General features: G+C 44.6%; 4 protein-coding genes across 11 annotated transcripts; all 4 read right to left on the bottom strand.

Annotated features, from left to right (window-relative positions):
- Nucleotides 1-385: 385 nt before the first annotated feature.
- Nucleotides 386-46,602, bottom strand: LOC129819499 (histone-lysine N-methyltransferase ASH1L-like). Of its 5 annotated transcripts, none has more exons than XM_055875806.1 (27): nt 46,403-46,602; nt 45,317-45,411; nt 40,479-41,248; nt 35,035-39,463; nt 31,138-31,762; nt 30,801-30,971; nt 30,573-30,667; nt 30,411-30,484; nt 30,102-30,147; nt 29,761-29,869; nt 29,315-29,521; nt 20,793-20,939; nt 19,274-19,382; nt 18,344-18,499; nt 17,362-17,432; nt 17,092-17,255; nt 16,020-16,172; nt 11,163-11,217; nt 10,828-10,960; nt 9,856-10,140; nt 9,416-9,502; nt 5,136-5,226; nt 4,285-4,423; nt 4,002-4,174; nt 3,725-3,891; nt 2,955-3,399; nt 386-2,808 (listed from the first exon to the last, which is right to left on the bottom strand). In XM_055875806.1, the coding sequence occupies exons 3-27, from the start codon at nt 41,046-41,048 to the stop codon at nt 2,717-2,719; spliced, it is 8,793 nt and encodes a 2,930-aa protein (XP_055731781.1). In that variant the 5' UTR covers nt 41,049-41,248; nt 45,317-45,411; nt 46,403-46,602; the 3' UTR covers nt 386-2,716. The 5 variants fall into 5 exon arrangements, with proteins under 5 accessions (XP_055731781.1, XP_055731782.1, XP_055731785.1 ...); XM_055875807.1 differs by having other exon boundaries at nt 46,316-46,602; XM_055875810.1 differs by having other exon boundaries at nt 9,856-10,137; nt 18,350-18,499; nt 45,317-46,602.
- Nucleotides 46,603-47,444: 842 nt separating this feature from the next.
- LOC129819500 (E3 ubiquitin-protein ligase RNF115-like) lies at nt 47,445-57,370 on the bottom strand. The gene is made up of 9 exons (XM_055875811.1): nt 57,234-57,370; nt 55,913-55,971; nt 55,584-55,644; nt 55,248-55,483; nt 51,576-51,644; nt 51,386-51,458; nt 51,190-51,283; nt 50,778-50,893; nt 47,445-50,428 (listed from the first exon to the last, which is right to left on the bottom strand). Exons 1-9 carry the CDS (start codon nt 57,309-57,311, stop codon nt 50,303-50,305), a joined length of 912 nt encoding a protein of 303 aa, XP_055731786.1. The 5' UTR covers nt 57,312-57,370; the 3' UTR covers nt 47,445-50,302.
- Nucleotides 57,371-59,217: 1,847 nt separating this feature from the next.
- On the bottom strand, nt 59,218-65,053 carry LOC129819501 (secretory carrier-associated membrane protein 3-like). Of its 4 annotated transcripts, none has more exons than XM_055875814.1 (9): nt 64,414-65,052; nt 63,858-63,938; nt 63,417-63,542; nt 63,011-63,131; nt 62,647-62,775; nt 61,922-62,081; nt 61,699-61,800; nt 61,402-61,519; nt 59,218-60,201 (listed from the first exon to the last, which is right to left on the bottom strand). In XM_055875814.1, exons 1-9 carry the CDS (start codon nt 64,465-64,467, stop codon nt 60,049-60,051), a joined length of 1,044 nt encoding a protein of 347 aa, XP_055731789.1. In that variant the 5' UTR covers nt 64,468-65,052; the 3' UTR covers nt 59,218-60,048. The 4 variants fall into 4 exon arrangements, with proteins under 4 accessions (XP_055731789.1, XP_055731787.1, XP_055731790.1 ...); XM_055875812.1 differs by having other exon boundaries at nt 63,011-63,134; XM_055875815.1 differs by having other exon boundaries at nt 63,011-63,134; nt 63,858-63,964.
- Nucleotides 65,054-113,607: 48,554 nt separating this feature from the next.
- On the bottom strand, nt 113,608-118,415 carry LOC129819502 (cellular retinoic acid-binding protein 2-like). The gene is made up of 4 exons (XM_055875817.1): nt 117,995-118,415; nt 114,647-114,825; nt 114,152-114,268; nt 113,608-114,029 (listed from the first exon to the last, which is right to left on the bottom strand). Exons 1-4 carry the CDS (start codon nt 118,110-118,112, stop codon nt 113,979-113,981), a joined length of 465 nt encoding a protein of 154 aa, XP_055731792.1. The 5' UTR covers nt 118,113-118,415; the 3' UTR covers nt 113,608-113,978.
- Nucleotides 118,416-127,372: the final 8,957 nt, after the last annotated feature.

The raw sequence follows: 127,372 nt of genomic DNA on the forward strand, positions 1-127,372 counted from the left end.
TAATTCTCTCTACTATTATTCTGACATTTCACATTCTTTAAATAAAGTGGTGATCCTAACTGACCTAAGACAGGGCATTTTTACTAGGATTAAATGTCAGGAATTGTGAAAAACTGAGTTTAAATGTACTTGGCTAAGGTGTATGTAAACTTCAGACTTCAACTGTATGTTATGCACCGGCGGCCACCTATCATCTAAACCTGGGAACAGACCCTCATACTGCTTTTCTACACCCCTGCTTATAAATTCACCTGATTCCAATTTGTAAGTCGCTCTGGATAAGAGCGTCTGCTAAATGACTTAAATGTAAATGTAATTATATTAAGGAAATCCAGAACACAATTAAACGTTTAAACATGATCAAAAAGTCAAGGCAAAATAAACATTCACAATAATGTAGTGCTTTTTATTTAAAAAACAAACAAAAATAACCCAAATAGAATATAAAACAAAAAGTAAAAACCAACAGTATTTTCATGACTTTAGAATCATAATTACAAACTTTTAACGAGTGGAAGAAGTTGACAAACTGTACACATCACAAAATGTCTGCCAGTCTGTCCATTTACAATGCTTGCATCTTATTTTGTGATTGTCTAAAAATAACTAAACAAATCACACAAAACACACAAATAGCCTACAAGCACAAGCATCATATTTATGACCGCTATCACAAAAACAGAACCAAAACGGAAGAACATATTTAGCTGACAGTTATACTTCTGTTTCTGTCATCTCTCATAATATCATAATTTTTTAAATGTTGGTTTGTTTTTTTAGTGTTCAACACTTTGCAGCAAAAACAAGGAGCATATTTTCTCCTCAAAAGTAAAATTATTGATATTCATTATTACAGCGACAGATGTAATTTTCAGTCACTGTTATGTCCCAATGCCTTTTATGAAGTTTGTTTGACATTCTTCTCGCTCATGCAGTACATAGATGAATTTCATTTTTAGGGAACAAAAAATTCAGGTGAAGTTCTTATGCCATTCATTAGTACAGTTGTGGTACATTTTACTGGACAAAAACACCTCTTCTTTCCCCTTCAAGCTTAAGTGTCTCGATTATAGTAATACAAATGGCAGACAATCATTATAATAATACATATGGGTCTGAGTTCTGTACAATACAATAATACACAAAATCTGTTATCAAGATATTGCTTTTGGAGACACTTCTCACATTATCCCAGTCTGTATATACATAACTTGGCACTGTACAACTTTCTGTCCTCTTTCTGTCAGTTTCTTTACTCTCTCGTTCTGTCAGTCCATCTTGATAGGACATTTCGGGTCAAAGTTCCATTTTAAACAGAAGCGTTTGAAAAAAAGAAATCTCATCAAATCACACAAATTATTTAAAAGTATTCTCCATGGCAACCAGAACACATTTGAAGAATAAAATGTACAGCTAGAATTCCCTCCCTCCCAACAAATACCCCTCACAGAATATATGAAAATATGACCATCACGATACATTTTATCTTTCCATAATTTCCCATAAAATGTTAATTGCCATCAAGCCCTTAATTTTTTTTTAATTTTTTTCTTCAAGAATTCTGGCAGATTACTGACACACAAATGTGCATATACACACACTCACGCAAGGCAGTCAGGGATCACGGCGTTCTAAGGCGTTACAGTAAGAGCCAGTGTTCCGCCACCTGACTTAGTTAAGCTGGTGAATCAGGTACTTCAGAAAGAGGGGTGAAGTGGACTGCCTCACAAACCGAACAAGACACTTGACTGACCAAAAGCGTACACTCCATCTTCCCAGAGACCACCAGCCATTCTCCCATCCTTCCTTCTCTGTTCCTATATATATATAATATATATATATAAGATAATATACTTATTAACTTGCTTTTCAGACTGCATCATCCAATACTGTGTTAGTGTGTCTTGTTGATACATTACAGAGCGCCAACAATATCCATGGTACCAAAGTGCAGTTGACCAACCTCGTTCCTGCTGCTTCTCTCCTAGTTCATCGTCAACAGTGTATGCTTACTGTACACTGCATAGCCTCTGAGCATAGTTCTGGTACATTAAACCTACGTTTAGTTTGTCATCACCACTTAGTCTCACTAGGGGGCGCCAGTCTCCAGTGTTCTCATTCCCATTTGATGTTGTTTAAAAAAGCGAAGTCAATATGAGTCTATGGCTGTATGCCACAGCCATGTTCAGTACCACTTTGTTCCTTTATCTTGCTCATCAAAAATAATTGACTCAAGGTTGCACTGATGAGCCATGTATGGATAATGTATGGATAATGTGACACCTATGTAATTGTCTCTCTGTCCCAAGTAACAGGGCTGTCTTTGATGAATATATGTTCAATGCGCATTTTTAAGTGCATGGGGTACATTTTCCTATGTAAAAAAAGTAAAAATAAAATATGCATTTGCATTGTACTTCAATAAGTCTGGGTCCACCCTCCTGAGAAGTCCTTGGGTCCCCTACAAAACCGTTATCAATGATCACGACTGCTGAGTGCAATGCTTCAAACCGTTTATTTGTTGAGTTGTTTCATCACTTGAGATGAAAGGTTGGGGAAGAGGGGACACCACCCGAAGGGGGGTCAGAGAAGGGGACCAACCTTTTCACTTTGTGGTCACCTTTTCTTTGTAAATGTCGTCTTCCCTCTTTCCATTTCCCCCCCACCTCTCCCAAGTAAATGAAAGGGGAATGTGCTTGCCAGGTAAGTGGCAACATCATTTTCTAACCACAAAGTCTCCAAATCCAAGTGTCCGTCTACGTAATCGCCGTCCTGAACCCTCCTCTAGAAGATAAGTGACATCTATGGCTGTTGGAAGAAGAGAGAGAAGTTACCAAACACCAATGACACATTAAGTTACCTGTCCGATATTTCCCCCTCATCAATTCAACAGTTTCCATTCTTCATCAAACCACCCCTCTGTCGTAATACCCGTTTCCTCATTGCCTGCTCACCGTTCTTATTGGGTGTTCTGTGTAGCAGATCCAGCAGAATCTTGTTTAGCCGATCCCTTTGCGCCTCCCTCCTGCCCAGTCCGGAGTGATGGAGGGGTGAGGAAGACATGGAGGGGAGGAGCTCCAGCACGTCAACTCCTCTCTCTGCCGTACCTTCCTCCAGCTCCCTATGCTCCTCTACCTCCTGCCCCGCCTCCTCCTCTTCTCCCTCCCTTGGCCCATCTGGCCGCGTGGGTTGGGCAGCGGTAGGGAGTGTGGGTTCTTCATGGGCAGTGTCCATGTCCCCCGCCACCACTCTTCCATTTTCACTCTCCGGACGGAAGTCGTCACCCTGGTCGCATGGGGAAGCGTCGTCCTCACAGGCCCCTCCAACTCCTTTGGGCCGCTCGCTCTTCCAGGCCGAACGCCCCCCGTTCCTCTTGTAGTTGTCCGGAACGTAGTGCGGCTGTGGCGAGGTTGGGAAGGAACAAAGGCTCTTTTAATTTGACTTACAAGTTGCTCATACGGGACTTCGTTTTTGGGATTACTAACAACTTGTTTTACTAACTGTGTATAAAGCTGGACCCCAATCTTCTCTCTTAGGATAACTAACGGTTTGCAAAAACACCCACGAAAAGAATGGTAGGCACATATCAGTCGCCACTGGTGCCCAATCAACCTCTTGGAACCTTATATCAATACTACATCATCAAACTAGCCTCACTAAAACTACATACGGAAACTTCAATACAAACAACCCCCACCCCGCCCCCCCTCTTCGACCCTCTTACTGAGAAGTCTCTCTTGGGGGCCAGCCTCTTTGGAAAGTGGTTGAAGGCGTAGGGCTTAGTGCACACGGGGAAGCGGTTGCGGTGGATCTTGTAGAAGAGGTGCGCCGACTTGTCCAGGCGGTAGTCGCAGATGTACACGTCCTGCTCCTTCACTCCTTTCGGCCGTCCTGAACGAAAAGAAAAAAAACGCACCACGGGTCAGGCGAGGTAATGATGTGTGTTAGCGCAGTGTGTTTGTTTTTAACTCCCTTACAAAGTGTGCGTGCGTGAGCCTCACCTTTGCAGTAGGTGTAGAGATCGAGGACGCAGCAGGTCCCGACCACGGCCTCCAGAGGGATGATCTCGTAGAGTGGCACACGGAACAGCTCGTTGTGGTAGAAGCGGCGCGAGGGCGAGTGGTGCGTCTCATGGGGCCTGAAGTAATGATGGCCAAAGGCAAACCTCTCACCCCTACAGGGCACCCACACAAGGAGACAAGAGCGAGTCAGAGGAAAAAAAGACGGCAATGAAATGGCTGATGGTGCTCAGCGCTGGCTCAATGGGGCTCCCCCCTCCCTTACTTTTCACTCTTCCAGAGTTTCTCGATGCGGAAGATGTCTAGCTTGTCTCTGTTGACATGGGACAGGAGACGGTAGGACTGCCTGACTGGCTGTCCCTCTGGGGTGCGTCTGCTGTCCCTCATCAGGTACACACAGTCACCTGGTCAGACAGGTTACATAACATTATCATGATTTTTATTTATACATAATGTTTTTTAAATGACCCCTTTTTTCTCCCCAATTTCGTAATTACGATCTTGTCTCATCGCTGCAACTCTCCAACGGGCTTGGGAAAGGTTGAGTCATGCGTCCTCTGAAACATGACCGACCAAGCCGCACTTCTTAACACTTGCTCGCTTAACCCGGAAGCCAGCTGCACCAATGTTTCGGAGGAAACACTGTTCAACTGACGACCGAAGTTAGCCTGCAGGCCCCCGGCCCGCCACAAGGAGTCGCTAGAGCGCGATGGGCCAAGTGAAGCCCCCCACGGGCCAAAGCCTCGCCAAACACGGGCGACGCTGGGTCACGGCCGGTTGTGATACAGCCTGGGATCGAACCCCCTTAGTGATGCCGCAACACTGCGATATAGAGCCTTAGACCGCTGTGCCACTCGGGAAGCCGGTATAAGGCACATTTATCACACCCCAAGTTGCTATACAACAATTATTCCACGTGGCAAGCTGTGCAACTGACACAAAAACACACTACAACATTGATGTGGCCTCATACATGTGGTTACGTCCGAAATGGCACGCTATTACCTATATAATGCACTACTTTTGACCAGAGCCCTATACTTCTGAGCAGGGCCCTGTTCAAAAGTAGTGCACTATATAGGGCATAGGTGGCATGGTTATAGTCCCCATCCATACCTTGGTGCAGCAGCAGTTCGTCTCGCAGCAGACAGATGTAGTAGATTGAGCCAGACTGGGCGTAGCTGGGCTGGGGCAGCATTGGCACCTCCTGGAGCACCAACGGGACAGGATATGACATCAGATCAAACACGAAGTTGAAACAAAGAAGAAAGCATTCCTTTGAAATTACCACCTGTGAGGAGTGGAGTGCCTGAAACAACAATGGCAATGTCCCAAATGGCACCCTATTCCCTGATACATTTACAAGGAGCAATCTGCGATTGGTACATCCATTTTTGGACTTGTAAATTACTGATTATATACCCATTGATTCTTGAAGAATATAACTTATGAAATGCCTTATGAGCTTAGTTCAACTGTCATTCCCTATCAGAAACCAAAATATAAGCAAGTCTTACTCCATTGTTGGTAAGCAATGTAATTGTAAACAAATACCGTATAGCCTCAAAACATGGTTAAAACTGTACATTTGATATCATGGATGGTCAGTCCTTGAATCAATAGCTCTGTGTATACATTTGAGATTGGTTGTACACCCCCATCCCTCCACTGTTTTCCAAATCAGTGGCAGGGTGAAGCTTTGTTAGTTTCAACTGCATATTGCCCCTTTATTTACACTTTCTGTAAAGTGTGTTGTGACTGTTAAATGCACTTATCTTAGTTTTGGGATGTGCATATCACCTTTTTCTTCACTGACTGAACACATCTCTCATGGGCTGTTTCGCAATATGCATACTACCGTGTATGAGCATGCAAATTGAAGCACGGGAGGGTAGGAGAATGAGTTCCAAATCAAAGTATGAAAGTTTATTAAAAGTTTATTGAAATTAATGGCGGACATTATTTGAGCTCAAGAGGAGAAAATAAACCCAGACTTCGGAATGAGATGTTGCCCATTCACATCTCATATGTTGCCTGATTGCAATATTTTATCTTGATACATTAATAAATACATACAGTACTCATTTTGGCATGTTTACCTGCCTACAATACCCACTTTAGTGTGCGTAGATCGCAAGCCCATTGTAAGTCAATAGAGCGAACTGGCTAGCTAGCTAACCATGAAGAACTGACAGTCATCTACCTTGCATAACATTATCTTTAGGTAGTTTTTGCCTGTTAAACTAGCTGGCTAGTGCAGGTTATTACGTTCAGCGAATGGGGGAGGTGAAGCGTGACGTAATACAGTAGGGGGAGTGCGAGTGCCACTCAAATGTAATATTTCATCCACACTCGTCCTCACAAGAACGCACTCAAGAGAGCGTTCACAAAAAATGCACGCGGAACATGAGTGTGGAGAAGAGTAGTATGCATAAGGTCTTCGAAAGCCAAGTCAACAAACAGATCACTGACCATCTCGAATCCCACCGTACCTTCTCCGCTGTGCAATCCGGTTTCCGAGCCGGTCACGGGTGCACCTCAGCCACGCTCAAGGTACTAAACGATATCATAACCGCCATCGATAAAAGACAGTACTGTGCAGCCGTCTTCATCGACCTGGCCAAGGCTTTCGACTCTGTCAATCACCATATTCTTATCGGCAGACTCAGTAGCCTCTGTTTTTCTAATGACTGCCTTGCCTGGTTCACCAACTACTTCGCAGACAGAGTTCAGTATGTCAAATCGGAGGGCATGTTGTCCGGTCCTCTGGCAGTCTCTATGGGGGTACCACAGGGTTCAATTCTCAGGACGACTCTTTTCTCTGTATATATCAATGATGTTGCTCTTGCTGCGGGCGATTCCCTGATCCACCTCTACGCAGACGACACCATTCTGTATACTTCTGGCCCTTCCTTGGACACTGTGCTATCTAACCTCCAAACGAGCTTCAATGCCATACAACACTCCTTCCGTGGCCTCCAACTGCTCTTAAACGCTAGTAAAACCAAATGCATGCTTTTCAACCGGTCGCTGCCTGCACCCGCACGCCCGACTAGCATCACCACCCTGGATGGTTCCGACCTAGAATATGTGGACATCTATAAGTACCTAGGTGTCTGGCTAGACTGCAAACTCTCCTTCCAGACTCATATCAAACATCTCCAATCCAAAATCAAATCGAGAGTCGGGCTTCCTATTTCGCAACAAAGCCTCCTTCACTCACGCCGCCAAACTTACCCTAGTAAAACTGACTATCCTACCGATCCTCGACTTCGGCGATGTCATCTACAAAATAGCTTCCAATACTCTACTCAGCAAACTGGATGCAGTTTATCACATGCTCTAGTCAGCTGGCCTTCGCTGCATGTTCGTCGTCAGACCCACTGGCTCCAGGTCATCTACAAGGCTATGCTAGGTAAAGCGCCGCCTTATCTCAGTTCACTGGTCACGATGGCAACACCCACCCGTAGTACGCGCTCCAGCAGGTGTATCTCACTGATCATCCCTAAAGCCAAAACCTCATTTGGCCGCCTTTCCTTCCAGTTATCTGCTGCCTGCGACTGGAACGAATTGCAAAAATCTCTGAAGTTGGAGACTTTTATCTCCCTCAACAACTTTAAACATCTGCTATCTGAGCAGCTAACCGATCGCTGCAGCTGTACATAGTCCATCGGTATATAGCCCACCCAATTTACCTACCTCATCCCCATACTGTTTTCATTTATTTACTTTTCTGCTCTTTTGCACACCAGTATCTCTATTTGCACATGATCATCTGATGATTTATCACCCCAGTGTTAATCTGCTAAATTGTAATTATTCGCTCCTATGGCCTATTTATTGCCTACCTCCTCATGCCTTTTGCACACATTGTATATAGATTCTCTTTTTTTTCCTTTTTTCCCCCCTACTATGTTATTGACTTGTTTATTGTTTACTCCATGTGTAACTCTGTGTTGTTGTCTGTTCACACTGCTATGCTTTATCTTGGCCAGGTCGCAGTTGCAAATGAGAACTTGTTCTCAACTAGCCTACCTGGTTAAATAAAGGTGAAAAAAATAAAAATAAAAATATTGAGAAACACCCATCATCTGATAACCCAGCTGTGACCTTCCAGTGGGTTTCTTTGAGGGATTGGAAGCAAAATTATTTCCCCGATCGTTTCATTCTGAATCATTTAGTTTCATTCCACTGTTCTGACCAGCAAAATAAAGTTAGAACCGGTTCGAACACAAAAATAAAGTCACGGTTTATATCATTCCTTTCTATTCCTTTTTAAACCTCTGAAATCATATATTTTTAAAAAACATTTAGCTCGACATTGAATTACTTCACCAATCAGTGCAGATAGAGCAGCTTGCTATGGAGCGGGCACGCTATAGTTGTTTACACACATTGGACAGACAAGGGTGGGGAGCAAGAGAGGGTGGAGGAAGAGGCTTGGCTTGAAGTGCTGGGCCTCTTGTTATGACATGCATTATCTGAATCAGGCCCCTCAGAATTATACCTACGCAGGAGTGGCTTTTATGAAGGAACTTTGAATGTTTTTGACCTTCCCGAGAGTTGGCTTAATGTTGTACTAGAGCTAGTTAGCTAGCTAACGTGTGTGTGCAGATGTAACAGTATAACTTTAGTACGTCCCCTCGTTCCGACCTCGGGCGCGAACCAGGGACCCTCTGCACACATCAAAAACGGTCGCCCACGAAGCATCGTTACCCATCGCTCCACAAAGGCCGCGGCAGAGCAAGGGGCAACACTACTTCTAGGTTTCAGAGCAAGTGACGTAACTGATTGAAACGCTAGTAGCGCGTACCCGCTCCGCTAACTAGCTAGCCATTTCACATCCGTTACACAGAGAGGCACCAGAAATAAAAACATATCTTACCTTTTTGTAGTTAATAAATTCAATGTGAAATGTGATAACTATAGTATCCTTAACTATCATTGAAAAGGTTAATCTCTCATTAAAAATGTCTCTCCCTAATTTCAGAATCACGCTTGTAATGTCAGTAGGCTACATTAGTCTATGCTCCGGCGAGGAAGGGGCTGGTAGCCTACACAGACACAGTAGCAAAGATTTTTTTGCTGGCAGCAGACACTGGAATACGTTTCTGAGTGACATAGTGAGGGCTTTGCATAGGTGCTTTGTTGCATTTTTGGTGGGACTGGAAAATGCCCAGAACGTAAAATAACATTATTAACCAGTTCCCATGCTTTTAAAATAACGGTTCTGTTCCGGAATAGTATAGATCACTTTCGTTCCCAGTTCTGATTCTCCCCCCCCCCCCACACCAAATTATTGAGTTTTCTGTTCTGTTCCCTGAACTGGTTCCAACTTCTGGTTTCTATAGACCATGGGGTGTGATTAAGATTAGGTTAAGGGGGGCAACACTCACCCTGTCCACAGGTCGGGGGTCGCACTGCTCACACAGGTAGTGTTCCACCTCTGCCTCCAGCCGCATGCAGTCAAAGTGCTGCCACACCTGAGAGACAGACGCATCACCGTTTACCCTGACACTACAATCACAGCCAAAACTAACGCTAACAATATATTAGACTACCACACTTAGTAATCTTTCCCACAATCAACTCGTGCTCTCAAAAACATTGCTTCCACTGACAGGTACAAACACTCGCCATTCACTCAGAATCTTCAGGCAAGTACCACTACATTCAACTAGCCTGGAATCCAAACTGTATATTGCCTCATGGATTCAGTAAGGAACTGATATTCAGTTTTATCCATATTCAGTTAAGCTAACATTCAACAACAGGTTAAACTTCAACAACACAACTCGGAGCCTGCAATGTTAGGCTGTGTCCCGCGATCTCTTACCATGCACTTCTCACACTGGATCATCAGGCCCTCGTCCTTGTACATGCCGCAGATGCAGCGGATGATGTCATCGTCCTTGTCGTGTGAGCCCGGCCAGCCCCCTCCGTGGTGGTGGTGATGATGGGCATGGTCTCGCTCCAGCGAATCCGAACTGTCCGCTTCGCTGGCTGTTTCTCCGACGATTTCGTCAATCTGGACAGCGGCTTCATGGCGCGCGCCGTAGTAGGCCTTCCTCAGCCGGCACACGTCCCTCCCTACTGACGACTTCCGCCCGTAGTATTTCTGCTAGGATGGAGGGAGCATAGGGCAATGACGTTGAGAATTTGGAAAATACAGTTTGTGTGTTGTAAAGTGGAGTAAAAGACCAGCTTACGCCACAGCAACCTAAACAAGTTCGACCAGACTTCCAGAATCCCACTTAGAATTCTAAGCCCCTGCAAAATTATACATTTTCAGACAGATAGCAACAATGGCAAGAAGCTGCCATGTGGGGAATCGTGGCTCGTATCAGCTTGTTGTGTCTTGTTATTGATACCATGTCTACTTTTGAGACGTTTTAACTCGTCACGTCTATGCTAATATTTGGTAGCTAGCTAACCACCAACTGTAATGGGGTATTTGGGAGACAAGTGCTCATTGTGCAAATGTATGCATATTTTCAATAATGATTTGGAGAGGAAATATAGTTTACATGTTGTCAACACTCCTTTGATTCTAAAGCCAAACCCGCCTGTTTTGATCCACGGTTGCGCACACATTGGGTTTTGTTGCTAAATAACCCACCTGTCTATAGGGTTGAGTACCCTTCAAAGGATTTGAGTGGCACTCACACAGCCTCCACACAACACAAATGTAAATAAGAGTCCTCTGTGTGTAGGTGTGTGTAAAAAAAAGTCCTCTGTGTTTAGGTGTGTGTGTAAAGGATCTGTGGCTGTGTATATCCAATAAGGAGGAGGGTTGAGGGAGACCCACCTCTGCGTTGCGGAACACTTTGAGCATGTCAGTGTCAAATGCCTCCACGGTCTTGTAGTGCCCTGTGGTGATTTGCTTCTCAATGGTACTCAGGTCCAGCGGGTCTGACACCTTCTCATAGTACTGCGTGTTCCTGGGGTCACACACAAACACGAGTCATGGGGTGAGAGTCAAAACTGTGCCTCTTGTCTCATGAATCCAAGCATGATCGTTATCATGTTTGGATTCATGAGACAAGAGTGTTGGATAACACACAAAGCGTTGCACAACACACCCACATACAGTAAACATCGGCGAAAGAGCTAGCATGCACACACAAACACGCAAATACATACCGCTTTCTTGAGGGTAGGTTTACCAGTGGAGCAGCAAGGGTCTGACCAGCTGAGTCTATGGAAAGAGAGATTATCTTCAGCAGAGTACCTTCTACTTTTATAGTGCATAAATATACTCAGGGAAAAATGAGTCTGCACACTTGAATCAGATCTACAACAGCAGATGTTTGTAGAAGCAAAAGCCAAACAGGTAAGCCAGTAGTAGTGGTCAGTGCACGCACATGGACTGAGTCCTGTTGAGACTGGGTTGCGTTACACAGAAGTGTTGACTTTGTCATGTCTTTGCCATTTGACCAGCAGTTTCTCTGAAAGCACCAGGGATGTTTAGAGACTAGGAAGTTCATGGGAAGTGTAACGTCTGCGTCCAGCTCACACTCCCAAACACGTAGATCCCCAGAACTCTGACCACTTTCCATCTCACTGTCCAGATCCCAATCACCGGAATTCTAATCACCTGTTCACACACCTGCATGTCATCATCCCACAATATTTAGTTCAGTTCCTTGCACGTCATCACTGTGAGGCATCTTTTGTTTTGAGACACACTTCTCTCGAAGCACTGGTTTTTCCCGTCCTTCACTCCTGCCGTGTAGGATAGTTTTTGCCCGCATCACTCACAACGCCTATTCCCTGCCTGTACTGTTGCCATTTTTGGACCTACCGTGTATGACCTTCTGCCTGCCCCTGGACCCAGCTACCTGCCTTCTCCTAAGGTCCCTTCCAATAAACACCTGCTGCTCCCTGCGCTTGAAACCAGCTCTGTCTCCTATCGTGTTCAATACAGGAAGGAGTTCAGTGTGTGCGCAAGTTTGTGAGTAAGTGATCGAGAGAGTGTGAGTGTGTGTATGCTGGAGGGGTGGTTGGTGTTTACAGGGAAGGCTGCACACACCCACACGCGCGTACACGCAAAGCTCTGCCATCCCTTACAGCAGGGTTCCCCAACTGGCGGCCCGTGGGCCAAATCTGGCCCGCCAGCAATACTATTTGGCCTCACAAAGCCCCCCCAAATAATTATGAATATTTTTTTTTTAATGATAATAAAAAAATATCGGGCCTGACATGCAAAAATTCCAAAATCCAATGTTCCAGGAAGGAAGTTACACTACCTAAATAAGGCAAAAGTTACATATTAACTTAATTCATGAGGAGAGAGAATGCAGGAGACGGTCAACTAATAAAGCAGGCATTTTATAGGGAGCCGCTGAAACGTAAATCTGCAAACGCAGCGCAATCAATAGGAGGTGAACAGCGCCTGGTGCTGAAAATATACAGTACCAGTCAAAAGTTTGGACACACCTACTCATTCAAGGGTTGTTATTTGTAGAATAATAGTGAAGACATCAAAACCATGAAAGAACACATATGAAATCATGCAGTAACCAAAACAGTGTTAAACAAATCATAATATATTTGAAATTCATCAAAGTAGCCACCCTTTGTCTTGATGACAGCTTTGCACACTCTTGGCATTCTCTCAACCAGCTTCATGAGGTAGCCACCTGGAATGCATTTCAATAAACAGGCGTGCCTTGTTAAAAGTTAATTTGTGGAATTTCTTTCCTTCTTAATGCGTTTGAGCCAATCAGTGTTGTTGTGACAAGGTAGGGGTGGTATAAAGAAAATCGCCCTATTTGGTAAAAGACCAAGTCCATATTATGGCAAGAACAGCTCAAATAAGCAAAGAGAAACAACAGTCCATCATTACTTTAAGACATGAAGGTCAGTCAATCTGGAAAATTTCAAGAACTTTTAAAGTTTCTTCAAGTGCTGTTGCAAAAACCATCAAGCGCAATGATGAAACTGGCTCTCATGAGGACCGCCACAGGAAAGGAAGACCCAGAGTTACCTCTGCTGCAGAGGATAAGTTCACTAGAGTTACCAACCTCAGAAATTGCAGCCCACATAAATGCTTCACAGAGTTCAAGTAACAGACACATCTCAATATCAACTGTTCAGAGGAGACTGCGTGAATCAGGCCTTCATGGTTGAATCGCTGCAAAGAAACCACTACTAAAGGACACTAATAAGAAGAAGAGACTTACTTGGGCCAAGAAACACGAGCAATTCACATTAGACCGGTGGAAATCTGTCCTTTGGTCTGATGAGTCCAAATTTGAGATTTTTGGTTCCAACCACTGTGTCTTTGTGAGACAGAGTAGGTGAACGGATGATCTCTGCATGTGTGGTTCCCACCATGAAGCATGGAGGAGGGTGTGTGATGGTGCTTTGCTGGTGACACTGTCAGTGATTTATTTCACTTAACCAGTATGGGTGGCTACCATAGACTTATACACCATTTTATTGATCCCCAATCCTTAGGTAAAGCTGTACAGTGCAATATGAAGGTCAATACACACAATATGCTGACTGGGGAGGTGATTTAACACAGTCACAGTCCTGCGATAAGAGCTACAACGCTAGTATTTGCGTAAACGCTTCACAGTTGTGTTCTGTAGGTGTCATTCCAACCTGGTTTAACATTATCTAGTCTAAATATGGCATAATTCCACCAATTGTAAACTTCTGCATCACGTTCAAAAAGGTACTTTTATTTTGAAGGCAAACCGCAAAGTCCACTATTGTGCCTAATCCTTATTGTGGCTAGCATCACAACACATAGCCGGTTCGGTGGAGCCTCACTAGCCAGATGACGCTAGCTGGTTGCTTATAACATTAGCTTTGGGCAATTAAGTAACTGGATAGCTATTTATTTTCATGAACTGAAGTTCAATTTCAATAGGCGAACAACAAGTGGCTACCTAGCTAATACTTACTCACAATGATTCCTAAATCATTGCTAAGAATGAAAATGACTGCAGTTTCTACTGGCCATTGTTTTCAGGCTGGTTGTATTGGTGCTAGCTAGGTACCAAGCTAAAGGTAGCTACCTACCCCAAAAGTTGCGGTCAAACAAATAATGCTTTATTACCAACGTGGTATTGTAAACACATTGTTCATGGCCGGTGTTTGCTTGTTTGCAGCTTTGACAGTGCTACTGATAGTAGTGGTGGCGCTTGACTTGCACGTGCAAATTCAGTACTGTAGCTAACTTGTTATGCAAGTGTTGAACAGCAACAGATGGAGAAAAACTACACCAGTCGAGTAACTAACTTCAACAATAATCTTCATTTTAATTTGACTTTACAAACAAACAACAAAAGTGCTTCATTGTAGTCTATTTCATCCGAGCCTAGGCCTATATAAAATAACTTAACTGGCTATGAGGCTTAACAACACCTTCCACAATAAGAAAATATATGGCCTAATAGAAGCAGGATTTCTTTTGTTATTAGCCCTAATTACAACTGCAACTGGTCAAAAAGGTAGCATCCTACATAAAACAATAATTGAAAGAAAAAATGTCGATGTCTGTGTCTGAATGTCTGTATTGGGATAGCCTGCTCCTGTAAAGACAGAACAAACAGAAAATACTGTCAGCTTGAGAACTAAATATCCTTGGATAGGCACTCACAATAAGCTAGTATTTGCTAAACTACAGTCATATAGGCCACTAAGTTACTTACTGTACCTAATGTGAAAAGTTGCATTTCCCCTCGGACACGATCTTGTGGATGAGTGAGATGGATGAGATTTTGATGCGCAGGCAGTCCTCGATTGACTTAAGTGAAAGCCGGTTCCTGTCGTGAGTCTATATTATGTTCATAGAGGAAAACGAGGACTCGCATGTGTAAATCGATCCAAACATTGTTAGCACACACAAGTTTCTTTATTGTGCTGTATTCCTCTGAGCATGCCACCCAAAACGCACACAAGGACTCGGCACTACTACTGATCGCATCCCTGATTTGGCTCGATGTCTGGAATTCAGTTTGAATTGCGGCCTCATCCAGCGACGGTATTGTTTTCTTAGCAAGGGAGGTGTATTCTCCACCTGGGCGGACTGTGAGAGGATCACGTACAAACGCAATGATATCCTTGGGCATGCTATAGTCTTCAAATCTGGTGGAGAAGTTGTCCCTCAGCTGCTTGATGAAATCTTCCATCACCTGTGTGACAATGCTGCGGCCTGGTCCCTCTGCCTGTTGTTTCTTCAGTGTGCTGAAGTGCAGTAGCCTTCCAGATGACAAGTCCAAATCAAACAACTCAAGCTTCCTAGTAAAGGCCTCAAGTTTTTCCACCAACTCCACAGGGGTTTTCCTTCTTCCTTGTAACTGCAGATTTAACCCGTTTAAGTGACAGAATGTCAGCCCAAAAATCTGGGTGTGTAGCTTACAGTTAACGCTTCAACGTTTCTGCTTCGGGCCACCGTCTGGGGCCACTTGAAAGTTCCATGCTTAGATTAATAATGACTTCTGAGATTGAACTATTGGCAAACGGTGACATTTTCATTGCAAATAAGACACACTGGCTTCGCATTGGGAAAAGATGGTAAGATGAACGCATATCTCTCTGTACATTCTTCCCTGAAACCTAGATGTTCCTTATCTACCTTTCTTTTGATACTATTGATACAAGCTAATGGATCTGAACGAATGTTGACGTAAAAAAAGTAGTGTAGCCTACAGTAGCCTAGTAGACCTGTTTTTCCGCACCAATCAACGCACAGAAAAATAGTCAATTTTTTAAAAAACATTTTTATTGAGACATGGTGATTTTATTTCGCGCATTTAGATCAAAATTATTATGGTATGGTCACTTTGTATTATGTACAAATCAGATGTGTTAAAAATGTTGTTCAATTTGTAGTGCAGGCCAATTAATTGTGCTAATATTATATCCCGTCAGTGTAAATAAGAAATTTACTTGTCTAGTTAAATAAAGGTGTGTGAGCGTGTTGCATGTGTGCGCGAGCGCAAATGTGTGTATGTGTTGCATGTGTGTGTGTGTGTCACTGACCCTTGTAGCTGGTGATCATGTCACAGATCTCCTTGAAGATGTGCGCCAGGCGGGCGGTGCGGGTGACCTCCGTGTTCTCCTCGGCTGCCGCCAGCCTCCGCGTGCGCACCGACCGCGACGTCTGCAGCGCCGAGAACTGTGTCAGGAACACGTCTGCGATGACAAAGGGACACACGCACAGAGCGATTGAGTCGACAAGCCATCACAAACACTCCCCTTGACGCCACATACAAAAAACAGTATTCATATTCCGGATTGAACTGGGGTTTCTCCGAAAAGCTTTGTAGCACTAAAGTCATCATAAGTCTATTGTAGGGAAAGGATTAAATATTATCTTAGTGCTTACAAAGCTTTTGGGAAAACTTACCCCGGGCACATTCCTGCATATAAAAATATACTGAGCAAAAATATATTTCAACGATTTTACTGAGTTATATGAACTGTAAGGAAATCAGCCAATTGAAATACATTCATTAGGCCCTCATCTCTGGATTTCACATGACTCGGCATGGGCCAATCAGAATCAGTTTTACCCCACAAAAGGGCTTTATTACAGACAGAAATACTCCTCAGTTTCATCAGCTCGCCGGGTGGCTGGTCTCAGACGAGCCCGCAGGTGGAGAAGCCTGATGTGGAGGTCCTGGGCTGGCATGGTTACACGTGGTCTGTGGTTGTGAGGTCGGGTTGGACGTACTGCCAAATTCTCAAAAACAATGTTGGAGGCGGCTTATAGTAGAGAAATGAACATTCAATTCTCTGGCAACCACTCTGGTGGACATTGCTGCAGTTAGCCTGCTGTCAGGTGGACACCTGTCAGGTGGATGGTTATCTGGGCAAAGGTGAAATGCTCACTAACAGGGATGTAAACTAATTTCTGCACAAAATGTTTGACATTTTGGGGATATTTTATTTCAGCTCATGAAACATGGGACCAACACTTTACCTGTTCATATTTCTGTTCAGTATAGAATGATTATTCTATTCAGTCTAGTTCTGTTTTCCTGCACATGTGGGTCTCACACACCTTTGACTCCACACACACACACACACACACACACACACACACACACACCTGACTTGATGTTTCCGTCGTCGCGGATGACTCCTCCCCAGCGTGTGTAGATGGACAGGCCGCCACTGGCCTCCCTCTCGCCTTCCCTCTTTAACAGCTCCTGCTTCTCCCTCATCTTCTCCCAGTTTCTCAGTAGGAACACACAGTGCTTCAGCACGAAGTTCCTGAGCCACAGAGAGAGAGAGTGGTGAGTGTGTGTGTTCTGTTGGCGTGGGTATGTGTGTGTGAAGGGCGGATGGGGTGTGTTTGGCACGTGTGCTGTGTGTGTACCTCTCTCTGTTGGACATGGGTTTCATAAGAAGGTGGGGATAAAACTTGCTGCTGTCACTTGAATCCTCCTCCTTGGGAAAAGAGAAGAGGGGGAGAGTTAGAGATAAAGGAGTACTGATCCTATGCTGCTGTCACTTGAATCCTCCTCCTTGGGAAAAAAGAAGAGGGGGAAAGTTAGAGATAAAGGAGTACTGATCCTATGCTGCTGTCACTTGAATCCTCCTTGGGAAAAGAGAAGAGGGGGAAAGTTAGAGATAAAGGAGTACTGATCCTATGCTGCTGTCACTTGAATCCTCCTCCTTGGGAAAAAAGAAGAAGGGGAAAGTTAGAGATAAAGGAGTACTGATCCTATGCTGCTGTCACTTGAATCCTCCTTGGGAAAAGAGAAGAGGGGGAAAGTTAGAGATAAAGGAGTACTGATCCTATGCTGCTGTCACTTGAATCCTCCTTGGGAAAAAAGAAGAAGGGGAAAGTTAGAGATAAAGGAGTACTGATCCTATGCTGCTGTCACTTGAATCCTCCTCCTTGGGAAAAAAGAAGAGGGGGAGTTAGAGATAAAGGAGTACTGATCCTATGCTGCTGTCACTTGAATCCTCCTTGGGAAAAAAGAAGAGGGGGAGAGTTAGAGATAAAGGAGTACTGATCCTATGCTGTTGTTCAGTCCAGCCCTCTCACTATTCAAGTCCATTGGGTCATTTTTTTTATCGAACCTTCCACCTCACAAAAAGCTCCTTTGATACAAAGAACCACTCTGTTCTACATACACAGTGCCCTTAAAATAAACTTAGCCGCTCTCTAGGTTACAGAGCTAAAGACATGGCAAAAACTTTACTGATTTAGGACCAGAGTACAATTTCTTTGCCTTTAGGCTCCATAAAAACGCTGTCGTTAAAACATTTGATGACGGTAAATATCAAAGACCCATTGTAGCGGCAGTAGCAAGACACCTGATATAACATTTCCTCTAGTCTCTCTCCCTTACACGCACTCGTTTTTTCAGCTGGTGCTTGGACTTGCGTTTCTCCTTGAGTCGACCCAGCCGCCGTGCCCCGCCTGTCTTTCCAGGCATCCCGTTGATTCGCTGGCTTTTCCCTCCGATGATGCCCCGGCAGCCCTCTGAGCCACATTTACACACTTGCTGTAGAGAGAGTGAGAGTGAGAGAGAGAGAGAGAGAGAGAGAGAGAGAGAGAGAGAGAGAGGGGAGTAGAGAGAGAGAGAGAGAGAGGGGAGTAGAGAGAGAGCGAGAGAGAGGGGAGTAGAGAGAGAGAGAGGGGGGAGTAGAGAGAGCGAGGGGAGTAAAGAAAGAGGGGAGGAGAGAGAGCGAGGGGAGTAGAGAAAGAGAGGGGAGTAGGGAGTAGAGAGAGCGAGGGGAGTAGAAAGAGAGGGGAGTAGAGAGAGAGAGATGGGAGTAGAGAGAGAGAGATGGGAGTAGAGAGAGAGAGATGGGAGTAGAGAGAGAGATGGGAGTAGAAAGAGAGGGGAGTAGAGAGAGAGAGATGGGAGTAGAGAGAGAGATGGGAGTAGAGAGAGAGATAGGAGTAGAGAGAGAGATGGGAGTAGAGAGAGAGAGAGGGGAGTAGAGTTAGAGAGGGGAGTAGAGAGAGAGAGGGGAGTAGAGAGAGAGAGAGAGCGAGAGAAGTAAGCAGCAGTAGAGGGGGGATGAAAGGGGAGAGAAGTTCAAGGTAAGAGGTGACACAGGTAAAGGAATGTGAAGTGTGTGCCAAAAACAGGAAAAGGGAACGGTGTGGGAAAATTGAGATCGAAACCCAAACCCAGTGGAGTGTGATCTTGAATGCTAAAACGACCAAGATAGATTTTTTGCCGCGGCACAAACAGATCTGGAACAAGGCTAAATTGAGGCTGTAACTGGGAGTGGATCGGGGAAAATGGTTAATGTGCCGCCACACCCACCTGCTCTTCGGTGTTGAAGGAGTGGAAGTTGTAGTCGTAGGTGAGCTCCGTGCCGCTGCTCATGTCCTTGAGGGCAAAGAGGCCGATCCTGTACACCCCATTCACCGACCTGCAGGAGTAACAGACACGAGGGAAGAAGAGTGAGGAGGGAGAACTCAGATTTGCCCAGGCAGGCTATGAAATGGCTACCCGGACTATTTGCATTGTGTGCCCCCCCCCCCCCCCCCCAACCCCTCTTTTTACGCTGCTGCTACTCTCTGTTCATCATATATGCATAGTCACTTTAACCATATCTACATGTACATACTACCTCAATCAGCCCGACTAACCGGTGTCGGTATGTAGACTCGTTCCTTTTATAGCCTCGCTACTGAATATAGCCTGTCTTTTTACTGTTTTTACTTCTTTACCTACCTATTGTTAACCTAATACAGGCTCTAACCAATAGTGCAAAAAAGGTAAGTAAGCATTTCATTGTATTTGGCGCACATGACAAATAAACTTTGATATGATTTGAACTTGAGCATAGGGCACAGCCAGAGCATAGGGCTCTGGTCAAAAGTGCACTATACAGGGAATAGGGTGCCATTTCGGGAGCACACTTTTTTAAGCACGGTACAACCGTGTAGGCTGCACTTTGCTGTATAATATACTCTTTCTGGGAGCACAAAAGGCAGTTTCAGCACATTGTCTAGGGGCACTAATACAGCTGTGTCCAAGGCCCCAGCTACAACGTCGTATAATCGCTATTCTGTGACAAGATGGAGGACTGGCCTCACGCTGGAAAAGCTCTATCCCTGTAGAATCTCTTATTCGAGGCCCCCGCCACAACACCCCACAGCACTACAGAGAGACAGTTGTTAGATCGGTGTGTCCTAGTTTACTCACTGGACGTTCAAGAAGGAAAACAGGTGTCTTTTCTCAAAGGTCCTTAACCGTTTTTACGGTCTGTGTTCAAGCCCTTTTGGGGTTAACAAAACGTTTAACAATAAAGAAGCTTTTTATTAACTTCAACTGTCCTCCAAGAGTTGCTGAAATTCCTCTTCACTTAAACGGTGGGTTTAACATGTTGAGGTCCTCCTGTTTTACTTACTTTCAATATCGTAACCTTGGCTTAACTTGTGTTCTACCTTTCATGTATTATTCCTTGTAAAAAATAACAAGCTTTATAGACACTTAGTAAAACGTACCATTGTGTGTTATTAACAGACTGTCTTCTGTACTAGAGGTGGTGTTCTGGACATTAGCCTAAGGACTTTCAATGGAGAATATCCATTGAACATGCTTTTCAGTAAGTAGCAAGTGCGCAAGCATGTCGGTTGGCTTGGTCTGTGTCCAGGAAACCATTCCTAGGTGAACCCCAAACACTACTAGAGTTGAACTGTGTGGCTAAGTTGGTAGAGCATGGGGGCTTTTAATGCCAAGGATCGCAGGTTCTATTCCCGCTCAGACGGTCTGGATAAAAGCGTCTGCGAAATGGCATGTTGTTGTACTATTAGTAGTAGTCCTACTAACTTACCACTTCTGCATCTCACAGTTGGGTTCACAGCTGTGGTTGATGAAGCGAGCCTCGTTGCCCATCCGGTAGCTGTCGATCACCATGCCGCTGTCCAGGTTCAGACAGTATTGGCCGCTGTGGGCGAAGTACTGCTCCATCATGCGACTTCTACAGGACACACAGAGGGGGGAGAGAGAGGGACATTAGAAGACATGGATATGAGAATATAAAGCAGAGTTTAGGAATACAGATGAACTCCATAGAACCTTTCAAAATGCTCACAAAAATAATAGTGATTTAACATGAAAGAATAATACATTTGGCGGCGAATCCTTGCTAACTTCCACTTAAGGATGCGTTCGTAAATTCGCTCTGGCTATCGACTCCCGATTTCAGAGCATTCTCGTCTGAGTGTGCCAGAGCGCAGAATAACTGATGAATTTACGAACGCTCAACACCCGTTGAATATGGCCGGTGTCAGTAAACCTCTGCAAAAAAAGCATTATTAAATTGTTGCCAGGAGCACAGTTACAGTCCCCAACGCTCAGGATAACATAACACCCTAACCAGCTCTGCTAGGTCGAGAAAAATGGTCAGAGTGAGGAGTTTGTGTCTGGAAGTAGCTAGCAAGTTAGCCAACATTAGCCAGTTAGCTTGGGTGCTTGACTGGCATTGTGAGGTCAGAAAGCTCGGATCAACCCAACTCCTCGGCCAGAGCGTCTAGTGTGCGCTCTGAACGATCTGAGGAGGAAACGCTCTGAATTTACGAATGGACAATCTGACAACGCTCTGGATTTACTAATGCCTAGAGCGCACTCTGGCACTCCAGAGTGAATTTACGAATTCAACCCTAAGTTGAATTTTCACATAGTTATAAATTGATGTCAATGGGAGACTAAGCGCTCTATTTTCAATTGGCACTAAGGAGGCGCAAGTGTCAAACGCACGTTACCTGACCTGTCTAAGATCAGTGGTCTTGCGTTGAAGTGGGAGGGGTGCCAATTGTTAAGTTCATGTTTTAAGTATCCCTATATTTATGCTAAGTATCCCTATATTTATCCTATTACGGGGCTATCACTCAGTCAAGAGTGCCCCTGCGCAGGGAGTCTTGTTGTTGATGGACCTAGCCTGGAGTGGAATGGCTACCTTGTAGTATGTTCATATAGTATAGTAAACTTTGTTAAACTGGAACCTTGTCGTTGTTTCGAGTTAACACCAATATCCTCCTAACAATTCAGTCCTCCACCATATCAACGACAGATTCTTTATAGAGAATGTAGGGGGAGGGGGGGGTTAATGGGGAGTCTATCAGTCTATACATTTACATTATATATAGATCTTTTTTTTTAAACACTACACGCATATAGGGGAGACACTGGATACAACTGACAGGAGCCTCCTATTCTGTATAGAAGTTTGAACGTTATGCATTTAAACACATTTAGGCCTACATGTGTCAGGACCCGGTGAGAGAAACAGTCACTAATAGTTGGCAGAACCCAGAAGATGAGGCAGACTCAGCAGTACTAGAGATAGTGATTTAATAAAAGGACAAGATCTTCAGGCAAAGAATATAAATCCACCACGTCCAAAATAAAGCCAAGAGGCACAAAATGGATATCCTCCAAAATACAAAGAAACTCCACAAAGTGGTAAAAACAGCAGGGAAAAACAAACCTCAAAACACTACTCAAAAATACACAAGAACTAAACCAGAGAACCTCTGGAAAATCCAATAAGAGAAATATATGTTTCACACAAAAAGGCTTGGGCTGGGGCTGGGTGCTAACATACAAACACTGAGCAAAGAACTGAGGAACACACAGGGTTTAAATACAAACAAGGGAACGACACACAGGTGCAAACAATAATAGAGCAAGGAAAAAACAAAAGGTTCAAAAAAGGTGCAATGGGGACATCTAGTGACAAAAACCAGAACAGTCCTGGCCAAAACCTGACAACATGTGCACACAGTGCCATGGAAAGCCCAGCCTATCAATAATGGGTTTGGCTCATGAGATTGCTTTGAAATACATATGAATCACCAAAGCTTTATCGAAAGATCAAGTTTGGGAGGAGCAAAACAATGAGCCGATATCCCCCTTTTAATTATTGTTTTAGTCAGATTTCATTATTATTTTGGATGTGCGTAAAAGCCTCCATAGTCTACCTTAATATTATATGCCCACGGGGAGCAATTATGGTGCCTGTAACTGTATTTAGACAGAGCCTATTTAAAACCAGTTGTTTTGATTAGAATTTGTGTCACATCTACTCACGCCACCGGTCCTGGGATCCATCATTACACACACCTGGCATCAATCATTACGCACACCTGCACGTCATCATCAGACACACCTGTACTCCAGTACCTCACTTATTACTAGGGATGCACGATATATAGGTGAACATATCGGAATCAGCCGATATTAGCTAAAAATGCAAACATTTAACGCCGATGTGCAAAACCGATGTCAAAGCTGACGTGCATACCTATATAACGTAGGTACATGAGGTAATGGCAGCACGTAAAATTTTGCACTACACGTGCAACACAGCATTCATAACTTAGCCCACAATGTCTGCAGTCAACAAGTAGATTAGTCATTTGAAAGAGTAAGAACATTTCAGCGAGACAACTCAAAAGGTGAAATCCGTTAAAGCCAAGATACTGGAATTCATTGCCTTTGACAATCAACCGTTCTCTGTCGTGGGATGTTGATGTTGGCTTTCGCCGACTGGTCAAGCACAGGTACACAATCTCAAGTACGCTATTTTTCAGATGTTGCCCTACCGGAGTTACACAGTAATAGCGTCACTGCTATTAGCTTCAAGACATACATACTATGGAATGCTGTTAGGGTCTTTGCGTGTCAAAAAAGATACAGTAGCACTGTAAAAGCTGTACAAAAAAGTCAGCAAACAAGCAAACACCGGCCACGAAACCGCGTTAGTAATAAAGCATTGTTTGTTTGACCACAACTTCTGGGGTAGCTAGCTTTAGCTTGGTACCTAGCTAGCACCAATACAACCAGCCTGAAAACAATGACCAGTAGAAACTGCCGTCATTTTCATTATTCTTAGCAACGATTTAGGAATCCTTGTGAGTAAGTATTAGCTAGGTTGCCACTTGATGTTCGCCAGTTGAAATTGAACTTCAGTTCATGAAAATTAATAGCTAGCCAGCTACTTAACCCTGTTGCCCAAAGCTAACGTTATAAGCAGCCAGCTAGCTTAATCTGGCTAGTGAGGCTCGACCGGACTGGGTTATGTGTTGTGAAGCTAGCCACAATACGGATTAGGCACAATATTGGACTTTGCGGTTTGCCTTCAAATTTAAAGTACCTTTTTGAAAGTGTTGAAGAAGTTTATAATTGGTGGATTCATGCCATATTTAGACTAGATAATGTTAAACCAGGTTGGAATGTGGAGCAATGAAATGGGGTATCAGTCTACTCGGTGACACCCACAGAACACAACTGAGTTTACGCAAATACTAGCGTTGTAGCTCTTATCGCAGAAATGTGACTATGTCAAATCACCTCCCCAGTCAGCCAATTGTGTGTGGACGTTCATATTGCACTGTACAGCTTTACCTAAGGATTGGGGATCAATGAAATGGGGTATCAGTCTACTCAGTGACACCCAGAGAACATTAACGCTGGGCCACTTGTGCGCCGCCCTATGGGACTCCCAATCACGGCCGGATGTGATGCAGCCTGGATTCGAAAACAGGGACTGTAGTGACGCCTCTTGCACTGAGATGTCGTGCCTTAGACCGCTGCGTCCATGTGTGTGTGTTAACTATTTAACTGTACTAGAATGCTTAAAAGGCCGCTAAAATGTTAAATATCGGCATCGTTTTTTTGTTGTCAAGGAAAATATCAGATATCGGTATCGGCTAAAAATGTCATATTGGTGCATCACAACTTCTTACCTTCCCTATATCTGGCACTCCCTTAGGTTCCTTCCCCAGTCAGTATTGTTTATGTGTTTCATGTCTATACGTTACTTGTGCTTGTTATATTGTTCGATGTTCCGTTTATTATTAAACTCACCACATGCACTTGTTTCACTCCCAGCGTATACGTTACAATTTGATTAGAGTTATAGTCTTTTGTTTTATTTGCCACAGATATAAAGCACTCATCACGTCATCGTTGTTAACGGTTGGAAAAATGGCAGAGAGTGAGACAGGGAAGCGACAGCAGCGAAGTCCTATATGGCTGAGTTAAATGAGAAGGTGGTGAAATTTTGAAAGGTGGAATTGAGCTAATGGCAGTACAGGTACAATGCTTAACCATCTGAAACAGAGGCACCGTGAGACTCAAACCGTTGCTGGCAGCAGCGCAGGTCCCTGACAACAGACATTTGACAGGCTCTTCACACCAAAGAAGTGCAATAATGGACGGCGTGAGAAAATGACACAGTGCTGATTATAGAAATGATTGCAGTTGATATGCAGCAGATGGAGAAATTGTGCAATGACTGCTCTTCAAGTACAAGTGTGTGCTCTCAAACAGCCCATACGCGACCTTAACAATAGGGCTGAGACAGTCATGGAATTTTGGATGACGGTAATTGGCCAGCCAAATGACTGCGGTCACCGTAATAACCATTTAAATGGCAACAACAAAACTAACGGGGGAGTTTACGCACATTTTCTCCCCTCCTCTGACTGGATGTGCTGGCATAGAAATAGAATGAATAGAACGAAGGTCCCCAATCAAGTTAGTGATGGCATAATGGGTTACAAGTGTGCCCATAGGAGCAAAGCAGGAAATAAAATATGTGCTATGATTTGTTAATTCAACAAAAAATACATTCCATTGCATGAGCCACATCAGTTAATATCATTTGAATTACCATTTTACATTACCATGGAAATTATTGCACCACAATACCAGGCAGCCATTGTGAGTGTACACATGAGTTTACCAGTCAAATTGCTAGGGTTAGAGGTTCCAAGCACGTTCTATTCATTGTATTACTATGTGCGCTGCTGTTGCATTGTGGGGGGTGTTTCCTAGGCAACCGAATAGTTATTTGCTTGTTTCAGCAAGGAGCAACAAAGTTTAATCACGTTGTTAAGAGTCCATGTTATGGGAGAAATGGACTCAACCGCACAAATGCACGGCAGTCCCATCTTCAGTCAGCTGTTGGTTCCAAACACACACAAAAAAAATGTTTAAAGGGTAATGACAATTATTTTATTTTCATGATAGTCTTCATCTATAACCGTGGGTTACAAGGTTATACGGTAATTGTGCCAGCCCAGGTTAACAACAGATTGTTAATGTCTATGGACACGCTGTCATACATCCACTGCAAAGGGCCATCACATTGATGAGAAGTGGGACATGAAGTCCCATGTACTGACCAATGAGAACATGGAGAGGTGCAACGCAGAGACAGCAGTAAGGTGAGCGCTGTCTGGTTGCCATGACAGTGGTAGAGTGAACTGCATTGCCCCCTAGAGGTTATACGCAGGACCATATCTGCATTGTAAATCCACATGTAACTTCATGATTTTTTTTCTCATCGTTTTAAAATATATAAAAAATCCCTAAATGCACAATTTGAAGCAACCACATTTTTTGCCATGGAGCACGTTCTGATTGGCCAGTGAGGGGGTCAAGCCTCGACACACCTACAACTTGTTTAGTCATCAAAACCCAGCCCTTTCCGGCCACCGCCAGCTACCGAGCCAATAATTGAGGTTGTGAAAATAACAAAAACATTTCTGACACACCCGTGAACATATAGCGCTATCGCCAGCGCTAAGATTTACCATTGCGTTAGGTTTGTTAAAATAGAGCCCGAAGTGAAAATGTGACTTATGTTTTACCCCTCGATGCATTAAAACCTCTCTGGGATATGTGGTTGGCCAAAAGCCAGGGGAAATGCAGAGCGCCAAATTCAAATAAAATGATATAAAAATCTAACTTTCATTAATTCACACATGTAAGATACCAAATTAAAGCTACACTCGTTGTGAATCCAGCCAACATGTCAGATTTCAAAAAGGCTTTTCGGCGAAAGCATAAGGTGCTATTATCTGATGATAGCACAACAGTAAACAAAGAGAGTGTAGCATATTTCAACCCTGCAGGCGCAACACAAAACGCAGAAATAAAATATAAATCATGCCTTACCTTTGACGAGCTTCTTTTGTTGGCACTCCAATATGTCCCATAAACATCACAAATGGTCCTTTTGTTCAATTAATTCCGTCCATATATATCCAAAATGTCCATTTATTTGGCGCGTTTGATCCAGAAAAAAACAGCTTCCAATTTGCGCAACGTCACTACAAAATATCTCAAAAGTTACGTGTAAACTTTGCCAAAATATTTCAAACTACTTTTGTAACACAACTTTAGATATTTTTAAACGTTAATAATCGATCAAATTGAAGACGGGTCTATCTGTTTTCAATACAGGAGGACAACAAACTAACGCTACTTTTCTAGTCTTGCGCAACTCTCAAACAGTACACATAATGTTACACTGATTCAAGATGGCCGTACTTCTTCATTGCACAAAGGAATAACCTCAACCAATTTCCAAAGACTGGTGACATCCAGTGGAAGCGGTAGGAACTGCAGACAAGTCCCTTAGAAATCTAGTATCCCAATGAAACTCATTGAACAGACAGTGACCTCAAAAAAAAAAATCTGAATGGTTAATCCTCAGGGTTTTGCCTGCTACATAAGTTCTGTTATACTCACGGACATGATTCAAACAGTTTTAGAAACTTCAGAGTGTTTTCTATCCAAATCTACTAATAATATGCATATTTTATATTCTGGGGATGAGTAGAAGGAAGTTGAAATTGGGCACGCTATTTATCCAAAAGTTAAAATGCAGCCCCCTATCCTAGAGAAGTTAAACTCAGCAAAAAAAGAAACAGACCTTTTTCAGGACCCTGTCTTTCAAAGATCATTCGTAAAAATCCAAATAACTTCACAGATCTTCATTGTAAAGGGTTAAACACTGTTTCCCATGCTTGTTCAATGAACCACAAACAATTAATGAACATGCACCTGTGGAACGGTCGTTAAGACACTAAACACCTTACAGACAATCAAGGTGCCTAGCACAAACTAGGAGTGACAGTACAAAAAGAAAATAAGTGCAGACAGGAGACAGTCAGGCAAAACGATTGGCTGTTATGTTATTTTTGTTCCTTTTAAGGTCACAGATATGAAAACTTAGGACACGAAAGAGGCCTTTCTACTGACTCTGAAAAACACCAAAAGAAAGATGCCCAGAGTCCCTGCTCATCTGCATGAACGTGCCTTAGGCATGCTGCAAGGATGCTTGAGGACTACAGATGTGGCCAGGGAAATAAATTGCAATGTCCGTACTGTGAGACGCATAAGACAGCACTACAGGGAGACAGGACGGACAACTGATCGTCCTCGCAGTGGCAGACCACGTGTAACAACACCTGCACAGGATTGGTACATCCGAACATTACACCTGCGAAACAGGTACAGGATGGCAACAACAACTGCCCGAGTTACACCAGGAATGCACAATCCCTCCATCAGTGCTCAGACTGTCCGCAATAGCCTGAGAGAGGCTGGACTGAGGGCTTGTAGGCCGGTTGTAAGGCAGGTCCTCACCAGACATCACCGGCAACAATGTCACCCTATGGGCACAAACCCACCATCGCTGGACCAGACAGGACTGGCAAAAAGTGCTCTTCACTGACGAGTCGCGGTTTTGTCTCACCACGGGTGATGGTCGGATTCGCGTTTATCGTCGAAGGAATGAGCGTTATTACACCGAGGCCTGTACTCTGGAGCGGGATCGTTTTGGAGGTGGAGGGTCCATCATGGTCTGGGGCGATGTGTTACAGCATCATCGGACTGAGCTTGTTGTTATTGCAGGCAATCTCAACGCTGTGCGTTACAGGGAAGACATCCTCCTCCCTCACGTGGTACCCTTCCTGCAGGTTCATCCTGACATGACCCTACAGCATGACAATGCCACCAGCCATACTGCTCGTTCTGTGTGTGATTTCCTGTAAGAAAGGAATGTCAGTGTTCTGCCATGGCCAGCATAGAGCCTGGATCTCAATCCCATTGAGCACATTTGGGACCTGTTAAATCAGAGGGTGAGGGCTAGGGCCATTCCCCACAGAAATGTCCAGGAACTTGGAGGTGCCTTGGTGGAAGAGTGGGGTAACATCTCACAGCAAGAACTGGCAAATCTGATGCAGTCCATGAGGAGGAGATGCACTGCAGTACTTAACGCAGCTGGTGGCCACACCAGATCCTGACTGTTACTTTTGATTTTGACCCCCCCTTCGTTCAGGAACACATTATTCCATTTATGTTAGTCACATGTCTGTGGAACTTGTTCAGTTTATGTCTCAGTTGTTGAATCTTGTTTGGTTCATACAAATATTTACCCATGTTAAGTTTGCTGAAAATAGACGCAGTTGACAGTGAGAGGACGTTTATTTTTTTGATGAGTTTATGTAATAATATGAATAACCCACATATCAATACATGCATTAAAATCTATCTCACCTGAACTCGTGCTCGCTGACGACCTCTCCCAGGTACTCGATGATGAACTGGCCTGAGCGGAGGGGCTCCTTGGTGCGGATGCCCCAGCCCTTGCCCTCGGCACGGAAGCGCTCCAGGCACTGCACCCACTCATGCCTCTGGATGTGCTGGTTGTCACACTGCTCCCCGCATGGACAAGTGCCGGGGGAGCACTCGGCAAAGCTCATCCTGAGGGAGTGGGAGGAAATACTTATATTGCAGCCAAGTGGGAGACACCAAGATTATTTATTCATATTAAATTAAATTCACATCTTGAGATGCTATTCCAAGGCAGATTTCTGAACATTTATGTAGAATTGAAGACCCAAGCAGGGTCGAAAGCGTTTTCCTTGTAGATAAACATAGCACGCCTGGGAGCATATACCAGTGTGTCGGTCTATTTTAGTCTCCAACACCAGTGTTTATACCTGTTGAGGCATTCGTCAAGGCAGCCTCTGTCGATGGCTTCCCCGGAAGGCCTGCAGTTACAGGTGGTGGCTTCATAACCCGAGACAGGCTTCACATCCACATAGACGTCTACAGTTACACAAGGCAAGGACATATACACAATAGCTTGACCAGACCATGGCAGCGTCCCAAATGGCACCCTGTTCCCTATATAGTGCACAACTTTTGACCAGGGGCCAATAGGGCTCTGGTCTAAAGTAGTGCATTATATAGGGAACAGGGTGCCATTTGGGACACAGCATTAAATAGCGTTTGGTTACATTATAATTTAAGCGACTGGATCTTAAGACTGTGTACTCACTTGATCTGATCTTTTTATAAAGGGGGACATCGGGCTTCTCGTAGAGCTAAAACCACCAAGAAATGTAGGTTATTACATCATAAGTAAGTAGCCTTGTCCGAGCTAGAACTGCTCATAGTCCAGGAGCCCATCTCCTGTTTATGTATCGTGGGGCAGCTTGATGTTCAAGTACACCTGCTGGACAGGACGCTAGTCTATTGCAGGCCTTACATCATAAAAGAGACAAATTCTTATATAGATAAGACAAATCCCTATTAAAGCTATTATAGCTTGTCGACTCTGAGGGGGAAAACACTTAGCAGTGATCACCTGGTCATGTTTCCACAGCCACAAGATGTCGTAAGGCAACTGGAAATCAATGCGCTTCTGTCTTAGGTACTTTCCTGAAAGGGGGGAGAGACAAATGAAGTAACATAGTCATGACAAAGTGTGTGTGTGTGTGTGTGTGTGCTTGCAGGCAAGAACACTCACCGACATGAATAGGGGCAGGAAAAAGCCCATACTCATGTTCCCCAGGTGTGTACTCCAGTTTCTCTTTCTTCATCTGCAGGAGCTGACTACGAGGACTGAAAGAGAAACAGGAACAAAAAGAGAGTGAGATGTCCATATATGCCCTTAAATATTCCAGGTTTGACCTTTGGTAAGCAAACGGGTATATCCAGATTTGACATGTCTGTGTTTCTCTATTATGGGACTCACTCTGCCGACTTGTACACATCAGAGTAGAGACCCGCCTTTTGGAACTTCTTCTTTGGAGGCCTGGCTGCTCTCTTTTCCCGTTGGCTGGTTATAGGCATGGGTGGAGCTTGTTCCATGGAGACGGTGCCCGGACATTCCGGGGAGGGGCCATCTGGTTTCCCCTCCAGAGCACTAAAATAGAACAAAGACTCAGTTTATATATATATATATATATAGAGAGCTGCTAAAATCTAAGATTAGCGCTGCCTATGGAAGTAAGCTGCAACAAAATCACGGTTCTCCACTCTCAACATTGAGGCTACAATCACATGTTGGCCTGTAATGGTGGTGGTTTTACCTGCGAAAGCGGTGCAGCTCCTCTTGGGTGAGCCAACCACTTCCTCCCTCAGCACTGGCCCTCACCCCCAGGCCACCCAGGTTCTCCTCCCTGTCCAGAGCTCGTTCCTCCACCTCCTCCTCTTCCTCCTCCTCCTCCCTGTCTCTCTCCCAGTGCTTCCTCTTCTGGCCTTTCCTGAACTGGCCCTGGACCACCGACTCGATCGCGTCCGTCACAGTGTCCCCCTTCCACGCTCCTCCTCCACGTTCCCGGTGCCTGGTCTGGGTCACTTCGGCCAGAGGGGGCGGCGACGGGGGCGGGGAAGGCAGGGGATGCTTCCTGGGGCGCCCGGGGCCTCTCTTCTTGACCATGTTGTTGCCTGTCCTCGCCTGTCTCTGAAGCTTCTTTGCACGGAGGATCTTGTTGACGTGGTGCAGGCTGTGTTTGGAGGGCTGGGCCCGGTGGGAGTGGTGTGGCGGGGAGGCATCATCGTCCAGGCAGCAGCCCTGGGATGGGGAGTTGTGGCCACAGTGAGAGAGGCAGGCGGAGGAGGAAGAGTGAAACAGAGGAGGGTGGTGGTGTTGCTGCCTGAGGTGGTCCTCAGGGGTAGAGTGGTCGGCTCGGGTCTGGACACTTGATGTACCGCCTGCACAGAAACAGACAAATAAAGAGAAGAGAAGGGAATTAGATGATGAACATAGGAATAAGCTGCAGCGTGACACTTATGAACGTATATTTATTATCCATTCCAAGCCCTAGCTTAGTTCCACTGTTAGGCCAACATATTTCCTCTGTCGGTCTTGTAATGCTATCTAATAATTATCAAGGCTTAACCTTAAATTGAAAGGAAATTACTACATTTGCCATTGACATCAACTGCCAATTCCCTCACCAAAATGCAGCTCATTATGGATAAACATACAGGCTAAGCCCACCTCAGCAAACTGAAATACTATGTCACGTAATGAACAATGACTTCATACTTTTTCAGCTTTTCCTTTCAAGCCATAAAGTGTTGCATTACGTCTATCACATTTGTGAACGGTCCTACTATAAGTAAAGGGGGACTGTGTCAATTTGCCCAATCGACACCAAGCCACTCCAGCATCCACCCTGCTGCCTCTCCCCTCTTCTGGTTCACACTCCTGTGTGTGGTTTATCCCACCCTCTGCCTCCCTGCCTTTTAGGCTACCTCCATGGTGGTGGTGACCGCAGAACGACCCTGTGTCCTGAGCTCTAATCCTGGATTACCCTGGCTGGGTTCAAACTACACCATGCCGCCTCACCAGGAGCCTTCCACCGAGCGTACCTGGCCTTTTCACACATAGAGTACACACACACTTATCTCAGTCAATGGCAGCCAGGCAGCTTGATGGAGCCGAATCATTACCCAAATCACCCAGTCTTCCCTGTTCATCTATATTAGCTGAGAGCTAATAGTGTTTACACAGGGATCTAAGACAGAGACGCACGCAGCCTTTCAGTTTGATAGCTTTTGATGGGGAAGCCTACCAAACATAGCCTGTAACAAAACGTCCAGCTCAACTATCACGGCGAGTCAACTATTCTTATGGAAATAGAACATCTCCCTGGACATCCTACAAGGCTACAATGACAACTACACAAAAGCAGGGCCAGTTTAAGTAATTATGGGGGTTTTGCTGCCGAGCCCTTAATCACTGGTTAGGGCTATCTAATGTCAGGGCCGGTGGAGGGTAGATGTACATACAGGGGATGGCATTGTGTTCCTCCAAGGGATTTCTAAAGGATAAATTTAAGCAATGAGGCACGAGGGGGTGTGGTATATGGTCAATATACGACGGCTAAGGACTACTGTTATTGAGCACGCCGCAACGCAGAGTGCTTGGATACAGCAGTCAGCTGTGGTATATTGGCCATACACAACGCACCCTGGAGGTGCCTAATTACTATTATAAACTGGTTACCAACGTAATTAAAGCAGTAAAAAGTCATTTTTGGTCCTACCCGTGGTATACGGTCTAATATACCATGGCTTTCAGCCAAATCAGCATTCAGGGCTCGAACCACCCCGTTTATAATGAGTCATTGAACACTGAGATTCAGCAGAGATATCTTGAAATTGGCCTGGTATGCATAACCATGAGTGACAGTATTGATTCCGGGGTTTTGTATCCATGCAGTGACCACTTTACAAACCACCATATGGCATAGTGAGCACTGAACATGGTTTACGTCCCAAATGGCACCCTATTCCCCATAAAGCGCACTACTTTTAACCAGGGCTCTGGTCAGAAGTAGTGCACTATAAAGGGAATAGGATGCCATTTGGGACGCAACCCATGTTCAGTGCTCACTTATTGCCAAGAAATGAAACTAAGCGGACATCATCCAAACAAAATAGAAAGCTGAATTCTTGAGGCACTAGCAGCAGAACTTTTTTTTAAAGTAAATTTGGTACACAATTCAAAAAACTTCACAATGTCAGATTCAATTTGGGTTAAATTCCAAAGAAGCACAAAGAAAGATTTTGGTGCAGAAATCACATTCAGAGCAATAGCACAGGGATTTTAATTTGAGGGTATTTTGATCCATATCGGCCAAACCGTTTAGAAATGACAGTAGTTTTTGTACATCATCCCCCCCATTTTGGGAAAAATTCACTTATATGTGTATTAAAGTAGTCAAGTGTAGTATTTGGTCCCATATTCCTAGCATGCAATTATTACATTGTGACTACAAACTTGTTGGATACATTTGCTGTTTGTTTTGGTTGTGTTTCAGATTATTTTGTGCCCAACAGAAATGTATGTTAATAATGTAGTGTCATTTTTAATGTATACTGAACAAAAATAAAATGTAACATGCAACAATTTCAAAGTTTTTACTGAGTTACAGTTCATATAAGGAAATAAGTCAATTGAAATAAATTCATTAGGCCCTAATCTATAGATTTCACATGACTGGGCAGGGGAGCCAGGTCAACCTGGCTACCAATGTGCCCGCAGGTGAAGAAGACGGATGTGGAGGTCCTCGGCTGCCGTGGTTACACGTGGTCTTCGGTTGAGGCGAGTTGGACATACTGCCAAATTTTCTAAAACGACGTTGGAGGTGGCTTAAGGTAGAGAAATTAACATTACATTCTCTAGCAATAACTCTGGTAGGCATTCCTGCAGTCAGAATAACAATTGCACGCTCTTCCAAAACTTGAGAAATCTGTGGCATTGTGTTGTGTGACAAAAATGCACATTTTACAGTGGCCTTTAATTGTCCCCAGCACAAGCTGCACCTGTGTAATGATCATGCTGATTAATCAGCCTGTCAGGTGGATGGATTATCTTGACAATGGAAAAATCATCACTAACAGGGATGTAAACAAATTTGTGCACAAAATGTGAGAGAAATAAGCTTTTGGTGCGTATGGAAAATTACTGGGATTTTTTCATTCAGCTCATGAAACCCAACACTTTACATGCTGCGCTTATATTTCTGTAAATATACAAAAATATGCAATACTTTACATGTTGCGTTTATATTTTTGTTCAGTGTAAATAAGAATAGAATAGGTTTCTGAACACTTTTACATGAATGTGGATGCTACCATGATGATGGATAATCCTGAATGAATCGTGAATAATGTGAGAGTGAGAAAGTTATAAAAGTGACTCCAAAATGACACAATACATTATTTACCAGTAATTTCTATTGGGCACAAAATAATCTGAAACACAACCAAAACAAACAGCAAATGCATCCAACAAGTTTGTAAATGAAAGCTGACAGTCTACACTAACCTTTAGTCATTGTATAATTTCAAATCCAAAGTGCTGGAGTACAGAGACAAAACAAACTAAACATTTTCACTGTCCTAATACTTTTGGAGCTCACTGTATTTCAGCATATCGCTCTCTAACAGAAAGCCCTGTCACAATGACTCACCCATCTCTCTCCTCTCTGCTAACGTGGAGTGCTCCTTTCTCAGCATCCGCTCCATCCGGGTGAAGTTAGAACTCTCTGCCGCCCCTCCCTTCCTGACTCGTCCTCCTCTCAGCAAGGTAGGGGTTAGGGCGGTGGCGAACAGGTTGGTGTGGTGCGGGGGGTCCTGGGACTTGGGATCCGCCTCGTCTGTGGGTGTGAGGGGCTCCTCGTCTTCCTCTTCGCTGTCTGAGCAGCCCGCTGGATCTTCTCCCTGGCCGTCTGTGAACGGGCCCTGGCCGACCGCTGCGGGGTTTCGGGAGAGCTTAGCGTAGTCTGCCTCGGAGCTGCCCATCCTGAACCAGGACTCGACGTGTTGGTGGCCCCTGGGCCTGGCACTGCCCTGGGCCAGGCGAGAGGGCCCCAGGAAAGACAGGGATGTCTCCTTGCGCTTGTACCTCTCGGCTGAGGAAGAGGAAGACGAGGAAGGGGAGTTGGCCGAGGTGGCCGTGGCTTGTTTGTTGGCACTGGTGGTAGTAGGGGTGGAGTCTCTTCCAAAGCGACAGCGCTGCAGAGATTCGGCCATTCCGGCCCCGCGTTCTCCCCTTCCTGACCCCGGGCTCTCGGAAATTTCGGCTCCGCCTCGGCTCTCTCCTCCTCCCTCTTCCCCGTCGTCCTCTGCGCAGCGCTCTTGGTGTTTGTGTCTGTGTTTGTGTTTGTGATGCCAGCCGAACGACAGCTCTGAGGACATTGCCGGGTAGAGCACGGGAGACCGACCCCCACCCAGGAACTCCTGTCTCAGCAGCTTGTGTTTCTTCTTGTGAAATTTGGAGGGGTTGAGCAGGAGGTGTGACGGGTGGTGGTGGTGCACGTAGGACGGGGGAGGTGGTGGGGGGAAGGAGGGGGAGTGATGGGAGTGGTGGGATGGAGCAGAGTGGGAGTTCTGGTGATGGGGGTACAGGGCACTGGCTGGGGGGTATCCTCTGTAGTAGCCCAGGCCAAGGGGACCAGAGGAGTATGGAACACTGTAGGATGGGTGGTAGAACCCACCGCTAGATAGCGGGAACCCCAGCCCATGAACGAATGGTACGTCTGACATGGACTCCCGCAGCTTGGGAGGGCGCCCGCGTTTCTTCTTCAGGTCTGGCTTGCGGACATAGTGCAGAGAGTCACAGGGGTACGAGGGGTGGGGGGAGTAGTAGCCGCTGAAGTTTATCCTGAAGATGGTTGGAAGCAAGTCTCTGTGCAGGTAGTGATGAGGAGGGGGGCCGCCAGCGCCTCCTATGGCCCCAGTGGCCCTGCCTACCGCCCCTGGTACTCTGCCCGCCCCTGCAGCTCCCGGGGGCATCCCCAGCCCACTGCCCAGCCTGAGCGCCGGGGTGCGGTGCGCTATCCTGATCTCACTCAGCCTCACCACAATCTCATCCAGCTCGGCCAGGAAGTCGGGGTCCTGGCGCCGGGAGCGCAGCTGCAGGTACTTCTTCTTGCGTTTGCGCTTCTGCCTCTTTAGCTTGTCGTAACCCGGGCAGCCGTGGCTCCGGCGCTTGCATTTGTGCTTGTGTTTCTCTTTGTGGCCCACTAGTGCAGAGGGAGGGGTCGCCAGATGGGGCCTGCGGGGGTCTGGTGAGGACCTCGCCCCCAGTGGTGACGGAGAGGGCGAGGGGTGCTCCAGCAGCACTGAGGACGAGTGTCTTAGTCCACCGCGAGGGTTTAGCCCAACCCCTACCCCCACGGCTGAGCCCATCACCCCTGGCATTAGCAGTCCACTGGCCATACCAGGTGGTATCCCCACGCTACCTAGGCCACTTGCCCCACCAGCCTTCTCACCCCGGTCAGAAGTGCTGTTGTTGTCTGTTCCTATGCCGCTGTCGCTGGGTACAGTCTCCTCACTGTGAGACTCACTGACAGGAGAGGGAGTGGCTTCCTTCAGCTCACTCAGAGGTGCAGGGGAGGTGGGGTGGAGGGGCCTAGGAGGGGATAGCTTACGGTAGTGGTAGTGCTGCCTGTAATGATGGTGGTGGTGATGGTAGCCACGGCACGACTTCTTCTGGGAGGCCACGGCAGCCGAGGAGCCCAGAGGGCCCAGAGTGCGAGGGGAGGGGGCTGAGAACGTCGGGGGAGGGAAGGGGAACGAGTGGTGGCCGTGGCTGTGGAAGTGCGGGTGCGTCAGGAAGTGCACTGCCCCTGGCGCCACAAAGCAGGAGTCACTGATGGGGCTCTGGCCTCCGCTGGACTGGGAGAGTGAGGGGGAGGGGAACACCTCGGCAGACGGGAGCTGGTGCTGCGGCTGAGACTGATGGTGGTGGAGGGGCGACGTGGTGTTTGGGGACAGGAAAGGCCCCTCGGTGGGTGGTGTTGGAGCTGCCAACGAGAGATTTGTTGGCGCTTTAGGTTTGCGCCCTCTCCTTTTCCCCATATATATCGTCCCCTTTTTGCTTACGTTGATCTGGGGTCCCAGTTTGCCTCCGAAAGAAGCAGCCAAGGAGGATAGAGACTGGGTTGCAGCTGCTACCTGGCCCACCACCCCACTGGCAGTTCCTCTGGGGGGCTCTTGCTCTGGTCCGGACCCTGGTCCTAATAGGATCTGGCTGAGGAACCGTTTGCGTTTGACACTCTTCATCTTGTTGATCTTGCCTATGATAGTCTTCATGATGAGCTGCCCGTTGCCCTTGGTCCGGAACTGTTTGCCGTCCCCCGCTTCCGGTGCCAGAGTGGGGGGCTGACCCTCCTGAGGCAAGGTCGGGGGCAGGCGTTTGGGTCGCCCCCGCTTCCTGGGCATAGGTTTGGGAGGATTCAGATCTACCTCTGGATGGAGAACAGGGGGGTCCTGCTCCTCTTTCGACCTGTGTAAAGAAAATACCTTAGAGGGGGCCAGCTTGTGAGGGGGACGTCCCCGAGTGGGGGCATCCAGCCTTGGCATTTTAGACTTGGGCCGTCCCCTTTTCCTGGCTGGCTGAGGAAAGAGTTGAGACACAGCGGGAGGCTTGACCTTATTGGGGTTAGGAGGCCGTCCTACAGGCCTGCGTAGGGGCGGGGGAGTATCAAGGCCTGAGGAGAATAAAGGCATGATGGTTTCGCACTGGTCAACGGGGCTGTACTGGCCCGCCCTCTGTGTCCGGTTCACTACTCTGGTCCAGCGGGGCTTTCTGCCTCGCCGCTTCTTCAGGGGTTTGTTCTCCTGCTCCGGGGGCGAGCCCAGTGACTCGTATCCAGGGGACTCGTCTCTGAGAGGAGGGGGTGAATGGTTGCCGGCGGGCTCTGGTGGCGAGGCAGTCCGTCTCACAGACTCCGGGGGACTGGAGGTACCGCTGGTGTGACCGTCTCTTTCCCTGTTGGGACTGCGTTTATTGGGGTTGGGATTGCATTTAATGGTGTTGGGACTGCGTTTACTGGGGCTCAAGCTCTTGCCTCTCTCCCCTCTGAGTGACTGATTAGCCCCCTTGTCCTTGGCCTCCTGCTTGCCTAATGCTGAAGGAAGGGAGCATTTGGTTAAGTCTCTGGGGCCGTCCCGGTCACGCTCCTGCTCCCTCTCACTGCTCTCCCGCTCCTCTGCCTGGAAGGGACTGTCTCGGTCTCGGGAGTGGTGTCCTTGAGAGGCAGGGGAGCCCTGGCGACTTGGCCCGCTCCCCGTCCTCTTCTCTGAAGAGGAGCAGGATGACAAACGAGGTGGTGAAGGGGAAGAGGAGGAGACAGAGTGAGGCGGTGGGCAGTGAGTAAGACGTGACTGTATTGGCTTCACGCCATTACTGTTTCTGTCGTTGTTGTCCTGGTGGTTATTGCCGCCACCGTAAGTTAATGTGGGGCTGCTGCTGCGACTACTGTTGCTGTTGTTGCTGCTGCCAGACTTGCTGGCCCCATCTGCCTCCTCTTTCCCAGGCGGGGTGGATGACTTCTCCAAAACATTGTCTTTATTGTTCCGGGAGCCATAGGGGCGGCCAGGAGGGCGCGAGACGGGAGGGGGTGGAGCTAGGTGGACCGCTCTAGAATAGGTCGCCCTGTTGGCCATAGCGCGGTCTCGCTGCTTTGGGGTGGGGGCCATAAAATTAGAAGTGGTGTGGGTGGTGGGAGAGGAAGTAGTTTTGGGGGGTTTCACCTTGGTGGACTTTGAGGGAGGGCAGGTGGCGATGAGTTGCGCTAGTTTCTCAGTGACAGTAGGAGCGCCCCAACTAGGAACACCCCGGTCCTTCTCCCTCAGACCCTCACTGTTGTAAGTGTACCCAGGAGGTTTAGTAGCGGCTTCCACGCTGGGTTCCGGTGATGGGGGCGCAGGAGGGGAGGGCGAGGAGGTAGGAGACTTGGTTTGGGACGTGGGCGTCTTCTTCCCAGAGGCATGATGCGTTTTGCCGTCTGCCAAAGGACGATGAAGATTCAGCGGTCTCTCCGTAGAGGCGGCGGATTTCCCGTCCGACTTCGCCTCAGATTTGTCCGACTTGCAGGCCAGTTTTGGAAGACCCTGCGAAAAGAGAATACAAATATTCAAATCTAAAAGGCCATTGATTGCAGATAAGGCCTACCCATTTCACAGAAAGGTAGTTCCCAGAAAGGTATTGTTGTGTTTCACTAAAAAGCTTTTTTAAATTTAAATGTCTAACTATTTTGACATTTGTAATCTTCTGATATGTATCCAAACCCAGGCAATGCTTTCTGGTAATTATCGTGAAGTGAAAACCTAATCGAAACAATTTTGCTCAGAAAGAAGCATTTGACAACCACATAAAGCAGGCTTAAAGCACAACCCTGTCAATAAGGCAACCTAGAAAGTCTATATGAAATCCAATCAGGATTTGTTTATCCCTATGTACACTGTAATTCATTGATTTGGATTTCCTGTCCTCTACTGCTTCTCAGTTCTGCCCAGAGGGGAAGATCCTCTAGACCAGGGCTCTCCAACCCTGCTCCTAGAGCGCTACCGTCCTGTAGGTTTTTGCTCTAATCCTAATCTAGCACACTTCATTCTAATAATTAGCAGGTTGAATAGTTGAATCAGGTTAGCTATAGCTGAGGTTGGATCAAAAACCTACAGGAGGGTAGCTCTCCAGGAACAGAGTTGGAGAGCACTGCTCTAAACTCAAAACGTATTCGGGACAGACTAGGACAGAGCAGAGCAGAGAAGAGAGAAGGGAGAAGAGAAGCAGGGAATGATTGGAAGGGGAGACAAGCCAGAATGGGACACACAGTGAATACACTCAAAGAAACTGAGATGATTGTGTAAAATATGAAGAAAATCGACTTTACAAGTAACAAATATCATTTGTGAATTCAAACCAGTGAAACAGTGTTGGAAGAATTGGAAATGTTCTCATATGTGTGAACTGGCTGTCAGTATTGCTTTGCCTATTTTTGGCAGTCCAAAGCCAGACACGTCTTGTGCAATTCCTAGTAGTCTCTTTGGATAGGATTCCTTGTTTGACAGGGATATGTTTTTTTTAAATCAACGTCCTAGCATAATACATGCTTTCCTTGCTTACCCGTTTAGCTGGAGTACTCCCATTCACTGGACTGGGTGAAGTGGTGGAAGGAGCAGGAACAGTTGGAGGAGGAATAGGGGCAGCAGCAGAGGGAGATGAAGACAATGGGATGGGTCGGTTCATGCCAGGACTCTGCTCTCTGTCCCTGCCGTGTGGAGGACTCTGGGTCTGGTTGCCTCCGTCGCCTGTCCCTACTCCTCCGCGGCTCCCCCGGCCACCTCCGCGCCCGCTTGGTCTCACGGTAGCCCTGAAGGCTGGCCGACACACGTAGTTCTCCAGAATCTTGGGTGGCTTCTTCATGCGTTTTGCCTGCAGGCCAATCTTGAGTTTGACATTGCCCTCATGGAGGCTAGTCTCTTTGACAGAGAACTGGGGTGGCTGCTGCTCACCGGAGCCCCCTCCTCCACCTGCAGCAGCAGAGGAGTCCCTCTGCGACCCCTCTCTCTCCTCCTTCTTCTCCTCCTCCTCATCTTTCTTCCCACCTCCTCCTTCCTTCTCTCGCTCTCCTGGGGGAGCAGTGGTGAGGAGGGGGGGTGGAGTAGCAGGCCCCCCCTGAGTCCTCTGATCCATCAGAGATTTAGGCGGTGAGGGGTGATTAGGGAGGGACGTTTGGGACGCCAGGTACAGTTTCTAGGGAAAAGCCGTGGTGCAGAAGGAGAAGGGATAGGGGTGAAGGGGGAAAGGGGATATTTGGGAAGCTGAAAAGCAATCCTTGTTTGGTGGCTTTGCTCTTTTCCTGGCTGCCCAGCCCTCTTTCTCCGTCCTTCAAGCTGTAGAGTGAAAGACGGGTAGAGATGGGAGGGGGTAGGACAGGGTGGGGAATAGTAAAGACAAGAGTTTGATATTAGTCAACAGATAACAGAAGAGATTTTATCAAAAACAAAATAAATTTCTAAGCACTGCAGGGCATCCTTTACCATAGTGAGGGAGACGAGACAAAGGTGAAATATTTGTATCATCTATTTGCTTCGTGGCTGTCCTTCATCTCTAGGTGACTTTTTATGGATGTGTTCGTCCTTACAGCTTCCCTCAATCTGTGACCTATTTAGACAAATGGGCATCTATTCGACAAGAGAGGTGTAGTTCTGCTGCTCAAGAACTAAATAACGGCCATCCTCCTGAGAACTACAACTACCAACAGCCCTCCAGGTCTGTATGCCACTATCAAGCGTATCGGTGTAGGAGTGCTGGTTTAGGATCAGTTTTTACATGGACAGTGGGGACCGGATCCTAGATCAGCACTGACTTCTGCATTCTGACCCTCAGATTTGGTTACAGAGTATTATGGATACTGTAGTACAACATGCTACAGACTCCACCACCACTGCCCTGGTGATTTGTGATAAGCTGCTAAATTAACCATCCCCCATGGATCTCTTATTAGTTTTATTGAAAATGTGTCTCATAATGCTCACAGTGTAGTGCTGCGGCAAAGTTCCCATTTGTGTTCTTGGAGGAGGGAAATGTCCGTATGAAAGAAATGGTCTGCTCCGGCTCCCTACGTCCACTGAGTGATTTAATGCGGGCTCGCCCAAAGCAGGTGCTTTCTCCGAGTGAAGTCATTTGGAGGCGATTCAGAACTGTGACCTCAGCACATTGGGCTCTCTGGGGGACAGGGGATGCGGCCGGTGTTCCCAACCACTCTGGAGCAGCCAATGAGAGAGAGCGAGAGAGAGCAGCATGCTGACAGTTTCTGTGTGCCTGCCCTACTGTGGCAGAAAGCACTAACAAATTCACTTAGTGGAGCCAGAGCGTGCGTCGGGTAAGTCATCCGATAAAGCAGTCAGAGAGCTTAAATCGACAATTTTCAGAAGCTTGCGAGACTACTTGTTCTGGATTGTTTTACTAGTAGCTAGTAGGGCTTAGGGGAGGCAGACGTTTTCTGCAAAATCACAATAACTGTGGTCCAGAACTTGGAGTCTTGCCTGTGTTTCCCCACACCCACTTCTCTATGTTTACTTCAATTACTCACTCCATTTCGCCTCAAACTTCCACCACATACACTGCTGCTACTCGCTGTTTATTATCTATGCATAGTCACTTTACCCCTACCTACATGTACAAATTACCTAGACTAACCTGTATTTTGTCTTACTTTTTATTTCATTTTTTACTTTAGTTTTTGTAAATATTTTCTTAACTCTATTTCTTGAACTGCATTGTTCGTTAAGGGCTTGTAAGTAAGAATTTGTATCAGCAAGTGACAAATACAATTTGATTTGACATACATGACTCAAATCACACCTCCCTCCTGAGGGCTCACGAGTGGTGCAGCGGTCTAAGGCACTACATCTCAGTGCTCGAGGGAGGTGTATAATTGGCCCAGCGTCGTCCGGGTTTGGCTGGGGTAGGCCGTCATTGTAAATAAGAATTTGTTCTTAACGGACTTGCCTAGTTAAATAAAAGCTAAATGTAAAAAATACAACTTTGCTCCCTTTCACTCTAGGAACAGCAGACAAACTTGGGTTGCTGTTTTCCTACTAATCGAAAACACATCTCTCCCCCCACCCTTCCCTTTCTCTCCCCTTTCCCCATGTCCTCCACTCTGTGACAATCATTCCCCTCTTTCTTCGATACTCGCTGCTTCAAGAAGTTTGCATTCATTTTGCAGCTTCCGCTGATCTGACTGCTGGTATGCCAAAAATAAGCTGCTGTAGTAGCAAGGGGTGTAAATGGCTATTGACAAGACTAGAGTAAAGCCTGACAAGTTAGTCAAAACATCTCTCTCACTCTTATACAGTCATACAAGGTGTTTTGCATGAACAGAACTACACTATGCCCATTACCTAGTTTAATATTTCCAAACAGACTGACCAAAGATCCTACTTTTTTTCTCTTTCTGCATATTAGGCCTACATCGCAATATATCAAAATGCTGATGGAGAGCAGCTCTAATGTGTCCTTCTCTGGTCAGTGGGACAGTTATTCTCAGGACAGTGATATTATGTATTAGCCTGCTACTCTAGAGATACAATTAACATTCAGAAAGATTACTCCTACTGATGTTACAGAAGGAAATGTCACACTCTTTCTATTAGGGTACATTTCAACGTAGAGCTAATGTCATATGCACATAAAGAGATTTAGTAAAGTGATGTAGGGAATATTCCTTTCCCTACAAAAAAAAAAGGAGAAGTTGGAGATCAAAAAATCGTTTCCAAACCAGGAAACAGCAGGTGACAAGAGAGCAAAGGGGAGGAATTACAGAATTTGCAGGAGAAACTCTTCATAGAATGACAACGACCCAGAAATTAGGTGAAATGGGAACATAGTAAACCATTTGGAAAGCCCCCCCCCCCCCCCCTCTCTCTCCTTCCCTCCTTTAACACACGTTAATAACTTCTGATTTCCCAATGGCATAGTATTGAAAGCAGCCACGATAGCATTCTCAGGACAGGACTGATCTCTAAAGGTTTTCATTTTGAAATCATCATTGGCCGTTGACTCAGTCAATTATTATACATCTTTCCAAACTGTTATTAGTTATTACAATAAATGAGACCAAAGCCTCAACCACAACAGCAGGTGATGTGATCTTTACCTATGTGTTGTTGATAATAGACCGAGTAGCTAGACTGCTTACTTCCTAAATTCACAACAAAACGACTACTGAAGGACGTGACAAAACTAAAAAGGCCATGGTTTCTGATTTTTCAGAAGATTCATGATAAATCGGGGTCCCAAAAGACTGTATCATCATCAACCCAAAACAAGTTCACTCAAATTATTTTGCCCGAGGTCCTTCGGGTTAGGCAGCTATGCCAATCATCCTGTTGGATGCACTTGTTGTAAGTAGCCTACAATAGAAGTGCAGTAAACCATGAATAAAATAAGGTTAACTGAGGATGATACTCTGACTGAATATTTCCAGGTTATGTGAAAAAGTGTGCTTGTATAACATTGTGGACAGGTGCAAATAATAAAGTAGGACAATAGTCTGTAAATCTTTCAGATGATGCATTCACTCACCTCCGTAAGGAGTCCAAAAAGTGAGCAGCCTACATCCTTATCTCTTTACAGTATATCCACGTTTTGTACTATACTTCAGCACCACTAATAACAGACTCTCATTTCCCTAACTTAAAGGGAAAGTTCACCACTTTTCAATCTCATTTTCTTTATCTCCAGCACAATACCAGCTTCAGCATATGTGCACATTTCAATATTTTGTAGGAAAAAAATATCCACCCTGTGATGTAACATAAGCATATTTTTTGGGACCTTAATATATTTTTTACCAGAGATCCGTGCTGTTTTGACATATGTAGACTGGCTTGGTGCTGGAGATTATGAATTGGAGGTTGAAAGGTGGCACCCTTTAACCTACTTGTAAAATATAGCCTTGCTACACATACTGTAACGGAGTTAAAATTATTAAGATTGTCCATTTTCAACATCGCTTGGCCATATCAACACATCCACATCGCAAATGGTCCTTGCTATCCGGGATCATTGAGACTTCCCTACCCCGTTGAAGTTGAAAATGGTTAGGGTTAGATACGGGTTATGGTTCGGGTGCGAACGTCCCAAGGATTCTGGATAACATTAATCCTTCGCAAATAGCCTAACACGGTTTCAAAACATATCCTTGTGACGATTTCTGTGAATTTGATTTACAAATACGTGCAATGTAAAAGGGCCGAACACCTCTTTACAATATCAAATCACCTCGTGCAAGAAGGTTTGATCGTTATGCGCTGTAACGATGGGTGTGGGGGATTGTGAGCCCAAGAGCTAGCCATCAAAATACATATTGCATAATAAAAAATGACCATATGGATTGACAATATCAACATCTACAATAGTCGCTAAATCTTTCAGATGATGCATCCACTCACCTCCGTAGGAGTACAACAGTGTTCACATTATGTGGATCGAAATCCTCCCTTCGTGCGTATCAACATGGTCGCCACAGTATTTATGTTCCCAACTGCTGATTTGTCAAAAACGCAGATGACAGAAATGTCAAAATTATACCTCCATTCCGATTTTGGGAGATCAATTATGAATTCAGACATGTACCCATTTCAAACTCTTTTGCATCAACTGCGAACGTTTCGACTTGATAATAGTACTGCTGTTATAAGCAAAGTGGTCAGCTATAACTAAATAGCTAACAAGCTAATATTGTAGTTATAGCTTAGCAGTGACCCCAACCGACGTCCTAACGCATGAGAATATTGCTTACATGATAAAAATAATCAAAAACAGAAAGTTATTAGACAGACGCCAAAAGACGATAAATTATTACATTGTTACCAATTCTAGATTATTTTTTTTTGGAACGAGGTAACAAAATATTGCGCGTGCGGTAGTGACTTGATACAATGTATACATTCAAAGAGAACGATGTAAATTTTGTAACAAGCTATCATCGGTCGTCCAATAATAACCTATGTTACATTGTATCAATGGTGCTCACTAGCAAACCATCATCTGGGCTGCCTTGCTATGATAACTTGGATTTCTAGCAACGTGGCCGTACTTGTGGGAAATGTATCCATCTGACAGTGTTACATAATTTGATAGTCTCCGTTTTGTTTCATAAAGTTCACGAATAAGGAAATACAAACTAAACCAAATAACTGAATAACCTGTCATTTTCGATTAGCCACTCGTGCTAGCTTTGTAGCTAAAGCTAAACTATGACGGCTAACGATGCAATTACATTTAGCTAACAAGCTAGCAAGTCAGCTAGTTAAGCCATGCCTTAGAATAGTCTTCTATCGAATGAGTAAAGACAAATCCAATAGCAAAGAGGCTAGCAATATTTAAGAAAGCAAATAGATTTAAATAAAATAGATGCAGCGCTGTGTACGTTATAAAAAAACACGAACTGTCAACAAAATGGCGGCTGCGTTGAATCAAGAGACCCGAAATGGATCTCCCTCTATTTCTTCCCCCTCGACGTTTTTTTTCCTCACACAGCAATTCGTATCTTTGATATCTCCAAACACGATGGGACTCTTCTCCAACACAACGTTAGCTGAGCCGAGACGTGTCGGAATGGGCCTCGGTCATTAATCGGGCCTCCATGTCTGCTAAGCCCGTATCGTTTATGTCAGTACAACACGGGCATTCTCAGTCACACATGGAGGGAGGGAAGGAGACGGGCAGCGGGGTGAGGGTCGTCACTAGTTAAGACAGACATAAAGTCATGAACCCCGCCAAAAATATACATTTCTACCATTTATCTTCTTAAAATCTGATTTTAAACCTAAGCCTAACCACACTGCTAGCCTTATGCCTAACCCTAAATGAAGACCAAAAAGCACATTTTTGTTTTCAAAGATTTTTACAATATAGCCAATTTACTTTGTGCCTGTGTTATCTAATGCGAACCTGGGAGGGAGGAGGCAGAGGTCGTACGGTAGGCTACTAGACACTTTCTCCAGGCGGTGTTACACAAAATGCCACTATTATTATTTTATTTTTGTCTTTTGATTCTGAAAGTGAAATGAAGAACTGCTGCAACAACGGCGTAGCAATGCACTACGTGAACTGGAATAAGAGATTCAACTTTCATGTTGTCTCTGTGTAATATAGCCAAACTGACCTATTATTATGCATAATTGACAACCTTGCACGAGAAAACGAAAGGCAGTGTTTGTGTGCGCTCTTGGATATGTTTATCCAAAATTAAGCGTCTAGACTCCCGTGGGACTCAAATTTAGAGGCGGGATGTAAATCTGTCTGTTTAGAATTATAATCCAGTTGCCTTTGTTAAAAATAGAAAGCGTTTAATTCAATTTAAATTTGTCAATTTAGTTCGATCATGCAAACTCTTGCATATCATTGGTCCTTGTCTTGAAATAAGCGGGACTGGGAGATGGCCCTTATGGACCCTGGGCAAAAGTTGTGCAGTGTAGAGAATAGGGTGCCATTTGGGACATTATCTGGGACTAGGCGCTCAATGGGTAGAGTGAAGGACATGTGGTATTCAATGACACTGCTTTTCACTCCTGCTTTATGAATTTGACCATTTTTATTATCTTCAATCTTATCACCTCATTGCCAATCGGATGTATTCGTTAACAAACATATACAGTATCAGTCAAAAGTCTGGACACACCTACTCATTCAAGGGTTTTCTTTATTTTTACTATTTTCTACATTGTAGAATAATAGTGAAGACATCACAACTATGAAATAACACATGGAATCATGTAGTAACCAATAAAGTGTTAAACAAAGCAAAATATATTTTAGATTCTTCAAAGTTGCCACCCTTTGCCTTGATGACAGCTTTGTACACTCTTGGCATCAACCAGCTTCACCGGGAATGCTTTTCCAGCAGTCTTGAAGGAGTTCCCACATATGCTGAGCACTTGTTGGCTGCTTTTCCTTCACTCTGCGGGCCAACTCATCCCAAACCATCTCAATTGGGTTGAGGTCAGGTGATTGTGGAGGCCAGGTCATCTGATGCAGCACTCCATCACTCTCCTTCTTGGTCAAATAGCCCTTACACAACCTGGAGGTGTGTTGGGTCATTGTCCTGTTGAAAAACAAATGATAGTCCAACTAAGTGAAAACAAGATGGGATGGTGTATAGCTGCAGAATGGTGGTTAAGTGTGAATTGAATTCTAAATAAATCACAGTGTCACCAGCAAAGCAGCTCCCCACATCACACCTCCTCCTCCATGCTTCACGGTGGGAACCACACATGCAGAGATCATCCATTCACCTACTCTGCGTCTCACAAAGACATGGCGGTAGGAACCAATCATTTCAAATTTGGACTCATCAGACCAAGGACAGATTTCCACCATTCTAATGTCCATTGCTTGTGTTTCTTGGCCCAAGCAAGTCTCTTCTTCTTATTGGTGTCCTTTAGTAGTGGTTTCTTTGCAGCGATTCAACCATGAAGGCCTGATTCACGCAGTTTCCTCTGAACAGTTGATGTTTAGATGTGTCTGTTACTTGAACTCTGTGAAGCATTTATTTGAGCTGCAATTTCTGAGGCTGGTAACTCTAATTAATTTATCCTCTGCAGCAGAGATAACTCTGGGTCTTCCTTTCCTGTGGCGGTCCTCATGAGAGACAGTTTCATCATAGCGCTTGATGGTTTTTGTGACTGCACTTGAAGCTTTTGAAACTTTCAAAGTTGGACTGATGGACTGTCGTTTCTCTTTGCTTATTTGAACTGTTCTTGCCATAATATGGACTTGGTCTTTTACCAAATAGGGCTATCTTCTGTATACCACCCCTACCTTGTCACAACACAACTGATTGGCTCAAACACTTTAGAAGGAAAGAAGTTCTACAAATTAACAAGGCACGCCTGTTAATTGAAATGCATTCCAGGTGACTACCTCATGGAGCTGGTTGAGAGAATGCCAAGAGTGTGCAAAGCTGTCATCAAGGCAAAGGGTGGCTACTTTGAAGAATGTCAAATCTAAAATATATTTGGATTTGTTTAACACTTTTTTGGTTACTACATAATTCCATATGTGTTATTTCATAGTTTTGATGTCTTCACTATTATTCTAAAATGTAGAAAATAGTAAAAATAAAGAAAAACCCTTAAATTAGTAGGTGTCCAAACTCTTGACGGGTACTCTACATGTATATACACATATATCATATATACATACCAATACATATATAGGCCCATCATAATTTATCAAATACTAAAAACATATTTATTATTTTGCTGTGACTTGTACGTATTAAAAACAGAATGATTGAAAGAGGCAAAAGACTAATGCATTAGAAAAGTGCATAAAGTTAGAACATGAAGGAAGTGGATAGTGTAAAGAACACAGTATTAGGGTTTAATTGGGGCCATAAAGAGAGGTGGACATTATTAACAAATACTGCTATATGAGATTAAGAGGAAGCGGGAGATGGGAAAATTTGAATTGCGTACTCCTCGCGTCTTCTCCTCGCATCCTCAAAACCCATTGGATGAGAAAGCCAGATGTCCCACCCCTCTGGCCTTCTCCTCCAATAGGTTTTGATAAGGAGGCGAGGAGAGAGGACGTGAGGAGTATGCAATTGAGATTCTCAGTATTTTCGTTCCAATAACCCCGGGTTTCCCAAACCCCGGGTTTCCCAAACTCGGCCCTGGGGACCCCAAGGGCACATTTTGTTTTTTGCCCTCAAATAATCAACTAATCATCCAGCTTTGATTATTTGAATCTGCAATAACCTCTCCTTCCTACGGACGTGTGCACTCGTTCACTAGTCCCCACAAATGTAAAAGCATTGGATTGGTGTAGCATTCATGGACTGGAAGGAGTTTCCATATACCTGTCATTTCCTTTCAAATCCATGAAGTGAACAAGTGTACCCTTCAGGAGAAAGGAGAGATTATTGGGACGCAACCAAAGATGCCGGAGAGAACAGTGGGCAAATTATCTAGCCCAGAGCTAGAGAGTGAGTTCAGCTCACCTTTTAGGATTTCCCCCAATTTATTGAATTTCATCACATTTGTCACTTCCCTGTGGCTCAAGGATGTCAGTTCATGTGGTTTGAATACAAAATGAGAGCCAATCAGAACACTGCGGGAAATACCACTACGAAGGGACAAATCGAATCCATAACATTTTAAAACAGTCAGAAAACAGTTGGAACCATTTACAGGTGAGGTGATACTCCAGGCATATTGGATCTTTTTAAAGTCAATCAAAGTTCCCTAGTAAATGCATTGTGAAGTGAATTTTTGAGGAGAGTTGAATTTTGACAATGAGGCACAGGTGAATTGAAATATGTCCCTTCAATAAACGCATGGTCAAAGACGAGGCATGAGGATAGAGATGAGCCTCGTTCAGGAGTAAAGGGAAGAAGAGATGCCAGACAGGTAGAAGAGAGGGAGGCCTAATCAAATAGCCTGTCTCTCCTCCTGAGGGTCTGTCCTGATGGAGAGGGGCTCTGGGGGTTCTGGTGGGGGCTGGATGCTCTGGTCGACGCCGTCAAGACTTTTACGACACACAGGACAGGTATCGTGCTGTGGGAGAGATACACAAACGTGAGACGTGACAAAACATGCTTAACATTACAAGTTAAGTCTCAATACTTCTGAGCACTGTGGGACGGTTTAAGGCTAATCCTGGACTAACAAGTGCTTTCAATGGAGATTTTCCACTGATCTTGCATTTTAGTCCAGGATTAGGCTTAATCTGGGTACAGGAAACCACCCCTTTGTGTGTGGCACACGGTTACCTCCAGAACAATATAACCAAATACCCTACCTCAAGACAGTATATGTGACCCCAGTGACACACTCACTAACCTTCCATGACAAATGAAATACAGTGGTGTTGTAAACCCCACCAGCCAACCCTTCCCCTGCTTACCAGTTCAAGCCATGGCACTATGCAGTCACTGTGGAAATAATGGAGGCAGGGCAGCTGTTTGACAGACTCTCCCTTGGAGTACTCCTCCCTACATACTGGACACTCCAGTCTGCTATCTGAGAAAGAGGCATGGGGGGGTTCATTCATTGTGTACATTTTAGAATAAAGAGAGAGAACATTGACTAGTAGTGCCGGCACTACTAAAAGGCTTCTGAATGGGGTGCTTATCTGGGTAAAGACCACCTCGCCTTTTCTTTTTCAGAATAAAACTAAATATTGTCACAATTTTGAGAATCTATTTTGCAGGTGGTATACTCTACACTACTACTGAGCAAGATCCACACCCTCCAGTCCCATAAATGCTGTGAGTGGTAGCCTATGGGTTTGGTGTTGCAGCTTGGTTGGAACACACCTGTCTGTTCTTGAGAGACGTTGACTGTGGGGAGGGATGAGATCATCTCCTTCTCTGCAGGAGGTGGTCCTGTGCCCTCAAACTGACCTAACAACTAGAGTGGAGGAAATTGAGAAATGAAGAAACAGAGATAGATTGTGACTCAGCGTGCTGCCATGATTAAAGCCTGGATTTTGCGCCTGGTTAGAGCACTGACCTCTGTGATAACTGCGTCTAGACCTCCCTGACCCCAGGCATAGTCCCCTGGATTTGAATGGAGCATGCCAGACCTGAGAGTGAGTGAGTGAGACAGAGAGAGAGAGAGAGAGAGAGAGATGCTTAACATGCCTTGAAAGAGTCAAAGTAATGAAAATAATAATTATGAGATTAAAAATATACTTATTTACAGTGCAGCTGGTGCGATGCCTGGATTTCCATTGTTGGCAAACAGACCAGCCAAAAACTGCTGCACAATACTAAAGAAATAAGCAGAGAGATTCAATCTATTTTGCACATACAGTGCCTTAAGAAAGTATTAACACCCCTTGACTTTTTCCACATTTTGCGTTACAACCTGAATTTAAAATTGATTAAATTGAGATTGTGTCACTGGCCTACACACAATACCCCATAATGCCAAAGTGGAATTATGTTTTTAGAAATTGTTACAAATTAATTAAAAATGAAAAGCTGAAATGTCTTGAGTCAATAAGTATTCAACCCCTTTGTTATGGCACGCATAAATAAGTTCAGGAGTAAAAATGTGCTTAACAAGTCACATAAGTTGCATGGATTCACTCTGTGTCACGCCCTGGCCTTAGTATTCTTTGTTTTCTTTATTATTTTAGTTAGGTCAGGGTGTGACATGGGGAATGTTTGTGTTTTGTCGGTTTTGGGTGGTTATATGGTAAAGGGGGTGTTGGGTGTAGTGTATGGGTTTGTGTTGAGTGAATGTGTCTAGCTGTGTCTATGGTTTAGTGTAGGTTCTAGGAAAGTCTATGGTTGCCTGAATTGGGTCTCAATTAGAGACAGCTGGTTATTGTTGTCTCTGATTGGGAGACATATTTAAGGCAACCATAGGCTTTAGCTGTTTGTGGGGAATTGTCTATGTCTAAGTGTTTAGTGTCAGCACTTATGTTTGTATAGCTTCACAGTCGTCTGTTTTGTTGTTTTGTATAGTGTTCGTTTCGTTTTTCGTCTTCTTCCTTTAAATAAAGAAGATGAACTTTCCACGCGCTGCGCCTTGGTCCTCAGTCTATCCAGAAGACGATCGTGACACTCTGTGTGCAATAATAGTTTGACATGATTTTTGAATGACTACCTCATCTCTGTACAAATCTAACACATCACTGAGTACCACTCTTCATATTTTCGATATTGGTGGTGCCCGCATCACGTTATCAGCAAGGACTAGGACGTTTAAAAAAATAAAAATAGAGCTAAGCAGAAGCAAATTCCTAGAGGAAAATCTGGTTCAGACAATGGGAGACAAATTCACCTTTCAGCAGGACAATAACCTAAAACACAAGGTCAAATATAAACTGGAGTTGCTTACCAAGGCGACATTTAATGTTCCTGAGTGGCCTAGTTGTCGTTTTGATTCAAATCGGCTTGAAAATGTATGGTAAGACTTGAAAATGGCTGTCTAGCAATGATCCACAACCAACTTGACAGAGCTTGAAGAATTTTTAAAAGAATAATGTGTAAATATTGTACAATCCAGGTGTGGAAAGCTCTTAGAGACTTACCCAGAAAGACTCACAGCTGTAATCGCTGCCAAAGGTGATTCTAACATGTATTGGCAGGGGTGTGAATACCTATATAAATGAGATACAGTATTTCTGTATTTCATTACAATTGCAAACATTTCTAAAAACATGTTTTCACTGATGGGTTTTGTGTTTAGATGGGTGAGAAAAAAATCTATATTTAATCCGTTTTGAATTCAGGCTGTAACATAACAAAATGGGGAATAAAGGCCCTGTAGAAAGAGAATACCTACTTGATTGTAATAAGAATGTAATATAATGTAATAGAATTATGTAGTTACAGTGTAATAACATAATACCTTTTAGGACCAAATAGTTGAATAGTGTTTGAAATACACTGCTCAAAAAAATAAAGGGAACACTTAAACAACACAATGTAACTCCAAGTCAATCACACTTCTGTGAAATCAAACTGTCCACTTAGGAAGCAACACTGATTGACAATACATTTCACATGCTGTTGTGCAAATGGAATAGACAACAGGTGGAAATTATAGGCAATTAGCAAGACACCCCCGATAAAGGAGTGGTTCTGCAGGTGGTGACCACAGACCACTTCTCAGTTCCTATGCTTCCTGGCTGATGTTTTGGTTACTTTTTAATGCTGGCGGTGCTTTCACTCTAGTGGTAGCATGAGACGGAGTCTACAACCCACACAAGTGGCTCAAGTAGTGCAGCTCATCCAGGATGGCACATCAATGCGAGCTGTGACAAGAAGGTTTGCTGTGTCTGTCAGCGTAGTGTCCAGAGCATGGAGGCGCTACCAGGAGACAGGCCAGTACATCAGGAGACGTGGAGGAGGCCGTAGGAGGGCAACAACCCAGCAGCAGGACCGCTACCTCCGCCTTTGTGCAAGGAGGAGCACTGCCAGACCCCTGCAAAATGACCTCCAGCAGGCCACAAATGTGCATGTGTCTGCTCAAACGGTCAGAAACAGACTCCATGAGGGTGGTATGAGGGCCCGACATCCACAGGTGGGGGTTGTGCTTACAGCCCAACACCGTGCACGACGTTTGGCATTTGCCAGAGAACATCAAGATCGGCAAATTCGCCACTGGCGCCCTGTGTTCTTCACAGATGAAAGCAGGTTCACACTGAGCACATGTGACAGACGTGACAGAGTCTGGAGACGCCGTGGAGAATGTTCTGCTGATGGCAACATCCTCCAACATGACCGGTTTGGCGGTGGGTCAGTCATGGTGTGGGGTGGCATTTCATTGGGGGCCCGCACAGCCCTCCATGGGCTCGCCAGAGGTAGCCTGACTGCCATTAGGTACCGAGATGAGATCCTCAGACCCCTTGTGAGACCATATGCTGGTGCGGTTGGCCCTGGGTTCCTCCTAATGCAAGACAATGCTAGAACTCATGTGGCTGGAGTGTGTCAGCAGTTCCTGCAAGAGGAAGGCATTGATGCTATGGACTGGCCCGCCCGTTCCCCAGACCTGAATCCAATTGAGCACATCTGGGACATCATGTCTCGCTCCATCCACCAACGCCACGTTGCACCACAGACTGTCCAGGAGTTGGCGGATGCTTTAGTCCAGGTCTGGGAGGAGATCCCTCAGGAGACCATCCACCACCTCATCAGGAGCATGCCCAGGCGTTGTAGGGAGGTCATACAGGCACGTGGAGGCCACACACACTACTGAGCCTCATTTTGACTTGTTTTAAGGACATTACATCAAAGTTGGATCAGCCTGTAGTGTGGTTTTCCACTTTAATTTTGAGTGTGACTCCAAATCCAGACCTCCATGGGTTGATAAATTTGATAATTGATCATTTTTGTGTGATTTTGTTGTCAGCACATTCAACTATGTAAAGAAAAAAGTATTTAATAAGAATATTTCATTCATTCAGATCTAGGATGTGTTGTTTTAGTGGTCCCTTTATTTTTTTGAGCAGTGTATATTGTTGTTAATATATGAAATTATATTTTGTGATAAACTGAAGGGAAATATTTAATTTTGTACCACTTTGATTATATAACACCATTAGTCTAATCATGTTATATGATGTTATTATACAACAGTACAATGTCTCAATATCAATACAGGCTCTTGAGTCGAGTGAGAGTAGCTTCCTAAAAACTGACATGGAGAGCTAGATAACATTGCAAAAATCAGTGGTCGTTGCCACTAAGGTGGCTTGACGTCCAACTGAAATAAAAGCCATCAGCTATACCTGCCTGGACCTTTTGGCATGGGGCAAAACCATGAAAGGTAGCTAATAGAGAGTGAGTGGGTAAAGGTAATAATGTTACACCGTAGACAGATCAAGATCAGTGATAAGTAATTGGTCATCTCCACTAACCCCTCCACTGCTGGCGTGTGGGACTGTCGCCTCCCCTGGCTAGGTGGACGAGAGGGGCGTTCCGCTTCAGGCACTAAAGGATCTGTGCCTCCCATAGAGGCCACAGGCAGTTCAGAAGGGCCCTCTACGTCTTCCTCCACTGTGGCAGCCTGTAGATGGCTCTGGTCAGACTCAGACTCAGAGGTGGAGGGATCCAAGAGAAGAGCAGAGCGTTCCATAAACAGCAGCTGCCACAGCTTGGAGAAGGGAGAGCAGACCAGTACATTCAGATTAAAGTTTAAGACAGGGGAAAAGGATAGAAAGAGACAAAGAGAACTTGGGATGACATTCAGGTACCTCTGAAAAGAGTGTGCCTGCATCATCATTGGCCTCTGCAGTGCTGCTGTTCTCCAAGAGACTGAAAGACAATGACAAAGTTATTTCAATTATTGTAAATTAATACATTAAGAGAAATGCAAATACAATATTTTTTTAAGTAAAACTATTTTCATTGAATAAGTCTAATGTACAGTATATTATTACATCAGATATATCAGAAACTGAAATTGCACATAATACTGTACCTAAAATAGTATGATATTGCAAGTCCAGTATAGGCCCCTATACTATAGGCCCCTATATGCAGAACAGCACGCAAACAAACAGCACAGATTTGAACACTTTACCTGGAGTCTTCTGTCACCTCCTCAATGAAATCGGACTCACACCTGGGGCATGTGAATTCCTTGAGAAAAAAATGCAATTTCTATTTGCCCTATATACATAGACTTGGAATCACTGGCCACTTTAATAATGGTACACTAGGCACTTTAATAATGTTCAAATAATGTGTACTGCTTTACTCATCTCATGTTTATATACTGTTTTCTATTCTACTGTATTTTAGTCAATGCCACTTCGACATTGCTCAATCTAATATTTATTTATTAATGAATTACATTCTTTTACTTTTAGATTTGTGTGTATTGTTGTGAAGAATTTTTAGATACTACTGCACTGTTGGAGCTAGCAACACAAGCTCGCTACACCTGCAATAACATCTGCTAAATATGTGTACGTGACCAATAACATTTGATTTCATATTTGATTTATTTAAAATCATGACATAACACAGGGGTGCAACTTTGGTTTTAGAAGTGGGGAGGGCATAATAATTATTATACATTTTTTATCCAGTCGCTCAGGGGCGTCCGCATTGTACTAAAACACACCGTTGTCACGTTTTGTATCACATTCCAATAATAAAACTGGGTGGGACAAAAATGCAATTTCAGAATGTGGGGGGGACATGTCCCCATCCCCAGTGAAAGTTGCGCCCCTTTACATAACATGAAAATACAAAAGGAACACACTTGACGGTATCAAGTCCACTACGTCAAGATGCGCGTTCATGTCAATGTAAAAAAAAAAAAATGTGTCAGCTGCTCGACAAACGCGCTGGTGCGGCAGGTGGTGTACCGACAAGAGACACCCTGCCTGCCACAGCACCATCCCCTTCCATGTAAATGTCACGTTCACATGCCAGCCGGAACTAGGAAACTCAGAAATAGCCGACTTGCTAACTGTTTGTAGTAGCCTACACGAGCCGAGTTCAACCAGTTGGCGACTCGAAAGTTTCCGAGTTTCCTAGTTCCGACTATCACTTGAACGTGGCAATAATGTTTTTCACATGCAGTTGACACTTGCGACTACTAGCTGGTGACACAGTAGTGCTTCTAAATATGGCAACGAAGCAAACACAAAACTTGGATCACAAGATTTATTCGCAACAACCAATCTATCTAACGGCGCGCACTCCATTCAACAACACTTATAACGTTGTATTTTAGTAATGACAATATTCTATCAATCACATTCAGTTTCAGATAAAAATGTTTATTTTCTTAGAATGTATTTCGGGAGGCGTTGCTAGCTAATATTGATACAGAAACGTCGGTCCAGAACCGGACGGGAAAGGAAGGAAGAAAATCACTTCTGTCAACTCACCGGGAGTTTAGGGTCGATTTCACCTTTACAACAGTGACAGAAAAAACGGTTTTGTGGTGCCGCCGCAGCCTCCGCCATCTTCACGGCAGCATACAGTCACTGACGTCTGTATGGTAGCTCAAGCCGACGGAAGACGTAGGGGCATTTGTCAGAAGGGTCATGTCAGTCCAGTCCATAGGATAGTTTTACATATTTTTTTTTACTATAGGCTACCATTTGTTCAATATTCCCGATTTTAAATTAACATTTGCTAGTGAACATAGTGTTCTGACTGCTCCAATCTTATTTCCCTGAGGTGATTCATATCAAATGTATACTGCTCAAATTTCAACCAAGTGTTGCTATTTGAGATTATTGCAGCTATCTTCTAACCAACGTTGCAATAGCCTAGGTTATACATAGGGCTAGGGGTCCCGTCAACATTTACAACAAAACATTGTGCCAATAAACAAGACATGTAAACTGCTCTAATACAGAACCGATTTCACTTGTTGCATCAATGACCACAAGACTGATTCTTGAAAGAAATAGCTGAAGCAAAATCTGCAATTGTAGGCTACATGACAGGCCAACCAATGAGACTATCCAAAACAACAGAATATACTGGTAAAATAAAAACAGTTTTTAACGGTCACAGTTGAAGTTTAGTAGTCGTGGACTAAAAAAAAGATTTCAATGGAGATTGTACATTGAGCATGCTTTTTAGTCCAGGATTTGGTGTCAGGTAAACTGGCCCTTTAAAGTACTCTGAACAAAAATAAACGCAACATGCAACAATTTCAAAGATTTGACTGAGTTACAGTTCATAAGGAAATCAGTTAATTAAAATAAATAAATTAGGCCCTAATCTATGGAATTCACATGACTGGGAATACAGATATGTATACCTTTAAAAAAAAGGTAGGGGCATGGATCAGAAAACCAGTCAGTATCTGGTGACCACCATTTGCCTCATGCAACAAGACATCTCCTTCGAATAGAGTTCATCAGGCTGTTTGTGGCCTGTGGAATTTTGTCCCACTCCTCTTCAATGGCTGTCCGAAGTTGCTGGATATTGGCGGGAACTGGAATGTTGTAGTACACGTTGATCCAGAGCATCCCAAACATGCTCAATGGGTGACATGTCTGGTGGTTATGCAGCCCATGGAAGAAATGTTACATTTTCGGCTTCTAGGAATTGTGTACAGATTCTTGCTACATGAGGTGATGGTCGGCGGATGAATGGCAGGACAATGGGTCTCAGGATCTCATCACGGTATCTCTGTGCATTCAAATTGCCATTGATAAAATGCAATTTTGTGTTCGTTGTCCGTAGCTTATGACTGCCGATACCATGACCCCACAGGGCACTCTGTTCACAACGTTGACATCAGTAAATCACTCGCCCAAACGACGCCATACACGCACGCTGTCTGCCATCTGTCCGGTACAGTTGAAACCAGGATTAATCCGTGAAGAGCACACTTCTCCAGCATGCCAGTGGCTATCGAAGGTCAGCATTTGCCCACTTAAGTTGGTTACTACGTGGAACTGCTGGTTAAGTCAAGACCCTGATGAGGAAGACGAGCACACAGATGAGCTTCCATGAGACTGTTTCTGACAGTTTGTGCAGAAATTCTTTGGCTGTGCAAACCCAGTTTCATCAGCTGTCCAGGTGGCTGGTCACAGTCCAAGAAGAAGCCGGATGTGGAGGTCCTGGTCTGCGGTTGTTGGACATTCCTGCAGTCAGCATGCCAATTGCACACTCCTTCAAAACTTGAGACATATGTGGCATTGTGTTACGTGACAAAACTGCACATTTTAGAGTGGCCTTTTTTCCCCAGCACAAGGAGCACCTATGTAATGATCATGCTGTGTAATAAGCTTCTTGATATGCCACACCTGTCAGGTGGATGGATTATCTTGGCAAAGGAGAAATGCTCACTAACAGGGATGTAAACAAATGTGCACAACATTTTAGAGAAATAAGCTTTTTGTGCGAATGGAACATATCTGGAATCTTTTATTTCAGCTCAAGAAACATGGGACCAACACTTTACATGTTGCGTTTATATTTTTGTTCAGTATATTAAACACAAGTTACAGAAATAACAGAAATGATGACTAAAAGGATGCATCATTGATGTAGTTTCCCAGGAGTCTGTAGGGAAGACTAAAGTACATCTTTATCAGTCCATTGAAGAGGTTTTCAGAAACGCTACATTATATACAACACTGAATAACACGCTCTGCCCATATTAGTCTTAGACGTAATAGGCCTACACATACACTATTAGGTTAGGCTACTGACATGACTAATGATACTGTATTGGTGAAGTGACCAAAGGGAAGTAGAAAATATTGAGCGTATCAACTGATTTTTATTCAAACCAAGAAAGAACAATGGCAACCATGACAACCAAATACAGCATCAACATAACATAATAATAGCAATAATATTACAACCCAAAACAACGTGTTTTTCTCATTTACAGTTGTGATTTTGGCAAAGATAGTGTGTGTAAATAGGTAGGCATTCTCATTTGGGATATCAAGACAATTGACTTTTTAGAGCTCACTTTAACAACCATAATAGCATTGGCCACAGATAATTGAACCGTTCGGCTGTTAATTAAGTGTTGAATATGGAGCATCACTTCTGTGCATCCATCACAAACTCAAGTCCCACCCCTTTCACCTACTTTGATGTAACAATTTATCAAAACACCTGAGTCTTGCCTACTTCTTTTGTAGTGTACACCCTCATACATACTGTACCTACTCCTCTCTCGCTCTCTACCAGCTCCCTTGCCCTACTTGCTTGCCTTCCCTCTCTCTATCGAGCAGCACCAGTAAAGGCCCCCTGAGCTGCAGAAGCAGTGGCGCTGGCAGCTGCCTGGCGTACAGCCTGATTGGACATCACTCCAGTGGCAAACTCAGCCTGAGCCTTCACGAAGCTGGCACCGGTCTGCCTGTACAGAGAGTGGACCTGGAGGGGAGAGGAAGACAGGCTTTAATACATGATACATATGGGCAATTCCACAGTAACAGAGTGACACAGACTCAGTTTTCACTTTAATATGTATGTCAAACTAAAGACAATGATTGCAAAGTTAAACAAACCATACTATGAACAAGGACTACTTTTAACAATTTCCACTAAACATTTTACAGGAATAGCGCAGATGCAAAGTTTGGTAACAGAATGACAGCACAAACTGTTATATTGTTACCAAACTTTGCATCTACACTGTGTTTTATTCAATGGAAATTGTTAAAAGTAGTCCTAGTGCATAGAGTTCCATGGTTGTTTAACTTTTTGTTTGACATTCCTTTTTAGAGTGAAGAATCTTAGTCTCAGTATCACTGTTGCCGTGGAATTGCCCATACCTCAACACCATACTCGCCATCAATCTGAAAACAACACTGTAAATAATACTCTGAAAATTCAAAACAATTACTCTAAGTTCTGTGGACGATTCTAAATGTTTATTGACATACTGGGTCAAGATGAAAAAAAATGTGAGAAGCTAGATGTATATGCTGTAGCCTTTTTAGCCTCATCCTATTCCTTCCTCCCCCATGTTGTACCTAATTCCAAACCATTGTCTACCTACTGTAATTACTCCACACTGTCCTGATTTGCCCTAGCATACAATACCCTTTTTTTTATCCCCTTTTCCCCCCAATTTTCGTGGTATCCAATCGCTAGTAATTACTATCTTGTCTCATCACTACAACTCCCGTACGGGCTCGGGAGAGACGAAGGTCGAAAGCCATGCGTCCTCCGAAGCACAACCCAACCAAGCCGCACTGCTTCTTAACACAGCACGCCTCCAACCCGGAAGCCAGCCGCACCAATGTGTCGGAGGAAACACCGTGCACCTGGCCGCCTTGGTTAGCGCGCACTGCGCCCGGCCCGCCACAGGAGTCGCTGGAACAAGGATATCCCTACCGGCCAAACCCTCCATAACCCGGACGACGCTAGGCCAATTGTGCGTCGCCCCACGGACCTCCCGGTCGCGGCCGGCTGCGACAGAGCCTGGGCGCGAACCCAGAGACTCTGGTGGCACAGCTAGTACTGCGATGCAGTGCCCTAGACCACTGCGCCACCCGGGAGGCCCCAATACAATACCCTTAAGCCTAGTTAAAACTGGCTAAATTCCCCTCGCCTTCATTTCAGGTTTACCCGCTTGAGCAAGACGACCCCCATGGCAGCCTGGGCAGTGAATAGGATGGAATTGAGCATCATGATCACACCAACAGGCACGCTAGTCTTCAGAGCAGCCAGACTCACAATCCAGCCACTGAGTGGAACAGAGACAGGGAGGGAAGGAGAGAGAGACAGTCACAAAGAAAAAAGACAAATAGAGACAGGGGGAGTGTGAAGGATAGGTGTATGAGGAATGTACTGTATAGGAGATGTAATACAGTAAAGGTAAAGATATAGTAATTGTAACATGGTTGGCTTGTTTGTGGCACATACCTGAAACCCCAACCAGGAATGCCAATGGTCATGATGACGTAGAAGATCACTTGGACGAAAAAAATGAAGAAGAAGGCGAAGAAGTTGAAGGAGCTGTCACTCCTGAAAGAAAAAAAATGCATTCATACGTTCACTATAACCTGATATAAAGAAGGAACCTAAATATATCATGTCCGTTTTGTAATGACAAGCCCCTAAATTGGAAATGTGCAATAGTACGCACCTGAAGGCTTTGTACACAGGCCTGTACCAACAGACAAATGAGCAGGGGGTGAATAGGAGGACCCAGAGGATGGCCAGGCCCAGCCCAACACCACCAGAAGTGTCCACACAGAACAGACTCAGGCAGGACATTAAGTTAAACACCAGTGTGCAGGCTGTGACTAGGAGAGGGGGAGAGAATGAAGACAAAAGGAAGAGTGTAGGATGGGTGAAGTGAGGAGGGAGAGCAAGGGAGTGAGAGAGGGGAGTGAATGAGAGCATGAAACGTGATGGGGAGAAAGGAAGTGAAGAGTAGATGAAGGGGGAAAGGATGAGAAAAGGGGGTAAAGAAATGAGATAAGGTAGGTGACAGAAATGCAGACCAGAGATGGAGGGATGGATAGGTATGTAGGCAAAATAAGAAGAGAAAGGTAGGGAGGTCAGAACTGTAGTTTGGATACTAGAGCACTTTAAAGTTGCATTGGAAGGGAAAGGGATAAAGAGATAGTTACATTGAACGCACACAGGTACACCTTGTGATTAATGTATCACTTCCAAATTGGTGTAAATTAATTTGAGAAATCTCTACGTTTTAACAGTGTCATTAAGTATTAGGTAACATTCTTAAAGTGCTTAACATTTTCATAAAACATTTAATCTAAGCATTATTCTAATCATCATTCTTTCATGGAAGTGTTACAGATGACTTCACCAGACAGACAGCCAGGCACAGACAGGGAAACTTACACATCCAGTAGTAATACATGATGGAGACAGTGCGTTGGAAGCTCTGGCTGATCTCCATGTTGATGTCTTGGTAGAAGCAGGGTCCCACAGGGCAGAAAGAGGGCAGGGGAGGCCAGTTATTCTGACGAGCTGACAGAGAGATGGGGGAAGAGAGTGTTACTTCAAATGATTCAGCAATGGGAGCAATCTTTGTTTCCCAATGTTACATGTGCAGTTAGGAACCAGTATACGGTAATCCAATCCTTCCTTTATTAACACCCTCCCCCCACCCCTCAATCATTTCCTATCAGACTCATGTATCCACTTTTTTTCTCTCGAACCAATCTCTATCATCATCATTACGACCACCATCTCCCTCTCTTACTGGCTCCAGGGCCGAGGGCGTGCGAGTCCAGCTCCCTCTCCCTCCTCTCCAGCTCGCGGGCTTTCTTCTCAAGTTCTTCCTGCTTCCTCAGGAGCTCTGCTGTGGTGGCATTGACCGCGGTCTGCTAAAGAAACAGAGAGAAGGAAAACGTCAGGCTTTAATGCAGAGCTGAATATAGCTCCATGTACCTTAGTAGAAATACAGAAGTTGAACTTGATTTCGTAGAAATTAGTCTGATAAGTTCAGGTGCTCCATGTCAAGCTAGTAAATAAACATCAGGAAATGTAATTATCATACAGAAATATGAGTTGCTTGTCTATGAGTATTATTTCTAGCTGTATGAAGTTAATTCTACAACCTGCACAGGTGACTCCTGATAATTGTCTAATACATATGGAACAAGTACCTGGGGGGTGAAGGAGGTGCCATAGTTGCGGGGCTCTGTGGGTGTAGTCCTACTGGGTGGGGTTGTTGCAGGAACAACAGGTTGGGGGGCGGATGGTGCAGTTGCTGCATAGGCTGGTGGTGGGGGCTAGAGAGTGGATTACGACAAGAAATCAACCTATATAATTACCAATAACGTTTATAATGACCACAAGCAAAGAGTGGCTATAGAGCATATGTCCAAACAACTCTGTATGGGAGTGGAGCATCGTGGCATGTAACCATGTCCAATTGCTTGGAATGTAGTAGCATTCCTGCTACTCTGCCATACATGATGCCATACAGCTAGCATATATACTCCTGTATGCATTATTACCATACTGCATTACTATTACTGCATATACTGAATCTCCAAAGCATTCATATTCTGACACAAACACGTAGCTAACTACACATCTCTTACCCCATTTTTATTGTCAAATGGGTTGTAAAGATCCAGTGTGGCATACTCAGTGTTGCTGCTGTGTTGAGTCACTGCAGGGTCCTGACACACAGACAAGATAAACATCACTGACAGAACATCATAAAATAAATGTCAGAGATCCTATTACTATTCATATATTAATATTTCATTATCATTTCTAATTATATAGGTGACGTCCTAAATGGCCCTATATGGTGCACTACATTGAACCGTAGAATCAAAATAGTGCTCTACTAGGGAATAGGGGCCCATTTAGGACGTTACCTTGACCACGTAAGTATCAATATGTTCTATTTCATTCAATGAGCCCTTTGTACACAAACACATTTTCAGCTACTAGATATATCATTAGCCTGGGTTAGAGCATTGGAGAAAACAGCAACATCACATGTAATGTGTAACAGCACGTCTGCCATTACGTTACAGTGCAACTGGCGAAACATGCATTTTTTCACCAACATTGTAACGTTACCTAAAAAAATGAATACAATAACAGTAGCTAAGTAAAGTATTTTACGATCGCCTATCATATCACCTGGAAAGGGTTGTGGTCGTCGCCTGGTTCCGGAAAATTTGTGTATTTTGACATTTTTTTTCCACAGCAATTCTGTATGTCCTGCTTAGTTCAAATAGAAAACCTTTCTACTGACACAACAGTTTGCCAACAACCTGTTTCCCGTTATTTCGGAGGCTGTCTAGCTAACGTTAGCTATATTCTGCTGACTTGGTTCGCTACTAGTAGCAAGCTACAGTAGCTTCCTAGCAAAAAAAAATTAAAAAAAATGTTAGATGTTATGTCTGTATCGAGGTTGTCATTGTCTAGCTAGCCAGTTGTTTATAGATTTCAGTTATATATTTATCGCCAAATATAACACACATGCAACCAGCTAGCAAGCTAATAACGACATAGATAACAGTAGCCAGGATATTTATCTGTTATCGACCGAAGACGTTGCCGCAATCTGTCAAGATATTGGCGAAAATGTATATCTATTGATTTAATTGACTTGTTTAGCTATATCCTTATATTTTATTTAACGCCGTTTCTCCTTCAGTCATATTTTGCTGGAAGATTCCGTTTGTTATTGCCTGCAATAACAATAAAACATGTTTTTGGCCGCTGCACAAACAAATGTGATCCAGGAAGTAATGTCATGTGACTGCGGATACAGAAGAAGCACGTGCGTAGTTGGGCAATCACCCTCGACTACTGCGTCTTTTTTTATTTACCAATTCATTTTATGATATCCATGCCACTTAATAATCACAAAACCGTTGATTTCCCCCGCTTTTAATTATGCTCAATGTGATACCACACATGGGGGTAGCGTAGCAATGAACAGGTACGTGCGCTCCTCTGATACTGCCCTCGGCCATCCTTTCCTCCCCTCTGTATTCCACGCAACTACTATTATTATATAGTTTGAATCATGATAGTGGAAAGAGTAAAATATGGCAGAGGTGAAAAAAGATAAGCGGTAAATTTCCATCCAGGAGAAATTAAGAAAAATGTCTACCACAGGGTGTCACTGTCGCTCCTTGAATTAATAGGCCAGTTCTTGCAGTTCTTTCTAGGGAGTTTTTCCTAGCCACCGTGCATTGCTTGCTGTTTGGCGTTTTAGGCTGGGTTTCTGTACAGTACTTGGAGAAATCATCTGATGTAAGAAGGGCTTTATAGATACATTTGATTTTGATGATTTGCCTTAGCCCTGGGGCAAAAGAAAACCACTGTGGGTTCACTCAGAATTGAGCTGGAGCTACCCGGAGGCGGGCTCCTGCACCTTGGGTCAAAGAAAGAGGAGTAGGATAAAATTACTAACCCTAATCCTATAGTTGAAATCAGTGCTTGATTACAAAAAAAGGTGAAATAAGTGCCTGTACTCATGTTGGGTGCCGGTGTGGTGATATTACTTGCGACCCTAGAACAAGATGTTATAAGTGTAGATTGCAAAGACGCTCTGTAAAAAACAAATTGAAAGCCAATTTATGCGATCTGGAGGCTCCATATGGGGTTTGCCGCTATTGTGGATCCTCTGGAGGCTTGCAGAGGCCAAATCGAGCTTCGCAAGTGTTGTAATAATGTGGAGGGGTCCGCATTGACATGATTGGTTGACTGTAGGTGGGTGCGGGTGGTCCTGTATAAACAAAGTCACTTCCCTGACAACTTCCTTCATAACAGCTGTGCTCTGCTAAGTGCAAAAAGTATGAATGATCAGACTTCTGTGAAGGCCGCATCACAGTAAATGCTGTATAGCCACTGCAGATGCTGGATTGACCATGCAGAGCCTTTTATGCTTTATCTGGTAATGCGATCCGGAGGCTCCGTATGGAGGGTGTGACTCAATTGCAGAGTCTCGTCTTGCAGATGCCAAATCAAGCTCTGTATGGTGATGCCTTGCTCCTCCCAAATTTTGTAAAACACGCTGCATGATCAATCTGAGGTCTGCATTGGCCGTGCAGCATTTATAGTGATACGGCCTCTGCAGAATTCAGGGCATTCATACTTCTTGCACTTCGCACAGTAGCACAGGACTGTTGTCAAGGTATCAACATTTGTGTTTATATAGGCTATACAGAGCCCTCTGCATTGCTACAACATTTGGGAGACATCCAGCTAAAGGACATCCAGCCAATTTGAAATAACTTTGGGAAGCTTTGGAGTCAACATGGGACAGCATCCCCATGGAACGCTTTCGACACCTTGTATAGTCCATGCAGCTTAATATTAGTAAGGTGTTCCTAATGTTTAGTATACTCAGTATATTTGTAAGTTTATTGCAGGGAATTTGATCTATGACCTAATAAGATATCTTTGAGTAGCAGCCAGCCAGGGACACGAGTCCCACTTCTTAATATAACACTTTCTGCCTGAGGGGGGCATTGTTTACCTGGTGTCATTGAATTATCTAGTAACCAGAGTCACAGATTATCCGTTATATTGACCAGACACTCAAGTGGCCGCTGTAACAATGAAGATAAATGTAATCAAAAATGGAAGGCAGTCGGGAGGAGGCAAGATCAGGTTGGACCATTCTAGCCAATGGGAGATAAGCAGATACGGGTGTTAACAGGCACAACTCCGATATAAAGTGTTTTTTCTCAAGGGAGTGAACGGTATTTATAATCAGGGTTATATGGACAAAATCGGATCTCTCTGAAATGAAAATGGATGGCCCTCCCTTCAGCAAAATATATTTGACCTAAACCCTCCCTGAACACTTTTAAAAAAGTGACTCTCCCCTATACCCAAAATAATAATTAAAACTAAGTGGATAGCAGAGAACATGTCTACATGTCTACGTTTACTATCACTTCTTGGACAGACTAGAGCCTTAGATATGCAGGTGTAACGGATGTGAAATGGCTAGCTAGTTAGCGGGTATGCGCTAGTAGCATTTCAATCAGTTACGTCACTTGCTCTGAGACTTAAGTAGTGTTGCCCCTTGCTTTGCAAGGGCCGTGTGCTTTGTGGAGCGATGGGTAACGATGCTTCGTGGGCGACCGTCGTTGATGTGTGCAGAGGGTCCCTGGTTCGCGCCCGTGTCGGGGCGAGGGGACGGTTTAAAGTCATACTGTTACATTGATGCTGTTGACCCGGATCACTGGTTGCTGCTGACTTCGTGGGCGACCGTCGTTGATGTGTGCAGAGGGTCCCTGGTTCGCGCCCGGGGCGAGGGGACGACGTAAAGTTATACTGTTACACAGGATTAGAAACTGTTCTTCATCTTGTAAGCACTACATGGCAACGCGGTATGGCAATGCCGTAATTTAGCTAGCACACATGGCTGCGGGCCAGAAGCTTGTGAGTGCACAGACCACCTGGACCAAAGTATGTGAGCGGAGTTTGTAGCAGAGTGAGGAGCTGAGCTTGGCCAATTTGACTGAAGCATGGAGCGAGATTCCCAAAGGCTGGAGCTTAGGCCTTCTCGCCCGCTCCAATTTCAGTCCTGTTGGTCTCACTTTAGGAGCTCAGGGCATGCCCTCCCCAGCATGCATTTGTAGTCTACTTGTGTGCTGCTAATAGCTCCATGCTTTAGCTACTGTCATGGAGTTTGCTAAATATTTTCATAAAGAAACTGATAAAACACACAGGTGCTAAATTAAGTTGACTTACAAAGATGAGGACCAAGAGCAGGAGAGGGAGTGCAGTGATGTAATGTCCGCTGTTATGTGTAAGTCTTGGATGCCACCTGCTGGTATGGTACTAAACTGTTAGGTTATAGACCGGATGGCGTTGTTCTACGCACAGGATATGGCAGTTGTTACACACTGGCTACATAAAAAATCCACAACTAAAGAATCAATGTGAAATCTGAAAATACACTTATCCCAAAAGTATGATGGTGTACTTACCTCGTGCACATGCTAAAAGTAAGGAACGAGGTGGGTAGATGACTAAAGGTGTCATCGTAGCGAAGTGTTTATAAACAACAAATCAGATCTCTTAAACTTTTCGTTCATTTTTGTTCTATTATCTTTAAAATAGGCCATAATTGATTTTTGCCCAATAGGTCTGCCACATTCCCACGTTCAAGGAGCTTTCCGTTTTGATTGGGTTATTTTGCCAGAAAACCTTTAGGCCTACCTATAGAAATATAAAAAACAACTCTGCATTACTGCCCAGCCTGGCAAGAGTGGCCAAATGCATGTTTAGCATCCCCAGAGGCTCTGCAAGTGTGGAGAGGATATTCTCCACTGCTGGCCTGCTCTTCAGGCCATCCCCAGCTAGCACAGTTGATCTGGGCCGATTCCGGCTGAGAGTCAGACTCGGCTGACATCATGTGGCCCGAGTCTGGGCCGCCTTTGGCAGTATTACTTATGGCTAGGATGCGGGGATTGAGCTCGGGGCGATTCCGGTGTGAGTTATCTGGCCCAAACAGGGCTCCGGGCAGCCGAGCGGAAATGGAGGAAAACTCGCCTCCCTGCGGACCTGGCATCCTTTCACTCCCTCCTCTCTACATTTTCCTCTTCTGTCTCTGCTGCTAAAGCCACTTTCTACCACTCTAAATTCCAAGCATCTGCCTCTAACCCTAGGAAGCTCTTTGCCACCTTCTCCTCCCTCCTGAATCCTCCTCCCCCTCCCCCCCCCTCCTCCCTCTCTGCAGACGACTTCGTCAACCATTTCGAAAAGAAGGTCGACGACATCCGATCCTCGTTTGCTAAGTCAAACGACACCGCTGGTTCTGCTCACACTGCCCTACCCTGTGCTCTGACCTCTTTCTCCCCTCTCTCTCCAGATGAAATCTCGCGTCTTGTGACGGCCGGCCGCCCAACAACCTGCCCGCTTGACCCTATCCCCTCCTCTCTTCTCCAGACCATTTCCGGAGACCTTCTCCCTTACCTCACCTCGCTCATCAACTCATCCTTGACCGCTGGCTACGTCCCTTCCGTCTTCAAGAGAGCGAGAGTTGCACCCCTTCTGAAAAAACCTACACTCGATCCCTCCGATGTCAACAACTACAGACCAGTATCCCTTCTTTCTTTTCTCTCCAAAACTCTTGAACGTGCCGTCCTTGGCCAGCTCTCCTGCTATCTCTCTCAGAATGACCTTCTTGATCCAAATCAGTCAGGTTTCAAGACTAGTCACTCAACTGAGACTGCTCTTCTCTGTATCACGGAGGCGCTCCGCACTGCTAAAGCTAACTCTCTCTCCTCTGCTCTCATCCTTCTAGACCTATCGGCTGCCTTCGATACTGTGAACCATCAGATCCTCCTCTCCACCCTCTCCGAGTTGGGCATCTCCGGCGCGGCCCACGCTTGGATTGCGTCCTACCTGACAGGTCGCTCCTACCAGGTGGCGTGGCGAGAATCTGTCTCCTCACCACGCGCTCTCACCACTGGTGTCCCCCAGGGCTCTGTTCTAGGCCCTCTCCTATTCTCGCTATACACCAAGTCACTTGGCTCTGTCATAACCTCACATGGTCTCTCCTATCATTGCTATGCAGACGACACACAATTAATCTTCTCCTTTCCCCCTTCTGATGACCAGGTGGCGAATCGCATCTCTGCATGTCTGGCAGACATATCAGTGTGGATGACGGATCACCACCTCAAGCTGAACCTCGGCAAGACGGAGCTGCTCTTCCTCCCGGGGAAGGACTGCCCGTTCCATGATCTCGCCATCACGGTTGACAACTCCATTGTGTCCTCCTCCCAGAGCGCTAAGAACCTTGGCGTGATCCTGGACAACACCCTGTCGTTCTCAACTAACATCAAGGCGGTGGCCCGTTCCTGTAGGTTCATGCTCTACAACATCCGCAGAGTACGACCCTGCCTCACACAGGAAGCGGCGCAGGTCCTAATCCAGGCACTTGTCATCTCCCGTCTGGATTACTGCAACTCGCTGTTGGCTGGGCTCCCGGCCTGTGCCATTAAACCCCTACAACTCATCCAGAACGCCGCAGCCCGTCTGGTGTTCAACCTTCCCAAGTTCTCTCACGTCACCCCGCTCCTCCGCTCTCTCCACTGGCTTCCAGTTGAAGCTCGCATCCGCTACAAGACCATGGTGCTTGCCTACGGAGCTGTGAGGGGAACGGCACCTCAGTACCTTCAGGCTCTGCTCAGGCCCTACACCCAAACAAGGGCACTGCGTTCATCCACCTCTGGCCTGCTCGCCTCCCTACCACTGAGTAAGTACAGTTCCCGCTCAGCCCAGTCAAAACTGTTCGCTGCTCTGGCACCCCAATGGTGGAACAAACTCCCTCACGACGCCAGGACAGCGGAGTCAATCACCACCTTCCGGAGACACCTGAAACCCCACCTCTTCAAGGAATACCTAGGATAGGATAAAGCAATCCTTCTGCCCCCCCCCCCTTAAAAGATCTAGATGCACTATTGTAAAGTGGCTGTTCCACTGGATGTCATAAGGTGAATGCACCAATTTGTAAGTCGCTCTGGATAAGAGCGTCTGCTAAATGACTTAAATGTAAATGTAATGTAAATGCAAATGTATATATTACTTGGCGCTCAGGCCGATTTCCGGTGATAATTATCTGACCTAAATGTATTACTTGGGGCTCGGGCGAATTGGGGCTACTCTCTAGAAGATGAATACACGGGCTGCTTTATATAATTAACATTTCATAATAAATTTTTCCATATTTTCTCATTGTTTATGTGATCAAAAAATACAATTAACATTTAAATGAAAGTATTTGTAGTATTTTGATACTTTGTGCAATTGATCAGCTTTAAAAACGTTGTGGATGAATCCTCCCGAGTGGTGCAGCGGTCTAAGACACTGCATCGTAGTGCAAACTGCGTTGCTACAGATGCTGGTTCGACCCGTACTTGGCCGCGACCGGGAGACCGATGAGTCGACGCACAATTGGTCCAGAGTAGTCCGAGTTAGGGAAGGGTTTGGCCTGACGGAATGACCTTGTCCCAGCGCGCTGTAACGACTCAGGCACGCTGACACGGTCACCAGGTGTATTGTATTTCCTCCGAAACAAAATGTTTTTTTTGTTGTGTTTTTTTGTATAATGTATAAAATGTATAAAAAAATATATATATAAATGTATAATATATATATAAATGTATAAAATGTATAAAAAAAAAATGTATAAAATGTATAATAGTAATATTAAAAAATACTAAATAGGGTAATTTTGTATACATTTATTTAAAAATTGCATTGGGCCTCTTCTGGGGGATTCTGGTGAGATGCGGGCAATGTTGGCTGAATTCCGGTAGACGGAAACGGCCCGATGTACTTGGGCCGATTCTGGGCAGTTATTCATTTTTATTATCTCGTACTCGCAAATGCTTCAATGTATTTCTTTGTAGGCCTTGAAATAATTGAAATAATATAGCCTAAATAATTAATTTTCGTTCTTTGTTAGGCTCCCTGTCTAGCTCCTGCCCTATTTAGAGTGTTTATATACTGTTTAATATGACATGTAGTCTGAAATTATGTTCGCTTCTTACATTAACCTTTTCATGTTTATTCAAATACTTTTCATTCAAATCCATATGGTTTGGTTTCAATACTGTAAAACCAATTGGTAGGTCCAGGTAGTCACAAAAATAGATGGATGTTGATTCAATAGTGATTTTAATGAATGTAGCGAATTTGGAGCAGGAGTATTGTTCCTGTGAGCTTGGAGCGTTTTTTAAAATCAGAGTGGTAGTAGAGAACATGGAGCACTGGAGCTAAGCGCAGCTCCATGAGTGATGAGCGGGATTTCCAACCGCTCAACTCCGCTCACATACTCTGCCGTGGACAAGAGCAGGAGAGGAAAGATCCCCTATATAGTAAAGGAATTGCATGAAACTATCATCATCGTTTTAGCTTCTTATAAAAAATGTCATGCCATTCTACGTAATTCTACATATTAGCGGAATCTCTTTTTAATACATTACCAAAATTAAAGGCTAACAATGGATGGATAAATAGATATGCCTGTGTGTTCATCTTAACATATTTCTCCAATGCCAAATCGGTGTGTCTTGTTTGCATCTAAACTGTCCCTGTTTGCAAAAAATTAAAGACGTCATTAGGAATCTGAACATGGTACTTTCATAAGTTAGGCCAACCTTTCCACCCCAGACAGAGTAGGCCAACCAACACAGAAACATGTCAGCTTTAACTGCTGGCTACTCTTCTTCCATGGCTTAACCCAATGAGGGTAGGTCACAAGTGTTTCACACCCTGATCAGTTTCACCTGTCCTTGTTATTGTCCGCACCCCCTCCAGGTGTCGCTTGTTATCCCTGGTGTATTTATCCCTGCGTTTCCTGTCTCTCTGTGCCAGTTCATCTTGTATGTTCCATGTCAACCAGTGTGTTTTTCCCATGCTCCTGCCTTTTTTCTATTCTCTTTTACCAGTCCTCCTGGTTTTGACCCTTGCCTGTTTTCTGGACTCTGTACCCGCCTGCCTGACCATTCTGCATCTAGGTCTTGCCTTATGCCCTTATAAGCTGTCTGGGTTTAAACATCTTCTATTGTACAGAAATTGAATATCTTAATCAATTGATTACTTCCCAAGCAAAGTCAGCCTCGGCATATCAAAGAAATGAAACAATGATATCCCCCGTATCCCTCTGAGTCACGTCTTTCCTGGGTATTTTACACCGTGTTTCTAGCACAAAGCATTGCTGACCAAAGCATTGTCATAGATCAATTTATATAATCAGATCCATTTTATTTTCTTCAAAATCTTCTAAGCTAACAAGGGGTAGGCCTCTGCTTTTTGACATTTTCTTTCATAAAAGGAAGGCCTATGGTATACCCCCTCAATTCGAGTTACATTTAACAGCCCTTCACTGACATGGAGGTAGAGATTGCATGGTGGGTGGAGGAATTTACCAACAAATCTATGGATATAGCAGCCTATAGCCTAATTTCGTCTGTCAAACAGGTAGGCCTACCTCTTATTTCTTAAATAGGAAGAAATAGGCTCCAACACAAAGCCCTCTTGTTGTTAGTAAAGTCTAATTAAAAGGAAGACTGTTTAAATGAATTATGCCTATTTGAATTTTCCCACTTTCAGTAGCCTACCATGAGCTGTCCATTTGCAATTGATTGTGCACGGCTGCTCCATCAAGTTCCAGCACCACAATGTAAGTTACTCGAATCTGGCTTATTGCTAAGTCAAACTCGGTTAAATACATCATGGACAAGAAACATTGTTTTTAATCAATTAAATTATAGCAGTCGCAAGCTATCAAAGTTGACCTCTGGTCCTCCTTATCATCTTTACGCTCTCCTTCTCAAACTTAACCTTTTTAAGGACAAGGCCTAATCAAAAATTGTTTCCGGAAGAAACCTTTGACTCTCCTCCTGAACTGCCACCATACCCCTACACAGCACAGCCATTGATTAAGGAGCACACAAACACGTTTTTGATCAGGAAGAGCAGAGCAGGAAGGAGCCCAGGGTTGGAATATCCATTGAGCGTGTAATGCAGCCTAGTTTTATTTACATCACTCCAGCAGCTATCTTAGAAATATAACTTTGCTCTGTGCTTCTCCGAGCATGCACTTCATAGCTTATAGGCTATGGATCATTTGATTGAGACCACACTAAATAGCCTATAGGCGCAATTGATATTGGGCGCCCAGTGGAGAATCAGATGGGCTGCATTGGGAACAAATCGATATACTGTTGAAGTCAGAAGTTTACGTACACCTCAGCCAAATACATTTAAACTCAGTTTTTCACAAATCCTGACATTTAATCCTAGTAAGTTAGGATCACCACTTTTATTTTAAGAATGTGAAATGTCAGAATAATAGCAGAGAGAATGATTTATTTCGGATTTTTATTTCTTTCATCACATTCCCATTGGGTCAGAAGTTTACACACACTCAATTAGTATTTGGTAGCATTGCCTTAAAATTGTTTAACTTGGGTCAAACGTTTTGGGTAGCCTTCCACAAGCTTCCCACAATAAGTTGGGTGAATTGTGGCCCATTCCTCCTGACAGTCAGGATTGTAGGCCAAAGTACGTTCATCTCTACGAGACAGAATGCGTCCCCTTCCTGAGCGGTATGACGGCTGCGTGGTCCCATGGTGTTTATACTTGCGCACTATTGTTTGTACAGATGAACGTGGTACCTTCAGGCGTTTGGAAATTGCTCCCAAGGGTGAACCAGACTTGTGGAGGTCTACAATTTTTTTCTGAGGTCTTGGCTGATTTCTTTTGATTTCCCCATGATGTCAAGCAAAGAGGCACTGAGTTTGAAGGTAGGCCTTGAAATACATCCACAGGTACACCTCCAATTGACTCAAATGATGTCAATTAGTCTATCAGAAGCTTCTAAAGCCATGACATAATTTTCTGGAATTTTCCAAGCTTTTTAAAGGTACAGTCAACTTAGTGTATGGAAACTTCTGACCCACTGGAATTGTGATACAGTGAATTAGAAGTGAAATAATCTGTCTGTAAACAATTGTTGGAAAAATTACTTGTGTCATGCACAAAGTAGATGTCCTAACCGACTTGCCAAAACAATAGTTTATTAACGAGAAATGTGGAGTGGTTGAAAAACGAGTTTTAATGACTCCAACCTAAGTGTATGTAAACTTCCGACTTCAACTGTATAGTCTAATATACAACTAATTCTAAGACACTGAGAAATATATACATGTTATCATTTACATGACCCTCCCCTGGACTAGATTTAAAAAAAAATACTAACCCTCCCTTTGACTGAAAATGAGAAAGCATGACCCTCCCCCATTTTCCTGCTTGTAACCATTATGTACATTTTGATCAGTTCCCATAGTTGCCGCGATGTCATGTTTCCTACTTATATAAGCACACTCATAACAACCTAAGGATTACAAAACTTCTATTCGATCAAATAACTTCTATTCGATCAAATAAGCCCCTCGTAGCTAATAGGCCATACCTTTTTTTGTTAACCAAATTCGACACACTCATTGACCGCGAAACAAAAAATCGTCCCTTGGTGAGCAAAAAAAAAGTAAACGCCACCTGCTGGAGAAAACAGTTTCTGGGCCCAGTTATCCCTTCGCTTCGCCTCTTTCTCTAGGCAAGAGTGATATAATACGAAGCAATCTAGATCTACTCAGGCTGTTAAAAAGCTAGCCAGCTTCAGTTAGCTTCACATTCCAGCTCAAGTTTGTCGTGGAAATTCTAATCAAAAGGAAGAGACTGCAGATTCTTCAACAACACGTTTTTATTATACGATTTGCAAATCTGGAGCTGATTAACAATCACCTCAACAACAGTGCAGAGTTAAGAGCCCAACAAACAAAAGTTAGTCTCAGGCTTTATAGGAAAATACAGCCTCTGTCTACGTGGCAGTTTAGCACGTGTGTGAGATGATGGTGGGAACATAGCGCCCAAACAAGTGATAACTGTAACGTCCTGACCAGAGTTCTTATGTGTTTTGCTTGTTTAGTGTTGGTCAGGACGTGAGCTGGGTGGGAATTCTATGTTGTGTGTCTAGTTCGTCTGTTTCTGTGTTCAGCCTAATATGGTTCTCAATCAGAGACAGTTGTCAATCGTTGTCCCTGATTGAGAATCATATATAGGTGGCTTGTTTTGTGTTGGGGATTGTGGGTGGTCGTTTCCTGTCTTTGTGTTGTATTCTGCACTAGATAGGACTGTTTCGGTTTGCCACATTTTGTTCGTTGTAAGTGTTCACTGTTTTTGTTTAATTAAACATGTTGAGCACTGGCTATGCTGCGTGTTGGTCCGATCCCTGTTTCACCCTCTCTTATAGTGAAGAGATGGAAGGCTGCCGTTACAATAACACCAGTTTTGTTACTCCTTTCTGCTGATAGTTGGCACTGCTGCTCAAGCTAGCCTCTTATGGATCTGACACTGCTTTCAGTTTTCGCCTAAAATGACATACCCAAATCTAACTGCCTGTAGCTCAGGACCTGAAGCAAAGATATACATATTCTTGATACCATTTGAAAGGAAACACTTTGAAGTTTGTGGAAATGTGAAGTTAATGTAGGAGAATATAACACATTAGATCTGTTAAAAGATAATAAAAAAACATGTTTTTTTCATCTTTGAAATGCAATAGAAAGGCCAAAATGTAATATTCCAGGTTAGGCACAATTTAGATTTTGGCCACTAGATGGCAGCAGTGTATGTGCAACGTTTTAGACTGATTCAATGAACCATTGCATGTCTGTTCAAAATGTTGTCTCAAGACTGCCCAAATGTGTGTGGGTGCTGTGCTTTGGCAAAGTGGGTGGGGTTATATCCTGCCTGTTTGGCCCTGTCCGGGGGTATCGTTTAACGGGGCCACAGTGTCTCTTCCGACCCCCTCCTGTCTCAGTCTCCAGCATTTAAGCTGCAATAGTTTGTGTCGGGGCGGCTAGGGTCAGTTTGTTATATCTGGAGTATTTCTCCTGTCTTATCCGGTGTCCTGTGTGAATTTAAGTATGCTTTCTCTCTTTCTCTCGGCGGACCTGAGCCACAGGACCATGCCTCAGGACTACCTAACCTGATGACTCCTTGCTGTCTCCAGTCCACCTGGTTGTGCTGCTGCTACAGTTTCAACTGTTCTGCCTGCAGCTATGGAACAATTGCCTGTTCACCGGACATGCTACCTTGTCCCAGACCTGCTGTTTTAAACTCTTTAGAGACAGCAGGTGTGGTAGAGATGCTATGAAACTGACATCTACTCCTGAGGTGCTGACCTGTTGCACCCTCTACAACTACTGTGATTATTATTATCTGACCCTGCTGGTCATCTATGAACATTTGAACATCTTGGCCATGTTCTGTTATCTTCTGGCTGTGCCGGGTGGAGATTATAACTGGCCACTCCTCTCTAGGTTTCTAGGTTCTGGCCTTTCTAGGAAATGTTTCCTAGCCACCGTGCTTCTACACCTGCATTGTTTGGGGTTTTAGGCTGGGTTTCTGTACAGCACTTTGTGACATCAGCTGACGTAAGAAGGGCTTTATAAATACATTTGATTGATGTGCCTAATTGGTTTATTAATACATTTTCAAGTTCATAATTGTGCACTCTCCTCAAACAATAGCATGGCATTCTTTCACTGTAATAGCTACTGTAAATTGGACAGTGCAGTTAGATTAACAAGAATTTAAGCTTTCTGCCCATATCAGATATGTTTATGTCCTGGGATTTTCTTTTGTTACTTATCACGTTAGCTCAACCGTACCGCGGGGGACACACCGATCCCTTAGAGGCTCTAGCCTATGTTCTCTTCACATCCCCACACAGCTGTGCCCTTGAAAGATATGAAAATAACAGGGTGGATGAAAAACGTGTCACTCTCAGAGGCTCTTTGTCTTTGGCTGCATGACCAAGTTGCTCAGAAACAAGAGGAAAAACAATGGCTTCTTTACTTACATGAGAGAAACAGACAGTGGAAATTTACAGGTTTTAAGGCTCATGTGTATGTGCATAAAAAAGTTTGTAATGTTGCCACCATAGGCTTCAACTGTATACACTTACATTTTTTGAAAGAAAAGAAAAATTTGAAAGAAAAATTTGTACAAAATTAGCAAGCTACACTGTGAAGTAGGCTATTAGAAGTCTTTTATTATTTATCATTAATACTGTCTTTGGTGTGCTTATCAATGCACACAGCAACTCCCCTTCCCACTCTTACCGATAAAATTGTATAAAGTCATACATAAGTTTTACTGTGCGTGAACTTTCAAATGCATTCTGTCATTACTAAATGTGCAATGTGATAGGTATTTTAAAATGACTATTTTTAACACCCCAAAAATTATTTGATTAATATGTTTAATCGGTAGTCTTCCTCAAATGAAGGGGATGATGACCCAATCTTTGCGAGAGGGAGGGAATCTGATTTAATTGGTCCAGTCATTTCATTCAGGGTCAGTGGAGTTAAGCCTGTTGCATGCTTCCCAGTCGAAACAGTTTGCAAATTTATGATGAAATTGTGACGTTTTTGTTCGTTTTGGTGTATGTCCGTATTTTTGGGCTATTTGCACACACATTTTTTCTTGAGAAAAGTCGAATTTCAGTATAGGCTAGGCCCTACTGTCTGCAGTGCACTACTGTACTGGACAAAAATACAAACGGCCAATCAAAGATGTGCATTTTTGTCACACAACACAATTCCACATATCTCAAGTTGAGGGAGCATGCAATTAGCATGCTGACTGCATGAATGTCCACCAAAGCTGTTGCCAGAGATGTTAATGTTAATTTCGCTACCAGAGAATTTGGCAGTACGTCAAACCGGCCCTACAATTGCAGATCACGTATAACTATGCCAGCCCAGGATCTACTTTTTTAAAAACCTTTATTTAACTAGGCAAGTCAGTTAAGAACACATTCTTATTTACAATGACAGCCTACCAAAAGGCCCCAACTGCAGGGACCGTGGATTAAAAATATAGGACAAAACAGACATCACAACAAGAGAGACACCACAACACTACATAAAGAGAGACATAAGACAACAACATAGCATGACAGCAACATATAACAACACAGCATGGTAGCAACACCACATGACAACAATATGGTGGCAACACAACATGGCAGCAGCACAACATGCTAGCAGCACAAAACATGGTACAAACATTATTGGGCACAAATGCAAGAAGATAGAGACAACAATACATCATGCGAAGCTCCACAACTGTTAGTCAGTAAGAGTGTCCATGATTGAGTCTTTCAATGAAGAGATGGAGATAAAACTGTCCAGTTTGTGTTTTTTGTAGCTCGTTCCAGTCGTTAGCTGCAGCGAACTGAAAAGAGGAACAACCCAGGTCTGATGAAACCAAGATTGAACTCTGGCCTGAATGCCAAGCGTCATGTCTGGAGGAAACCTGTCACCATCCCTATGATGAAGCATGGTGGTGGCAGCATCATGCTGTGGCGGTGTTTTTCAGCAGCAGGGACTGGGAGACTACTCAAAGATGACCAGAGCCAAGTACAGAGAGATCCCCAGCCAGAGCCCGGACTTTGACCCGATCAAACATCTCTGGGAAGACCTGAAAATAGCTGTGCAGCAGCGCTCCCCATCCAACCTGAAAAAGCTTGAGAGGATCTTCAGAGAAGAATGGGAGAAATTCCTCAAATAAAGGTGTGCTAAGCTTGTAGCATCATACCCAAGAAAACTTAAGGCTGTAATTGCTGCCAAAGGTGCTTCAACAAAGTACTGAGTAAAGTGTCTGAATACTTGTGTAAATGTGATATTTCCGGGGGGTTTTCTTTTATACATTTGCAAAACTTTCTAAAAACCTGTTTTTGCTTTGTCATTATGGGGTATTGTGTGTAGATTGATGATATGTTTTTTTTAATACATTTTAGAATAAGGCTGTAACCTAATAAAATGTGGAAGGCACTGTATCTACACTATGGACTTTTCTACAATCTCAGACAAGCGTAGGACAGCCCTAGTGTGTCACTGCCTCAGGACAGAGGTTTTTCAGAGTGCTTGGATTGGCTCCTACATTCACATGCTGCAGTCAGCCTACTACCGAACCACTTCCCCGGGAAAGGGCTAGTGCTCCTCCGACACTACCGGTTACGGAAAAGACACAAACAGCCCAGTGAGTACATTCAAAGCTACGTGGGTAATCTAAAGGACTTGGCTAGTTTTTGTAACTACAGGGCACTTCAGAACAAGAATATCAGGGATCAATTGATAGAGGGGACGTTATCTGAAAATACATGGTAGAAACTGCTTTTGGAACTGAATAATTTAACTTGGAGCTATTAAAAGACCACTCCAGGTTGAAGCGGCTTTGGAATGCTATTATATGCCAACAGACGGCTCTACAGCATACACTCGGCCCCCATCCAGTCTCACACAGCATCTTAAGCCCGCGCAGGCGCCCTACAGCGATCACTCGCTGCGCACGCCCTACCACTTCGATAGCTGTATGGACACAGACACTGGCATGCCTGTGCAGCAGGCACACAGAAAAAAGAGACGTAGCTGCGGCAACCGTGGGGCTATCTCTCACTTTTCAAGGGCTTCAAACTGCCCAGCCAGTGGAAAGATATGCAAGATGGACACTGTAGGCATGCTCCAGTTCCCAGTGTACTACGGCACCAAGCACCTACCGTCATTCACATTTCACGTTGCTAAGCTGGGTGCCAAGCTCCTGGGCCTCGACCTCTTGATCACACAGACCTGAGTGGGTCAGCTATCCACCACGTTATCTGCACATGGCAACAGAACTGGCCAGCTCTGTTTGATGGACGTGACCCTAGTCATGCGGTCCCTGCAGCGCATCTCCTTTGTACTGCGTGATGACGTCACAAAAAATCTCCAGTCATAGTTGGAGGCAGACATCATCAAGACAGTCAATACTGCCCCCTGGATTTCAAACTTGGTCATCGCAACCAAGAAGTCAGGTGGAATCCAGAGCTGTGGATCTCCATGCTGTGAACAAGGCTGTTGTCCCAGAGAAGTAGCCCTTGCCTACAGCTGAGGAGCTGACCGCATAATTTCACGGCTGCAGGGTCTTCACAAAGCTCGACCTGGGTTAGGATTATCTTCAGGTGCCCCTACACCCAGCCAGCAGAGACCTCACAGCCTTCTTCACACACGCTGGCGTGTTCAGATACACAAGCATGCATTTTGGCCTTAGCTCCGCCACCAGCTGCTTCCAGAATGTGATGAGAACCATCCTCGCTGGAATACCTGGGGTGGCAGTCGATCTGGATGACATCGTGGTCCACGGCCCTGACTTCCACATTCATGACCATCGACCCCACAGAGTATTTAATGCTCTAGTGCAGAACAACCTGGCCCTAAATTGCGAAAAGTGCACATTTGCAGCTCCAACCATTGAGTTTGTGCGGGCAAAAGGCATTGCCCCACTGATGTCTAACACTGAAGCCAACCACCAAATCCCGGAACCTACCTCAGCCTCTCAGGTGGCCTCATGACAGCCTACTACCTCTGGTTTCTGGCCCACTACTCTCAGACCACAGAGCCCCTTCGCCAGCGCCTCAAGAAGGACGACCATGGGCCTGGACTGCAGCCTGCTCAGAGGCGGTTCCCTCACTGAAGAGCCAGCTCACCACAGCCCCAGTCTTGGCTCACTTTGACCCAGTCTGCCCCACTATCGTCACCTGTGACGCCTCAGCTGGAGCACTAGTAGCTGGCCTCTCACTGCTGCAGAATGGCATCGAGAGGCCAATTTCTTTCGCCTGTGTCTGCCCATGCGAAAGGTGGTACCTCTACGTGTACGGTAGGCTGTAACCGACCACCAGTCATGATGCTACTGTCAGTCTCAGGAACTGGCTACAAGTCACTTCGGCTGCGCTCGATGAGCCGACCGCAGTACCACTATCAGCTGTAGGACTATCAGCTGTAGTTCACTCCTGGGAAGGATAACGTGGTAGCAGACCTCTAACGCTCCACCGACGCTTGACTTCCCTTCAGCCAGCCGTCTCACAGGAAGAGCTGAGGCAAGCATCTCAACAGGACCCCACGCTGTCTACCCTGCACACCCACATACTCACTAGATGGCCACTACGTGAGTACCTTTCCCCAGGGTGAAGCACAAACTTTCTTGCTGGGAAGATATCTGTGTCTCTCAAAGGTTATGCACTGTGGTCCCGAGTGGCCTGTGTGCGCATGTTCTATCCATGGCACACTAAGGTCAAGCAATGATGTCGAGACCTCACCTGGTGGCCAGGCATCGACCACAACATTGGAGCCCTGGTCAGGGATTGTGCTGCATGCCTCCTCAGTGGAAAAACAGGTTATTCTGCCCAACCCCCCCTGCAGTTTCTTGCATTGGCAATCCCATCCCTGGGAGCAAATCCAGCAGGACATCTGTGGTGAGATCCATAGGTACGCAGCCCCTCACCATCAGCGCTTCCTGGTGATGGCGTATGACATCCACTTTCCAAGTGGCCAGAAGTTGTTCCTGTCAGAACTGTCACAACACATGGCCATCGTGGACAGCCTGTTTGCAAGGTGGGGTCTCACCCTCACCACGGACAATGGGCCCCAGCTAACCTCTGCCGAGTTCTCCTCCAATCTCAGCAACAAGGGAATCAACGCATCCGCACGGCCTACTACAACCCACAAGCTAACGGAGGGTTAGAATGCTTCAACCAAACGCTGAAGAATGGCATCAGAGCGCACCTATTATGTTGATAATTTGGACTATGAACATAACTCGTGCAATTCAGATGTCGGGATTGTGAACAATGTGTGATTGAGTGAAGGAACATCAGATGCACTCTGAGTGATAGCGCAGCACTTGAGTGTTTTCCGATCACAATTCAATTTGATTACGAGTAGCCTATCAAGTGTGATAAACGGATACGATTAACAACGTGTTTGGCACACCCCCTATTGTTCACACCCCTTGACTTTCCACATTTGATGTTACAAAATGGGATTAAAATGAATTGAATTGTCATTTTTTGTCAACGATCTACACAAAATACTCTAATGTCAAAGTGGAACACAAATGCTAACATTGGTAAAAAAATGTATAAATAAAAACACAATATATCTTGATTAGATATGTAATCCATCCCCTCAGTCAATACATGTTAGAATCACCTTTGGCAGCAATTACAGCTGTGAGTCTTTCTGGGTATGTCTCTTGGTCCCTTTCAGACAATTTTTGTGAACTCAGTGTTCGCAGAATTTTTTTGTGGGGTGTGAACACTACAAAAGGAACTCATACCCCTCAAAAGAGCCCCGGAAGCAAACTGAACTGAGACCATCTCGAGAGGTAGTCGGAGATCGGTTTGCCTTAATTCCACGGTCCTGTTCCCTTTTTTAGGGCAATGTGAACACAAAGCTCCCCCGGTTCGCTTGTCATTATTTCCGCACCACACACTAGATTACTGAAACACAGTTTCACCCTGCTATAACCCCTCACATTTGTGCCACAAAAGAGAGAAGATGATGATGTGCAGGTTCGTGGAAAATGTGCCGTTTTTGGATATTGATTAGTGATTGTTGTGGAGGCACAGAAATGTCAAAATATCTGTGGAGTTTTGTACTGACATGATGTTCAGATTATTTGTTTGCAATATGTGATCTATAGGTTTAGATAGCTTCATAAGTTGTTTATTCGATTGTGGAGTTTGAATAGTGTGAGAATATTTGGTGAGAATCACAACATAGGAAATCTTCTTAACACTCTCTTTGGATAATTCATTCCGATAATTTTAAAGTTAACAGCAGGTATTTTACTTGTAAGTTTAAGTATTTTGATGAAGGTCTTGATGTTAACTCATTGAAGTTGACATTTAAAATGGTAATTTTTTTACAAATAAAATATAAATTAGACTTTTACTTAACTAGGCAAGTCAGATAAGAACAAATTCTTATTTACAATGACGGACTACACCGGCCAAACAAGGACGATGCTGGGCCAATTGTGCACCGCCCTTATGGTCGAATGGTCAAGGGTAAAGTTTAGGATTCAGGGTACGGACGTTTCAATGATCCCGGATAGCACTAACCACAACATCAATGTTAGCTCTTAAAGGGGCAATAGATTACATTGGGTGTACAATGTTCAATTACAGCATGATCTAATCTGCAGTATTGTTCTGCTATTTACTAATTATATTTACATGTTAATATTATCTTCTGATTATAATTATTATGTCTCATCTTTTAACTAAATGCAATCTATTAGCTTCCAAATGTAAGTAGGTATATCTAGCTGTCCGATAACATGATATGATGGAATGGCTTGTCCTGCACTTTGTAAAAACCCAGAGTGCATCGAGTGAATGTTGGAAAAATATCTTGGTTACTTTTTAAACATAGAAATGTGAATGCAAAGAGGAGGACCACAAAATAGGTGAAGTGAACTAGCAAAATAATTGAGTCTTCATTCAAAGGCAAGGGCAGTGTGAATACAAAGAGAAGTGAATTATTTAGCTTTTTTTAGTTCACTTTAAAGAGGATTGGTTATTTTAAAGAGGGCTATATGAGCCTCCCGAGTGGCGCAGCGGTTTAAGGAACTGCATGGCAGTGCTAGAGGCGTCACTACAGACCCACGCTCGATACCGGGCTGTGTCGCAGCCGCCCGGGAGACCCATGTATCATGACACAAGGCGAGACCCAGATGCAGACACAGGAGGCAGATGGTTGGAGTTTAACATGTTTAATAAATCCAAAAGGAAGTAGGCAAGAGAATGGCCGTGGACAGGCAAAAGTTCAAAACCAGTTCAGAGTTCAGGAGGTACCGAAGGGCAGATAGGCTTGAGGTCAGGGCAGGCAGAATGGTCAGGCAGGTGGACATGGAGTCCAGAAAACAAGCAAGGGTCAGAACCGGGAGGACTAGCAAAAGGAGAAAATGCAAAGCAGGGAAACAGGAAAAATGCTGGTAGGCTTGGACTTACAAGACAAACTGGCACAGAGAGACAGGAAACACAGGGATAAATACACTGGGGAAAGCAAGTGACACCTGGAGTTGGTAGAGATAATAACGAGGACAGGTGAAACAGATCAGGGTGTGACACCATGAGGCTGCGCACAATTGGCCCAGCATCGTCCGGGTTAGGGGAGGGTTTGGCTGGCTGGGATGTCCTTGTCCCATCGCGCTCTAGTGACTCCTTGTGGCGGGGTCATGTTTTCGCAAGATGCATGGCTCTCGACCTTCACCTCTCCCAAGTTCGTACGTAATTAGCAGCGATGGAACAAGTCTGTAACTACCAATTGGGGAGAAAAAGAGGTAATAAAAAAGGCTATACAGTGGGGCAAAAAAGTATTTAGTCAGCCACCAATTGTGCAAGTTCTCCCACTTAAAAAGATGAGAGAAGTCTGTAATTTTCATCATAGGTACACTTCAACTATGACAGACAAAATGAGAAAAGAAAATCCAGAAAATCACATTGTAGGATTTTTAATGAATTTATTTGCAAATTATGGTGGAAAATAAGTATTTGGTCACCTACAAACAAGCAAGATTTCTGGCTCTCACAGACCTGTAACTTCTTCTTTAAGAGGCTCCTCTGTCCTCCACTCATTACCTGTATTAATGGCACCTGTTTGAACTTGTTATCAGTATAAAAGACACCTGTCCACAACCTCAAACAGTCACACTCCAAACTCCACTATGGCCAAGACCAAAGAGCTGTCAAAGGACACCAGAAACAAAATTGTAGACCTGCACCAGGCTGGGAAGACTGAATCTGCAATAGGTAAGCAGCTTGGTTTGAAGAAATCAACTGTGGGAGCAATTATTAGGAAATGGAAGACATACAAGACCACTGATAATCTCCCTCGATCTGGGGCTCCACGTAAGATCTCACCCCGTGGGGTCAAAATGATCACAAGAACGGTGAGCAAAAATCCCAGAACCACACGAGGGGACCTAGTGACCTGCAGAGAGCTGGGACCTGCAGAGAGCTGGGACCAAAGTAACAAAGCCTACTATCAGTAACACACTACGCCGCCAGGGACTCAAATCCTGCAGTGCCAGATGTGTCCCACTGCTTAAGCCAGTACATGTCCAGGCCCGTCTGAAGTTTGCTAGAGAGCATTTGGATGATCCAGAAGAAGATTGGGAGAATGTCATATGGTCAGATGAAATCAAAATAGAACTTTTTGGTAAAAACTCAACTCGTCGTGTTTGGAGGACAAAGAATGCTGAGTTGCATCCAAAGAACACCATACCTACTGTGAAGCATTGGGGTGGAAACATAATGCTTTGGTCTGTTTTTCTGCAAAGGGACCAGGACGACTGATCCGTGTAAAGGAAAGAATGAATGGGGCCATGTATCGTAAGATTTTGAGTGAAAACCTCATTCCATCAGCAAGGGCATTGAAAATGAAACGTGGCTGGGTCTTTCAGCATGACAATGATCCCAAGCACACCGCCCGGGCAATGAAGGAGTGGCTTCGTAAGAAGCATTTCAAGGTCCTGGAGTGGCCTAGCCAGTCTCCAGATCTCAACCCCATAGAAAATCTTTGGAGGGAGTTGAAAGTCCATGTTGCCCAGCAACAGCCCCAAAACATCACTGCTCTAGAGGAGATCTGCATGGAGGAATGGGCCAAAATACCAGCAACAGTGTGTGAAAACCTTGTAAAGACTTACAGAAAACGTTTGACCTCTGTCATTGCCAACAAAGGGTATATAACAAAGTATTGAGATAAACTTTTGTTAATGACCAAATACTTATTTTCCATCATAATTTGCAAATAAATTCATTAAAAATCCTACAATGTGATTTTCTGGGGGGAAAAAAATTCTCATTACAGGCCTCTCTCATCTTTTTAAGTGGGAGAACTTGCACAATTGGTGGCTGACTAAATACTTTTTTGCCCCACTGTATGTGAAAACACCCTAAGAGCTTTTCACACCTGGATTGTACAATATTTGCCCATTAGTTCTACAGCTGCACCATCGAGAGCATCTTGACCGGTTGCATCACAGCCTGGTTTGGCAACTGCTCGTCATCTGACCGTAAGGCGCTACAGAGGGTAGTGCGTACGGCCCAGTACATCACTGGGGCCAAGTTTCATGCCATCCAGGATCTATATAATAGGCGGTGTCAGAGGAAGGTCCAAAAAATGTTGTCCTTAACAGCTTCTACCCCCAGGCCATAAGTCTGCTGAACAATTAATGAAATGGCCACCCGGACTATTTATATTTACAACACTATATTTAAACACTATTGCACACAGAGTGAGTGGATGCAACTTATTATGTGATTTGTTAAGCAAATGTTTACTCCTGAACTTATTTTGGCTTGCCATAATGAAGGGGTTGAATTCCTTTTAACTCAAGACATTTCAGCTGTTAATTTTGAATGAATTTGTAAATTTTTCAAAAAACATAATTTCACTTTGACATGATAGGGTGTGTGTTGGCGAGTGACAAAACATCTCAATTTAATACATTTTAATTTCAGGCTGTAACAACAAAATCTGGCAATAGTCAACGGTTGTGAATACTCTCTTCAGCTTAATTAATGAAAAAGATCTAGGCTGATATTTTTATTTCATTTAAGTTTTTATCAATTGAAACAAAAACTTTATATTGTGGTATAATACGTCTCTACAGTGGGTTTTAGCTGTGTTACTGTGTGTTGGTAACCAAGTGGGAATTTACCACATCTGGGAAAAACGGGTAATTACTCGTTAAATCAGTCATGAATCCCCATATGACAGGGGGATTGGAAGGTTGTTGTGTGCAACAGGGAGGGGCAATTGAATACAAGATTCTATTATTATTTAAATTTTTGAAAATGTCTTGCCTGTCTATGTATGGGTAATAGGGTTGACGAGTTATGCTCGACCCGCTCAGTTTTTCCCCACAAAACACCATAAAATGACAATTTCACACTAGGATTTGACTATTAGATCTTCAAGTGTTTCTTTTGAATTAATATTTTAAAAGGAATAGTTTCACCATATTAAAACATACAGTTATGAATATAACTACTGCTCCCCAAAGGAGGGAACTAGGTATAACATTCTATGGGGAGTCAATGACCAATTATCTTCACTTGAAGAAAACTGAAATCACGCCCAACGGGCAGGGTTGGGTAGGTTACTTTCTAAATGTAATCCGTTACTAGTTACCTGTCCAAAATTGTAATCAGTAACGTAAATTTGACATTCATTTTTCACATGTAAATAGAGCTTTTCAGTGATGCTCAAAGCATGCCATTCCATGAGCACAGCATTTATTTTTCAACTTGAATCAATGAGCCCAATCAGTCCTCCATGGCAACAAAATCATAAACAACAGAGTGGGACTGGCTAATAAGTTCTTCGTTTTGGGGTCATGCTCAGGTTAAACAATTTGGCTAATCTATCCTTCCATATTTCTAAGTCGTATTCTTGAAGATCAAGGGGTATAACATTTATCGGAATGACTGGAATTCTGATAGACTTTGGTTTTTAATGTAAAGATATAATTTAATCGTATTATTATATGTAGTAGAAAGCGATGGGTTATAAGAAGCCTACATATCCAACCCATAAAGTTAAATGTAACATCCATATATGGCCAGCTATGTAATCTTTAACATTGATTTATCCTGCAATAGATGTCGTTCAATTGGTAACATACATTTTTGTCTTCTTCTAAAATCCTCTTATGGGGAAAGTAATCTAAAAGTAACGGAATGTAATCAGATTATGTTACTGAGTTTGTGTAATCCAAAAGTCACATTACTGATTACAATTTTGGACAGGTAACTAGTAACTAACGGACTACATTTAGAAAGTAACTTACCCAACCCTAGTAACAGATTACATGTAATCCGTTACTCCCCAACTCTGCCAAAAGGTCAATGGATGCCGAGCCCGCCCTCGGAAGCTCCTACCTTCCTGGCTATAATAATGGGGCTCGCATTAAGTTCCTCAATTCAGTACTGCTCTTCAGCGAGCCCAAACCCCCTGATGGCATGGGGCCAAAATATGTTATACCTCATTCCCTCCTTCAGGGAACAGTAGTTATATTCATAACTGTACATTCCCTTTCAGTTGGTCACTCTTTATAACATACAATGGGGACATACAATCACGGCCTAGGCCAGCTCAGAGGTACCAAACTAGGAGGCCCACGCCAGCCCAAGCTAACACAGGTTCCACCGGCTCCAAAAAAAAGGGTTACACAGAAGCCACATTTTTCCCTAATACTTACCCGAGAAGCCTGAACAATCAGAGCCTCATAAGGCCTGAACTGTCAGAGCCCCATATAGGGAACTAGAGCCTGCTGTAACTTGGCTATGTGCACTGATACACTGCCACTGCAGCCCAAGTCCATAGAACCCTTGGTTATTGCGAGCCTAAAATTTCAGAACCCGTACTTGGTAAAGCGCACACGCGTGCTGCATAGAAAATCGACCAGAGTAGATAAAGCAAGGCAGCCCGAGGCTCAAACCCACAGGAAACCCGAATAATGCACACTTTACGCACTGCTGCACTAGTTAAATCAGTCAAAAACCTTCACCCCAAGGCAGTCCAAGGTTCAAACCCACAGGGAACTAACACCCACTACCAGACACAGCCATAAGAACACTATGAGCCACACTGGGAGCAGTTACATCCAAGCGATAAAACCTCAAGGGTATGTGGGGAACTCCAACTCGCTGCAGCACAGATATCACCAATCGCCATGTCGCTGAACAATGCCCAAGAATCCGCCACACCCCAATCCATCATGGCCAACTAATCATCCCCCTCATTCCTGTATAGCACTTTGAATACCTAAGGAAAAGTGCTATATAAATCCAATCAATTATTATTTATTATTAATGGAGTGAGCATGCACACCGCTTTGCTGTCATAAACCAGGAAGAAAGCCTCCACAATCCAATGAGAAAGACGCTGGTTAGAAAGCGCCCTACCCTGAGCTGGATTAGCGAAACAGACAAAAAGCTGGTCACAAACTCAGATACAGTGCCTTCAGAAAGTATTCAGACTCTGTAACGGCTCTCTTTCGGTGAGTGAGTAGACCAAGGCGCAGCGGGTGATGAATACATAATGTTTATTTGACAAGACGGAAAAACACGAAACAAAATACACTTGAATGATAAACAAAATAACAAAACGAACTAGACAGACCTAAACTATGAACTTACATGAAACGAGGCAACACATGAACAGACAGGAACGACCGAACGAACGAGACGAGACAGTACCATGTGGTGCAAAATACACAGACACAGCGACAATCACCCACAAACAAACTGTGAGAACAACCTACCTTAATATGACTCTCAATTAGAGGAAAACGCAAACACCTGCCTCTAATTAAGAGCCATACCAGGCAACCCAAAACCAACATAGAAACGGAAAACATAGACTGCCCACCCAAAACTCACGCCCTGACCAACACACACATACAAAACAACAGAAAAACAGGTCAGGAACGTGACAGACTCCTTGACTTTTTTCACATTTTTTTAGGTCTAATCCTTATTCTAAAATGTATTAAATATTTTTTTCCCCTCATCAATCTATAATCAATACCCCAAAATGACAAAGCAAAAACAGGGTTTTAGAAATGTTTGCTAATTTAAAAAAAAATGTTTTAATCACATTTACATAAGTATTCAGACCCTTTACTCACTACGTTGTTGAAGCACCTTTGGCAGCAATTACAGCCTTGAGTTTTCTTGGGTATGACGCTACAAGCTTGGCACACCTGTATTCGGGGAGTTTCTCACATTCTTCTCTGCAGATCCTCTCAAGCTCTGTCAGGTTGTATGGGGAGCGTTGCTGCACAGCTATTTTCAGGTCTCTCCAGAAATGTTCGTTTGGGTTCAAGTCCTAACTCTGGCTGGGCCACTCAAGAACGTTCAGAGACTTGTTCCGAAGCCACTCCTGCATTGTCTTGGCTGTGTGCTTAGGGTTGTTGTCCTGTTGGATGGTGAACCTTCGCCCCAGTCTGAGGTCTTGAGCGCTCTGGAGCAGGTTTTCATCAAGGATCTCTCTGTACTTTGCGCCGTTCATCTTTGCCTCAATCCTGACCAGTCTCCCAGTCCCTACCGCTGAAAAACCTCCCCATAGCATGATGCTGCCACCACCATGCTTCACTGTAGGTATGGTGGCAGGTTTCCTCCAGACGTGATGCTAGACATTCAGGCCAAAGAGTTCAATCTTGCTTTCATCAGACCAAAGAATCTTGTTTCTGTCACACCCTGGCCTTAGTTATCTTTGTTTCCTTTATTATTTTTGTTAGGTCAGGGTGTGACATGGGGGAGGTTGGTGTTTGGGTGATTATATGGTTAAGGGGTTGTTGGGTTTTTGTGTGTGTGGTTTTGTGTTGAGTGAGTATGTCTAGGTATGTCTATGGTTTAGTGAGGGTTTCTAGGTATGTCTATGGTTGCCTGAGTGGTTTCTCAATCAGAGACAGATGTCTTTCATTTGTCTCTGATTGGGAGCCATATTTTAGGCGGCCATAGGCATCATGTGTTTGTTGGGTCATTGACTTAGTCGGTGTCGTAGTCTGTGTCTAGGTCTGTGTCAAGTTTGCATGTTTTGCATTTAGTCGGTTTTGGTTTCACGGTCTTCGATTTGTTGTTTTGCTTCGTTTGGTCATCTCCTTAATAAAGAGAAGATGCATTATTTACACGCCGCGCCTTGGTCCTCTCTTTCTCCCATGGACGATCGTGACAGAATGACCCAACCATTCAGGACCAAGCAGCGTGAAAGGAGGGAGCCAGAGCCCGTTGTGCAGATACTGGAGGTGAGCAATGGGAAGGATACAGAGACTGTTAAGGATTTATTGAGGAGTTTGGAGGAGAGTGAAAAGAGGGACCTGCTGTGTTGGTGCGTGAGGAACGACATCCACCCGACAGAGCGTGTGCGGGAGGTGATGTTACCTGAGTCAGTTCTCCATGCTCGTCCTGAGTTGCGTGCTAACCGTCTGGGAATGACAGTCCCACGAACCAGGCCTCCTGTGTGCATTCCTAGTCCTACACCTCCTGTAACACCTTCCCGCCCCAGCCCAGTACCACCAGTTCCGGCACCACGCCCCAGGATTCCAGGGTGTCTCCAGAGCCCTGTTCGCATTGTTGCTTCTCCCCGCACTCGCCCTGAGGTGCGTGTCCTCATCCCGGTACCACCTGTGCCGGTACCACGCACTAGGCCTATAGTGCGCTTTGAGAGCCCAGTGTGTCCTGTTGCTGCTCCCCGCACTAGCCCTGAGATGTGTGGCCCCAGCCCGGTACCACTAGTTCCGGCACCACGCACTAGGCCTAATGTGCGTATCCAGGGTCCAGTATGCCCTGTTCCTTCTCCCCGCACTAGCCTGCAGGTGCGTGTCCCTAGCCTGGTACCACCAGTTCCGGCACCACGCACCAGGCCTATAGTGCGTCTCAGCCGGCCAGAGCTGCCAGTCTGCCCCGAGTCGCCAGAGCTGCCAGTCTGCCCCGAGTCGCCAGAGCTGCCAGTCTGCCCCGAGTCGCCAGAGCTGCCAGTCTGCCCCGAGTCGCCAGAGCTGCCAGTCTGCCCCGAGTCGCCAGAGCTGCCAGTCTGCCCCGAGTCGCCAGAGCTGCCAGTCTGCCCCGAGTCGCCAGAGCTGCCAGTCTGCCCCGAGTCGCCAGAGCTGCCAGTCTGCCCCGAGTCGCCAGAGCTGCCAGTCTGCCCCGAGTCGCCAGAGCTGCCAGTCTACCCAGCGCCATCTGAGCCATCCGTCAGCCCAGCGCCGTCTGAGCCATCCGTCTGCCCAGCGCCATCTGAGCCTTCCGTCTACCCGGCGCCATCTGAGCCATCCGTCTACCCGGCGCCATCTGAGCCATCCGTCTGCCACGAGCCAGAGTCGCCCGCCAGCCATGATCAGCCAGAGTCGCCCGCCAGCCATGATCAGCCAGAGTCGCCCGCCAGCCATGATCAGCCAGAGTCGCCCGCCAGCCATGATCAGCCAGAGTCGCCCGCCAGCCATGATCAGCCAGAGTCGCCCGCCAGCCATGATCAGCCAGAGTCGCCCGCCAGCCATGATCAGCCAGAGTCGCCCGCCAGCCATGATCAGCCAGAGTGGTCCGCCAGCCAGGATCGGCTGAATCAGCCATTCAGCCAGGATCTACCAGAGACACCGAAGCGGAGATCGACTATGGTGGAGTGGGGGCCACGTCCTGCACCCGAGCCGCCGCCATATTAAGGCCTACCCCGGATCCTCCCCTAGACTTTATGTTGGTGCGCCCGGTGTTCGCACCTTAAGGGGGGGGTTATGTCACACCCTGGCCTTAGTTATCTTTGTTTCCTTTATTATTTTTGTTAGGTCAGGGTGTGACATGGGGGAGGTTGGTGTTTGGGTGATTATATGGTTAAGGGGTTGTTGGGTTTTTGTGTGTGTGGTTTTGTGTTGAGTGAGTATGTCTAGGAATGTCTATGGTTTAGTAAGGGTTTCTAGGTATGTCTATGGTTGCCTGAGTGGTTTCTCAATCAGAGACAGATGTCTTTCATTTGTCTCTGATTGGGAGCCATATTTTAGGCGGCCATAGGCATCATGTGTTTGTTGGGTCATTGACTTAGTCGGTGTCGTAGTCTGTGTCTAGGTCTGTGTCAAGTTTGCATGTTTTGCATTTAGTCGGTTTTGGTTTCACGGTCTTCGATTTGTTGTTTTGCTTCGTTTGGTCATCTCCTTAAATAAAGAGAAGATGTATTATTTACACGCTGCGCCTTGGTCCTCTCTTTCTCCCATGGACGATCGTGACAGTTTCTCATGGTCTGAGGTGCCTTTTGGCAAACTTCAAGCAGGCTATCATGTGCCTTTTACTGGCTTCCGTCTGACCACTCTACAATAAAGGCCTGATTAGTGGAGTGCTGCAGAGTTGGTTGTCCTTCTGGAAGGTTCTCCCATCTCCACAGAGTAACTCTCAAGCTCTGTCAGAGTGACCATCAGGTTCTTGGTCACCTCCCTGACTAAGGTCCCACTCTCCCGATTTCTCAGTTTGGCCAGGCAACCAGCTCTAGGAAGAGTCTTGGTGGTTCCAAACTTCTTCTATTTAAGAATGATGGAGGCCACTGTGTTCTTGGGGACCTTCAATGCTGCAGACATTTTTTTGGTAACCTTCTCCAGATCTGTGCCTCAACACAAACTTGTCTCGGAGTTCTACGGACAATTCCTTCGACCTCATGGCTTTGTTTTTACTCTGACATGCACTGTCAACTGTTGGACCTTACATAGACAGGTGTGTGCCTTTCCAAATCATGTCCAATCAATTGAATATACCACAGGTGGACTCCAAGTTGTAGAAACATCTCAGGGATGATCAATGGAAACAGGATGCACCTGAGCTCAATTTCGAGTCTCATAGCAAAGGGTCTGAATACTGATGTAAATAAGGTATTTCAGTAAAAAAAAAGGCAAAAAAAAAAGGCCACGAGCAGGGCAGTCTTGTAGGAAAGGACCTTGAAGTCCACAGACTCCAATGGTTCAAATGGAGGCTCTCACAGAGTACCCAGGACCAAAGCCAGGTCCCAGGTCGGTGCCATAGGGTTAGACGCTGGTCTGAGCCGACGCAAGCCTTTCAGGAACTGCACCACTAGAGGATGAGAGCCTGGGGTAGAGGCTTTAATCCCTACATGACACGCTGAGATGGCTGCCGTATAAACCTTCAATGTGGCAAGAAAGGCCATACTCAAAAAGCTCTTGCAAAATGTCCGTCAAAGAGCTCTGAAAAGGAGTTACTCCTTTAACTTCAAACATCAACCCTCAAACATGCGCCACTAATTTGTTTACAACCCTCTCAGAGGGCGCACGCGCCGACTGAACAGTCGTAATCACGTTCGAGGGTAAACCACTAGATGTCAAATTCAACCTTTCAGGGCCAAACCCACAGATTCCATATCTGCGGTCATGGGTGCCAAATACTCCTGTACGCCTGGGACAATAGATCCCCACGACACGGAACCCTTTTATTATAATTTTTTTTCACCTTTATTTAACCAGGTAGGACAGTTGAGAACAAGTTCTCATTTACAACTGCGACCTGGCCAAGATAAAGCAAAGCAGTGCGACAAAAACAACAACACAGAGTTACACATAGGATAAACAAAAGTACAGTCAATAACACAATAGAAAAATCTATATACAGTCTGTGCAAATGGAGTAAGGAGGTAAGGCAATAAATAGGCCATAGTAGCGTAGTAATTACAATTTAGCAAATTAACACTGAAGTGATAGATGTGTAGATGATGTGCAAGTAGAAATTCTGGTGTGCAAAAGAGCAAAAAAGTAAATAAAAACAATATGGGGACGAGGCAGGTAGTTTGGTGGGCTATTTACAGATGGGCTATGTACAGCTGCAGCGATCGGTAAGCTGCTCAGATAGCTGATCCTTAAAGTTAGTGAGGGAGATATAATTCTCCAACTTCAGCGAATTTTGCAATTCGTTCCAGTCATTGGCAGCAGAGAATGGGAAGGAAAGGCGGCCAAAGTGGGTGTTGACATTGAGGATGATTGGTGAGATATACCTGCTGGAGCGCTTGCTACGGGTGGGTGTTGTTATGGTGACCAGTGAGCTGAGTTAAGGCGGAGCTTTACCTAGCAAAGAGTTATAGATGACGTGGAGCCAGTGGGTCTGGCAACGAATATGTAGCGAGGGCCAGCCGACGAGAGCATACAGGTCGCAGTGGTGGGCGGTATATGGGGCATTGGTGACAAAACGGATGGCACTGTGATAGACTGCATCCAGTTTGCTGAGTAGAGTGTTGGAGGCTATTTTGTAAATGACATCGCCAAAGTCGAGGATCGGTAGGATAGTCAGTTTTACAAGGGTATGTTTGGCAGCGTGAGTGAAGGAGGCTTTGTTGCGAAATAGGAAGCCGATTCTAGATTTAATTTTGGATTGGAGATGCTTAATATGAGTCTGGAAGGAGAGTTTACAGTCTAGCCAGACACCTAGGTATTTGCAGTTGTCCACATATTCTAAGTCAGAACCGTCCAGGGTAGTGATGCTAGTCGGGCGGGTGCCGGCAGCGATCGGTTGAAGAGCATGCATTTAGTTTTACTAGCGTTTAAGAGCAGTTGGAGGGCACGGAAGGAGTGTTGTATGGCATTGAAGCTCGTTTGGAGGTTTGCTAACACAGTGTCCAAAGAAGGGCCAGATGTATTCAGAATGGTGTCGTCTGTGTAGAGGTGGATCAAGGAATCACCCGCAGCAAGAGTGACATCATTGATATATGGGTGGGGACCCCCCACCCAACAGCTGGATGGTCTCCAGGAAGCAGGGTTGTCTGCCCACCCAGGAAAGTAGATCCGCACCCACATTGAAAGATCTGGGAAGGTGCATCGCCCTGAGCAACAGGAAATATGCACTGCTCCATACGAGCAGATAACGGACCAGGTTTAGGAGAGAGGGGGACCTTGTCCCTCCCTGCTTGTTGATGTACACCACCACTATCCTGTTGTCGGAACCTTACCAACATACTGTACATACATAAGGACGAGCGATGTCAGAGTGGAATTGATTAAGATACAGTAGAATAGTATAGAAAACAGTATATACATATGAGATGAGTAATGCAAGATATGTAAACATTATTAAGTGACTAAGATACTGTAGAATAGTATAGAATATAGTATATACATATGAGATGAGTAATGCCAGATATGTAAACATTATTAAAGTGACTAGTTCCATTTCATAAAAGGTGCCAGTGATTTCTTGTCTATGCCTATAGGCAGCAGTCTCTAATGTGCTAGTGATGGCTGTTTAACAGTCTGATGGCCTTGAGACTGAAAAACAGCTTCTGTCTCTCGGTCCCAGCTTTCATGCACCTGTACTGACCTCACCTTCTGGATGATAGCGGGGTGAACAGGCAGTGGCTCGGGTGATTGATGTCCTTGATGATCTTTTGGGATTCCTAGGACATCGGGTGCTGTAGGTGTCCTGGAGGGCGGGTAGTTTACCCCTGGTAATGCGTTGGGCAGACCGCACCACCCTCTGGAGAGCCTTGCGGTTGCGAGCGGTGCAGTTGCCATACCAGGCGGTGATACAGCCCGACAGGATGCTTTCAATTGTGCATCTGTAAAAGTTTGTGAGGGTTTTAGGTGACAAGCCACATGTCTTTAGCCTCCTGAGGTTGAAGAGGCTCTGTTGCGCCTTCTTCACCACACTGTCTGTGTTGTGTGGTCCATTTCAGTTTGTCAGTGATGTGTATGCTAAGTAACTTGATGCTTTCCACCTGCGGTGGACAGGACACTGCGGTCCTGTTGATGTAGATAGGGGGGTGCACCCTCTGCTGTTTCCTGAAGTCCATGATCATCTCCTTTGTTTTGTTGTCATTGAGTGAGGTTGTTTTCCAGTCCCACACTCCCTGCCTATTTGAAGACTTGGAGGCGTGGCATGTTGGGGGCATGGCTTTGGCTTAGTGCTTTTTGGCCTCCCATGAGACGGATTGTCATGCCAGTTAATCTGTTATGTTGTGTTCTGTGAATAAATGTTCAGCTTTCAGACTACCAGTTCTGTAGGCTTAAAGGTGTGATATGTAACTTGCAGAGTGACTTGTCCAAATTCATATAGAAATGTGTGTTATATATCTATCGTTCTCATTGAAAATAAGTCTAAGAAGCGGTAGATATGTTCTACTTTCACTTCCCGTTCTTAATTTTGGATTTTGGGGTCTTTTACTTTCGATTTTGTACACCAGATGAAAATACAATATTTTGGGTTATGGAAAATATATTTCTCAGCGGTTTAGATTGTGCAATGATTCTCTACACTATACTGAAATTATAATTTCACCAACCAGGAAACAGCAGAGCGTTTTCTGCATAGGAAAAAAAATGGGGCCAACAGAGACGGCTCGCTTCTAGTCCTTAGGAAACTTTGCAGTATTTAGTTTTTTAAATGTATTATTTCTTACATTGTTAGCCCAGAAAATGTTAGCCGATTAACTCACCAGCATTACGACCAGTGGATCCTTTGTTCGCACCACCCAGAGAATGTCAGCTGATTCTAGAGGCCGACCCAAAACAACGGCGCCGGTGGAGAGGAATTCGGAGTGGTCTTCTAGTCAGACTTAGGAGGCGCGAACACCACCCACTGCTTCCGAGTATATTATTCGCTAATGTTCAGTCCCTAGATAACAAAGTTGACGAGATCAGGGCAAGGGTTGCTTTCCAGAGAGACATCAGGAATTGTAACATTCTCTGTTTCCCGGAAACATGGCTCTCTCGGGATATACTGTCAGAGTCGGTCCAACCATCTGGATTCTCAGTGCATCGTGCCGAATAGACAACTCTCCGGGAAGAAGAGCGGGGGAATGTTTCATGATTAACGACTAATGGTATAATTGTAATAACATACAGTAACTCAAGTCCTTTTGTTCACCTGACCTAGAGTACCTCACAATCAAATGCCGACCATATTATCTCCCAAGAGAATTGTCTTCGGTTATTGTCACAGCTGTGTGTATCCCCCCTCAAGCCGATACCACGACAGCCCTCAAGGAACTTCACTGGACTTTATGCAAACTGGAAACCATATATCCTGAGGCTGCATTTATTGTAGCTGGGGATTTTAACAAAACAAATTTGAGAGAAAGGCTACTTAAATTCTTTCAGCATATCGACTGTAGCTCTCGTGCTGGAAAAACTCTGGACCATTGTTACTCTAACTTCCGGGATGCATACAAGCCAACTCCATTTTGCTCCTCCGTTCCTATAGGCAGAACTTCAAACAGGAAGTACCCGTGCTAAGGACTATTCAACGCACGGCTGACCAATCGGAATCCACGCTTCAAGATTATTTTCATCACGCGGACTAGAATATGTTCCCAGGTAGCTTCTGAGAATATTATGAATGTATACTGTGAGGCGGTTACTGAGCTCATCAAGAAGTGCATAGAAGATGTTGTACCAAATGTGACTATTAAAACCTACCCTGACGAGAAACCGTGGATAGATGGCAGCATTCACGCAAAACTGAAAGCACAAACCACCGCATTTAACCATGGCAAGGTGACAGGGAATATGACAGAATACATTCCCTCTGCAAGGCAATCAAACAGGTCAAAACATCAGTATTGAGACAAAGTGGAGTCGCAATTCAAGGGCTCAAACATGAGACGTATGTAGCAGGGTCTACAGACAATCACAGACTACAAAAGGAAAACCAGCCATGTCGGGGACACCGACGTCTTGCTTCCAGACAAGCTAAACACATTCTTTGCCCGCTTCGAGGATAACACAGTGCCACCGATGCAGCCAGCTACTAAGGACTGTGGGCTCTCCTTCTCCGTGGCCGACGTGAGTAAACATTTAAACGTGTTAACCCAGCCCAGATGTCCCTAGCCGCTTCCTCAGAGCATGCGCAGACCAGCTGTCTGGTGTGTTTACGGATATATTCAATCTCTCCCTATCCCAGTCTGCCGTCCCCACATGCTTCAAGATGGCCACCATTGTCCCTTTACCCAAGAATGCAAAGGTAACTTAACTAAATGACTATTGCCCCGTAGCACTCACTTCTGTCATCATGAAGTGCTTTGAGAGACTAGTCAAGGATCATATCACCTCCACCTTACCGGTCACCCTAGACCCACTTAAATTTGCTTACCGCCCCAATAGGTCCACAGACGATGCAATTGCCATCACACTGTCTTATCCCATCTGGACAAGAGGAATACCTATGTAAGAATGCTGTTCATTGACTATAGCTCAGCATTCAACACCATAGTACCCTCCAAGCTCATCATTAAGCTTGAGGCCCTGGGTCTGAACCCCGCCTTGTGCAATTGGGTCCTAGACTTCCTGACGGGCCACCCCCAGGTGGTGAAGGTAGGAAACATCACCTCCACTGATCCTCAACACAGCCCCCTCCTGTACTCCCTGTTCACCCATGACTGCGTGGCCAAGCATGCCTCCAACTCAATCAGTTTGCAGCCGACACAACAGTAGTGGGCTTGATTACCAACAACGACAAGACAGCCAACAGGGGGGAGGTGAGGGCTCTGGGAGAGGGGTGTCAGGAAAGAAACCTCTCACTCAAAGTCAACAAAACAAAGGAGATGATTGTGAACTTCAGGAAACAGCAGAGAAAGCATCCTCTGGAAAGTTTTAAGTTCCTTGGTGTACACATTACTGACAAATTGAAATAGTCCCCCCACACAGACAGTGTGGTGAAGACGCTGAAGAAATTTGGCTTGTCACCTAAAACCCTCAAACTTTCACAGATGCACAATTGAGAGCATCCTGTTGGGCTGTATCACCGCCTGGTACGGCAACTGCACCGCCCACAACCGCAGGGCTCTCCAGAGGGTGGTGCGGCCTGCACAACACATCTCAGGCGGCAAACTACCTCCCCTCCAGGACACCTACAGCACCTGATGTCACAGGAAGGCCAAAAAGATCATCAAGGACAACAACCACCCGAGCCACTGCCTGTTCATCCCGCGAGGCGAGGTCAGTACAGGTGCATCAAAGGTGGGACTGAGAGACTGAAAAACAGCATCTCTCTCAAGGCCATCAGACTTAAATAGCCATCACTAGCACAAAGAGGCTGTTGCCTACATACAGACTTGAAATCATTGGCAACTTTAATAAATGGAACACTAGTCACTTTATTAATAATGTACAGTATACATATCTGTATTACTCATGTCATATGTATTCTGTATTCCATACTATACCGTTGAAGTCAGAAGTTTACATACACCTTAGCCAAATACATTTAAACTACATTTTTCACAGTTCCTGACATTTAATCCTAGTAAAAATTACCTGTCTTGGGTCAGTTAGGATCACCACTTTATTTTAGGAATGTGAAATGTCAGAATAATAGTAGAGATAATGATTTATTTCAGTTTTTATTTAATTCATCACATTCCCATTGGGTCAGAAGTTTACATACACTCAATTAGTATTTGGTAACACTGCCTTTAAATTGTTTAAAAAGTTGGGTGAATTTTGGCCCATTCCTCCTGACAGAGCTGGAGTAACTGAGTCAGGTTTGTAGGCCTCCTTGCTCGCACGCTTTTCAGTTCTGCCCACAAATGTTCTATAGGTGTCACGTTCCTGACCTTATTTCCTTTGTTTAGTTGGTCAGGACGTGAGCTGGGTGGGCATTCTATGTTATGTGTTTCTGTGTTGGGTTGTCAACTAGCCTGATATGGTTCTCAATTAGGGGCAGGTGTTTTACGTTTCCTCTGATTGAGAACCATATTAAGGTAGGCTGTTCTCACTGTTTGTTTGTGGGTGATTGTTGCCGTGTCTGTGTTTGTGCCCCACACGGTACTGTTTTCGTTCTTCGTTTGTTCACGTCATGTGTTTTTCGTCTTCGTTGCTTTATTAAAAGATATGTATTCAACCCACGCTGCGTTTTGGTCCGATCCATGCTCCTCTTCAGACGAGGAGGAAGAAGAGCGTCACAATAGGATTGAGGTTGTGGCAAAATCCTGCACGGAGCCTTCACCGTGCGCTGCCACTTTAAGAGCGCATGAGCAGTAGAAAGGAGGAAATAAAAGAGCTCGTTCAGCTTTTTGGGGAGGAGCTATTGATTGGGGGACAGTTTTGGTTGTGTGTGTTATGCTGCAGAGTTTGTTTGTTTATCTTCAGCGTATGTGGTTGTACAGTTTTTGGAACAATCCTCGGTGTGATCGCTCGACGACGTGGTTGTTCTCATGTGGGACCGCGACGGTTATGGATCAAAGGGATTAGTAGCAACATTGTTGCGAAGCGTTCAACTACAACCCAACACTCCATCGGACAGTCAGACCGTACACCTGCAACCTCAAGACCACAGCTAAGCCCTCTCTGGTTCCCTTTCTCTCGTTCTCTTCCCGCTATGGTCCAGTGCTTCACACTGCAATCGACTCTATTTTTGCATTGAAGTTTCATTGGAGCTGGACAAGTGTGTATATGAACACCACACATTCATACCCACTTCACTCCTTCCCTGGAAGAGAATACAAACTCTTGCAAATCCTCTGTGTGATGACTGGGTTCATTCGTTATTGTATGAAGTTGCTGTTTATTTGCTCTGCCATTATTGTTATATGAGGTATGCTTGGTGGGGTTACCAAGAATTGTGGAAGGACTGTGATGTGATGTGGGATCTATAGGGTGTGTATTCTTTTTCTATCCGCTGGCTATCTGACCAACAGGCTACACTCTAGGCAGTCTCTTCTGTTGATGTGTGTGGGTCTGGTAGTGGTACTCTCGCTGTTCTACTATTTTCCTTTCGGCAGGGTTAATACCTGCCTGGCGCCCGAACAAAATCTTCTTTACCTTTCTCTAATTAATACCGCTACAGAAGTGGCGCCCGAACAGGGACTTGAAGAGAAACACCCATGACACCATCCACACAAGCTTGAATCATGTCTTTTGTTGGAACCCCATACTGTGTCAATTTGGACACACCTAATGGTAATCGTGTTCAAGATTCTTTCATTGTGGAAGGATTCGATGAAGTAATGGAGTTGGATAGCACTGACCCTAATCCCCAGGTTTCTGGCTCGCCTATAAACTCTCCACCATTACCCTCCCCTCAACCTCTTCCTGTTACCCTGCCCAGAGAGACTGGGAGAGGTGTCTCTGTGATCACTGGACGACTGGAACATCAATGGACACACACCAATCATAGTTTAACAATGCAGGAGAATGCCATTCGCAAACTCAGTGAATGTGTGGAGGCTCATCAGACAGATGTGCAGCTGAGGTTGGATTACCTTCCCTGTCAAATGGAGGAAAACCAACAACAAATTGTTCAGAGACAGAAATATTTACACGATTCTCTGAAACAGGATATTCAGGGACAACTGCACCAGTTCAAAACACAAATATAATCTAACCATCAGCAAGTCCTAATCTATCTTGAGGAGGAACAAAAACAGAGAGCAGAGGAGTCAGCCTCTGTTGTGAAGGGAGTGTGTTCTTATCTGAAGGAAATTATGGAGGACATGAAGAACTCTCTCACAGGGGAACTACGATTGTTGATTGAACAAACTCAAAAGGACACCGTTAATGAGATGGAAAAAGCACAGAAGGCCACAGACCTTCAAATGGAAGAGCTGCACCAGGAGTTAATGAAAGGCTTTTCCCTTCTGGACAAATCTTCTGTACCTCCCTTAGGTTTTACCTCTGCCACTGGCTTGGTCAGTACCGGAATAGGAACAGGTAGCACTACAAAACCCCCTATGAAGATATTGTTAAACAGAACTCCTGCTGAAACTGTCATGCCTCCTCTAGAGCGCTCCCTCCCTATCAAACTACTTTTCCCCACGTTTGGCAGCCCAGAAGATGATGTTGATCCACTGTTTTTCTTATCTAAGTGTAATGATTTTCTTTCTATCCGGCCCCTTACTGACTGGGAGGTTCTTGCCACCCTCCGCAGTGTTCTCCATGGTACAGCAAGAGACTGGTGGGAGATAGCCCGTGAACATGTGTCAACCTGGGAGGAGTTTCAAAAAATATTCCTCTCAGCCTTCCTCTCAGAGGACTATGGGGATGAACTGGCGGAATGTGTTCGTAACAGAGTCCAGGGTGAAGCAGAGCCAATACGGGACTTTGCCTTCTTCTATCGAGTTCTATGTAGGAGATGGAAGGCTGACATTACTGAGCAGGAGATGGTCAAACTCATTCTCAAGAACATGATTCTCTGCCTTGCTAGTCAACTTTGTGAACGTGTGCAGAATGTGGATGATCTGGTGCGTCTGGGGACTCAGTTTGAGAAGGACTGGAAGCACCACCTTCAAACTAAAAACCCTGTTCCCCCATCCCAGTATACCCATAGCTCTCTGGGGGCTAAACCATCTCAGATATTTGTACCCAAGAGCCAAGACAAAAGTCCAGTGATGTGTTGGAGGTGTAAAGTCCAACATCCTCCAGGTTCTTGCCCGCTCTATGTCCAGCGTCAGGATTCCGGAAAAGGTCAGAAAGGACAGAAGACCGACAGTCTAGACAGACGTGGTGGCTTGCATACAATTGGGTCAGCCTTAATGCCCATGAAGCCTTTAGACATCACAACTAGCGGTCTTATTCCTATTCCGCAACAACTATTGGTGCCTCTGACTGTTAGGAACTGGAGAGGGAAGGCCATAATTGACACAGGAGCAACTTTCACCCTGATGCAAGACACCCTGTGGCAGAATATGGCATTACCTCATGAGGAGCTACAAACACGGGAGGAGGGACCATTGTACTTGGCCAATGGAGAACCTACCACCCCTTTGGGCTGGATTAGTATAATAATACAACTGCGTGATGAGACTATTAAACTTCCTGTGGCTATTCTTGCAGATTCAAGCCTTGCATTTGCTGTAGTCCTTGGTCTAGACTTCCTGTTCTTCAGTGGACTGACCATCTCGATGTCCGAACCCTCCTATCGGCTGCACTCTGACTATTCCCAGCCTCATCCATTTCAACCTGGTAATGCACTGATTTCAGGCTGGAGCCTGCTACATTATGCAGAGTCCGGACAAGGTCAAGTCAGAGACCGAGAAAATATAAAAAGACAAAGACAAAAACATGTTCCACCAGTGAAATCGGAAAACCCAACTGTCACCGTGATTACCGCCGTACCCCCCCTTCTATCCGAGAGCAAAAGCAAACCTGATGCTGATTTCTACATCAAACAAGCAGTGGAACAGGCATGTCTGTCGGATGATGAAAGGTGGAAGCTCTCCCAGATGTTGGAGATGAACAGTGAGGTCTGTACTCTTGCACTCGGCCGTACAACAATCTTCAAACACAAAATCTATACCCGGCACGATGTCCCTATTAAGCAGCGTCCCTACAGGTTGTCCCCCGCCAAACTGGCAATCCTCAATGAACTGCTCAAAAGCATGTTGGAGAATGGAATTGTGGAACTGTCTTTTTCCGGATGGGCTTCTCCGGTTGTCCTGATTCCTAAGAAAGATGTTGATTATCGATTCTGTGTGGACTACAGGAAGCCGAATGCCATAACAGAAAGCGATGCCTACCCTCTACCAAACAAATGACATATTGGAATCTCTGGCAGGAGCATCTATCTTTAGTCATCTGGATCTGAACAGTGGCTATTGGCAGGTGGCAATGGATCCCGCTAGTCAGGACAAGACTGCCTTTGTAACCCCTGCTGGTTTGTACTCCTTCAAAGTCATGCCTTTTGGTTTGAAGAATGCTCCAGCAACCTTCCAAAGGTTGATGGAGACTGTCCTGGGAGATCTGAGGGGTAGAAATTGTCTTGTGTATCTGGATGACATCATAATCTACTCTTCCTCTGTCGGGGATCATCTGAAAGACATACAGTCCGTCTTCGACAGACTAAAGGCTGCAGGTTTGACCTTGAACTTGAAGAAGTGTCGTTTCTGTTTGCTAGAACTCAAGTTCCTTGGTCATGTGGTTAATGCTGAAGGTATCCATGCAGATCCAGCCAAATCTGCAGCCGTGCAGGAATTCCCAATTCCCACATCCCTCAAGGCTGTTCAGCGTTTTTTGGGTATGGCTGGATGGTACCACAGGTTTGTGTCTGACTTTTCAAAGGTCGCCGAACCCCTCAACCACCTTAAGAAGAAGGGTGTGAAATTCCAATGGACCTCTGCATGCCAAAGTGCATTTGAAGCACTCAAAAACAGTCTCATTACTCCTCCAGTGCTGGGACATCCTAACCTGAATGCTCATTTCATTGTGTACACGGATGCAAGTCAAACAGGACTTGGAGCCGTCTTGGCTCAACAAACAGGACTTGGAACAGAAGAAGTTCTTGCCTATGCAAGTCGCACCCTTAATTCAGCCGAGAGGAATTATTCAACGACTGAAAGGGAGTGCCTCGCTGTGGTCTGGGCTTTGGAGAAATGGAGCTACTACTTGGAGGCGAAGATCTTCACCGTTGTCACAGACCACGCTGCTCTGCAGTGGGTTCTGGCATCAGGCAAGACCAACAGCCGTCTTATTCGCTGGTCTATCCGACTGCAGAAGTTTGACTTCATCATTGAGTATCGAAAAGGAAAACTGAACGTTGTACCAGATGCCCTTTCTCGGATTACAGAGACTGCCAATGTTTGTCCTCCCTTGTGCAGCACTTACACTACCGCTAAGTGTCTGGATGATTCCTTTCCTCTGGATGATGAGAGTGTATGGAGAGCACAGCAGAAGGATGCTGCCATCATGGCGATCCACAAGAGTCTGTCTGAAGAAGACTCAGAGTCGTTTCAATGATAAGTATAGCATAATTCAGGATAAAGTGTATCGAAAAACTCCAAGAGGAGAGGGAATACACAGCTCCCATTATCGCGTCTTCATTCCCTCTACATTGAGTGACCAGATAATCCAAGCTTATCATGCTAACCCCATGAGTGGCCATCTTGGAGTTTTTAAGACGTATCGAAGACTACAAGAGGTGGTTTACTGGCCAGGCATGTGGGTTGATACTCGGAAGTTTGTACAGCAGTGTGACGTCTGCCAGGAATACAAACCAGACATTGGCAGACCTGCTGGAAAAATGCAGCAGACTGTGGTAAACCATCCAAATGAAATGTTGGGATTTGACCTCATGGGACCATTTCCTACCAGCCAGGGAACCCGGAATGAATTTTTATTGGTGGTAGTGGACTACTACACACACTGGGTGGAGTTGTTTCCACTCCGCAAAGCCACTGCATCAGCCATTGTTCTAATTCTGCGACGGGAGGTCTTTACCAGATTCGGAATTCCAGACCAAATCCTCTCTGACCGAGGTCCGCAATTCATATCAGGAATATACAAAGAGCTTTGTACCTACTAGGGTGTAATTGCCAAGTTGACCACAGCCTACCATCCTCATACCAACCTGACCGAGAGGGTAAACCGTACCCTGAAAGGGATGATTGCTTCATTCGTGGGGGATCAGCACACAAGGTGGGATCAGCATCTTCCTGAATTTCGCTTTGCACTGAACTCTGCCGTGCAGGAGACTTCTGGGGTCACTCCCGCTGAACTCCACCTGGGAAGACCAATAAAAGGTCCGATGGACAGAGTCTTGCAAAGTTCTAATGTTTCACCTGACTGCCCAGCGTTTGATGCCGTACAACACCACCACACCTTGCTAGCCAGAGTGGAGGCCAGCAAAAACAAAGCCAAACAACGACAGCTGAGAAACTATGATAAACATAGACGAGACGTGTGTTTCCCACCCCAGTCTCGTGTCTGGGTACGTTCACATCATCTGTCGAAGGCATCTAAGAAGTTCACTGCCAAGCTAGCTTCGAGATGGAAAGGCCCATACCGTGTAGTGCAGCAGTTGAGACCAGTGAACTACTTGGTCTGTTTGGAGGACACGGGAGAAGATGTCAGGACGGGGCATGTTGTTGACCTAAAGCCCTGCTACCCTACGGCAGAAGAGCTGGATCACAGGCAAAAGCAACAACTGCAGGACCTCTTCTTGGAGGACTCTGATGATGAGGACTTCCCTGGTTTTGTATAGCAGGAACATTAACTTGTCAAAGCCTGCATCCTCTCTGTTTCTACAGGCTTTGTTTTTTCATGGGGGGAGGAGTGTGGCGAAATCCTGCACGGAGCCTTCACCGTGCGCTGCCACTTTAAGAGCGCATGAGCAGTAGAAAGGGCAAAATAAAAGAGCTCGTTCAGCTTTTTGGGGAGGAGCTATTAATTGGGCGACAGTTTTGGTTGTGTGTGTTATGCTGCAGAGTTTGTTTGTTTATCTTCAGCGTATGTGGTTGTACAGTTTTTGGAACAATCCTCGGTGTGATCGCTCGACGACGTGGTTGTTCTCATGTGGGACCGCGATGGTTATGGATCAAAGGGATTAGTAGCAACATTGTTGCAAAGCGTTCAACTACAACCCAACACTCCATCGGACAGTCAGACCGTACACCTGCAACCTCAAGACCACATCTAAGCCCTCTCTGGTTCCCTTTCTCTCTTTCTCTTCCCGCTATGGTCCAGTGCTTTACACTGCAACAGAGTCTATTTTTTTATTTTTTTTATCCCATTTTCTCCCCAATTTTTGTGGTATCCAATCGCTAGTAATTACTATCTTGTCTCATCACTACAACTCCCGTACGGGCTCGGGAGAGACGAAGGTCGAAAGCCATGCGTCCTCCGAAGCACAACCCAACCAAGCCGCACTGCTTCTTAACACAGCGAGCCTCCAACAGGGAAGTCAGCCGCAACCAATGTGTCGGAGGAAACACCGTGTACCTGCCCCCCTTGGTTAGCGCGCACTGCGCCCGGCCCGCCACAGGAGTCGCTGGAGCGCGATGAGACAAGGATATCCCTACCGGCCAAACCCTCCCTAACCCGGACGACGCTATGCCAATTGTGCGTCGCCCCACGGACCTCCCGGTCGCGGCCGGCTGCGACAGAGCCTGGGCGCGAACCCAGAGACTCTGGTGGCGCAGTTAGCACTGCGATGCAGTGCCCTAGACCACTGCGCCACCCGGGAGGCCCAACCAACTCTATGTTTGCATTGAAGTTTCATTGGAGCTGGACTAGTGTGTATATGAACACCACACATTCATACCCTCTTCACTCCTTCCCTGGAAGAGAATAGAAACTCTTGCAAATCCTCTGTGTGATGACTGGGTTCATTCGTTATTGTATGAAGTTGCTGTTTATTTGCTCTGCCATTATTGTTATATGAGGTATGCTTGGTGGGGTTACCAAGAATTGTGGAAGGACTGTGATGTGATGTGGGATCTATAGGGTGTGTATTCTTTTTCTATCCGCTGGCTATCTGACCAACAGGCTACACTCTAGGCAGTCTCTTCTGTTGATGTGTGTGGGTCTGGTAGTGGTACTCTCGCTGTTCTACTATTTTCCTTTCGGCAGGGTTAATACCTGCCTGGCGCCCGAACAAAATCTTCTTTACCTTTCTCTAATTAATACCGCTACAAGGTCAGGGTTTTGTGATGGCCACTCCAATACCTTGACTTTGTTGTCCTTAAGCCATTTTGCCACAAATTTGGAAGTATGCTTGAGGTCTTTGTCCATTTGGAAGATCCATTTGCGACCAAGCTTTAACTTCCTGACTGATGTCTTGAGATGTTGCACCAATATATCCACATAAGTTTCCTTCCTCATGAAGCCATCTATTTTGTGAAATGCACCAGTCCCTCCTGCAGGAAAGCACCCCCACAACATGATGCTGCCACCCCCGTGATTCATGGTTGTGATGGTGTTCTTCGGCTTGCTAGCCTCCCCCTTTTCCCTCCAAGCATAACGATGGTCATTATGGCCAAACAATTCTATTTTTGTTTCATCAGACCAGAGGACATTTCTCCAAAAAATACGATCTTTGTCCCCATGTGTAGTTGCAACCCATAGTCTGGCTTTTTAATGGCGGATTTGGAGCAGTGGCTTCTTCCTTGCTGAGCGGCCTTTCAGGTTATGCCGATATAGGACTTGTTTAACTGTGGATATAGATACTTTTGTACCTGTTTCCTCCAGCTTCTTCACAGGGTCCTTTGCTGTTGTTATTATGGGATTGATTTGCACTTTTCGCACCAAAGTACGTTCATATCTAGGAGACAGAATGCGTCTCCTTCCTGAGCGGTATGACGTCTGCGTGGTCCCATGGTGTTTATACTTGTGTACTATTGTTTGTACAGATGAATGTGGTACCTTCAGACATTTAGAAATTGCTTCCAAGGATGAATCAGACTTGTGGAGGTCTACAATTTTTTTCTGAAGTCTTTGCTGATTTCTTTTGATTTTCCCATGATGTCAAGCAAAGAGGCACTGAGTTTGAAGGTAGGCCTTGAAATACATCCACAGGTACACCTCCAATTGACTCAAATTATGTCAATTAGCCTATCAGAAGCTTCTAAATCCATGATATAATTTTCTGTATATTTCCAAACTGTTTAAAGGTGCATCAAAGGTGGGACTAAAAGACTGAAACAGCATCTCTCTCAAGGCCATCAGACTTAAATAGCCATCACTAGCACAAAGAGGCAATCAATGTATTGTATGTAAACTTCTGACCCACTGGAATTGTGACACATTGAGGTATAAGTGAAATAATCTGTCTGTTAACAATTGTTGGAAAAATTACTTGTGTCATGCACAAAATAGATGTCCTAACCGACTTGCCAAAACTATAGTGTGTTAACAAGACATTTGTGGAGTGGTTGAAAAATGAGTTTTAATGACTCCAACCTAAGTGTATGTCAACGTCCGACTTCAAATGTACATGCAAGGCTATTCCACCAAATGATGTAGGGTGGCAGCAGGTCAAGAAATGCTTGCAAAGACATCATAGGTAGTGTCCCAAAAATGTACCCCAAAAAATAAAAAATAAACATACATTACTTTGTATCTTTAACTCTTTGTGTTTCATACATTTCCTTCGAATCGCAAGAGGCTGAATGCATTCGGAAAGTATTCAGACCCCTTGACTTTTTCCACATTTTGTTACGTTACAGTCTTTTTCTAAAATGGATTAAATCAAAAAAATGTCCTCATCCATCTACACACAAAACACCATAATTGCAAATGTATAAAAAAAGATACCTTATTTTACTTAACTATTCAGACACTTTGCTTTGAGACTCGAAATTGAGCTCAGGTGCATCCTGTTTCCATTGGTCATCCTTGAGATGTTTCTACAACTTGATTCTAGTCCATCTGTGGTAAATTCAATTGATTGGACATGATTTGGAAAGGCACACACCTGTCTATATAAGGTCTCACAATTGACAGTGCATGTCAGAGCAAAAACCAAGCTATGAGGTCAAAAGAAATGTCCGTAGAGCTCCGAGACAGGATTGTGTTGAGGAACAGTTCTAGGGAAGAGTATCAAAAACATTCTGCAGCATTGAAGGTCCCCAAGAGCACAGTGGCCTCCATCATTCTTAAATGGAAGAAGTTTGGAACCACCAAGACTCTTCCTAAAGCTGGCCGCGCGGCTAAACTGAGCAATTGGGGAAGAAGGGTCTTGGTCAGGGAGGTGACCAAGAACCCGATGGTCACTCTGACAGAGCTACAGAATACCTCTGTGGAGATGGGAGAACCTTCCAGAAGGACAACCATCTCTGCAGCACTCCACTAATCAGTATTTTATGGTAGAGTGGCCAGACGGAAGCCACTCCTCAGTAAAAGGCACATGACAGCCCGCTTGGAGTTTGCCAAAAGGCAGCTAAAGGACTCTCAGACCATGAGAAACAAGATTGAACTCTTTGGCCTGAATGCCAAGCATCACGTCTGAAGGAAACCTGGCACCATCCTTATGGTCGTGGCAGCATCATGCTGTGTGGATGTTTTTCAGCGGCAGGGACTGGGAGACTAGTCAGGATCGAGGGGAAGATAAACAGAGCATAGTACAGAGAGTGTCTTGATGAAAATCTGCTCCAGATAGCTCAGTAACTCAGACTGAGGCAAAGGTTCACCTTCCAACAGGACAACGAGCCTAAGCACACAGTCAAGGCAGCTCACATTGTAAAGGCTTCGGGACAAGTCTCTGAATGTCCTTGAGTGACCCAGCCAGAGCCAGGACTTGCACCCGATCGAGCATCTCTGGAGAGACCTGAAAATAGCTGTGCAGCGATGCTACCCATCCAACCTGACAGAGCTTGAAAGGATCTGCAGAGAAGAATGGAAGAAACTCCCCCAAATCAGGTGTACTAAGCTTATCGCATCATACCCAAGAATACTTGAGACTGTAGTCACTGCCCAAGGTGCTTCAACAAAGTACTGAGTAAAGGGTCTGAATACTTATGTAAAGGTGATATTTCCGTTTATTTTTTATTTAAAATAAAATATATTTTTTAATTCATGTTTTTGCTTTGCCCTTATGGGGTATTTTTGCCCTTATGGGGTGTTGTGTGTAGATTGATGAGGGAAAAAGAATAAGGCTGTAAAGTAATAAAATGTGGAAAAAGTCAAGGGGTCTGAATACTTTTCCGAATGCACTGTATCTCACCAGTGAAAGCATCCAAGCGATCAAAACAGCGCAACTGTCTCTGTATGTGTAGCCCATCCTGCTGGTCAAAAAGAGTATGACATTGTTGCCTCCCGTAACATTGAATGCAAGGGAAGCCAGCGAGCATTTGGCCTTCCTTGATAAAAAAATATATCAAATAATAGCCAATCAGCGATGAGCTAAACTGAGTGAATTCAGCTGCGATCAAATACTTATGTCATGCAATAAAATGCAAATTAATTACTTAAAAATCATACAATGTGATTTTCTGGATTTTTGTTTTAGATTCCATCTCTCACAGTTGAAGTGAGCTCTGTGTTTGTCCATAGTGATTCATTTGTAACAGTCTGTATGAGTGGTCCAGATGGCTTGTCTAGAGTTGGGACTTGTCCCAAATGGCACCTTACAACCTATATGGTGCACTACTATTGACCAGAGTCTGTGGAGTTGGTCAAAAGTAGTGCGCTATTAGGAAATAGAGTGCTATTTGGGATGCAGCCTTGGATGGAGCCTTGGAGTCGGGTGCCTCCAGCCTGGTCTTAAAACCACTGCATTCCATGGCGAATCAAGATATTTGTGGCCCCATGACATCATAGCCTATGGAATGAGCTGACACAATCGCTGTGTGGAAAGTGACCTCGGTAACGAGAAGAGATTGAGTGAACTGGGCACTTTCTGTGGTTTTAACTGTCTCTATAAACACAATAATAATTTATCAAAGTTTTCATTCAATGCGAATTAGACATGAGGTACTGTATGTGTGTCTCTCTGTGACCTTGTGGAGCTTTATTGAGCAAACATCCTCAGATTTTCCACAGTTCAGTTCATTTTCAGACCAGAGCAGGACTGTTTTTTTTGTTTTTTTTAACACATATACACATATACAGTATGGATGAATGCATAATAACCCTTTCGGCTGAACTATGCACACGAGGTATGCACACGAGGTTACATAACCCACACTCACTTTCATTCATTCACTCACTAACTTACCCTGTGAGCTTGAAAGAGCACTGTCTGGAGAAATGAAGCCCAGGAGGCCCGAGGCTGGCTCAGCACAGAGTGAGTAAACCTGAGGAGGGTCTCGGAGGAGGGCATTTCTGGTTCCAAAATGGCACTCTATTCCCTACATAGTAGGGAATTCCTAGGCGGTCATTGAAAATAAGAATTTGTTCTGAACTGACTTGCCTAGTTAAATAAAGGTCAAATAATATATATTTTTTTAAATAGTGCACTACTTTTGGGACCCTTAACACAACGTCTGCTAATCTGGACAGCAAATCACTACCTATTGATCGAGTAAGTGTTCTCTCTCCTCAGGAAGTGCATGAGAGACCCTGCACTGTATTACACAGCAAGCTGATTGTGGAGTCTGTTCAATCCATTCTTCAATCCATTATTTTCTAACAGCATCTGTCCTCCCAAGTATGAGTGTTAATTTAGGTGTGACTGTATTTTGTTTTGGCTGTCCAGTTCAGAGGTATGTGGGAGAATGGGAGAGCAAAGTGTCCTCACACAAATCAGAGACAGTAATTTTACCCTTTGCAAATGGGTGCGGGCCGAGTCCACGGAAGAGGTGGTGGGGAACCTTTTATTGAGCTCATACTGTAATTAGGTACAGCTGGGAACGAAAGCTGAGGAAATAGTACCGTTCTCAATATGAAATTATTTTCTTATAGTCCCTCACTCACTCTTTCCCTACCACTCCCAGTTTTTCCCCTTGTTCTTGCCAAATGTCTTTCAGACACAGTTGTGTTCATAAAATATGGATTCTCTTTGGGAGTTTTAAAATTCTAAATGGACAAAGGGTGAGGGATGAGGAAAGAGAGCACATAGAGGACAAGGAGGATTGAGAGGAAAGGGTGTGGAGGAGAGAAGGAGAGGGCAAGTTGCCGGGAGGGACGAAAAACAAGGGAGGGATGCATACAAAGATCATAGGCAGGGGGAAAGGAGAAAAGAAGGAAGAAGGAGGTGGTATGGAGCGAGAAAGCCAGAACAGCTGGGTCAAGGTCTTGGTTTAAATCAGTTTCACAAAGCTAATAAAATCAGGTTTTGGAAATACATGATTCATTTATAATTGTTTTAACAACACAGTTTGAGGATGGTTTACAGTTGCTTCGCTAAGACATTTTGAAGAGAATTACAGATAGGGTTTTCATGCGTTATACTGAGAATAAATACAGCTTAGTTGTGGAGGAACAATGATAACATTACAAAGCCATTACATGCTATTACGAGAACATTATATATGAAAATAAACTGGCACAAGGCTTTCACAACAATCAAACTCTGTCTGACAAAACACGTACACCTGACGTCTTGTTAACCACAATCTGAATGACTGGAAGATTAAACAAGCAAAAGGAGTAGGTAGAAAGAAAAAAAAATGGAAATGTTTGACAGTCTTAAAAGTCTTTCATTCTCGTTGATATACTCTGGTACACACAACATCCCCAGCGCTCATTGTCTGAAAGAAAATGACAACAAAATGAATACAAAACTCAGATAAATCAAACACATCCCCCCCCCCCCCCCCCAAAACACAGTTAAAGGATCACTGTTTGTAGGCAATAAAAACATATGCTTTACCAAAATTAGTTCACCATCATCGGTCACTTCACGGGTCCAGGCAGTCTTAGGGCCCTCCCCTTTCTGCAAAGTCTGCTCACAGCTGATCTTGCTATCTGTCTCCCAGCGAGGGGTACTCTGGAGGACATAGGAAGAAGGCCCATGCAAGGATTTAATAAGTGACACTGCATGTTGTAGTGAAGTGGCTAGATAAACACAGTAGATCTGTGTGTGACCCTGAGGCTTCTCATTTGGTACTCAGTACTGTTGCGGCATGTTACTGCTTCTTCAAGTCTGTTAGGCGTTATGTTTGCTGCCCTCCACAAACCATTAAGAAAATGAGAATACTAAACCATCACATAGAACAAATATCAAGATACACAGATTTTTCCCCACATGCTTATACAGACCCCTGATTTCATACACTGAGTCCTGGCAAAATGTGCACGTACAGTAATAACCAAAATATTTAATGCAACATATGTAGAGATGAAGAATGTGGAAATAGAGTGTTACGGTGCAAGGGCGTCCGTCCACTGTGTCCTCATTGAAGGACTGGCCTACGGTGAAGGAGACATGGGTGGTGCGTACACTGGTGGAGGTCTGGATGGAGAGACTCTCTCCCTGCTGGGTGATCTCTACTGCAGGCCTGGAGGCTGCAGCCACGGCTATCTTCCTGACAAACACGTTCACACCTGGTCATGGGGATCAATAAGGTATCACAGAAGTAGATGGAGAATGAAGACCTTGTGTGTGTGTCCTAAATGGCACCCCATTCACTACATAGTGCACTAGTTTTGAACAGGGCCCTATGGGGCTTTTGAAAAGTAGTGCATTATATAGGGAATATGGTTCCATTTGGGATGCATCCATTGTGATGAAAAGCCATATCACAGCCATCATTCATAACCATTGATTTATGGGTAGTGGGAACGACATCAGCGGAGAGGGAGGGTTTGATCTCAGACAGAGCTCTCATTCATTCAACTTCAAGGGATGAGTAGCGTAGACCTGACACACAAATAACAGTATGTTACATCAGACTGACTTTCATTCCTCTCGCCTATTCAAAGTAAAATTCTTATCCCTGAATAAAAATCAGACAAACCTTCTCATTGGAGCAAAATTGATCTTTGAAGGGAAATACTGCTGTTGCCCACAGAGAAACCCCTGGAGCGAGTTAGTTGAGGAGTCCCAGGGTGCTGAGGAAATGTTATTCTCAATACCGGCTGACTGAGGGGGCCCATTTCAGGGTTAAGTTCCGTTTACACTGGCTTTAATTACAATCTCATGAGGTCTTGGTTTGAAAGGAGGGAAAATATAACATTCCTCCACGGGCTTTACATTTTAATAGATGCAAAGGCCCTCCTCTGGCCTTTCTGTGTGTGTGTGTGTGTGTGTGTGTGTGGATGGGTGCCTCAAAAAGGATAACAAAGGACTTTTAAAACAAGAAATCAAGCAAGAAAATGATTGGAAATAATAATGAATGAATTCCCCATTAAAACCAAACATGTGCACAGAGAAGTATAAACACTTGAGTGGTATATGTGGCCACAGACCAAGCTTGTAACGTCCTGACCAGAGTTATTATGTGTTTTGCTTGTTTAGTTTTGGTCAGGACGTGAGCTGGGTGGGAATTCTATGTTGTTTGTCTGTTTCTATGTCCAGCCTAATATGGTTCTCAATCAGAGGCAGATGGTAATCGTTGTCCCTGATTGAGAATCATATATAGGAGGCTTGATTTGTGTTGGGATTTTGTGGGTGTTTGTTTCCTGTCTCTGTGGTTGTCTGCACCAGATAGGTCTGTCTCGGTTTTTGCACATTTTGTATGTTGTTTGTAGTGTTTCACTTGTTCTTTTATTAAACATGTTGAACACTAGCCGCGCTGCACTTTGGTCCTCTCCTTCACCTATGGAAGAAAGCCGTTACAAAGCTGGTTTAACATTTCACCCCATAGCCAAGAGTGGGATGCTTCTCAGGACGCTTTGGTCTTTTCGTGCCTTTGGTCCTTTTTGCCACATTTCTGACACATTTTGGACATATCCTTGACAAAGGCTAGGGCTCCATAGATTGAAAAAAGGTAATTGCAAATGCAATAATAAGTGCATCTGTGATTTGCAGAATGTATGATGATCTGAGTCTACATCAAAGAGTCGATATATTTAAAGACATGTCTACTACAAAAATATTTCCCAATCGGTTGCATTAATACATTCTAATGTTAGTTGTAATAACCAAAAGGCTATGTCCATGTTCAAATAGTATGCAAATATATAGCCGCGGGAAGTTGTTTGGGGGTGGGGATGCAGAATTTGTATTTTGCCTGCGCTGATGACGTATGGGTCTGCTAATACAGGACTAGTAAAGGCCCAGTGCATTACTTTAGCGTTTAAAAGACAACAAAATGTATTTCAGTGTTTACCAGAATTTGTATCTTGAGTCTGATAATTATCTGTACAAAACAGTTGATAGTACTTGTGGAATATAAAAATACTTGCTTGATATCAGTGGCGGTCAGTGCCGTTTCAGACGAGGGAGGACAATTTTTTTTTTTATGAACATGGCCATATTTCTATTACAGCATATTGGATGACTGTCGTTCATATTCTACTCACCCAGTTCAATGTTACAGCGATAGGTTTAGGCTACAACATGAAACTCAAATTTTCCCGATACCCATCATGAGGGTTGCTACAACCTAGCCTATGAATGAAAGTTTACAACGCACACAGGTCTAGAGATAAATTTGATGTGACAGACAGTGACATTCAATACGGCCTTGCACACTCTTTCCTGCATCTAGCTGATAGTGGGTGTAATCATTACTCCAACAGTTGCAAACAAGAGTTTCTATTGGACAAATTCAGGTATGTTTATCCCTGTTTTGTTCTGTTTAGTTCTGTTTAAGAAACGTTTTTCAACAGAATCAACGGGCCCGTGGCAATACATTTGTAAAACCAAAGGCTTACCTTGACTTGGAAGAGTTCCAGGGTTGTGTTGGATAGTCATAGCCAGCTAGTGTTTGAGTAGGCTAAACTAGCTAGCTGCATTTGCTAGTAAGTGAAACTGAAAGTGAAACTATGTAATCTCTCTCGCTCTATATATATATATCTATATATCTCGCTTCTCCTTCATTTTGGAAGAAATTAATTTGTTCAAAAGTCTTCAACTATTTTCTTTCTCTCTCTTGGAGTCAAATACTCACAACATTTTCTGCACTGCAGTGCTAGCTAGCTGTAGTTTATGCTTTCAGTACTAGATTAATTCTCTGATCTTTTGATTGGGTAGACAACATGTCAGTTCATGCTGCAAGAGCTCTGATAGGTTGGAGGATGTCCTCCGAAAGTTGCCACAATTACTGTGTAAGTCTATGGAGGACAGAAGGTAGCTGTCCTCCGGCTACACCATGGTGCTACCCTACAGAGTGCTGTTGAGGAGTGCTGTTGAGGCTACCGTAGATCTTCTTTGCAAAATAGTGTGTTTTAATCAATTATTTGGTGCTGTGATTATATTTAGGGCAGTTGTATCAGTTTTCTTTTTAATGTTTTATTTTTATGAAATTCACTGAGGAGGATGGTCCTCTCCTTCCTTCTCCGAGGAGCCTCTACTGCTTGATATACACTACCGTTCAAAAGTTTGGGGTCACTTTAAAATGTCCTTGTTTTTGAAAGAAATTACCTTTTTTGCCAAAGCCAGATGCTGAATTTTTTTTATCGGTCCGCTAATACTACTAAAAGGCGAGATTTCTTTTTTTTAATAACACATTTTATTTTTATTGATATTTTTATGCCTAATTCAGATTTTCAGGGGGTGCTACAGCACTCTCAGCACCCCTACTTCCCGTGGCTGTGTGAAAATACTCACCCAACGCTTTAAGGAGTTCTTCAAAGTTTTCAGAAGTCTTCATTTTCCACATCCCAGAGAAGTTTGCAATTTTACGGTCCATTTCTGATGTAAATAGTTTGTTATAGTAGTCGATCATTACAGAAAAAAGATAGTCAACATTATTATTTTGTTCTCTGCAGAACCATAAAATAAACTGTTTGCAGCTCTTCTGATTTTTCTCTGTGTTATGTCTCTCAGATTGGGCACTGTTGCTTGCTGCTCTCTGTTTGCTCCCTCTGCCTCCTCTCTCTCTCTTTCATTGAGAGGTTGATTCAATCTGGTCGGCGCACTCCCTTTTTTGGCTCATGTCTTGTTTGGCGTAAGCGCGACACGCACGCCCTGGGTGGTAATGAATAGCAAGAATCCCACGATGGAACCAAAGACCATGGAACCAATGAGCACGCTCCACCCAGGTGCCTGTTTCTTCTTCTCAAGCATTGGTGGAAGAATCTAGAATGTTGACTGTATATTAACGTCAAATAGCCTACAGAAATATGTAGACGCTAGATCTATTACTATTACATGATATAATATTGCTTTTTGTAAGCTAGGTACATACATTTTTAGTAGGTGTATCCTTTTATATCGTGCAAGTTCAATAGAGTGGGCTTTTATTGCCAAACAAACTGCAAGAAGATACCCCCTTATTAAGAAAGTATGCTTGCACTTTGAAGTTGAATGGCGCCAGCGGGGTAAATCTGGTTGTGGACCTCAAATCAAGAATTTGTGAAATTGAGTAATGGGATAAGAAAGGAATATAGTAGCTCCTATTGAACATGTCAAGTTTGTTAAAGAGGATCCCATCCTAAAGAAGATTAAGATTTTGGAATGTGAAATCAGATGGGTTGGGTTGGATTAGCTCCTGAGTTGGGTTAGCTCCTATAGAAAGAGGAGAGAAGTGTAGAGGGCAATGAGATGATACCAAGATAAGAAAACCGGAGTTGGGTGATGTCAATCAAAGACCCATGGTAATCATCCATATGAGGATATTTCCTATCATGGACTGGCTCTTATCAATGAGCACATTAGAAAAATTGCATATTGACAATAGATCAATAAATCATATTATTCTCAAAGAAGTTTATGCAATATAGAGCCAATGGGGTACAAGTCCTTCACTCCCTTTTACTGATCTAAATATAAATAATAATAAAAACATTTTTTATAAATATTTGTAATCATGCCTTAATTGCATTCACAAATCTATTAAAGAATAGGCTACCTTAAAGCACAGAAATGTTTCTTGTTTGACACATAGGCCTAAATTCTGTGAGAAACTAAGTTCTAGACCTTTCTGGAACAGAACACAGTTTCAAGTCTTTACATGTTTGTGTGTTTCCAAAATGACAGACATATATTGTAAGTAACTGAAGAAAGGCCACTATCTCTTCCTCATAGCTCTTTCCATCCCTTTGGTTGCACTCCAGTGAAAATCCTATCTTCCAAAATACAAGTCATGACATTCAAGCAACTCACTTGTCATATAACAATAACGGAAAGTAGGGGAAGTGAGCATGTTAGTCTGCAATCATACATGTGAGTCTGCGACCATACAATTTGTCACCCTTTAAAAAGGTGTTGCTTAACAGAGTGAGAGATCAAAGTCAAATGGACCACAGCAACAGAGGGAGACTGGGGTGAGGGTGTAAAATGAGACAACCCTCTCTCTCTTTACCGCTCTCCTCTCAATTCAATTTAAGAGGCTTTATTGGCATGGGAGACATATGTTAACATTGCTAAAGCAAGTGAAATAGATAATAAACAAAAGTGAAATGAACAATAAAAAATTAACAGTAAACATTACACTCACAAAAAATCCAAAAGAATAAAGACATTTCAAATGTCATATTATGTCTATATACAGTGTTGTAATGATGTGTGCAAATCGTTAAAGTACAAAAGGGAAAATAAATAAACATAAATATAGGTTGTATATACAATGGTGTTTGTTCTTCTCTCTCACCCCCCCCCCCCCATTCAAATATCCAGAGGTAATTATGAGACACCCATTTCTCTCTCTCTAAATGTCAAGAGATAATTACCAACCAATTCTGTCCCACTGGTTCCTTCTCCTCCACAGCCTCTTACAACCCCCCTCCCTCTTCTCTTCTCTTCCTCTCCCTCCTGCCAAGAACATTTCAACAAGTCTGGATCAAAACTGATACCCCTGGAAACCTAATACTGTATATTCAACCAACCAAAACAATTACACCCAAAACATGTAGCCATGTTGTTTGCAGAATATTCTAGTGGTAAATATTCTGGTAAACATCCCCATGTCATTTACCTCTGCTTTCCCATTAGAGCAGCTCAATAACATACTTCAGAATTCAAATGAATTCACCCCCTTTAATCTCTACCTGAAGAATACTGTTGAGCCTGAAATCACATAGTGCACAACTTTTAACCACAGCCCTTTGGACACAGTCTATGAAGCTAAGAGGCCCAGCTGGGAACTTAGTTAGAGAAAGGAGAAGGTCCTCTGGTAAAAGGGAAATGTGAGGATGTCTAGGCCTTGTTGTAATGACGACCGGTATCATTTCAAACTCTTGATTGTTCATGTTTCCCCTGAATGTTGTCTCATTTTACAGGAAATAATCACCGAGGAGCAATTGAGGGAAACAGGCATTCCCAATGTGTGTCTGTGTCCTCATAGGGTCAATTCCATTTAATTTCAGATGACGTGATGATTGACATTCAATTCAAGAATAAATAAATAAAAGGCAATAAAAACATTTTTTTTTCATAAGTTCTAAGGATTTTCATTAGTTCATTAATTTGAATTCAGATGGCCTTAACTGATGGAATTAAAACGGAGCTGAGTGTAATGAATATTGTTACATTAATGCACTCCATATTGCCATTTTGTGTTGAATGGTGGAAACACAGGTAAGAAATGTAATGGAATAAAAACAACATGATCTAGTACCACCACATTGATATGACTTTTATAAAACAGAGCTACCTGATTTGTAGTAATTCAATATTTGTTGACATGATTATGAAATATGAATCTTGTTCTGTCCAATATAATAAAAAATATTTCTGTTGAGTGCATGATAAATGTAAAGCTTCATCACAGGATAGGATGTCGATGTAGCGCCATCTAGTGTTGAATGCGATTTTCTGATGATGATTTTCTATTATTGCGGAAAATAAGATTTTGTACTATTTTGCTTCCACCCTGACGACTGCATGTAGTGTACCAGTCACAAAATGTCTTTGTTTTGTTGCTTGGACGGTCATAGTCCAAGAGGGCAACGTCGGCGCCAGTGGCGGTCAGTGCCGTTTAAGATGAGGGAGGATTAAAAGAAAAAATTATGAGCATGGCCTTATTTCCATTAAAGCAGGTTGGATGACTGTCATTCATATTGCTTTCACCCAGTTCAATGTAACAGCGATAGGTTTAGGCTTCTACATGATACTCAGATTTTCCCCGATACCCATCATGAGGTTGCTACAACCTAGCCTATGAAGGAAGCTTACAACGTAGGTGGCCACAGGTCGAGAGAAACATTTGAGGCGACTGACAGTGACACATGGAGAGACAGTGACACATTCAATACCGCCATGCACAATCTTGCCTGCATCTAGCTGATCTAGGGTGTTATCATTCGTCCAACAGTTGCAAACAAGAGTTTCTATTGGACTAATTCAGGTATGTTAATCCCCGTTTTGTTCCGTTTGCTTCTGTTTAAGAAACGTTTTTCAACAGGATCGGTAGAATGAATACACCTCTTATCATGCGGAAATACAGTTCACTTTCATAGCAGCCATGATGTATTCCTTCTCGCATCTATGAGCTCTCCGCCTCTTACCTTTTCCCTTCGCTTGTGGATTTCGATGCACAACACATCAGCTGTATGTGACCAGGCGAAAAAACCTTTCCAAGTCAAACCATTGTCACGATCGTGTGGGAGTGAGACGGACCAAAACGCAGCATGTGGAAAATAAGCCATCTTCTTTTATTTATGAAGAAGGCAAAACGAAACAAAAACACTTACTAACTAACAAAACAACAAACGACCGTGAAGCTATAAACGTAGTGCACACACACACACACACACACACACACACACACACACACACACACACACACACACACACACACACACACACACACACACACACACACACACACACACACACACACACACACACACACACACACACACACACACACACACACACACACACACACACACACACACACACACACACACACACGCTACAAACGTTCAACATAGACAATTCCCCACAACAAACTAAAGCCTATGGCTCCCTTAAAAATGGCTCCCAATCAGAGACAACAGAAACCAGCTGTCTCTAATTGGGAACCCATTCAGGCAGCCATAGACTTTCCTAGACAACTACACACAACATAGACACAGTTAGACAACTATACTAAACATAAACCCAACTACTCTAAATAAACCCCCTAAACCTTACAACCACCCTGGACACTACAAAACCCACATAAATTACCCATGTCACACCCTGACCTAACTAAAATAATAAAGAAAACAAAGACTACTAAGGCCAGGGCGTGACAACCATATCAAAACCGCCACACAACGCCTACATCATTGTCACCATATTAGCTAAAGTAACGTCATAGTCAACATAGCTTATAGAATTAATACGTTAGTAAACCCGCTACAATGATGCAGTAATGTTAGTGTCAGTAAGCAGTTCAGCACTTGGCAATAAATTAGTGAAACCAAAAGCTTATTTTGACTTGGAAGAGTTCCAGTGTTGTGTTGGATAGTCATAGCCAGCTAGCTAACACAGCATCCCTCTGTTTGACCATGGTGTTTGAGTAGGCTAAACTAGCTAGCTGCATTTGCTAGCTAAGTAATTGAAACTGAAAGTGAAAAAAATGACATCTCTCTCTATCCCTCTCTTGTTCAAAACTGTTCAACTATTGTCTTTCTCTTTCTTTGAGTCAAATACTCACCACATTTTATGCACTGCAGTGCTAGCTAGCTGTAGTTTATGCTTTCAGTACTAGATATAGTCTCTGATCCTTTGATTGGGTGGACAACATGTCAGTTCATGCTGCAAGAGCTCTGATAGGTTGGAAGACATCCTTCGGAAGTTGTCATAATTACTTTGTAAGTCTATGGAAGGGGGTGAGAACCATGAGCCTCCTGGGTTTTGTATTGAAGTCAATGTATCCAGAAGCTAGCTGTCCTCCGGCTTCACCATGGTGCTACCCTACAGAGTGCTGTTGCGGCTACTGTGGTCCTTCATTGCAAAAAAAGTGTGTTTTAATCAATTATTTGGTGACGTGAATATATTTAGTATAATTTTATCTAAAAACTGTCACTTTTTAAATGTTTAACAATTTTACAACATACAGAAGTGTGCTGGTTATCAAGGGACAAAGTATGGACACGTTTTTTATAACTGAGAGACGAGCTTAGTTTTATTTACTGACCATAATTTTAACTTGTCTGACCGCTTGCATGATGACGAGTTTCTCACACAACTGGCCTATCTGGGTGATGTTTTTTCTCGCCTGAATGATCAGAATCCAGGATTACACGAACTCTAAAATTAAACAAAATTATTGATTATTATTATTTGTGCCCTGATCCTATAAGAGCTCTTTGTCACTTCCCACAAGCCAGGTTGTGACAAAAACTCCCACTCATTGTTATGTGTAATATATGTATTGTATATTGTGTGTGTGGCAGGCTTACAATGATGGCAAAAAACAACATCTGAGAGTGCGCTGACCCTGGTGCTACGCAGCTGGAGGTTGAATGTTTGAAGGGGTACGGGACTATAAAAAGTTTGGGAACCACTGCCGTAGAGGATTGGAGTGATCCATATAGCTCACATAACCGTGGTTACATACGTAATCTTCACTCCAATATATTGATATACCCGTACCAGATGTAGTCGGTGCTAGAGGGACCTGGCCAAGAAGAAAGAAGCCCAGCTGGCCGCCACACAGATATCAATGAGGGGCACTCCTCTCAGTAGAGTCCAGGACGCAGCCACACCTTGTGTTGAATGTGCCACCACAGATCCCAGCCAATGGGCTGTAGGAATTGTGTCCACAATCCAGGGAAGAGGCCGGAGATGGAACAGGCCCATTGGCATGGAACTGGATTTGTGTTTGGGGCACAAATCAGCCAATCGTGCAGGTAATTGAGGATCAACAATCCTCGGGACGTGAGAGGTGCCATGACAGCGTCCATGCACTTTGTGAAAGTGTGGGGTGCCAAGGTGAGGCCGAAGAGAAGAACCATGAATTCGTAAGCCGTCCCTTCGAATGCGAATCGGAGGTACTGCCAATGAGCTGGGTGAACAGGAACATAGAAGTACGCATCCCTCAGGTCCAGCATCATAAACCACTGGTCCCTGGGCACGGCCTGCCCCAGGAGTGAGGATATCTCCAGCCGCAGGGTTTTCTTCAGGGGGTTGGCCACCGTGGTAACATGAAGGCTCCTGAATCACGGGGGCCTGCACCGGAATTGGAGTCGGTACCCCTCGAGCATTGTGGACAACACCCAGGGGGACTCCACACCCTCCTCCCACTTTGCCCTTTGAGACCGGGAGAAGCGGCTGAGGCCAGGGAAGGGTGTGTCAGGGGTCCTGCCGGGGCCCGCCTCTCTGGCGCACCGAGCGCAGGCACTTCCCTATGGCGGTGACGATTGACAGGTTGTTGCTCCACCGCACGCTGTGCCCCTCCACGCTGTCCTCCCTCAGCAAGTGGCGATGGGGCAAGAGAGGGACCTCACCGTCGTTCGGGTGCAGGTGGGTGGCGAGGTCCATCTGCCTTTTTCCCAGGGCCTGAGGAGGCGGCATGAACCGTCTCAGGGTCTCCCAGTCCCTACGAACCTTATCGGTCTGCTCCAGAATGTCATCAAACCTTAGGCCAAACGTCAGCCCTGGGGTGATGGGGTAGTGGCAAATGTGCTCTGGAGAAGAGCTGGCAGATGGGATTGGGCCAGCCAGAGATGGCACCGGGAGGAAACCACCTGCGCAATGGCCCGTCCGTTGGCGCGGGCCACATCCCTCTGGAGCAGGGAAAGCAGGCGAGACAACTCCATCGCTTCCCGAAGGAGTTCCTCTGTGCCCTCTTGCAGCCAGGGCAACAGAGTCTACGGGTAGGCCTGCAGCAGCATGGTCACATTGGTAAGGCGGCCAAGAGAGCAGAGGGACCCATATGTGGCTTTCAAGTCCGCATCAAAGACTCGGGGGGGGGGGGGGGGGGGGTTCCCAGCTTCAGTCGCGGATTCTGCCCTATAATCTCCCGGTCTGGGAGGACCATGGCAGCTATCATGGTGTCCATGGTTGGGTACTCCCGGAGGCCGAGTGACTCCGCGCCCGCAACATAACTCCATGGTCCAGTCTCTGCTGGAAGCGTCCACTGGCAGAGGCCCAGCTCTCCTGCAAGGTCTTGCAGAACTCAGCAGAGATGGGGACAGATGGAGAGTCATCACTGTCCACCAGTTTGATGTCCAGTGCAGTGGCTACCCGAGTGAGTAGGCTCCTCATAGCCTCTCGAGCTGCTGGGGGGCGATGAAGCCCCGCTGCCAGCTTCTGATGGCCTGTCAGCCTGGTAGCCACACTCACGGTGGTGAACAACACCAGCATTGTCCCCCAGGAACAGCCTATCACTGGCCAACAGGGAACAGCTGTCGTCGCCATCGAAGCTATCAACCTCCTGACACAGGGCATGTGCTCTCCGTTCAAGGCGATCCCAGCGGTCCGACTCCTGCCCCCATCCAGCACTGGCAGCAGATGGGTTCTGCCTGCGGTGGCTCCAGCCATGCTTCCTTTGAAGGGTACTGGGCCCAGTAGAGGGACTAACAGCTCGCTGGCACACCACTCCTGAGGGAGGGAGCTCGTCCCCAGCCTGAGCCCGAGCGATCCAGTCGGGCTTGGCCTCCAATTGCACCAGGTGCAGGCGTTCTGAGGACACCACAAAAAAACAGGCATCGTGTAGGGCGCTCCACCGCCCTGGCAGGCTTTTCTGATGGCGGCTGACCACCTCCAACATAGAAGTGGCGTAAGTCAGAATCAATGATTTTCGAAAGCGGGCTACATGTACACTGAGTGTACAAAACATTAAGGACACATTCATAATATTGAGTAGCATCCCTCCCTTTTTGCCCTCAGAACAACCTTAATTTTGCACTGTTGGTGTTAGGTGCACTTGATTCAGGTGCCCTGCCCCACCGGGTAGGCAAAGTGTTCCCATTTTAAACAATTTATCTTGTCTAAAATACAAACTCCACATACCCAGCTGACCGGGAGATCTGTGGCTAAATCGAGTGCGCCTACTGCGCTGACCAATCGGATAGCTCTAATCCCTGTGCCTACCTACAGCTTCCACAACCACAGCAAAGTTTGATACTAGCCTACATGAGATTTCATAACGTTTAAAACCATGACCAGAGAAAGACTGTCAAAGAATACAGCAAAGAGATGCTGTTTTTTTGAGTGACTTCATGTCAAATTTTCACTCAGCACTGTCAACACTATTATTCAACACTATTACAAAACATAAGACACGCTTCTCTCTACTTCTACTCGTGCTGCAGCTGCAATGAATGAGTAGCCAAGTGTATCAATAGCCCTGCGTTTTTTAAATTATTAGCAGCTCATTGTGTCTATGTCATGACTTCTGCCAAAGTTGTTGCCTCTCCTTGTTCGGGCGGTGCTCGGCGGTCGACGTCACCGGTCTTCTAGCCATCATCGATCCATTTTTCATTTTCCATTGCTTTTGTCTTGTCTTCCCACACACCTGTTTTCAATCCCATCCATTACCTCTTGTGTATTTAACCCTCTGTTTCCCCTCATGTCTTTGTCAGGCATTGTTTATTGTCAACTGTTGTTTATTGATGTATAGGTACGCGACGGGTCCTCGTACCCATGTTTATTTTATGTATGTACATTTTCGTGTTTGGAGCATTGTTAAGTGGACATTTATTAAAAGTCTCCATTTACACTCAGTTTAACTCTCCTGCGCCTGACTTCCCTGCCACCTATACACACGGCTCTGACACACCAGAGGAAATGAAGGAGAAAGCATGGACGGTGAGAATAATGCTGTGTTGAAAGTCACTGGGAACTCGCGATTCTCCTACTTCCGAGCGTTCAAGACAACTGGGAACGCTGACAAAAACTAGATCTGACTGGGGAAAATCGTTTTGAGCGGTCATCCAACTCGGAAACGCTGACAACCTTCTAGAACTCCAACTTTCTGACTTGAAGTTCACTGACGTCATGATTTGACCTTGTTTTTTCAGAGTTCCCATTTGTATTGAAAGCACCATGACCGTCAGATGCGGGTACACTATATATACAAAAGTATGTGGACACCCCTTAGTGGATTAG

This window comes from Salvelinus fontinalis, chromosome 22 (assembly GCF_029448725.1).
Source record: "Salvelinus fontinalis isolate EN_2023a chromosome 22, ASM2944872v1, whole genome shotgun sequence".
In the NCBI taxonomy this organism is placed as follows: domain Eukaryota; kingdom Metazoa; phylum Chordata; class Actinopteri; order Salmoniformes; family Salmonidae; genus Salvelinus; species Salvelinus fontinalis.

Coding starts and splice junctions, on each gene's coding strand:
- LOC129819502 (XM_055875817.1), bottom strand. CDS start 118,112: ATGATCGACTACTATAACAAACTATTTACATCAGAAATGGACCGTAAA. Junction 114,269..114,646: donor TGGACGGACGCCCTTGCACC/GTAACACTCTAT, acceptor TATGTCCTCCAG/AGTACCCCTCGCTGGGAGAC. Junction 114,030..114,151: donor ATGATGGTGAACTAATTTTG/GTAAAGCATATG, acceptor ATTTTCTTTCAG/ACAATGAGCGCTGGGGATGT.
- LOC129819500 (XM_055875811.1), bottom strand. CDS start 57,311: ATGGCGGAGGCTGCGGCGGCACCACAAAACCGTTTTTTCTGTCACTGT. Junction 50,894..51,189: donor CGTCTCTCAAGAACAGACAG/GTGTGTTCCAAC, acceptor CCTCTTTCTCAG/ATAGCAGACTGGAGTGTCCA. Junction 50,429..50,777: donor TAGTGCCATGGCTTGAACTG/GTAAGCAGGGGA, acceptor TCTCTCCCACAG/CACGATACCTGTCCTGTGTG.
- LOC129819499 (XM_055875806.1), bottom strand. CDS start 41,048: ATGGATCAGAGGACTCAGGGGGGGCCTGCTACTCCACCCCCCCTCCTC. Junction 17,256..17,361: donor CCCATGTCCAACAGAGAGAG/GTACACACACAG, acceptor TCTGTGGCTCAG/GAACTTCGTGCTGAAGCACT. Junction 10,141..10,827: donor AAGTGTTCCGCAACGCAGAG/GTGGGTCTCCCT, acceptor CCTCCATCCTAG/CAGAAATACTACGGGCGGAA.
- LOC129819501 (XM_055875812.1), bottom strand. CDS start 64,467: ATGTCAAAATACACAAATTTTCCGGAACCAGGCGACGACCACAACCCT. Junction 63,135..63,416: donor GCACCTCCTTCACCCCCCAG/GTACTTGTTCCA, acceptor CTGTTTCTTTAG/CAGACCGCGGTCAATGCCAC. Junction 60,202..61,401: donor GGGTCGTCTTGCTCAAGCGG/GTAAACCTGAAA, acceptor TCTCCCCTCCAG/GTCCACTCTCTGTACAGGCA.